General features: G+C 43.8%; 2 protein-coding genes across 4 annotated transcripts; one reads left to right on the top strand and one right to left on the bottom strand.

Moving 5' to 3' along the window:
• Positions 1–24915: 24915 nt before the first annotated feature.
• On the bottom strand, positions 24916–74625 carry CCDC157 (coiled-coil domain containing 157). Of its 2 annotated transcripts, XM_073630898.1 has the most exons (11): positions 74057–74260; positions 68000–68258; positions 63809–63983; positions 51635–52274; positions 51450–51527; positions 43299–43486; positions 41309–41485; positions 40825–40987; positions 31474–31613; positions 29327–29427; positions 24916–26469 (listed from the first exon to the last, which is right to left on the bottom strand). In XM_073630898.1, the coding sequence occupies exons 2-11, from the start codon at positions 68245–68247 to the stop codon at positions 26268–26270; spliced, it is 2112 nt and encodes a 703-aa protein (XP_073486999.1). In that variant the 5' UTR covers positions 68248–68258; positions 74057–74260; the 3' UTR covers positions 24916–26267. The 2 variants fall into 2 exon arrangements, with proteins under 2 accessions (XP_073486999.1, XP_073487007.1); XM_073630906.1 differs by lacking the exons at positions 24916–26469; positions 29327–29427; positions 31474–31613; ... (2 more) ...; positions 43299–43486; positions 51450–51527 and having other exon boundaries at positions 52101–52274; positions 63799–63983; positions 74057–74625.
• Positions 74463–111403, top strand: SF3A1 (splicing factor 3a subunit 1). Of its 2 annotated transcripts, none has more exons than XM_073630887.1 (16): positions 74463–74631; positions 76512–76627; positions 86327–86525; positions 89531–89788; positions 91629–91703; positions 92324–92474; positions 93922–94118; positions 94241–94358; positions 94441–94626; positions 95480–95601; positions 95772–96062; positions 97171–97381; positions 98283–98437; positions 98524–98625; positions 98776–98847; positions 111047–111403. In XM_073630887.1, exons 1-16 carry the CDS (start codon positions 74578–74580, stop codon positions 111146–111148), a joined length of 2409 nt encoding a protein of 802 aa, XP_073486988.1. In that variant the 5' UTR covers positions 74463–74577; the 3' UTR covers positions 111149–111403. The 2 variants fall into 2 exon arrangements, with proteins under 2 accessions (XP_073486988.1, XP_073486978.1); XM_073630877.1 differs by having other exon boundaries at positions 76509–76627.
• Positions 111404–127498: the final 16095 nt, after the last annotated feature.

Below are 127498 nucleotides of genomic sequence, written 5' to 3'. Positions count from 1 at the left end.
CTCCTGGAGCACCGCCACGCACATTTATCCTAAAGTTTCTGAACTTCCGTGACAGGGATGAGGTGCTACGAGCTGCTAGAGTGCAGGGAGAAATACGCCATCAAAATAACAAGTTACTTATCTTCCCTGACTACTCTGTTGAAACTCAAAGGCTCAGACGCTCCTTTGACCAGGTGAAGGCAGCCATGCGTCTTAAGGGCATACGATACAGCGTTCTGTTCCCAGCACGATTGAGGGTCCAAGACGGAGAGACCATCAGATTTTTTACCTCCCCCGGAGATGCTAACACATGGCTGGAATCATTGCCCCCTAATCGTTAAACGCTGCAAAATGCTTTTCTGCACTTCTGCTCTGAATATTGGCCGCTGATTGTTTAAATATCAACAGGGGACTTAACTTTGCACCCGTTGTGCCTTTTGTAATCCCTGTCGGTGGACAATATAAGTGTTGCGCCCCTGGCTATGCCAGGTGATACCTACTCTCAAGTTTGCCACTGTTTGAATCTACTCAATGTTCTTTTGGGCTTTCTTGGAGGCTCAGATGTCAGTGATGACCCTAATCCCTGAAGGAGGGCCACTGGCGGACTCTAGTGTCCACTATACGTATTGCAGGTTCACTTCTTCCTCTTTCCTCACTTGCAAGAGATATGCACCCTTTATTTTGAATGTCAAGGCTGGAATTCCATCTGGGAGACAATCAACTGCTATCCGCAGGAGACAGCACCTTGCCAGATTGACTGCCTGGAGTTTGACATACCCTGTCTTCATGGGCTACGGAATGGTCTTCCCCATTTATCCTAAACAGGGAACATATTCTATTTTATTTTTGTGGGAAGGGGGAGGAAGGAAGAAAAATCTACTCACCCACGATGGTCCGAAATGGAAAGGTTCGAAATAACCTTTGTTGGTTGGAACGCTAATTTTCTCCTTACTCTGAATGGCAGCGGAGTCTCTCGTCACCTTACGTGGACAATCCTCTCCACTAAGGGTCTACACCCACTGGTTCACGCTCCCTGAACTTGGGGGTTTAATTTTTCTTTGTTGATGTTTGGGGAACAAGGCATTCCTAGGTTGGGGTGGGGGATGCGGGGTGGGAGGCGGGGTTTAATGATAGGTTTGTTTTTGTTAACACTATTTTGTTGTTTCAGGTGCTTTAGATTTTCTTTTTGGTTTTTTTTTGTTTTCTTTTCCATGTGCTTTGGAGTGTCGACACGGGGAAGGTTTCTAGACATTGGAGTGTACATGACAATTTATGTAATTGAGTGTGCGGGCGCTGATCCCTCGGGCTGGGTGATCCGTGTACCCCTATCAATTCTACCACCTAATGGCTGAACTTAAGGTAATCTCATGGAACGTGCGAGGCCTTAATACTGCAGTGAAAAGATCCCTAGTGTTTAAGTTCCTACAAAAGCACCAACCGCAGATCTGTATCCTACAGGAGACACATCTGCAGGGCACCAAAACTATTTGTCTTAATAAGACTTGGGTCGGCCTACATTACCACTCCACATTTTCCACATATGCCCGTGGGGTCAGCGTCCTAGTACACAAGACAGTGCCGTTTAGGCTTCTGGAAGTCAAGACGGACAAGGAGGGTAGATACGTAATTTTATATGCTAACATATATGACAAAACTGTGGTATTAGTCGGATTGTATATTCCCCCTCCAGCTAACGGTAATGTTCTTCATGAAATCATGCAAACTGTGGTACAATATGATACAACTCTTGTTTATTTACTGGGAGATTTTAACATGGCCCCCTCGGTGGAACAAGACAGGTTACACCGGTCGGCTCGTGATACTCCGGACCTCAGACAGTGGGCTGATCTTTATGCCCTCACTGATGTCTGGAGACACATATACCCGACCTCAAAGGTATTTACTTGCCACTCTGCTTCTCATAAAACTCTATCTCGAATCGATCTGATATATGCCTCATGCCCTGCCTTGCAATTTGTTAAAGACATTTCTGTGCTTCCCAGGGGAATCTCTGACCACACGCCCCTCTGCCTGACGTTGACTTTGACTGCTCCCCCGGGCCCCCGACTTTGGAGACTGTCCAAGTTCTGGGCTGATGACGAGCGACTACAAGAACCCCTAACAGCAGCCATTTGCAATTTTTGGACGGATAATGTGGATTCTGCCCCACCAATCGTGCTGTGGGACACCTTTAAGGCTTGGGCTAGAGGGGAGTTTATGATCAGTATTGCTCGCCTTGAACGTGACTCCGCTCATGAATTGGAGGAACTTGAGAGACGGGCGACTATTCTGGAGGCTGACTTTGTCGCTGACCCGGGAGACGACAGATATAGGGAGTGGAAACGGGCTTTATGCAGACTCTCCACAGCTAGGATGGCACAAACGAATAAAGCGCTACTCTTTTCGGCCCAAAGAGTGTTTGAACATGGGGGGAAAAATGGGAAACTCCTTGCATGGTTGGCCAAGGGTAATATCCCAGCTACCCCTATTGGTTCCATCAGGGACAGTTCCGGCCAGTTACTCACATCCCCTCAGGATATTAACACTCGTTTTCGGGAATATTTCCGAGAGGTCTACTCCTCCAGGTCTGAGGCGTCTGACTCAGACCTGGCCAGGTTTTTAGATTCATTGTCCATCCCTTATTTAACAGCTGAAGCCAGGGAAGAATTGGAGAAGGATATCTCGCTAGAGGAGATTCAGGTCGCTATGGGACATCTCAAGAGGGGGAAGGCTCCTGGGGCAGATGGTCTACCATCTGAAGTCTATTCCAACTTCAGCGAGATTTTAGCTCCTAAATTAACCTCGCTATTATCTAATTTTATGGCCCTAGAATCTTTACCAGAGTCCATGAACGAGGCAGTAATTGTGTTGATTCCCAAGCCGGGTAAGGATCCGCTAGAGTGTGCCTCGTACAGGCCAATATCGCTACTCAATGTAGATGCCAAGATCTTTGCGAAAGTTCTGGCTATCCGCTTATCTCACGTCATAGAAGACCTGATCGGTATAGATCAGACCGGATTTATGCCTGGCAAGGGAACCGATATCAATCTGAGGCGTCTCTTCCTTAATCTTACTATTCCACATGACAATGCAGGGACCAGAGTTGTAGCCTCACTCGACGCCGAAAAGGCGTTTGACTCTGTGGAGTGGAACTATTTGTGGCTGGTATTACAGAGATTTGGGTTTGGCCCTAAGTTTATACATGGCATTCGACTGTTGTATCGGGCCCCCAGAGCTAGGGTCCGTACAAATAATTGGGTCTCGGAGCCCTTTGATCTATTCCGCGGCACGAGGCAGGGCTGCCCGCTCTCCCCCAGCCTGTTCGCTCTGGCGTTGGAGCCACTGGCAATTTCAGTCAGGAGTGCTCCGGATGTCCTGGGCTTGCGGGTGGGTCTGCTGGAAGAGCGGCTGTCTCTGTATGCGGACGACGCGCTTCTATACCTAAATGATGCGGGCCCGTCTCTTCTTGCGGCATTGAAAATCTTTGACAACTTTGGGGGGTTATCTGGTATAAAGATTAACTGGACCAAATCAGTACTGTTCCCCCTGGACGACGCAGCTGCCTCTGGACCATCATCCTCCCCACTACAGTGGGTGACGGAATTTAAATATTTAGGGATAGTGATCACAAAAAACCCATCAGACTTTATAAGTAAAAATTTGAGCCCCATCGTGAATATGTTGCGTGCGAAGTGTTTGGCCTGGGCTGACTTGCCCTTAAATTTATTGGGACGCATCGGCCTCATTAAGATGATGATGCTTCCTAAATTCAATTATATTTTTAGAAACTCCCCGGTGTGGGTCCCTGCTTCATTTTTTGGGGAGGTTGGTGGTCTGGTGGGAACCTTTATTTGGAGGGGTGGGAACCCCAGATTGGCGCGCTCCACTTTGTGGCTACCTACCTGTTTTGGAGGATTAGCCCTCCCCAATTTTCAGGTCTACTACTGGGCGGCTATGTTGGTGTCGGTTTACTGGTGGTTTCAAGGTTCTAAAATGAATGCAGCAGTCTGCCTTGAGGCAAACTATTTGGGCTCCCTTACTGATCTACGTAACTTTCCCTATCGAGGTCCGGGTGCGTATACGCGAGTTCCTGAACCCACTCGGGCAACTTGGAGGGTGTGGGTGGCTGCAAGACGTAGATTCCTCTCTCCGGGTCAGTTATCACCGGCGAACCCGTTATGGGGAAATCCAGCTCTTAACCACTTCCGGACTGTGCCTGACCCACAGCTTTGGGCCAGGTTCGGCATCACAACCATAGAACAAATTATGCCCAGAGGGGAATTGCTCTCTATCACGGAAATAATGAATAAATTCCAGCTGCCCGGAGGGATGAGGTTTAGATGTTTTCAACTAAGACATGCGGCACGGGCTCAGTTTCCTCAGACGCCTTTACTTCAGGCAGATCCCATTGAGGAGCTATTGGCGTCTGGAGATGTCTCCAAGCCCCTTTCCACCTTGTATGCTGTACTCCTGGGTAAGGACTCTCCTAAAATAGCAAAATTATGGGACAGTTGGCACACCGACATTCCATCATTAGACAGAGAGGATTGGGAGGAATGTCTAGATAATGGCCCTAAACTGGTGATTGCATCCAGGGATAAGTTAATCCAGGTCAAATTTATACATAGGACTTATTACACCCCACAGAGACTCCATCGCATATTCCCTGATAGAGATCCTATGTGTAACAAATGTAAGTGCCAAATTGGAACTTTTTTCCACATGTTCTGGGAATGCCCATTGATAGCAACATATTGGTGTGCAATATTTGCAGAGATAAACTCCAGGTTGCAAATATCCATACCAATCACTCCGGAGTTGGCCCTTCTCGGGATTCATGACAATGAACAGAGAGCCTATCACTTAAAACTGCTTATTTCCCTTCTACTTTTTTATGCCAAGAAGGAGATACTGATGAAGTGGACAGACCCCTCACCCCCGACAGTGTCGGCCTGGGAGGCACAGATTGAGGCAGTTATACCTATGTACAGAATCACATATATTAATCGAGGTTGTCCATGGAAATTTGAGAAGGTGTGGACACCTTGGCTCTCATCTTAGGGGGCCACGGTGGATTCATGTATTATGTGGGGGGGAGGGAGGGGTAATCCCCGGATACATGAGGTACTTTTCTCTGTGATCATTTTGTCTAGAACGTTGACATGTACTGATGTTTCACCTCCTGCACATGTATGACACTGCTATGCGTTTGCTCATGCTTATCTGTCATGTAGTGTTCTATATTATGTCAAGAGGTATTATGTAACCTTCTTCCTTGCGATACAATAAAGCACACCTGTTTGTTAAAAAAAAAATAAAGGGTTACAAGCACCCGTTTCAATAGGCAGGGGCGGTGGAGGAGCGGTGTATACACCGCTCCCCCATCGCCCCAGACGATGCTTGCAGGACTTTTTTTCCCGTCCCACAAGCGCACCGCCCCAGTGTGAAAGCACTTGAGCTTTCACACTGGGATGGCTTGAGAGGCGCTTTACAGGCGCTATTTTTAGCAGTAAAACGCCTGAAAAGTGCCCCAGTGTGAAAGGGGTCTTACTTACATAAAGCGCAGATCCACTAATTTTTGTGTTTACTAAAAGTCAGCAGCTGAAAAAAGTATAGCTGCTGACTTTTAATAAACACACACTCACCTGTCCCACGATCCAGCAATGCGGCCGCCCAAACCCTCGCTTCTCTCCCTTACCTCCCCCTGGCGCTAGCATCACAGGTGTGGGCCCCATCTCTATCTAGCAGCGTTGCACGGGACTCCCCTCCTCATTGGCTGAGACAGCAGCAAAGCGCCATTGGCTCCTGCTGCTGTCAATTAATGTCAGTGAGCCAATGAGGAGAGCGAGGGGCGGGGTCGGGCACCGACTCCATGTCTGAATGGGCAAACTGAGCTGCGACTCAGGTGCCCCTATAGCAACCTGCTTGCTGTGGGGGCATTCAACAGGAGGGAGGGGCCAGGAGTGCCGGCGAAGGGACCGGAGAAGAGGAGGATCTGGGCCGCTCTGTGCAAAACCACTGCACAGAGCAGGTAAGTATACCATGTTTGTTATTTTGAAACAAAAAAAAATAGACTTTATTATCACTTTAATCCTCAGATCCTCCCATCACAAGACCAGTCCGCTCCAGCGCTCTTGAATAGTGGACTGTTCCCGACGTCATCATGCTCAGAGGCCCAGAGCAAGCTCCAGGAACGGCCCACCGCTGGACCATGATGATGTGGGATCCTCCGCTCAAAGAGGGGCTTAAACCAGAGTGCTTGTGTCTCGTTACCTCCAGGAAAAGAAGAGCCCCAGGTGCTGGCTAAATGCTGATGCAAGTAGAAGAGAACAAGAAGACCTGGACAGCCGCACACCGGAATAGATAAATCCGTCTTTTTAGTCAAAATACAGGATCATGGGGTACACAAAACACGAGTATGAGTAAGCACTTGGTGTAAGTGCAAAACGCGTCAGTGATTCTTGTACCACCCCACAGTCGTGTTTTGTGTACCCCATGATCCTGTATTTTGAATAAAAAGACGGATTTATCCATTCCGTAGTGCGGCTGTCCAGGTCTTCTTGTTCTCTTCTACTTCCACCGCTGGACCATGGGGGATCAAAGGATTGGATGAGTTTAAACTGCCAGCTCGTCCCTAGACAAAATGAGTAGTTGACCTGTGCAGTGCGGGTATAGCCCCACTGCAATGTCCCCACCCCAATGGGTGAGGACATTGCTGGATCCTGGCACAGGTACTGTATGTGTGTGTTTTTTAAAAATCAGCAGCTACAGTATTTGTAGCTGCTGACTCTTGCATTTTTGTTTACAGGGTGAAGATCCTCTTTAAGGCCGGTTCCCACTGGTGCGATGTCTGACATCGGATGTGATTCGCAGTGCAGTGCAAAATCACATGCGAGCTCTGTGCGATGCGATTTCAGCCATACAGATAGTAATCGGACCAAACTTGCACAGGATCCTTTTTTTGGTCCGCAGCAGAATCGGAACACCCATGTGATCTGATTCATGTCCGAATTTGCAGTTCGCACTGCCATATGCAAACTTATTTGGGGGTGTCGTTAACTTTTAATTGACACTCTCAGCAGTTGGTATAGGGCAGTGTGAACTGCCGCCGGGAGACATGCGATGAGGGAACCCGCAGTGGATTCGCAGGGTTCCCGCATCTCTGCAGTGTAAATCCGAGCCATAATGGGGACGCAGCAGCTGCACGGACACACCCACTGCTCCCAATTTGACAGCTGTGTGGGGGCTGGTGAATGCAGGTGGGGGTCCCTGAACGCACACTGTCTGTCAAATTGGGAACAGCGACTGTGTTCTTGTAGCTGCTGCGTCCCAGTTGACATGAATGATACTGGAAGCATGGATGCATGGAACACCTGTACATTCTGCACTGGCAAAACATGGCCCTCACATGTGTGTACACTTAAAGTGGTTGTAAGAGCTCAAGGTTTTTTACCTTCCTGCATGCATGAGTCTAGGTTCACATTGCTGCGGGTTAGCTAAACTCGGCAATGCAGTCTGACTTCAGCAAGGATTTGACAGACATTTGTGCAGATTCCTGCACAGATGTCTATACAAATCACCCCCGAAGTCGCCAAAAGTACTACAAGAACTACTTTTGGGAATCAGTGCGGTGCCGCAAAGTTGGCGCTGCACTGATTTGGACAGTGTCATTGCCGGCAATAGCCGCCGATTTGGCCTGCGGCTTTACCGGGTCTCTTCCTCCTCATTGGCTGAGACAGCAGCTACTGTCAATCACAACCAGTGAGCCAATGAGGAGAAAGCAGGAGCTGGGCAGGGCAAAGCCACGCTCTGTGTGTGAATAGACAAACAGAGCAGCAGCTCCGGAGCGAGCCTGCTCGGGTGCCCCCGCAGTAAGCGGCCTGCTGTGGGGGCACACAGCAGGAGGGAGGGGCCAGGAATGTCGGCTGGGTACTTGAGGAGGATCGAGGCTGCTCTGTGCAAAACCACTGCACAGAGCAGGTAAGTATAACATGTTTATTATTTTTAAATACATAAATAATAATAAAAAAACCTAGACTTTAGTATCACTTAAAGATAAAAAGCCTTCTGTGTGCAGCAGCCCCCCTAATACTTACCTGAGCCCCATCTTGATCCAGCACACAGAGCAGGTAAGAATGACGTGTTTTAAAAAAAAAAACAAAAAAAAAAAACACATAAACCTTTAATATCACTTTAAGTATGCCTGTGTGAACATGGCCTAAAGCTGAACATTCCACATACAATCTTATAGTGCAATCTACTTTAGAACTTACCATCTACTATGTAATGTAAGGGCCTGCCTGATTGGATACAAATTGAATGGACTGCTTAGATTCGTCCCCATATTACGTAATTTTGGTAAAGCTAAAGGAGATTGTACAAATGTTGTACAATCAGATTGTTTGGTATAGGACCAGCTTTAGGCTTGACTAAAATGTAGGTGTTGTGCATTGTGTTATATGCTGCTTATGTTTTTCAGGAATACTTTCACATAAACCCATATATGTAAACACAAACACTTAAGATTTCAAATTTTCAGAAAAACAATGAAAAGGAGAAGTAACACCCTGATGACAGTGTAAATAGTAAATGCCGGTTATCAGCTTTCCTCTCCTCATACTGACCGATAAGCAGCTTTCCTCACATGGGAGATCGTTCCCATTGGTGTGCCTGTCAGTGCCCTACAGTGATGCCCATCAGTGCCCACCAGTGCTGCTCACCAGTGCCCACCAGTGATACCAATCAGTGCCCATCAGTGATGCCAATCAGTGCCATCTATTAATGCCCATCAAGGCCGCCTAATAGTGCCCATCAGTGCTGCCTATTAGTGCCCATCATTGCTGCATATCAGTGCCCATCAGTGCTGCATATTAGTGCCTCCTCATCAGTGCCCATCAGTGCAGTCTCATCAGTGCACATCAGTGAAGAAGAAAAATTACTTTTTTACAACATTTTATAACAGAAAGTAAGAAAAACTTTTTTTTTTTTTTTTTCAAAATTTTTAAATACCACCAAAAGAAAGCTCTTTCTGTCTCAAAAAAATGATAAAAATTTTGTTTGGGTACAGCATTACATGACTGCGCAATTGTCATTCAGAGTGCGACAGCACTGAAAGCTGAAAATTGGCCTGGGCAGGAAGAGGGTGAAAGTGCCCAGTATTGAAGTGGTTAAATCCCATATCCCTGTATGTTGCGATCGTTAAGATGCCCATCTAAAAGTTTTTTTTAAACAAGCACACTCCCTGCTGATACCACTGCTTGTGGAAGGGAGTTCCAAATCCTCACCACTCTGACAGCAAAGAACCCTCTACGCAGTTAAGGTTAAACCGCGTCTCCTCCAGTTTCATTGAATGGCTGCATGTCTTTTTAAATTCCCTCCCATTGAAAAGATTTTTCCCTATGCTAGTAAGGTATTAGTATATCGCTATCATATCTCCTCTCAAGCGTCTCTTCTCCAGAGAGAAAAAGTTTAATGCTTGTAGTCTTTCCCCATAACTGAGGTCCTTCAGTCCCTTTATTAGTTTTGTTGCACTTCTCTGGACTCTCCACAGTTCCAGCAAACCCTACCTGAGGACTGGTGACCAGAACAGGATGGCATACTCAAACTGTGGTCTAGTCTTTGATCCTGTCTTCTCTGATCCTCCCCTTCTTCCACATTCCCCAATACATCTCATAATAAAACAGAGCCTTGGGAGCACTCTGCACATGCTCAGTTTGGTGTGTATTGCTAGAGCGTTTTTGTTTTTTGGGAGAGTGCATGTGACCAGTACAGGGCCAATCAGCACTGTCCAGAGAGAGGGTCAAGGGTCATGCAGCCTCATAGGACAGTCAGAGGCGAATGAAAACTTCTCCTACAAGCTTTAACCAGTGCTCAGCCAGACACTGATATAACTCACTGCTATATACTGTTGATGAGAAAAGGTATTTAACAGTTTATATTTACTAAAATTATTGCATTTCCATGTTCTGTGTACTGTTGGAGACCAGATATAGTAAATGAAGGGTCCTGGGTTTTGTAATCTACATTTCCCCCCATCTCTTCAATGCCAAAAAAAATGGTTATACTATTCCTTTTATTCACAGTTCCTTATATAGTACCCCTCTTTGTTTTCTCTCCATTTACCCTTCCCCGTGTTTTTCCATCAGAAAACCTGAAAAAAGTTACTACTGTCTGCATGAACCTGTCTAGATATCATACGGATAAATATATCAGACACTCTGTAAAGCTAGCCATAGACGCATCAAAATTCAAGGTGGATGGGGGAATCCTCCCCTTGCGCCAGTGGCGGAATTACCAGGGTCGCAACAGTCGCACTTGCAATGGGGCCCGGCATTCCGCCACTGTGGGGGGGCCCAGCGGGGTTGCTATTCACACACGGCTCTGAGTGGGGATCAGTGTCTGTCATGGAACAGTAGCACAGAGACACCGGCATTAACATTCTATTTGCCCGTCCGTCCTCTCTGGCAGGGGATGAGAGAGGACACACAGCTGATCTCACTGTTCCCCCTTCTCCCCCCTCCCTTCTCCTGTGTGCTCCGCGGGAAATGTGAGGTCCTTAGTTTCACACTTGACTGCCCGCGGAGCACACAGGAGAGGTGAGGGGGGAGAAGGGGGGAACAGTGAGATCAGCTGTGTGTCCTCTCTCATCCCCTGTGAGAGAGGATGGACGGGCAAATAGAATGTCAATGCCGGTGTCTCTGTGCTACTGTTCCATGACAGACACCGATCTCTGCTCAGAACCGTGCTGTCCTGAGAAGGCAGACGGCACTGATGGAAATTAATAGCAATCACTGATGAGCACTGATAGAAGGCACTGATGGGCACTGATAGAAGACACTGATGGGCACTGATAGAAGGCACTGATGAGCACTGACAGAAGGCACTGATGAGCACTGATAGAAGGCACTGATAGAAGGCACTAATGGGCACTGATAGGAGGCATTTATGGGCACTGATAGGAGGCACTAATGGGCACTGATAGGAGAAATTTATGGGCACCGATGAGCACTGATGGGAGGCACAGATGGGCACTGATAGAAGGCACTAATGGGCACTGATAGAAGGCACTAATGGGCACTGATAGGAGGCACTGATAAAAGGCACTGATGGGCACTGATAGAAGGCACTAATGGTAACTGATAGAAGGCACTGATGGGCACTGATAGGAGGCACTAATGGCCACTGATAGGAGGCATTTATGGGCACTGATAGGAGGCACTGATAGGCCACATTGATGAGCACTAATGGGCAGCACTGATAGGAGGCACTAATGTGCACTGATAGGCTGCACTGATAAGTGGCATTGATGGGCACTGATAGGTGGTACTGATGGGCACTGAGGAACACTGATAGGCAGAACTTAGGCAGAATTGATGGGCTTTGATAGGCAGAATTGAAGAGTACTGATAGGTGGCACCGATGGACGCTGTTAGGCGTCATTAATGAGCACTGATAGGTGGTGCTGATAGGCAGAATTGATGGGCACTAATAGGCGGCATTAATGAGCACTGATAGGTAACACTTGTAGGTGGAAGTGATGGGCACTGATAGGCGGCATTGATGAGCACTGATAGGTGAAAAGATTAAAAATGCAGCGCTAGTGTGTAACAAAGTGCGAAAGTGAAGTATCACCTCACGTGCAAATATAAAGCTGATAGTAACTTGTAGGTCAGATATCAACGTGAACAATATACAACAACAAGAACAAACAAATCAGGAAAGTTTGTCACAGACTTGGGTTGCTGAGCCTTTGTGCTTTCTGACACTATGCGATACTGTTTTTTATCCTTTACTTTTTATGTGATCACTCCCTGTACCCACCCAACTAGGTGGATTGTACTGTTGAGCTTTTGCTGTTTTAATAAATTTTTATTTTTGGATTTACGCACTATGTGGAGGCCCTTCTCTTCTTTCCTTTTATGGTTTGATGTGACACCATTTGGAGTTCATACATCCTATCAAGTGTGACCATCGGATGGGAGTCCAAGTTCGTTAGTCGGGCTGTCCTAGCTACACCATTTGCTTACCACGGATTTTGACAGAAGTATTGAGGCGTATCTCCACACCAGCTCCTTCCATCAAATATCTGCCGGATTGTTGAATCCAAACACCTAATTGACCCACCGCCGTATGGTGAGTGTGTCCACTTCTCATGGTAAGCGTACCCATTCCTTCAATATTTCCATCTTGATGCGGCAAATATATTATGAAGAGGTTATTCCTGTCACATATAGTGGTTGATTTACTATCATCAACAGGCATCATCTACACATGGGACTTTATTTCATTTTACTGAAGAATCTCCTATTTTTTTGGTTTAACACAGACAGTTTTAGTTGCAGTTTTTTTTTTTTTTATGCTGTCTTACATGGACATTTTCACCTGTGACAAACTTTCCTGATTTGTTTGTTCTTTTGTTGTTGTATATTGTTCACGTTGATATCTGACCTACAAGTTACTATCAGCTTTACATTTGCACGTGAGGTGATACTTCACTTTCGCACTTTGTTACACACTAGCGCTGTATTTTTATCTTTTCACTTGTTTGTGCAGTTTACTATACTGTTTATGCTAGCTGCTTTACTATTTTTTTACCTACTTTTAAGTTTTATCACTAGTAGCGCAACATTGTTTCATACTTCTGAGCACTGATAGGCAGCATTGATGGGCACTGATAGATGGCACTGATGATTGGGGCACTGATTATCAGTGTAAACAATTTACTGACATTCTTGACAGTTAACGGCAGTCCTTTCCTAACACAGACACAGCGTGGGAGGAAAGGGCTGCGGATAACCGGCAAGTCTGCTTACATGTGATCAGCTGATTACATGGTAAAGGGCCGCTGTGATCGCGCTGGATGCATGTCCCAGGGGTAATGCGGGAAGCACGGTTTTGGGAGGATGTCCATGGACACCCTCCCAAAATTGGAAGCCCAGGGCTCGGATGGAGGAGGGGCAGGGGGGGCCCATCATGGTTTCTTGCACCGGGGCCCTGAAGATTCTAGTTACGCCTCTGCCTTGCGCTATTGTATTCGGGCAGTAGGACTCTTCCGCTGTCAGAATACACTGATCAGCGCTGTCAGAATACACTGATCCGATCGAATGACAACAGGTCCATTCAAAATCATTACACTCCTCTCCAATTAATATATACGGTTATTGGGATTTTTGTTTACCAAAAATAGGTTGCAGAATACATTTCGGCCTAAACTGATGAAGAAATTAGATTTTACATTTTTTTATTGGGTATGTTTTATAGCAGAAAGTAAAAAATATTGTATTTTTTCAAAACTGTCAGTCTTTTTTTGTTTATAGCGCATAAAATAAAAATCGCAGAGGTGATCAAATACCACCAAAGGAAAGCTCTATGTGTGGGGAAAAAAAAGGACAAAAATGTTATTTGGGTACAGTGTCGCATGACCTCGCAGTTGTCAGTTAATGTAACGCAGTGCCATATCACTAAAAATGGCCTGGTCACGAAGGGAGGTAAACCTTCTGGAGGTCAAGTGGTTAATCTCCACTTGTCTTACAGAGCCTTCCATTCCCACTAGTGCAAAACTGGGAAGGAGGAAGTGTAAACTTCAGAGCTTTTGATGAAGTAAACCTTCCGGAGCTGAAGTAGTTAAGGGGGCACGGGTGTAGCACAGTGTACAGGCATACCCCACTCCAAAAGTACACAATGGGACCAGAGCATGTATGTAAAACAAAAATGTACTTAAAGCGGAGTTCCACCCAAAAGTGGAACTTCCGCTTATCTGATTTCCCTCGCTCCAGTGCCACATTTGGCACCTTTTGGGGGGAAGCAGATACCTGTTTTTTACAGGTATCCTGTCCCCACTTCCAGGAGACCGGGCCATGGTGAATTACGTCAGCAGCTCGGTCCCCCTCCTCCCTCCCGTTCAGCTGGGCCAGTGAGAGGGCGCAGAGCGCATGCGCAGTAGGGACCCGGTCATGAAGCCGAAAGGCTACACTACTGGGTTCCCTTAACCGCAATGGCGGCGGTAGCACCCGATCGGCCGATGGAAAAATCAGCTGCGGTGTCAACATCGCTGGACTCTAGGACAGGTAAGTGTCCTAATGTTAAAAGTCAGCAGCTACAGTATGTGTAGCTGCTAACTTTTAATTTTTAAAGGGATGGGAGGAACTCTGCTTTAAAGTGAAGCAATACCTCGCGAGTGTACGGTAAGTGACGGTACGTAAAGCAAAGCGGGGTAGGCTGAGGGCAGGGGAGGCGAACTTCTACTCACATCGCTGCAGCTATCTGACCAGAAGTGGGAGTGGGTACCTGTCAAAACCAGGTACCCGCTCCCCCCCAAAAAGTGCCAAACGGGGCAGTGGAGGGGGAGGATGAAAACAAGCCTAACTTCCCCTTTTTGGGTGAAGTTCTGCTTTTAAGCAATACTAATTGTTATGACAACACTCATCATCTTATGTCATTTTATTTTTCATTTATTACAGGTACTTTTATAGTGCTGTCAATTTATGTAGCGTTTACACATATGCATATTGTACATTCACATTAGTCCCTGCACTCAAGGAGCTTACAATCTAATTACTAAATGCGGTGGGAACATGTACCCTGCATCCTTGTACCCTATTCTAAAACTTCAGTAAAGAAAAATTAAAAGGGAAAAAGTAATTTTTTATTTTTGTAAATCCGCAGCTTTCGATAAACTAATATCTGTTAATCCTGATATGAAGGTAGTTTATCAGGCGCTTCCTGTCATAGGTGACAATACTCTGTCCCTGCCTCCCAACTGCCCCCCTGCACTGCCAACCAATCACATGCCGAGGCTCAATGTGCATGCATGGTGCACTGTTGTCACCATCAGAATGCCAGTCCTAAGTAATGATATGTAGCCACTGCTGCAAAACATGCATTTAGGGCTGGTTCACACCACAAAAATGCACTCCAGATCCGTTCCTGATGCGTTTCTGCATGGGCGTTTTTAATGCGTTCCAGTGCATTTTTGGTGTGTTTTTGATGCAGTTTCAGATGCATTCTAAGTGATTTTTTTTCTTCTTTTTTCGTGTTTATTTTTTTCACTATACTTGGGTCCAGTGCGTTTTTTTTTATGCATTTTTTATGCATTCCAGTGCGTTTCACTGCTTTTTTTGATGCGTTTTACAGTGTTCCAGTAAAGTCCAGTGCAGGAAAAATGCAGCATGTTCTACTTTTTGTTCTGGAACTGACTGCACTGGTGTGACATATGCCATTGGAAACCATATAACCTACTTTCCATGTGTTTTTGATGCAGAAAAAAACGCACTGGACTGCATGTGGTATGAACTAGCCCTTAGACAGAAAGTGGCTGCAAAAAGGACAAAGGAGGTCAGCAGGATTGAGATGAAACACAGGAAAGATAAAAAGGTATAAATAATATTTTCTAGAAAACTGTCATTTTTTATGGCACACAGTGCACAGAACAGGCAAGGTTCACTTCTTTAATAAAAAGAAAGGATTATGGGGCGTGGCCTGACTATGGAGGAGTGAGGACGTGCTGAGCCCGAGCTCCGTCCAGTCCGCAGCATAATTAGCAGCTACAGGGGTGATTACCCCCCGATTTCCGCACAGGGTATGTCACAGCGGCGGCGGGCTTCTTCCCAGCCGAAAAAAGCCCACCCAAAGGTCAGGGACCGCTGGATTCCTTTCTTCTAGACACCCCCCGTCAGCAGAGGGGGAAATCCAAGATGGCGCCGGAACGAACGGCCACGCTGCAGCAACAGGAGATTCAGCCAGCGCCTCCAGCTCTATCTCCTATCTCCTCTCCCAGGCTGGTAAGCGACTCCATCCCCCCTGCATCCCCTCGCTCCACATCATCACAGGACAGGGACACACACCTGGCAGCTTTGACTGAGGACAGAGACATCAGGCAGCATTTATGGTCTCTCCCTACTAAAGAGGACCTAGAGCGCTTTACAAGCAGGATTGAGAGGGCCTTCAGGCAAGATATTGAACAATTACAATCTGATACCACTGAGCTGGGTCACAGGGTAGAGACTTTGGAGCAGAAATTCGATGATTCTATACCCGCCATCTCCCAGCTTAGAGAGCAGACCGTCACACACAGTCATCAAATTGAGGCTCTTTTGTGCCAGTTAGACGACATGGAGAACCGCAGCAGGCGGGCGAATATTCGCATACGAGGCCTCCCAGAAGCTACTGCACCTAAGGACATTGTCCCCACCTTACAGGGAGTGTTCCGTGAAATCCTGAGTTTGCCTCCGTCGGTGCCGATTGAGATAGACAGAGCTCACAGGGCACTTCGGCCCCCATCAGAGGACCCTGACAACCCCAGAGATGTGATCTGCAAGCTACACAAATTTACATTGAAGGATCGCATAATGCAAAAGATGCGCAACAGACCAGTCTTTGACTTTGATGGAGCTCAACTGTCCTTTTACCAGGACCTCTCACGGCGTACCCTAATGCAGCGGCGGGCCCTTCGCCCACTTCTAACGGAAATCCAAGCGGCAGGCCTCACATACCGCTGGGGCTTCCCATTCAGCCTACAGGCTTCCAAAAATGGCCGTTGGGCTATACTACGCACAAAGGATGACCTCCCCCGCTTCCTACATACCTTGGAGCTTAACCCTGTAGACTTCCCGGATTGGCGCACCACCCCGGACATCCCAAAACCCCAGCTACCTCAACCATGGATCCAGGCGGCAGGAAACAGGCGGTCCCGGGGCCGCAACAGGCAAACGGAGGGCCCACGTCCGGGCACTTCCACAACCAGTGACTAAATGAGCTATTGCCACCCTTATCGCTTTTCCTAATTTTTTAGACGGAATCCCCTCTCCATCATTGGCATTTCAGTCAGGGCTCTGGGCCTAACGGACGCGCTGCTGTTACAGTCTACCTACTCCTGTGAGGCACCTCACAGTAGGCCCTTTGCACTACCTTTCTACTACAAGAACCATAAGCATCATGATGGACTAGGGGGTCCGTGGTCCAGCTCCTAGCCTGGCCGCCTTGTCCTCCCCTCTTCTTTTTTGTTTTTGCACTTTTGGGGAGTCCGGGTTCCACAATCTCCTCTTTTCTCTTGTTGAGACGTACTGTTTACCCCCCCTTTTTTGTTTTGCACAATTTTTTTGTTTCCCACCCTGTTTATGTGTCGGAATGGACTGGATGGAAGGATGGGCTAATCGTCTCCTTGGTGGTCTCCCACGTACCCCACCTAGGCCTCACCTTACTAGGTGACAGTCCCTTGTGGGACTCCCAGTCTTCACCCGGGCGGTTTTTGGGTTAAAACCCCCCTCCCGGGCGAGCTCTGTAGACTATTGTTGTTTTTGTTTTCTTCTCCTTATCCCTATCCCGCCTTTTCCCTCCCTATCCCTTCCACTTCCCCACCTAACCCTCTCCAAGGCCCCCTTCCTTCCACCTCCCACCCCTCCCTAGCCTCTCCCTCCCCTCCTCCCAACTTCCCCCTTGATATTATTTTGTGTTTTAGATCACTCTCTAAAGCTAACCATCTATTGCTTTGATCTGCAGGTTGCCTTTTGGCCGACTGGGCCATGCATGGGGAAACCGGAGGAGGTGTGAACGATCAGCTATCATCCACGTCAGGTGCGCCGTCACTAAAGGTACTATCCTACAATGTCAGGGGGCTCTGCTCTCCACATAAGCGCAACAGGCTATGGATGGAACTTAAGAGACTGGGGGCCCAGGTGGTTTTCCTGCAGGAGACTCACTTCAGGGAACAGTCCCTTCCAAAGATACCCACACACCTATACACCCAACGGTTTTTTAGCAACTCCCCAGTTGCCAAATCACGAGGTACAGCCATCGCATTCCATAAGTCATGCCCATTCCAACCTTCAGAGACTCAGGCCGACTCACAGGGCAGATACGTCTTTGTGAAGGGGGTCTTGGCCAACAAAAAATTTACATTTGCGACTCTCTACGCACCCAATGCCCAACAACTCTCCTTTATTGATTCTGTGCTAGATAAATTGAACAAATTCAGGGAGGGTCACCTAATTCTTGGAGGGGATTTTAACGTGAGCCCGGACCCGCTCGTTGACACATCCCATGGCCGCCCCACTCACTCCCAAGCCTTCCTCAAGCATTTTCGCAAGTCACTGCAGAATAGCCTCCTTATAGACACGTGGAGAGCTCTTCATGCATCTGAGAGGTACTACAGCTACTACTCGGGGGTGCATGACGTTTATACACGCATAGACCTTATGTGTGTGGACCATGACACCCTTGAATTGCTGCAGTCAGCTGAAATAGGCAACATCACTATTTCAGATCATGGTCCAATATGGGCCGTGATACGGGTTCCAGACGAAACACAGAGGGCCTGGTCCTGGAGGCTCAACGAAAACCTCCTGGACGACGCCTCAGTGGTAGCTAAGGTCTCCGAGACCATCACACACTATTTTGCGGAGAATGTGTCCGAGGAAATGGCAGACGGAGTGGTGTGGGAAAGCCATAAGGCGGTACTCAGGGGTGAATTGATCTCCCTGGGTTCCAAACTCAAAAGGGAAAGACAGATAGACTTCAAGAGGGTGCTGACAGCTTTGCAGGAAGAGGAACTTAAACACAAACGTCAGGGGGATACTAACGCCCGCGAAAGGCTGACTGAACTGAGGGAGTTGTTTTCTCGCCTCCTCGACTGTCGCGTGCGCAGACAATTACGCCATCTTTCACATAAATACTACGAACAGGGAAACAAATGCGGCAGAATGCTAGCTAGAGCGCTTCGGAAGAGAAGAAGGACAGCCCACGTACACTCGCTCCGGTCCCCTGACGGTACAGCTACATTACACTCCTCTGGGATTGCCTCAATCTTTAGAGATTATTATGCAGAATTATATCACCTAGACATCTCACACACAGGACGATCAGCAAAACTAAAAGCGATTGGCGAATACCTCGCCGCAGCTGGACTCCCCTCCCTGACGCCAGAGCAGCAGCTAGACCTTGATTCCCCCATTTCCCCTCAGGAGATTATTTCAACAGTGAAGGCCCTACCTAATGGGAAGAGCCCTGGCCCGGATGGATACTCCAAAGCATATTATGCAAAGTTTCTCCCCCTGCTACAAAATCATATGTGCAGGTATTTTAACTCTTTGGCCACAAATCACCAGATTCCCCCTGAGGCTTTACTGGCCCACATCACAGTGCTGCCGAAAGAGGGCAAGGACCCCACTCTCCCACAAAGCTATCGACCAATATCGCTACTTAACGTCGACATAAAAATTTTTGCTAAGATTATGGCAAATCGACTTAAACACGTCCTGCCCTCCTTTATTCACCCCGATCAAACGGGATTTATTTCAGGTAGAGAAGCTAGGGACAATTCCATCCGGGCCATACAGCTCATACAATGGGCATGTTCCCATAAGAACTCCACCCCCTACCTTATTCTGTCCACAGATGCCGAAAAGGCCTTTGACAGGATTGATTGGTCATACCTTAAGGCGGTTCTGGAGGCTTGGGGACTGGGCCCTCATATGCTGAGATGGATCATGGCGCTTTACTCAACCCCCAGTGCGAAGGTCAAAGTGAACGGCCATCTATCCTTGGGATTCCCCATACGGAATGGCACGAGGCAGGGGTGTCCCCTCTCCCCCCTACTGTTCGCTCTGGCTTTGGAGCCTCTGCTTCGAACAATACGGGCAAACACTGATATTAGAGGGGTAACAGTAGGGTCTACGGAACACAAACTATCGGCCTATGCCGACGACGTGCTCTTTCATTTGACCCAGCCCTTAGTGTCATTGCCAAACCTTATGAGGGAACTAAAAAGTTTCGGTCATGTGTCAAACTTTAAAATAAACTTTTCGAAATCCGAAATTCTGCCCATTACCATCCCTATAAAAATGGCTACTGGCTTGCAACAAGCTTTCCCATTTAGCTGGGCTAAAACGTCTATTAAGTACTTGGGTATCCAACTTACAAATCGATTTGACACTATTTATTCGGCTAATTTTCCCACCCTTTTGAGCATGGTGCGTAGAGACTTACAGAATTGGACCAAGACCTCCTTCACATGGCTAGGCAAACTTAACATACTCAAGATGAACACCCTTCCTAGGGTGCTCTTTTATTTACAGATGCTGCCAGTTACCCTCCCCAGGAGCTTCTTTGCTCAGCTTCAAAGCCTAATGATTAATTTCATTTGGCATGGTAAAAAACCAAGACTGGCGGTGTCTTTGCTACAGAAGGCCAAAGAAATAGGTGGCTTGGGCCTCCCGGATATACGACGATACTATAGAGCCATTGCGATCCAACATATCCTTAACTGGCGTCACCACGGGGGTTCAAAACTGTGGGTCTCCTTGGAGAAGAGCTTAGCAGGCCGGGACTTGTCATACGCACCCTGGCTGTCCCGTGAACACAGAGGACTTTCACAGACGACCTCACCGCTAACCAATCACATCCTGCGGGTCTGGGACCGCACAAATGCCCTGTATGCTTTGGTGCCCCCGGGCTCCCCATTGGCACCTCTAGGGGGATATAAGTGGTTCCCTCCTGGGGAGCAGAGAACCTTTTTCGGTACGTGGGTGTCCGACGGCAATTATAGTTACGGTAAATTTGTGGATAAGGGCAAGCTGATACCCCTAGACGCCTTGCGGAATAGCCACGGCAGATTCCCTATGGACTGGTGGAGGCACCAGCAACTCCAACACTTTATTGCAACAGAGGGGACCCCGATGAGAGGGCTAGACACCATCACCACACTAGAAAGTCTTTTCATAGAAGAAGAGCCAACTCCTCATTTGATTTCTGAGCTATACAGGCTACTGGGCTCAGTTCCCACTGCTGGTAAGCCAGCTTTCATAAGGGAATGGGAACGAGACCTAGGGGTGGAGTTCACGCCAGAACAATGTCTACACATGTATAAACTAGCACACTCTAGCTCCATAGAATCTAGAACGCAGGAAACTAACTACAAGCTTCTAACTCGCTGGTACCGGGTACCAGCTGCCATAGCACGTATATACCCCTCGGTTTCTGATCGATGCTGGCGAGGTTGCGATCAGAAAGGCACCCTTCTTCATGTATGGTGGGAATGCCCAGTGATTAGGTCTTTCTGGATGGAAGTACAGACTACCATTAAAAATGCCCTGCAGATTGAGATCCCGTTCTCCCCTGAGCATTTCCTCTTGCACCTCCCCGCCCTCCCTCTAAGCCACTACAAAAAAAGCGCCCTTCCTCATCTACTAAATGCTGCTAAAAGGCTTATACCTCTCTATTGGAAGCGTCCACAGGTCCCTACCTTAAAAGAATGGCTACAGAAGGTGGATGATATCAGAGAGGCGGAGGAGTGGGTGGCGAGGTGCAAAGATAGGAGTGAGCGCTTTGATGGTATTTGGGCTCAGTGGCGGAGATTCACCATCGACACTAATCCGGTGTCCTCTAGCATAAATGTCGCGCTGTTGGAGTTAGCAGAGCCCTCCTTGAAGCTAAGGAGGCCTGTTGGCGGTGATGTGCGTACCTGAGTGGAAGTTTTAGCGCCCTATTGATTGCATGGGGTGTTGACCTTTTCTTTCCTAATGCATGGTTCACAAGGTATATAGCTGTAGGCTAATATGAGACCCCTCCCTCCAATACCAAAATGGAGGGCTGAGGGGGATGGGTCCGGCCAAGCCGATGCGGCGGGACCCCCTCTTAGGACTCAATATGACTGTTTAGCAATGTAATAAAGTTCGGAGATGATTTAATCCCTCCCCCCTTTCCCCTCCCTCCCTTACCCCTACGTATTACAACTTGTTATACATCTTGTTTTTGTATCAACATATTGGTCTGCACTGGAAAAAATGCAATGTTCTGTGGTAAGAATGACCATAGACTATATGTAAGTATGTTCTTTTTCTTATTATATAAAATAAAAATAAAGATTACAAAAAAAAAAAAAAAAGAAAGGATTATAGCTCGCTTCAGAAGAGCCCTAGGTAGGCAGACAAATGCATTCCTTTGATGATCTGGTCAAGTTATAGTTTGGAAATTATGGATTGATAGCAACATCTATTCAGTCTCTGGTCTCTGCACTGCAAGAACTGATTTGGAATTAGTGTGTAGGCCAGTCCACAATAGTCATGCACATAAATTATTTTTCAGGTAATCATAGCACCAGCTCCATGCAATCAAAGTCTGCTGCAGAATGCAGACACTGATAACACTATCAGATGCAATCACACAGCTACCAAAGGCCTTGTAGCTCTAGGACATACAGTATGAGTCACTAAGGTTTATCATACAGCTACATACGTCAGTCATCAGCAACCTGTGTGTTGTTATTCATCGAGGTAAATGTACACTGAGCAAAATTATAAATGCAGCACTTTTGTGTTTGCCCCTATTTATTATGAGCTGAACTCAAAGATCTACGACTTTTTCTATGTACACAAAAGGCCTATTTCTCTGAAATATTGTTCACAAATCTGTCTAAATCTGTGTTAGTGAGCACTTCTCCTTTGCCGAGATAATCCATCCACCTCACAGGTGTGGCATATCAAGATGCTGATTAGACAGCATGATTATTGCACAGGTGTCGCACCGATTAGGACAGTGCCATTGACGGCAATTGCCGCCGATTTGGCATGCGATTTGACATGTCAAATTGCATGTCAAAATGCTCCAGTGTGAACCAGGGCTTAGAGAGATTTGTGGACAATATTTGAGAGAAACAGGCCTTTTGTGTACATAGAAAAAGTCATAGATCTTTGAGTTCAGCTCATAATAAATAGGGGCAAACACAAAAGTGTTGCGTTTATAATTTCCTCAGTGTATAAAGTAAATCTTTTCTCTGGAATATATGGAGCTGTCATTGCATGCCCTCTTCAAGCTGCCTGGCTTTTGCACTAGGCTACTAAATTTAATACATTCTAATGCCGCGTACACACGGTCGGATTTTCCGAAGGAAAATGTTGGATGTGAGCTTATTGTCGGAAAGCCCAACCGTGTGTATGCTCCATCGAACATTTGCTGTCGGACTTTCCGCCAACAAATGTTTGATAGCAGGTTCTCAAATTTTCCGCCAACAAAACTTTGTTGTCGGAAAGTCCGATCGCGTGTACACAAGTCCGTCGCACAAAAGTTCAACCATGCTCTGAATCAAGCAGAAGGAGCCGCACTGGCTATTGAACTTCCTTTTACTCGGCTCGTCTTGTACGTCACCACATTCCCGCGTTCAGAATTGTTGTCTAACATTTGTGTGACCGTGTGTATGCAAGACAAGTTTGAGCCAACAACCTTTGAACAAAAATCCACGGTTTTGTTGGCGCAAAGTCCGGTCGTGTGTACGCGGCATAAGTCAATGGCTGAACAAATACACATAATACAAATATGCAGATCAAGAAAATCACACATTCTTACCTACATAGGTACTCTAGGTTAATGACTCCATGTATTGAAGCCGGAGGGCCAGCAATACAGCCGGACAACTAGCACTTGCAGGATGATGAGTCAACAATGGCACCTTAAGGACTCATTTACACTGCAATCCCTGCATTCACTGATCGTTTTCTGCATGTGCATTCAGATGCCTTTGCTATGCGTTTTCAGTGTATTCTTTGGATTTTTTAAAAATTTATTTTAAATGGATTTTTTAAAAATTTATTTTAAATACATTTTTTAAATTACACACCAAAATAGAAGTAAACAGGGTCACTTATCCAGCTCTTTAGATGTAAAATATAGCATGTAAAATTAAGCAGCTGCAATAATCATACATTACATTTAAAAGAAAGCGAAAAAAGTTCCAAGAAGTTAGGTCCTTTCCAGCTTAAGCAGCGCTAGAAAATTGAATTACCAAAAATAAAATAAAAATAAAAATAACTGTGATAAAAATAACACTTTAAAAATTATTATAACAAGTGTGAAAGTCTAGGTGCTGGGTGATATTTCACATATTAATGTGACAGTTCATATCAGCGGAAGAGATGTTCCACCATCACCACACCGTGTGATTCCATTCTCTATAGGAATTGCACTCACCGAACTCCTAATATTCAATCGCCTTAATAAATGTATTCAGCTTTATTGTCAGCAACTAAAGGACATCAGCATGGGAATTCGGTGTCGATCAACCTGACAAATGGATGATATCCTGAACAACTCCAAACTGGACACGCCAGAAATCGTCTTATACAACTCAAGCATATGAAAGGAAAGTAATCCTCATAGTGTGAAACTGTAAACTTTTATTCTCCCAAAACACCCGACCCTTAAGCTATTGCACTTACAGACATAGTATTTAAAAAAGCATTCAAGTAAATAATGCACTGTGCAGTGATATCAGTTCCGATAATCTCACCACCTCAAAGGAGAGCGAATCGTTGGTGGTGGGTACCGGGAGAGATTCGGAGCCGATCACCAATGCAGCAAGCCGTGTAGAGACCACTGTCTGCCTTGGGTATTATGGGATGTGTATGTAGATTAGCTGTGAGATTGGTGGGGGGCTAATTCCTCTAACAGCTCTCACTGTTGACTGGACAGTCTACCCCGCCCGGAATGCAAAGGAGGGGGGGGGGTTGTCCAGAGTATTACCTGTGTTTTCAATAAACAGTCCATGTTCAGCAACCAAACCAGTATTATCTTGTTGTTGTTAGCGGTGCATGAGGCCTTCGAAGGAGACTGGAAAAACATGTTCCTTCAATGGGAAACGTGGAGAGGATAGATACAAAGGTTGACGGAAGAGATATTAGCAAAGGCAGAGTTCAAGTAGGAAAGAGTAGGAAGAGGAAAAAAAGAATGGGGGAAAATGTAAGGGAAGTGGGAGAAGGAAAGAAATTGTAGCTTTTTATAAAGGTACAGGTGCATCTCATAAAATTAGACTATCATCAAAAAGTTAACTGATTTAGGTAATTCAATTCAAAAAGTGAAACTTATATTTTATATAGATCCGTTACACACAGAGTCATATATTTCAAGTATTTCTTTCTTTAATTTAGATGATTATGGTTTACAGCTAGTGAAAACCCAAAATTCAGTATCTCAGAAAATTAGAATATTACATAAGGCCAATAATAAAAAGGATTTTTAATACAGAAATGTGTTACTGAAAAGTATGCCCATGTACAGTATAGTATGCACTCAATACTTGGTCGGGGCTCCTTTTGCATGAATTACTGCATCAATGCAGCGTGGCATGGAGGTGATGAGCCTGTGGCACTGCTGAGGTGTAATGGAAGCCCAGGTTGCTTTGATTGCAGCCTTCAGCTCATCTGCATTGTTGGGTCTGGTGTTTCTCATCTTCCTCTTGACAATATCCCACAGATTCTCTATGGGGTTTAGGTCAGGTGAGTTTGCTGGCCAATCAAGCACAGTGATACCATGATCGTTAAACCAGGTATTGGTACTTTTGACAGTGTGCCAAGTCCTGCTGGAAAATTAAATCAGCAAATCCATAAAGCTGGTCAGCAGAGGGAGCATGAAGTTCTCTAGAATTCCCTGCTAGAGGGCTGCTCTGACTGTGGACCAACACCAGCAGAAGACATGGCCCTCTCAAATTATAAATAACTGTGGAAACTTCACACTGGACCTCATGTAACGTGGATTCTGTGCTTCTCCACTCTTCCTCCAGACTCTGGGACCTTGATTTCCAAATTAAATGCAAAATTTTCCACAGTCCGTGATGATTTAGGGAGCCTTGTCATCTGCTGGTGTTGGTCCACTGTGTTTTATCAAGTCCAAAGTCAGCGCAGCCCTCTACCATAGTTTATTACTTATAAATTTATGTGGCAAAAATTACTGCAACAAAATATTCCATGGCACCAGATTGGCTATATTGATATCATGTTCGTGGCTTCAAAGTAATAAATTCATATTTATTATAAGAGATGAACAGTAAAACACAATTGGTGTATATACACATATACACATATACACACACACATATATATACAGCACCTGAGAGCCAATTGGAAAATCGGCTGGAGTGCCGACATCGCTGGATTCCAGGACAGGTATGTGTCCTAATATTAAAAGTCAGCAGCTACAGTATTTGTAGCTGCTGACTTTTAATTTTTGGAGGGGGGGCTGGAGCTCCGCTTTAACAACTAAGGTAAAGTTATATACTTACTTCAATGAATCAATCAATCAGTCAATCAATCGATCATGTGCTATATAAAATCCTTTTTTTTTTCACTTGCACATGATTGAGTATCAAAGTGAAGACAGGTTCTCTTTAGTTACAAACCTTTTTTATTGCTAAATAAACAGTGACTGCTCATTTTGCAGTCTTTGCTCATTTAGTAAATAAATCCCAATATGGGAGCAGGCCCAGACAGAAAGACTTTTCATGTTCTCCTTATGTATCAGTATGCCTGCTACTTGCGATCTGAGCTAGGGGTTCGATTTCTACCCTTTACTTGCTTGACACGTGCATAAGCAGCAATTGGAGAGTTCTCAAATGGAAACGTCAGAAGATTTACAGCTTGACGTGAACCTTTTCTTTCTGGCTGACCAAGAGCTGATATGCTCTCTGAATCCTTAGTGCAGGTGACTGAATTAAGTCTTGGAGTTGGAGGCCTGTATGATTAAAGGAAAATTTTTCAAAATGTGGATAGAAATTGCGCAGGTGAAATACTAAATAATCAAAACAGCAGCTGGCAATTACACAACAGAACATTCATGCATAAAAAATATATAACCCAAAATTGCAGCGCTAAAATATCAAGTGATAAAACCAAAATGCAAATTAAATAAACAGTGATAGGACCATGAGAACATCTAAAATATTCAAATCCGTTAGGAAATCCAACATAAATAAAGTTCTTAAATATTCATGTCTCAGTGATGATAAAAGATTGAACACCAAAAGTGCACCTTCCACCGTGAAAAAAGAAAGGCTGTGCCCTTACCAGATGACTAGACTCCACGTTATAGGAGCCTAGTAAAGAGTGGATGAGTGTAATACATACGATCCATCCTTTGGATATAAACAGGATCATGGAAGTATCAACATAGGTGGCTGCTCTCTTATGCCCTGTACACAGGGTCGGATTTTCCGACGGAAAATGTGTGATAGGACCTTGTTGTCGGAAATTCCGACCGTGTGTAGGCTCCATCACACATTTTCCATCGGAATTTCCGACACACAAAGTTTGAGAGCTTGCTATAAAATTTTCCAACAACAAAATCCGTTGTCGGAAATTCCGATCGTGTGTACACAAATCCGACGCACAAAGTGCCACGCATGCTCAGAATAAATTAAGAGACAAAAGCTATTGGCTACTGCACCGTTTATAGTCCCGACGTATGTGTTTTACGTCACCGCGTTCAGAACGACCGGATTTTCCGACAACTTTGTGTGACCGTGTGTATGCAAGACAAGTTTGAGCCAACATCCGTCGGAAAAAATCAATGGATTTTGTTGTCGGAATTTCCGATCAATGTCCGACCGTATGTACAGGGCATTTGTTTCTCGCTCCCAAGTACGGTAAAAGAAAGGAGAAGAAGAACGCCAACATAGCATAAAACCGTGATGGTTTATTGAGGTAGCATAAGGCCCCTTTCACACTGGGGCGTCGGTGGTAATGCGCCGCTATTTTTAGCGGCGCTTTATCGTCGTATTTGCAGGGGTATTCGGGCATTAGCGGGGCACTTTTAACCCCCGCTAGCGGATGAAAAAGGGTTAAAACCACCCGCAGCACTTTGCCAGCAGTATAACCGCGCTGCCCCATTGATTTCAATGGGCAGGAGCGGTGGAGGAGCGATATACACACCGCTCCTTCACCGCTCCAAAGATGCAAGGACTTTTTTTACCGTCCTGCCAGCGCACTGCTCCAGTGTGAAAGCCCTCGGGGTCTAAGTCCAAACAGACAAGGATAAAACAGTTTCCAAGGTAAAAAAGGTCTGCAGATCACATAGGAACTAGCGTGGTGAGAATTCCATGGTGGAGTCTATGCTAATTCTCACCACACTAGTTCCTATGTGATCTGCAGACCGTTTTTTACCTTGGAAACTGTTTTATCCTTGTCTGTTTGGACTTATGCTACCGCTCCTATCACTTTAACATCTGTTGCTCATCTAATCGTGAACCCAACCCCCCTTCCCATTTTCCAATAAATGGAGGTTTTTCCAGTCCCTAAAGATCCGTAAATATTTTATAGATCCGAGATATTCCATGGTTCAGTGTTGTCTGAACATTACATAGTCTTTCTATTGGATTTAAGTTCTCCTCTGTTCTAATTAGCCGTGGCAATGTTGTCACAAAGTGCTTCAGCTGTAAATACCTCCCATTCATTGATCTTTAATAAATCACTTTTATGTTTTAACTCCTAGAACGTTCTTATTTTCCCTTTATCTACTACATCTTTTAATTGTGCGTTCCCTATCCAGCTTCCAAAAAGTGTCCCTTTGCCCGGTAAAAAAAAAATGTCCCTGAAAGTGCAATTAGTGGTGAATTATATTCCCATCTTTCTTGCCTATAAAATAAACCGCTTGCCGACCAGTGCATGACGATATACGTCAGCACAATGGCATGGCTGCGCAAATGGGAGTACAAGTACGTCCCCTTTAATATGCGGAATTGTGGGCACGCCCCCGCCACGTATTCCGCGACCGTGCCCGTGGGTCCCACGGACTCGATGTCTGCCGGTGTCCCGCGATCATGTCACGGAGTGACAGAAAGGGAAGATGCCCAAGGCATTTCCCCGTTCATCGATCCCTAGTGTTTAATGACAATGGTCCCAAAATAGTGTCAAAAGTGTCCGATGTGTCCGCCATATTGTCGCAGTCACGATAAAAATCGCAGATCGCCGCCATTACTAATAAAAAAAAAAAATTAATAATAAAAATGCCATAAATCTATCCCCTATTTTGTAGGCGCTATAACTTTTGCGCAAACCAATCAATATACGCTTATTGCGATTTTTTTTTTACCAAAAATATGTAGAAGAATATATATCGGCCTAAACTAAGAAAGAAAATTAGTTTTTTTATATATTTTTTGGGGATATTTATTAAAACAAAAAGTAAAAAATATTGTTTATTTTTCAAAATTGTTTTTTTTTGTATATAGTGCAAAAAATAAAAACCGCAGAGGTGATCAAATACCACCAAAAGAAAGCTCAATTTGTGGGGAAAAAAAGTACATCAATTTTGTTTGTGTACAATGCCGCGTGACCGTGCAGTTGTCAGTTAAAGCAACGCAGTGCCGTATCGCAAAAAATGGCCTGGTCATTAAGGGGGTAAATCCTTCTGGGCCTGAAGTGGTTAAAGCAGAAACATCTAGGCAGGAAAAAGCGATCTGGGACGCATAAAAGTTGTTATACAATAGGCTACATTCACATCTGCACTCTTGGGTTTAGCTTTTTTAAAACTCAGCAATGCAAATGTAGTCAAAATGGTTCATGACATGAAAGGATACTGACAAAACACTTACTTCTCTGAGCTGCTTCTGCTATTATTGTAAGCAGGTTGAAGTTCTGGAGACATTTCCTCTCTATTTGGTGTGAGTGTCCACAACCGAGTCTGAGGAATTATCTGAAAGTATAAAAATGTGTAAACATTATTATTACAGCAAAATGTATCTGTCTGCATACAAATACTATTTTGTACAGCACTACAGTGCTTTAGTAAAAAGTTCTTATTCCTAATTATCAGTTCTTAAGTGCAGTAACCTTAACAACCAATCAGAATCCAGATCAGTGGCAGCCCATCCATAGAGGGCGCACGGGCGCTGCGCCCCCTGTTGGAGGGTTGTCAGTGCCGCGCCGGCAGCCTCCCGGAGTGAGGGGGGGTGTGGTGTCAGTGCTGCGCCGTGGGACGCCCGCAAGGGGGTGGGGGTTGTGCTTGTTTGCCGCCCCCCCAAACGAAAGACCCACCAGCCGCCACTGATCCAGATTGGTTCCATTTAAAGTGTATTTTTACTTTTGCAGCACAAAATGTTTATGTGTTCCCAGTCAGACAGCCTATTAAAATAAATCTTCTTTAGATGGGCAACTGCAAGCATTTCTGAACAATTTCAGAGGGAGTCTGTCCCAAGAGAAATGCTTAAAGCCCAACTTCATGTAGAAATGAATGTTAAAGGATAAGTTCACTTTCATAAAAAAAAAACAATTTGCAGGTAAAAAAAATGTGCCTTTATTATTTTTTTAATTAGGAGCCTGTAAAACATTGTACCTCTTCTCGGGTCCCTCGTCCACGCTCCTGGCCCCTCCCTCCTGCTGAGTGCCCCCACAGCAGGTAGCTTGCTATGGGAGCACCCGAGCCGAGCTGCTGTTCTGTATGTCCATTCAGACACAGAGCCACTGCTAGGCCTCGTCCCTCTCTCTCCTCATTGGCTCAATGAATTTGGGGGGACTGAGGAAGGAGAGTCCCGGACAGCCGAGGCTCTCGTGCAACATCACCGGATCGAGATGGGGCTCAGGTAAGTATTAAGAGGGCTGGGGGGGCCTGCTGTACACAGAAGGTTTTTATCTTTATGCATAGAATGCATTAAGCTAAAAAACCTTCTGCCTTTAGAACCACTTTAAAAGCATGTTTGTGAGAACAATAAAAAATACCACCAGCGTACAGCAGGAACCCTCTGGCACCCTAAAGTTACACTCTTGCTTTAACAATCCCAAAAATCCTATAATGCAGACACTAATGCTGTGGACACACGAGCAGACTTTCGACGGACTGAACTCCGAAGGACTTTTTGATGGACTTTCGACGGAGTTCCGACACAACGGACTTGCCTACACACGATCACACCAAAGTCCGATCGTTTCGAACATGATGACATACGACCGGACTAAAATAAGGAAGTTCATAACCAGTAGCCAATGGCTGCCCTAGCGTCGGTTTTAGTCCGTCGGACTAGCATACAGACGAACGGATTTTTCGACCGGACTGGAGTCCGTCAAAAAGATTTGAAACATGTCCCAAATCTAAAATCCGTCTGATTTTTCGACAGCAAAGGTCCCATGAAGCCCACACACGATCGGATTGTCCGGCGGATTCGTTCCGTCGGACCTTTGCTGGCTAAAAGTCCGGTCGTGTGTACACGGCATAAGAGATTCAGTGCCCCTGTTCTGCCCAAATCCCAGGTCATACTGATAAGGCATACCTTAAGGATATCTTGGAAGTGCCAAACACCTCCCTCCTTCCACACATTCCTGTTGGCCAAAGAGGCCAATAGTAACAGTAAAGGTATTTTTTTATTTTAAGAACTACTACTTAAGAAGTATTTGAACTGAACCATCACTTTTTTTCCTCCATAAAACACGTATGTAGACTTTACAATGCTGCAACCGTAAAGAAAATGAAAAGGAACACCTCAATGGATCCCGAAGAACTAGCTATGAGGCTGGAGGTAGCCATTGCTAATCTCTTTCAGAAAATTCTCCCACAGGATTATAAATTTGATCAGCTAATCTTGTGATCCAGGTATCCCTGTCAGATAGATTTAGTATTTACATTGTTCATCACAATTCAGGCACACATTACAATACCTGTAAATGTTCAATATGAACACTTTGTTCTTTCATAAGTCAGTTAAGTGCCAAGTTGCATTCCACTGGCTGCATAGATTGCGGCACTTACCTGAAGTGGCCCTTGTTTGCTCTTTTCTTCCAGTTTTTGCAGACTGGCTCTCAGTTTGGTGTTCTCCTCCTCTAAAATGCTGATACGAATGCTGTTTGCTTGGAGCTGTTTTTCCATATCCTCAGTGATATCACCAGAACCTTCAGAATGTCACCATAAAGTCATACAATAGAACAGTCAAGATAATTCATAAAACTCTTTTTATTTTTCACAATCATCATTAGAGTAACAATAGTGGCTTTAACATAGAGGAAAAACAATTATGTGCATTAAATTAAGTTATAGTAGCATATTTCACTTTGTATTAGTGTATATCAGTGAAAAGAATTAAAGTGGAACTTTGGGGTCCATAATGAAAATGGGCGGACAAACAGTTTTTTAATGCAGAAGAGGCAGGCTTTACTTGCCTGCCCGCCCCTGTACAGTAAGCTGTGCAAGCACAGCTACTGCACAAATTTGGCAATGCCGAATCTGACAGAACACCCACATGCATGGGAGTGATGTCATCTCGGCCCAGCCAGTGACAGTGGCTGACGATCGAGACCTGGAAGCCAGACACCCGAAGGTGTCAGCGGCCGGCGGTGAATTCCAAAGACAGCGCATCGCTGGATTCTAAGTGAGTACAGTTATGCTTTAAAAATTAATTGCTTGCTCTAAGATGCTGCACCTCACACATTGCTTTATCCTATAAAATAAAGTCCATAAAATGAGTGGGCGGGACTTAGTGACAAGTGCTGCGCAAAGCAGAAGCGCCAGAGTATTACCTTTCAGAGTTGCTTAGCATTTGACGCCTTTGATGCCTTATATGGTTACTGTTATAATTTGGTTAATGTGATGATTATGTAAGTGCATATAACTTTGGCACATGATAAAGCATCATCAAAGTAAGTTCTTGACAAAATAGGGGGTTGGGCAGCTACGCGACAGATGAGGTTCAATACTGAGAAATGTAAAGTGATGCACTGTGTTGCGTTTATTACAATATGATTTTTTTTTATTAATCAGACTTAAGATACATGGGACATAACATTACACAATAGTGGTTGGTCATAGAGATATTGTCAGTTTTTGTCTTGAGTAGATTTCTCAAACAAATGCTGTTTTATACAATGGGGGTAAATATCATTGTTGTATTGTATTGTTACAGTTTTCAACAGGCTATTGTCTCTATTGATACAGTACACAAGAAAGAGATTTAGTTGTTTGAGGTCCTTTCAGCTCTCAAACTGAAAGAATGACTGTTAGATTACTGTCAGGTGTTGGCCTGATTAGACAATGGGTACGTAGATGCAGTTTTCAACAGTCCATTGTTTCTACAGCTACAGTAAACAGGCATGTTTTCTGTTGTTTGGTAGCTATGGCAAACAGCCTGACACATAAAAGGGGGTGAGTAGGGACACAGACACACACACACCATCATACTGTAACATCTGACGCCACTCATGATAGAAGAAACTTGCCTGATGCTCCAGGAGAATCATTGCCAATGGAGATCACGAACATACAGTAACAGAAGATAAGTAACCTTTAAGTGTATTTGTACTATTATAGACCATAGGCTGTTCAGTTTGCTAGGCATTTTTGCTTGTTATAGATATCTGTCAGTCTTTTATTGTATTCCTAAGATTGTACAGCTTTGTATGTACAGCATCTTTGTATAGTAAAGCACATTTACACTGCAGAAATCTCAGCTTCCTTGATTATACCACAAAGTAACCTTGCTAGATAGACGCAAACAAAACATTTGGGGGCTCGTGCCGCGATCTGTGCTATAATTCAACTGAAGCAGACCTGTTTTTCTGTAGTGTGTTGTGTAGCTTGTGCTAGGTAAAATGCTGCGTAAGCTGTTTAGGAAAAGCAAGGCTGCAGAGGGTTCTGGTGGCCAGAAGGAAGTGTGCAGCTTACCTATCTGAGCCAGAGACAATGAGTGGGAGCCTCTTGCTAAAGAATTTGTGAAGTATGCTTCTCCCTTGAAGCTGACTTGGGGTGATAAAGTCTCAGATCATTTTGTAGATTTTAGCCTTAAGGGGTTGGATTTAAGTAAAAAAGAGAAGAGGACAGTGTCCACAGTGGGCTGGTATTTCCTTAATGCTATTTACACTGAATCACAGAGAAGGGAGAAGGCAGAGGCAGAAGTTAAGGTATTAAAAGACCAGCTAGCAGTGTGTGCGTTCAACTGCTAGTCGGCTGATGAGTTGCAAAAGCGGTGTGCAGCCCTCATGACCAAATCAATTAATGCCTTAAGGAAAAGGAAGGGCCGTAAACCTGTTAGTAAAGCCAGGGTACGTGCCATTGTCACATCCCAAAATATGATATTTTGCATGATGATCTGCTAGTGCGAAAGAAAAAGTATGCCAGACCTCTCATTACTAAGCATAGGAAACGGCAACATGATAGAGAGGATATGGCAGATGGGGAGGTGCATTATCGTAACCCCAGAGATGTTGAATTTGAAGAAGTATGGGAGTTTACACAAACTGAACTCCTTGAGCTGGCAAAACAATACAAACAAAGGTCTGGGGAACCCCTATTGACCTGGCTCCTATGCTTATGGGATGAAGGGGCGGACAGTGTTGTTTTGTCAGGTAAGGAAGCAGTGACTATGGGAGCGTTAACCCATGATCCACAATTGCGTCAGCCAATGCGAAAAGCCAGAGAGTTTAGCGTGAATTTTTCACTGTTAGACCTCGTGAGAGATGGAATAGTCCGAGTATATGCTAGTCCTACTGACCTGGAAAATACCTACTCATGGAAAGCAATAGGAGAGGGTATTTCCAGGTTACGTGAGATGGGATGTATAACCTGATTAAATACGTTTCCAGAATGGATGGGTCCAGATATGGAACCCTTTACATCTGCTCTGTGCTCTAAGCTGATGAAGTCTGCGCCATTTAATCTCAGGGCTCAATTATTGTCCTTGTTGGGAGGCCTGGGATTAAACAGCAAGATTCATGAAGCCACTACACTTTTAACCCAGTTGGGGGAGCTAGAGGAGACTAAAACAAAACCTGTCAGGGCAGTAGATAAGGTCAAGGCAAGACAGGAAGAAAACACGCAGAAAAGAACAGAGAAGAAAGGGAATGGGGTAGAGAAGACAGGAGGTGAAGAGAAAACCAGGCTAGTTATTTCTAGGAAAGAAATGTGGGTGGACCTATTAAAGGCAGGAGTACCTAAAGATGAGATAGATGGGATTTCTACTGCAGAAATGCTGAAGAGGTGGAAACATTTAGTAGGGAAAACTGTCAGGGTTAGAAACACTACTCCTAGTGAAGATAACATCAGCCTAGACTTAGAGGAAACAGAACAGACCCCTCCTGTTAGCCCCAAACCAATTCCCAAAATTGAACATGAACCCAAACCCAAATCCCTTTATCCTGGGGAGGAATTAGAATCAGAAAAGGGGATTGGGAGATTCCTTATCCTTTATGAAGGGAAGGTGAGTCTCCTGTAATAGCCATGAGGACAGTGACAGCAGGAGACTGACGCCCATATGCACCTGTCACTGTATGGTGGGGGAAGTCATCTTCTCCTACACATGTAATGGCTTTAGTTGATAGTGGAGCTGAAGTTACACTTTTGCAAGGAAATCCTTCCCATCACAAAGGATTTATTTATGATTTATGATTTATGAATTGATTTATGTAGAAGGTTTGGGAGGGCAAACTACACCAGCAGTTAGGATATGGGTGAAATTGGCTATGGGCAAGGGATCAGGATTTATGACAAATGTTTTGGTATTAGAGTTACCCGAAAATATTCTTGGGATGGATGTACTTCAAGGTCGGTCAATTCAGACTGAAAGAAGTACATTCACATTCAGGTATCCTGGAGACCACAAAGAAATTGGGGAGACTATTCAAGAACTGTTGAGAATAGGGATCCTTAGACCTGCTGTAAGTCCTTTCTCCTCTCCGGTGTTTCCAGTAAAGAAACCTGATGGGACATATAGAAAGACTGTGGATTACAGAGGTCTAAACAAAGTGGCACTTCCATTGAAGTCAGCTGTACCAGATATGATCTCAATTGTTGAGAAAATTGCTAAAGATGCAGGAGAATATCATGCCGTGATAGACCTGGCTAATGCTTTCTTTTCGATTTTGATAGACCCAGAGTGTCAAGACCAGTTTGCTATAGTGTGGGACGGCCGCCAGTACACTTTCACCATGCTTCCTGAAGACTATGTTCATTCTCCAACGATTTGTCATGGACTGATTGCCCGAGATTTAAGTACCCTGAGTTTGAAAGTCACTGTGTTCCACTACATTGATGACATCATGATCTCTGGAACAAAAGAAGATGTAACTGAAGCACTGCACCTGCTGATAGAGCACATGGAGAACAGAGGGTGGGCTATCGACAAAGACAAAGTCTAAGGACCTGCCACAGAAGTGAAATTCCTGGGAATGATGTGGACTGGGCCGCAGAGGAAAATTCCAGAGACAGTTGTGCAAACTATCCAGGCTCTGTCGCCCCCTACTACCAAAGAGGAGGCACAGAAGTTCATTGGAGTTGTGGGGTTCTGGAGAGCGTTCATCCCACATCTTGGACTGATTCTGAGGCCTATATATAATGTCACCAGAAAAAAGTCTAAGTTCTCATGGGGTTCAAAGCAGCGGACTGCATTCCTGGCTGCTAAAGAAGCTATTTTGCAGCATCAGGGATTAGGACCCGTGAGACAAGGAGTACCATTTCAGCTAGATGTAGTGGAGCAGAATGGTACCATATCTTGGAGTCTATGGCAGCCAAATGAAAAGAAAGGACTGAGAGCAATACCCATTGGATTTTGGTCCAAACAACTGACAGGGGCACAGAAGAGATACACGCTCCTAGAGAAGTACCTGTTTGGGGCCTACACAGCACTTCAACATGTAGAGACCATCACAGGAAAGGACACAGTCACCATCCATACTGCACTGCCAATAGCAGGATGGGTGCGAGATAATGGACTGACCACTAGGGCAGCTGTAGCCCAGAACCAGACACTGATGAAATGGAAGTGGTACCTTCAAGAAAGAGGGGGTATTGCAGCTGGGGATGTTAGAGACATTTCAAAACAGTTGGCTGGGCTTGTTACTTTTACCAGCACCCGGCCAGAAGAAGAAATTCCTGTGCTGCAGTCATCCCCCATTCAAGAGGCTCCACCCTTTGAATCTCTGTCAGAAGACATGAAGGAGTCAGCGTGGTTCACTGATGGTTCAGCCATAGTCACCTTGTCTGGACGTAAATGGACAGGAGCAGCCTACAACCCAAGCACAGACACAGTCCTGCAGGAGACCGGAATTGGAGGGTCCAGTCAGTATGCAGAGTTGAAAGCGGTGGTGATGACTTTTCAGGAGGATCCTTCTTCCCATGTCACTATCTACACTGACAGCTGGGCGGTTTTTAAAGGACTGACAACTTGGATGCCCACGTGGAAGTCCAATGAATGGATGATTCATGGAAAGGTGGTGTGGGGAGGCAAGGAAGTCTGGGACTACATCTGGAAGGAAGCTCACTCCCGCACCATAAAAGTGGGGCATGTTGATGCACATATGCCCCTAGTCCCAGACTTTGAGAACTATAACAGAGTTGCAGATGAAATCGCCAAAGTGAAGGCAGTTGTGCCAATTGATCCTATCTTGATGAACTTGGCCAACTGGGCCCACAAGCAATTTGGGGCAGAAAGCAACATATGAATGGTCACAGCAGAGAGGATTGCCTATATCCATGGAGATGATAAAGACTGTAATAGGGAACTGTACAGCGTGTGGAGAAGTGTGACAATGGCCATTGCAAAAGTACTCCACCGGGTTGATTAAGAGGGGTGAGAGGCCTGCAGAGATCTGGCAGATTGACTTCATCGGTCCCCTGCCCGGGGAAACAATGGACTGAGATATTGTTGCACTGCAGTGGACACCTATTCAGGACTTATGCTTGTTCATCCTTGCAAACATGCAGATCAAGCCGCAACGCTTCAACTGATCCAGAAACTTGTTGTTGCTTATGGTTGTCCCAAACAAGTCCAAAGTGATAACGGCTCACACTTCACCGGATCAACAGTACAGCAGTGGGCCAAAGATTCTGGAGTATACTGGTTGTGCCACATCCCAAACCATCCACAGGCAGCTGGTTTGATTGAAAGATACAACGGGCTATTGAAGGACCAGATACGCAAACTTACACCCACACATACACTAAGGGGGTGGGACACACAGGCAGTCATGTTGTTAAATTCTAGGCCAATAGCCAAAAGCACACCATATGAGAGGATGGTAGGGGCTGGGGCACAGATTCCACAGCTGGAGTGCAGAGTTCAGTATTTATGTAAGATTCCTGAAAGAACAGGGCTTAACAGATACCATGTTACTGCTTCCCATGACATGGAAACCAAGAGTGACGTATCTGAAGCTAAAGCCTATCTAGGAATGAGAGGGAATCTGGCAGGAAGGTTTGAAGTTACATTTGCATTGACAGATGAGCTTCAAGACAGTGGCTGGGACTCTGACTGGTTAGTGGATACTTCCCAGCAAGAGTGGAAAGTGAGGCTACATAACAGCAAACCTTCCAAAATAAACAGCAGTGATCTTCTGGGAAATATCAATATATTTCCTCTCCTCCCTATTGATGTTCTTTGGGAGGGTCAGAAGTGGGTACAGGCAGGGGGCAAGGTGTTAGTCAGATATCCAGGCAAAAAGCCATTTAGAGGAGAGATTTTAGCTGAAGGGCCTGGATCTACTGTTTATGTATTATTAGAAGGAAAAGATAATCCGCTTTGTTTTCCACTCCACAGGCTGTCTCCGATTTGATCCATAGGAAGACCAGAGAAAAGTGGTTACATGATGGAAAGAATGACGGAAGATCGCAAGAGCTGTGGAGAGGTGGAGAGCAAGGTCTTTGATGTATTACAAGCCTGGACTTGTTTCTAAAAAACTTTAGAATGGACTTTCTAATGAACTTTTTTAGTTAAAGACTGAAACACCTTCTCAGTGACAGAAATGGGAGGTGTTGCATTTAAGTAAAATTAATGTTTAGAATAAGTTTAAAAAAAAAAAATCTAGGGCGGAATGTGTTGCGTTTGTTACAATATGATTTTTTTTATTAATCAGACTTACGATACATGGGACATAACATTACACAATAGTGGTTGGTCATAGAGATATTGTCAGTTTCTGTCTTGAGTAGATTTCTTAAACAAATGCTGTTTTATACAATGGGGGTAAATATCATTGTTGTATTGTATTGTTACAGTTTTCAACAGGCTATTGTCTCTATTGATACAGTACACAAGAAAGAGATTTAGTTGTTTGAAGTCCTTTCAGCTCTCAAACTGAAAGAATGACTGTTAGATTACTGTCAGGTGTTGGCCTGATTAGACAATGGGTATGTAGATGCAGTTTTCAACAGTCCATTGTTTCTACAGCTACAGTAAACAGGCATGTTTTCTGTTGTTTGGTAGCTATGACAAACAGCCTGACACATAAAAGGGGGTGAGTAGGGACACAGACACAATCACACCATCATGCTGTAACATCTGACGCCACTCATGATAGAAGAAACTTGCCTGATGCTCCAGGAGAATCATTGCCAATGGAGATCACGAACATACAGTAACAGAAGATAAGTAACCTTTAAGTGTATTTGTACTATTATAGACCATAGGCTGTTCAGTTTGTTAGGCATTTTTGCTTGTTATAGATATCTGTCAGTCTTGTATTGTATTTCTAAGATTGTAATAGCTTTGTATGTACAGCATCTTTGTATAGTAAAGCACATTTACACTGCAGAAATCTCAGCTTCCTTGCTTATACAACAGAGTAACCTTGCTAGATAGATGTAAGCAAAACATGCACTTGGATGCCAAAAATAAACATGCAAATTACACATTAGAAGGGTCTCCCTGGGAGAATTAATGATGGATAAGGATCTGGGGGTGCTTGTAAATCAAAGACTTAGCAATAGCATGCAATGTCAAGTCACAGCTAACAGAGCTAGCAAAATACTGGCATGGATTAAATAGATCATAAATTCCAGAGATAAAGCAATAATTCTACCTCTTTGCAAAACAGGGTATGGAAATATATAGCGACAAACTTTGACAGTTCAAAATCTCCATAGGCGACGTTTTAAAAATTCCTACAGGTTACCAGTTTTAAGTTACAGAGGAGGTCTTTTGCTACAATTATTGCTCTCGCTCCAATGGACGCAGCTATACCTCACATGTGTGGTTTGAACACCATTTACATATGTGGGTGCAACTCCCATATGCATTCACTTCTGCACGCGATGATATGGCGCTTAAATTTTTTTTTCTTATTTATTTTCCTTTTTATTTTTACACTGTCCTTTTTTTAAAAAAAAGTTGGATCACTTTTAGTCCGATTACAAGGAATGTAAACATCCCTTGTAAGAGAAAAAAAGCATGGCAGGACCTCTTTAATGTGAGATCTGGGGTCAAAAAGACCCCCAGATCTCACATTTACACTTAAAAGCAATAAAAAAAAACTGTCCCTTTAAGGCTGATGGGCGGAAGTGATGTTTTACGTCGCTCCGATCCTCCAAGGCATAGAGTCGATTGGGGACCATCATGTCCTCATTCGAATTCCTGCTCATTAGGCCAAAGGACCAGATCGTCTCCGCCGCTTCCAACGGCTCCGGTATGCGATGGAAACGCCCAGGACACAATAAAAGTGATCTTGTGGCGAATCCGCTGCCAAGACCACTTTTATCTTAAAGTGGACCACCCGCTGTTTAAAAAAATACTAGGGTTATGGCAGCTATCTGCTGCCATAACCCCGGTATTTAAAGTCAAAGTACCAACGTATAATAACGACGGCGGGCAGGCGGTCCGTAAGTGGTTAAGAACCTGGCTCCTGGGTTTGGTGTGCATTTTCAGTGGCTAGAGTAGGGACAGGTCACACGTTTGTCAGGGACAGTGTTTAGCATCAGATAAAGGTAGTAGGGAAAGCGCATGGAAACGCAATCCTTCCTGGAAGCTTTCCCGCTTTGATGCAGACCGGTCAGGCCGCATTCCACTCTTCGAGACAGATGCTGATGGCACCTCTGACTGAACACTCGCCATACTGCTGCTTTGTTGTTACAACTTGTGAGTGCTCTTGGTCGGGTTTCCTTCCCGCCGGCCTGTTTGTATTGCTGCACTTCTGTTTTATTAAATTCCTGTTACTACACTGGACTCTGTGTGTTTCCTGTCGCCACATCACGCTGCACCTTCCCACACACACACACACACACACACACACACACACACAGGTTGAACTGGATGTACCAGTGTCTTTTTTCAACCTTCAATAAGCTATGTAACTATGACATTTCCAATATAGAACTGACAAGGAAAGTTCCATTATGAAAACCTACTTTCAAATTCAGGCAGAGGATGTAAGTCTGGGTATGATATCAACAGTCTCTCCCTTTCCTTCTGCTCCTGCAAGCATCCTTGTAGTTCTGTAAGCTGCTTGGTCACCTCTGACACCGACTTCTCAATTGTCACCTTCTCCTGCTGAAGTATTCTCACCACATCCTACAGCCAATAAATTAAATTAGTAGGATATACCTGCTGTAGAATAGCAGAAACTGCCAAGGGTAGAATTTTGACAGGCAAAATTCCTTCTTTTGGGAGACTAAAGCTGGTTACACATTATATAGCTTTTGTTGTTCAATTTCCTTTAGAATTACCTTCAACTATGTAGTACAAGGGCCAGCCTGATTGCATACAAATTGAAAGTGTTTAGGTGTGACCTCATATTATATGGTTTTGTTATATCTAAAGGAAAGTTGTACAAGAAAATTGTATAAAAATCATATAGTGTGTAGCCAGCGCAATTCTTGTATGTGGCAGTACCTGTTGATCCTTCAGTTGTCTCTTCAGGTTTTCCTCCTCTTTTTCTATTTTTTCTATTTGCTCTTCCAGCTTTCCTTTTTGCTCTTCTGCATCATCCAAACTGCCTCGTAGGTCCTCACACTCTTGAGATAACCGATCCAACTGCTGCAACAAGGATTTCTGCTTTGCCTGCAGGGACTGGGGTTCGTTGGAAAGGGGGTGAAGTCTATTAATGGACAAGCAGAACACTGCAACAGATATTTGTCTGCTAAAACTCTACTGAACTGGAAGGGACTATTCTCAATGAAAAAAGCCACAAAACAGCAGCGTAAGGCAAAAAAACCTATGCATTACGGTGCTTAGTTATATACAGTACGTATTAAAGGCATTCTCACTACTGAGGCTTAGGTCTTTTTAGAATAACAGTAAATACTAAAATATACTAGTTGCATTCATAACAATAGGTAGGTTCTGAACTGTACAGTTTATCCCTAGATGCTATTACTACCCAGGGCCGTAGGCAATTTTTATCCTGGGGGAGGGGGAGAGATTTCAATCCCTGGAACAAAATGAAAAAAATAGGCACCACACGCGGGTGTAGGTTAATTGTGATAAACTTCTTCAATGTTGATTGAGGAACACACAAGAATTCAGAAACAGTCAGGTTATACTGTTGTTTTTTTGTGTCCTAGGAGGTTGGATATTCTTTGTTCAGCTCTGATGAAAATTGTCTTACCGTTTTTTGCTGACCTTCCCACTTTTGTGGAATTATTCCCTTGGTGCCTTCAACCAAGATTTTGTGCTACAACACTGATATTTTTTTTTGTTGGTTACCTAAATCAAGATTCCTTGTTACACAGCTGTTTGAGCAGGTTTCTACATAGCAGCTATCCAGATTGGCTCAGCAATAGCTTTGGAGGTTATACCTAGACTTCACAGGACTGGACCTGCAGGGCTAGCCTTGAATGTGATCTTGGGGCATTGGGATCTATATTGTGGCGCTTTCCAGACCTTAGTGTATTGTGTAGTACTGTATATGATTGTGTATACAGAAGTTTTTTTTAAAGTTTGTTCTTTTCTATTAGTTGAACTAGACATGCTTGTGTCTTTTATAAACCTAACTACGTGTCGGTTAGCCGTGGAGCGCTTGCCAGGTCTAGAGCTGTGGCACAGCCCAAGGTGTGACCCTGTCTCTAAAGGCTCAATTAGTAAGTAGGGCCAGAAGAGCTAAAGCTCGGGGAGATACTTTACTATTTCATTTTTCCCAACACTGCCTGTTTTGTCATGGAAGGGGTAAAGGCTGAGAGATCAAACACTGACAATATCCACTAGGTGGAGTGCTGCACACTTGGCACTTCCTCTTCTGCTTTTCAGCCTAGAGGACGCACCATGCCACTGTTGCTTCTGGTCACCTCAAGCTGCCTGAAACCCTCATCAGAACCACTTTCTCAATTTTGTGAATATTTGAGGTCTTCACATTTGGGCAGCATTGCTTACCATTATGCAGTATAATCTGAAACCTGAGACCCCTATTTTTATAGGGTCATCATCCTTGGAGTCTCCCTGAGCTGTAGCAGATGAAACTGATGCACCTCATGTCCATAGGACCTCCATGTCTGTCCTGAACTTTCTATCTTTTTGTGCCCACTAAGAGCAATCCAGACCTTATGAATGCTCTGTCTGCCTTTCTCTGACCTTCCGGAGCCATAAGTCACACAGGCCTGTAATCTCTGTTGCCGTTTCTGATTCAGAGTCCCAACAGTCTATCTTGAGTGAAGGTGTTTTGTGGTTACCACATTCTCCTGCAGTTGACTGGGATGTTTTCTAACCTTACTGATTCAGCAGACTTTTTTTTTTTTTTGCTGCCCATTTTACATTGTTGATTTACTGTCAGTGGCTGTTGCCCACTGCTGGACTACTTTTATACATCCTTCAATGGAAGATAGAGAAAAAAAGATTTTACAGTAATACAAAAATCTTAGCTTTCATTTAGATGGTTGGGGGCACTCACCTCTTTCTGGATCTGAAGGTTCTCTCCACGAGCCCGTTCTTTAGATACAGCCTCTTCTGATTCATGTAGTTTCTGAAGTGTGTTGTCTAGTTGGACTTTTAAATCATTCATTTTCTTTTCCAGAGTAGAGACCTCTTCCTTGCTCACCATATTTTGCATCTCGTTTACCAGTCTTTGCCTGGATAGTTCTACAGAATATAGACCATTGAGTATGGACCAATTCATAAACATTTTTCATTCACTGATGCACTTGAAAGAACAACATACAAAAACAATATGCTTTTCAAATAAAGTGTATTTTTTTTTACTAAACAGTAGTGTTAACCCTATTTGTCGCCTTTTTTTTTTTTGCACATTTTAATACAAATTTTAGGCCTGAAGATTACTTAAAACATCAAACACAATATAATAATATATATATTATAAAAGATAAAATATGAGATTGCATTAAATAGATACCAAATACAGTGCCTTGAAAAAGTATTCATAACCCTTGAAACTTTCCACATTTTGTCATGTTACAACCAAAAATGTAAATGTATTTTATTGGGATTTTATGTGATAGACCAACACAAAATGGCACATAATTGTGAAGTGGAAGGAAAATGATGAATGGTTTTCAATGTTTTTTTTACAAATAAATATCTGAAAAGTGTGGCGTGCATTTGCAATTAGCCACCCCGAGTCAATACTTTGTAGAACCACCTTTTGCTGCAATTACAGCTGCAAGTCTTTTTGGTTATGTCTCTACCAGCTTTGCACATCTAGAGTGACATTTTTGCCCATTTTTCTTTGCAAAAATAGCTTAAGCTCTGTCTGATTGGATGGAGAGCGTCTGTGAACAGCAATTTCCAAGTCTTGCCACAGATTCTCAATTAAATTTAGGTCTGGACTTTGACTGGGCCATTCTAACACATGAATATGTTTTGATCTAAACCATTTCATTGTAGCTCTGGCTGTATGTTTAGGGTAGTTGTCCTGCTGGAAGGTGAACCTCCCCCCCAGTCTCAAGTCTCTTTCAGACGCTAACAGGTTTTCGTCTAAGATTGCCTTGTATATGGCTCCAGCCATCTTCCCAATAAACTCTGACCAGCTTCCCTGTTCCTGTTGAAGAAAAGCATTCCCACAACATGATGCTGCCACCATGTTTCACAGTGGGGATTGTGTGTTGAGGGTGATGTGCAGTGTTCATTTTCCGCCACACATAGTGTTTTGCATTTAGGTAAAAAAGTAAAATTTTGGTATCATCCGACCAGAGCACCTTCTTCCACGTGTTTGCTGCGTCCCCACATGGCTTCTCGCAAACTGCAAACGGGACTTCTTATGGCTTTTTTTTCAACAATGGCTTTCTTGTTGCCACTCTTCCATAAAGGCCAGATATGTGGAGTGCACGACTAATAGTTGTCCTGTGGACAGATTCTCCCACCTGAGCTGTGGATCTCTGTAGCTCCTCCAGAGTTACAATGGGCCTCTTGGCTGCTTCTCTGATTAACCACTTGCCGACCGCCTCACGACGATATATGTCGGCAGAATGGCAGGGGCAGGCAGAATCACGTACCTGTACGTGATCTGCCTCTTGCGGGCGGGGGGTTCGATCGGACACCCGGTGCCCGAGGCGGTCAGCATTTGTCCCCCGGCGATAGGAGGTGAGGGGGAGGCCATCCATTTGTGGCCCCCCCTCGCGATCGCTCCCGGCCAATAGAATCATTCCTCTGCTGCTGTATAGTAAACAGCAGCAGAGGAAGTGATGTCATCTCTCCTCGGCTCGGTATTTTCCGTTCCGGCGCTGAGGAGAGAAGACATCAATGTGAGTGCACGAACACACACACACAGTAGAACATGCCAGGCATACTTTACACCACCCATCACCCCCCGATCACCCCCCCCCCCGTCACACTGACACCAAGCAGTTTTTTTTTTTTTTCTGATTACTGCATTGGTGTCAGTTTGTGACAGTTATGCCCCGTACACACGGTCGGACTTTGTTCGGACATTCCGACAACAAAATCCTAGGATTTTTTCAGACGGATGTTGGCTCAAACTTGTCTTGCATACACACGGTCACACAAAGTTGTTGGAAAATCCGATCATTCTGAACGCAGTAACGTAAAACACGTACGTCGGGACTATAAACGGGGCAGTGGCCAATAGCTTTCATCTCTTTATTTATTCTGAGCATGTGTGGCACTTTGTCCGTCGGATTTGTGTACACACGATCGGAATTTCCGACAACGGATTTTGTTGTCGGAAAATTTTATATCCTGCTCTCAAACTTTGCGTGTCGGAAATTCCTATGGAAAATGTGTGATGGAGCCTACACACGGTCGGAATTTCCGACAACAAGGTCCTATCACACATTTTCAGTCGGAAAATCCGACCGTGTGTACGGGCCATTAGTGTGGTAGGGCAGTTAGTATTAGCCCCCTTTAGGTCTAGGATACCCCCCTAACCCCATCCAATAAAGTTTTAACCCCTTGATCACCCCCCATCGCCAGTGTCACTAAGCGATCATTTTTCTGATTACTGTATTAGTGTCACTGGTGACGCTAGTTAGGGAGGTAAATAAATAGGTTCGCCGTCAGCGTTTTATAGCGTCAGGGACCCCCATATACTACCTAATACATGTTTTAACCCCTTGATTGCCCCCTAGTTAACCCTTTCACCAGTGATCACCGTATAACTGTTACGGGTGACGCTGGTTAGTTAGTTTATTTTTTATAGTGTCGGCACCCGCCGTTTATTACCTAATAAAGGTTTAGCCCCCAGATCGCCCGGCGGTGATATGTGTCACCCCAGGCAGCATCAGGTTAGCGCCAGTACCGCTAACACCCACGCACGCAGCATACACCTCCCTTAGTGGTATAGTATCTGAACGGATCAATATCTGATCCGATCAGATCTATACTAGCGTCCCCAGCAGTTTAGGGTTCCCAAAAACGCAGTGTTAGCGGGATCAGCCCAGATACCTGCTAGCACCTGCGTTTTGCCCCTCCGCCTGGCCCAGCCCAGCCCACCCAAGTACAGTATCGATCGATCACTGTCACTTACAAAACACTAAATGCATAACTGCAGCGTTCGCAGAGTCAAGCCTGATCCCTGCAATCGCTAACAGTTTTTTTGGTAGCGTTTTGGTGAACTGGCAAGCACCAGCCCCAAGCAGCGTCAGGTTAGCGCCAGTACCGCTAACACCCACGCATGCACCGTACACCTCCCTTAGTGGTATAATATCTGAACGGATCAATATCTGATCCGATCAGATCTATACTAGCATCCCCAGTAGTTTAGGGTTCCCAAAAACGCAGTGTTAGCGGGATCAGCCCAGATACCTGCTAGCACCTGCGTTTTGCCCCTCGCCCGGCCCAGCCCAGCCCACCCAAGTGCAGTATTGATCAATCACTGTCACTTACAAAACACTAAGCGCATAACTGCAGCGTTTGCAGAGTCAGGCCTGATCCCTGCGATTGCTAACAGTTTTTTTGGTAGCATTTTGGTGAACTGGCAAGCAACAGCCCCAAGCAGCGTCAGGTTAGCGCCAGTACCGCTAACACCCACGCACGCACCATACACCTCCCTTAGTGGTATAGTATCTGAACGGATCAATATCTGTAGCATACCAGCGGCCTAGTACACCCCGGTCGTAGTCAAACCAGCACTGCAGCAACACGTGGTGACGTGGCGAGTCCCATAAGTGCAGTTCAAGCTGGTGAGGTGGCAAGCACAAGTAGTGTCCCGCTGCCACCAAGAAGAAGACAAACACAGGCCCGTCGTGCCCATAATGCCCTTCCTGCTGCATTCGCCAATCCTAATTGGGAACCCACCACTTCTGCAGCACCCGTACTTCCCCCATTCACATCCCGAACCAAATGCGGTCAGCTGCATGAGAGGCATTTTCTTTATGTCCTCCCGAGTACCCCTACCCAACGAACCCCCCCAAAAAAGATGTCGTGTCTGCAGCAAGTGCGGATATAGGCGTGACGCCCGCTATTATTGTCCCTCCTGTCCTGACTATCCTGGTCTTTGCATTGGTGAATGTTTTGAACGCTACCATACACTAGTTGAGTATTAGCGTAGGGTACAGCATTGCACAGACTAGGCACACTTTCACAGGGTCTCCGAGGATGCCATCGCATTTTGAGAGATCCGAACCTGGAACCGGTTACAGTTATAAAAGTTACAGTTACAAAAAAAGTGAAAAAAAAAACAAAAAAAAAACACAAAAATATATATAAAAAAAAATAGTTGTCGTTTCATTGTTCTCTCTCTCTCTCTCTATTTTCTCTCTTTTGTTCTGCTCTTTTTTACTGTATTCTATTCTGCAATGTTTTATTGTTATTATGTTTTATCATGTTTGCTTTTCAGGTATGCAATTTTTTATACTTTACCGTTTACTGTGTTTTATTGTTAACCTTTTTTTTGTCTTCAGGTACGCCATTCACGACTTTGAGTGGTTATACCAGAATGATGCCTGCAGGTTTAGGTATCATCTTGGTATCATTCTTTTCAGCCAGCGGTCGGCTTTCATGTAAAAGCAATCCTAGCGGCCTCTAGACTGCTTTTACAAGCAGTGGGAGGGAATGCCCCCCCCACCGTCTTCCGTGTTTTTCTCTGACTCTCCTGTCTCAACAGGGAACCTGAGAATGCAGCCGGTGATTCAGCCAGCCGACCATAGAGCTGATCAGAGACCAGAGTGGCTCCAAACATCTCTATGGCCTAAGAAACCGGAAGCTACGAGCATTTCATGACTTAGATTTCACCGGATGTAAACAGAGCCATTGGGAAATTGGGAAAGCATTTTATCACACCGATCTTGGTGTGGTCAGATGCTTTGAGGGCAGAGGAGAGATCTAGGGTCTAATAGACCCCAATTTTTTCAAAAAAGAGTATCTGTCACTACCTATTGCTATCATAGGGGATATTTACATTCCCTGAGATAACAATAAAAATTATTAAAAAAAAAAAAATGAAAGGAACAGTTTAAAAATAAGATAAAAAAGCAAAAAAAAAAAAAAAAAGCACCCCTGTCCCCCCTGCTCTCGCGCTTAGGCGAACGCAAGCGTCGGTCTGGCATCAAATGTAAACAGCAATTGCACCATGCATGTGAGGTATCACCGTGAAGATCAGATCGAGGGCAGTAATTTTAACGATAGACCTCCTCTGTAAATCTAAAGTGGTAACCTGTAAAGGCTTTTAAAGGCTTTTAAAAATGTATTTATTTTGTTGCCAGTACACGTTTGTGCGCAATTTTAAAGCATGTCATACATTGGTATCCATGTACTCGGCCTAAGATCATCTTTTTTATTTCATCAAACATTTGGGCAATATAGTGTGTTTTAGTGCATTAAAATTTAAAAAAGTGTGTTTTTTCCCCAAAAAATGCGTTTGAAAAATCGCTGCGCAAATACTGTGTGAAAAAAAAAATGAAACACCCACCATTTTAATCTGTAGGGCATTTGCTTTAAAAAAAATATATAATGTTTGGGGGATTCAAAGTAATTTTCTTGCAAAAAAAAAATAATTTTTTCATGTAAACAAAAAGTGTCAGAAAGGGCTTTGTCTTCAAGTGGTTAGAAGAGTGGGTGATGTGTGACATAAGCTTCTAAATGTTGTGCATAAAATGCCAGGACAGTACAACCCCCCCCCCCAATGACCCCATTTTGGAAAGTAGACACCCCAAGCTATTTGCTGAGAGGCATGTCGAGTCTATGGAATTTTTTTTTTGCACAAAGTTGTCACTAAATGATATATTGCTCAAACATGCCATGGGAATATGTGAAATTACACCCCAAAATACATTCTGTTGCTCCTCCTGAGTACGGGGATACCACATGTGTGAGACTTTTTGGGAGCCTAGCCGCGTATGGGACCCTGAAAACCAAGCACCCCCTTCAGGCTTTCTAAGGGCGTACATTTTTGATTTCACTCTTCACTGCCTATCACAGTTTCGGTGGTCATGGAATGCCCAGGTGGCACAAACCCCCCCACCTCAAGAAATGACATAGGCAGTCATAAACTAAAAGCTGTGTAAATTCCAGAAAATGTACCCTAGTTTGTAGACGCTATAACTTTTGCGCAAACCAATAAATATACGCTTATTGACACTTTTTTTACCAAAGACATGTGGCCCGAATACATTTTGGCCTAAATGCATGACTAAAACTGAGTTTATTTGATTTTTTTTTATAATAAAAAGTAGAAAATATCATTTTTTTTCAAAATTTTCGGTCTTTTTCCGTTTATAGCGCAAAAAATAAAAACGGCAGAGGTGATCAAATACCATCAAAAGAAAGCTCTATTTGTGGGAAGAAAAGGACGCAAATTTTGTTTGGGTACAGCATTGCATGACCGCGCAATTAGCAGTTAAAGCGACGCAGTGCCAAATTGTAAAAAGTGCTCTGGTCAGGAAGGGGGTAAATCCTTCTGGGGCTGAAGTGGTTAATGCTCTCCTTGCCTGGCCTGTCAGTTTAGGTGGACGATACAAAAAATCTAACCAATGTAAGTTAAAAGGTAAATAGTGGCGCTAAGTAATATACCAACGCATAGGTAAGTATTACGCACCCAATGAGTAGTGCAGTGCAAACATGAGAGAAAATATAGTAATATAAAAATAGTCAATATAATAAGACAATAAAGGCAAAATGGTATCTTCGTGATGAGAAGTTCAGTTGATAGACTGATCCAACAACGCACCATGTGATCACTATCGTGTCTCCACTCCCCAATTAGATGTACACTCACCAGCATTAATTGCCTCACACTCTCGTGTTTGGTATATAAAGCAGTGAACCCCTCAGGGTCAAGAATGTCCCATAACAATGGTTCCAAGTATCCAGAGACCCAGAGGAATCCGTAATATATGGAAGAAAATGAGACTCCAAATAGTGTAATAACGTCAAACATTGGATTTATTAAAATCACATGGCCTTTTGTTATTCTGAAGAAATAGCTGTTTCTTTGTATGTGTCCATTTGAAAAGTGAATCTAATGGGAGTGACTCTATAATATATTATTAATCAGCTGTTGCACTTGCAGGGTTCATTGCAACCTGCTTCCTGCTGTGTGCAGTCTGCACCACCTACAGCTCAAGGGGTATGAATACTTTTTCAAGGCACTGTATGTATGTATACTTGAACAGATTAGTGCTCTTTCTGCAATTCATTTTTGTTTGCCAATATTTCCCCTATTTCACCATTGTTCACTTTTTGCTTCTTTCGCAGCTTTGAATTCTTTCTTGTTTTCATGCCTGTTATGTGCAGGTTAATAAGCAGCAGTAAAAAATGTAACCAGGTTGTAACTGTCTATAAGTAATAATGCAACTGTGCAGCTCATAGCAACCACAGGAGAAAAGCAGTGCATATACTGTAAGTTCACACATCCTCGTGACACACCCTCAGAGGAAGTTGAAATGACAAAATGCGCCAGTGGGTGGTTATACGTAGACCGGAAGTGACATCAGTACGTCAGCCGGAAGTGATGCCGACTGCTGGACTCACAGTAGACGAGCGTGGTGAGACGCTGGGATTAACAGCTATACTGTATGAGCGTGAGACTGATGTTCCTTTTGCTAATGGTGAGCACTGTTTAATTCTATTTTTATGAGTGTTTTTACTCAAGAGTTAATAATTTAATGTGTCTGAATGGGATTGCGCTATCTGGACTATCTTTTTTGAGCTTTAGCGGAGAGTGATTGCCTATATTGGGACTGAGTATTGCAGGCTGGAGAAACACCAATAGATGAAAGAGCTTTGCAGATTATGCGAGTTATGCCAATCAGTAAAATGAGAGGCAATTTTTTTTGGTAAGTGTGGTGTCTTGTGGGGAATGGTGGTCACCAGTCGTAACGTGGTGAAATGAGTGGACATTTGAGTGTGGATGCTGGGACAGTGTGGAGACACTTTCTTGGGTGTATAAAGGAAACTCTATCTGCTATTAACACAGAGGTGGACTGATGCCTTCATATATACTCAGTGAGGAGTAGAGCGCTGCCTGAGAATGTCTGATTATTGCTCTTTATTGTTTTTTAGATATATCATATATAGTAGCAGCTCACCATTTTGGAAGTTTGTGTGTTATTGTTTAACCCTCTAAGCGCAGAATTGTTTGAAGTTGCTATGTTCACACATGCTTTTAAATACATTTTTAATTGAACCTCACCTAGATCTCGGATGGTGCAGTGTTGCATTTTTAGCTCCTCTATCAGAATCGAAACTCTTTCTTCTAAGACTGCTGAGCCTAAATTAAACATACAAAATTAATTACAATATGCACTAAATAAGTAACTCATATGGCCTACTAAAATTTTCTTTGCGTGATCAGGAGGAGGTTTAATCAAATGATACCTTTTCTGAGTTCTTGCTTGTCTCTCTCCAACTTGTCCATCAGTTCCTGACCCTGTTGCCCCTTTTTTTCTAACTTCCTTTCATTGTCATTTGCTTGTCTTTGCATCTCCTCTTCCTGTTCCTGAAGCTGATTCTTTAAACTTTCCATGTTTTGTTGAAGCCTCTCATTTTCAACCTTAGTAGCTTCAAGCTGATTTCTCAGAGGTTGTATCAGTTGGGTGAGTTCTGACAGATGTTTAGCTATGCGAACCAGGTCCTTGCTCTCTTCACTGGCCCAGTATCGCATTTCATTGGGAGACAGGGTACCTCCAGGTGGTAAAACTTCATGGATTTTTGTGAGCGATGTGGGCAAATTCTGACTTCTACATACACTAACAATGGCATCACTGACTTCTTTCAAGCTACTTTGGGCAATGGCACATGAATCACATGGTACGAGAGCAGACTCTAATGTCTGTGACCCTACATTTCGTATGTCCTTTACAGTTTCACGTTTGGATTCTCTTGGGGTGTTGCTAATGCCGTGGTGACTCTGAAGATGTGTGGGGTCTGTCTGAAGTCTGGATTCAGATAAATGAGAAGGATCTTTCGATGCTTCACTCTTTTTAGTGACAATAATATTGTCTTGTATTGAGACTCTCTGCAGAAAGATAGGCAATAATTAAGTAGAAGTCCAGCCAAAAATGTAAAAAGGAATAGCCCTTCAAAGATACAAGAGATGATTTTGATGCAAAACATTCCAACCAGAGCTGGCTTCATTTACTCCATTAGATGATCTCTTCTAGGTTGAATGATGACCAGCATCACTCAACTAAGTTCCTTTGAAACCCCTGCTGCCATGCACCTGGCCCCAGCCGTGACCAGACAGTGTAGGAGAAACAGCACAAGGATAAGCTTTTCTCCTCCTATAAGCATGGTACTTGTCAGCATATGTTAACTCCTTGTGCTGCTTCTTACTTCCACAGCCTGAGCTCAGCTGTACAGGAACTGCAATAGGCTGACATTGGGTCACATTTAGGTACTTATGCCCTGTACACACGGTCGGACATTGATCGGACATTCCGACAACAAAATCCATGGATTTTTTCCGACGGATGTTGGCTCAAACTTCTCTTGCATACACACGGTCACACAAAGTTGTCGGAAAATCTGATCGTTCTGAACGCGGTGACGTAAAACACGTCAGGACTATAAACGGGGCAGTAGCCAATAGCTTTCATCTCTTAATTTATTCTGCGCATGCGTGGCACTTTGTGCGTCGGATTTGTGTACACACGATCGGAATTTCCGACAACGGATTTTGTTGTCAGAAAATTTTATAGCAAGCTCTCAAACTTTGTGTGTTGGAAATTCCTATGGAAAATGTGTGATGGAGCCTACACACGGTCGGAATTTCCGACAACAAGGTCCTATCACACATTTTCCATTGGAGAATCCTATCGTGTGTACAGGGCATTACACTACTTGCATTTAAAAAATCTATACTTTATATTTATTATGATGAATGAGTACTTACAGAGCTGCATTCATTTGCGTCTTTTATGTCTTCCACCTTTGAGTGAAATGTACAGCTAAGGAATCAAATCTCTGCTATCCTGTGTAAATGCATTTCCTATCAGTGCATCCGGAAAGTATTCACAGCGCTTTAATTTTTCCACATTTTGCTATGTTATAGCCTGATTCTAAAATGGATTAAATTCAGTTCAGTGAGTAAAGTAAGTATTTGATCCTCAAGAAAAATATGACTTAGTACTTGGTGGAGAAACCCTTATTGGCAAGTACAGAGGCAAGACATTTCTTGTAGTTTGTGACCAGGTTTGCACGCATCTCAGGAGGGATTTTGGTCCACTTTTCTCTACAGATCTTCTCTTAATCCTTAAGGTTTCTTGGATGCCTCTTGGCAACTCAAAGTTTCAGCTCCCTCCATAAATTTTCTATAGGATTAAGGTCTGGAGACTGGCTAGGCCACTCCATGACCTTAATGTGCTTCTTCTTAAACCACTCCTTTGTTGCCTTGGCGGTATGTTTTGGGTCATTGTCATGCTGGAAGACCCATCCACGACCCATCTTCAGTGTTCTGGCTGAGGGAAGAAGGTTTTCATCTAAATTTTTTTCAATACATGGCCCTGTCCATTGGCCCCTCAATGCGAGAACACTGAAGATGGTCACTGATGGTCTCCAGACCTTAACCCTATAGAAAATTTATGGAGGGAGCTTAAACGTTAGGTTGCCAAGAGACAGCCAAGAAACCTTAAGGTTTTAGAGAAGATCTGTAAAGAAGAGTGGACCAAAATCCCTCCTGAGATGTGTGCAAACCTGGTCACTAACTACAAGAGACGTCTTACCTCTGTGCTTGTCAACAAGGGTTTCTCCACCAAGTACTAAGTCTTGTTTTTCTTGGGGATCGAATACTTATTTTACTCACTAAACTGCCACTTAACCTATAACATTTGTTATTATGTGTTTTTTCTGGATTTTTGGTTGGTATTCTGTCTCTATCATTTAAAATATACCTAAATGATAAAGTCTTCATTTCTTTGTAAGTACAAAATCTGCAGGGGATCAAATAATTATTTTCCCCACTGTAAGTATTCACAACCTTTGCTCAATACTTTGTTGAAGCACCTTTGGCGCCAATTACAGCCTCAAGTCTTTTTGAGTATGTTGCTACAACCTTGGCACACCTATTTTTGGGCAGTTTCTCCTATTCTTCTTTGCAGGACCTCTCAAGCTTCATCAGGTTGCATGGGGCATCGTTACACAGCCATTTTCAGAACTCTCCAGAGATGTTCAATCGGGTTCAAGTTTGGGCTCCTGTGTTATCTTGGCTGTGTGCTTAGGGTCGTTGTCCTGTTGGAAGATGAACCTTCGCCGCAATCTGAGGTCCAGAGCGCTCTGGAGCAGGTTTTTATCAAGGATGTCTCTGTACATTGCTGCATTCATCTTTACCTCGATCCTGACTAATCTCCCAGTTCCTGCCACTATAAGACATCCCCACAGCATGATGCTGCCACTGCCATGTTTTACTGAAGAGATAGTATTGGCCAAACATGATGCTTGCCATTCAGGCCAAAGAGTTCAATCTTTGTTTCATCAGACCAGAGAATTTTGTTTCTCATGGTCTGAGAGTCCTTCAGGTGCCTTTTTGGAAAACTCAAGGCAGGCTGTCATGTGCCTTTTACTGGCCACTCTACCATACAGGCCTTATTGGTGGAGTGCTGCAGGGATAGTTGTTCTTCTGGTAGGTTCTCCTCTCTCCACAGAGAAACGCTGGAGCTCTGTCAGAGTGACCATCAGGTTCTTGGTCACCTCCCTAAGACCCTTCTCCCCCGATCGCTCAGTTTGGCTGGACGGCCAGCTCTAGGAAGAGTCCTGGTGGTTCCAAACTTCTTCCATTTACAGATGATGGAGGCCACTGTGGTCATTGGGACCTTCAATGCTGCAGAACTTTTTCTGTACCCTTCCCCAGATCTGTGCCGTAATACTATCCTGTCCTGGAGGTCTACAGACAATTCCTTGGACTTCATGGCTTGGTTTGTGCTCTGACATGCACTGTTAACAGTGGGACCTTATATTGACAGGTGAGTGCCTTTCCAAATAAAGTCAAATCAACTGAATTTACCAATCAAGTCGTAGAAACATCTCAAGGTGGAAACAGGATGCACCTGAGCTCAATTTTGAGTGTCATGGCAAAGGCTGTGAATATTTATGTAAATGTGATTTTTTATTTTTAATAAATTTGCAAAGATTTCAAACAAACTTCTTTCAAGTTGTCATTATGGGGTATTGTTTGTAGAATTTTGATGAAAATAAAGAATGTAATCCATTTTTGAATAAGGCTGTAACATAACAAAATGTGGAAAAAGTTAAGCGTTGTGAATACTTTCCGGATGCACTGTATTTCATTAAATAAAATGATGATTTGGGAAGACTGGTACAAAAACAACGGAAGAAGTGTTTTAGGGCAACCAGTTGCATTCCATGTTTTATAAAAGACAAAACCTAACTGGTGGTTCTGAACAAATCGTCCAATTATGCACCAATTTCCTGTCCACAGCTGTTCATAAACTGCCCATGGTGTGTCTGACAAAAATAAATATAAACCAACACATACTGCACACATATAATGGGCATTACTGTACATGCAAATTATGAACAGAAATAAAGGAGACATTACTAAAAGCAACAAACAGCTTGATTTACTTTTCCAGCCTCTAATGCTGTGTACACACGAGCGGAATGTCCGACAGAAAAAGTCAGACGGGAGCTTTTCATCGTATATTCCGATCGTGTGTATGCCCCATCGGACTTTTTATGTAAAAAAATTCTGACGGACCTAGAAAGAGAACATGTTCTAAATTTTTCCGACTGAACCAATTCCTATTGGGAAAACCGCTCGTCTGTATGCTGTTCTGACGTACCAAAAACGACACATGCTCTGAAGCAAGTACGAGACGGAAGCTATTGGCTACTGGCTATTGAACTTCCATTTTCTAGTCCCGTCGTACGCGTTGTACTTCACCGTGTTCTGGACGGTCGGAATTTGGTATGACCGTGTGTATGCAAGACAGCTTGAGCGGAATTCCGTGGGAACTCCATCTGCAAAACCTTCGGAGCTTATTCCAACGGAAAAACCTGTCACACAAGGCATAAGAAAAAATTTTCACACATCATGCGACATGAGCACCCAATGTCGGAGTGTTTGTCGTACGTGTGAACCCGGCCTAAAAAGTGGATATTGGCCACAAAACCTAGTATTCTCCAGTCTTTGCTAGAGCTGCTTGCACATGGAGAGCATGTCCAGGCCTGCCTAGTCAACATAGATAGGCCACAATGTCTATTTCTTCAAGTTTGACATTGTGAAGGGAAAGACAGGGGGGTTGCAAAAATTGGCGCAGCTCTGCATAGAAACCAGTCAGCTTCCAGGTCTTTTTGTCAAAGCTTAATTGAACAAGCTGAAGTTAGAAGCTGATTGAACAAGCTGAAGTTAGAAGCTGATTGGCTACCATGCACAGCTGCACCAGATTTTGAACTTAGTAAATCAACCCCATTGTTACTTTGACGTTTAGATGAAAAAAAAAAGGCCAGGAAGCAATAAAACACATTTTTGTTAAGTGGACTGTGTACTCTCCAGGGCCAAAAATAAATAAATATTTTAATTTGATAAATATTAAAATATTTATCATGTTGCTATTCTGTTTTTCACCAAGCTCATTTACTGCTAAGCTTTGAATAGTCTGCAATTCTATCTCTTACTATACAAGTCTTTTCACAACACACACACAGCTGAATGAAGCAATGTAGTGATGCATCACCTCCTTTTCTGCTAGTTCATAAGAATGGTTTGGATTTTCAAATGTACAGAAGTGGTGAACAAGTAAACAAGCAGGACTAGGCTTTCTTTTAGGAGACACCCTATATTAAAGCCCCACTCTGGGATCAATGTCACCCCCCCCCCCCACACCCCCCTCTTCGGGTGTCTACACCAGTGCCTGCATGACAAGGACACTTCTTAATGGATGTCCAGTGGTGGGGTCCTCTCAGGATCCAGAAGAGGACAATGTTATCACAGAGGGATGACAAAGGACTGGTGTTCTTGGGCTTCATTCACACTGCCGAATTTGTGGCCCCCCCCCCGGGAACCAGTGGTGCCAGAGACCTGGAGGGGGGCATAGGTGACTATATCTGGCTTCCGAAGGTAAGGAAGAATAAATGCTTAGTAGGATTGGTTCGAGGGGGGTGAAAAAAAATAGTCTAAGCCCATAAAAGGGCTTTAAATAAATATTAATAATGAAAAAAAATAATATGAAGGATCAGTTTTAAAAATGTGTAATTGTTTAAAATAAATGTAAAGAGGGCGTGGCCTAGCGCATGGAGCCTTAAGACGTGCATTGCGGCAGCTCCTGCTCCTTACGACTCTCACGGAGTCCTATCTCCTCTATTACCGCTCCCATCCTCACCCAACCGTACCGATGGGCAAGGGGAAGCCCAAGGATCAATCTAAACCCGTCGGTGACCAGACACAGGGCAACCTTGGCCACCTGAGCATCTGCAGCCTACATAAACCAGGGGAAATCCAAGATGGCGCCGGCGCCTACATCCCCGGCCCACTCTAAGCCAGCAGACACCATGCAGGTACGTTCCAGGGGCCGCTCTGCCTCTCTTGCAGACTTTGAGCCACCCATACACAGCCCCCACAGCCTCTCACAAGCCTCACTGCGCTCCGGTGATGGCTGAGATATGGAGTCACAGATACGCTCCCTGCCTACAAATTCTGACTTTGAATATTATGTCTCCCACATAGGGAAGATGTATAGGCAGGAGATAACTGAGCTCAAAAAAGACCTGGGGTTTGCATGGATGATACAGAGAACACTACTGATGGCATTTACAATACTTTACAGTCTCACAAGGAGACCCTGAACTCCCACACTGTTTTGCTGCAGCGGCTCATGTATCAGCAGGACGACATCGACAACCGTAACAGACAGAACAATATCAGAATCTGTGGCATCCCTGAAACGGTGGAGCACAAGGACCTGGCAGGGGCAGTCACCGCCATTTTTAATCAGCTACTCCAGCAAGCCTAAAGATGCTCCTATTGAATTGGACAGAGTTCACAGGACCTTGGGCCCAAGGAACCCTGATTCTTCCTTTGTCCGTAATACACTATGCAGGGTCCATTTCTACATGGTCAAGGAGGAAATTATGCGGGCCGCCAGCACACAAGATTCCATCCGGCTGAATGATACCCCTGTCATGCTACTTCCAGATCTCTTGCGCCAAACCCTGGCCATGAGACGCTCTCTCAAGCCACTCACTTCTCTCCTCCAGGAGAAACACATCAAGTACCAATGGAGGTTCCCATTCCAGCTGCGGGTCCACCATGAAGGCAAAACAGTCCTATTTCGCACCTTGGGAGATTTGTTGCAGTTCCTGAGTACCCTGGAGTTACCTCAGGTCTCCTTGCCAGACGGGCCCCTCTCTCCTACTACCTCAGGTCTCCCATTCCTCCCACGGTGGCAGAAATACGGCAAGAAGATGCACCCCAAATCTTCCTCCCAGATGCCCCCGGATGATTGAACCAGCACTGGTTCCTGTTATTTCTTCACGTTTGTTTCAGAGCAGTGACTGCTTCCCATTGTTACGGCCCAGGGCACACACCTTACATCTGTGACCCATTAGGTCACGAGCCCTGGATCTATTGCACAGTCTGTGCGCCAGCTATGTTTTTGTTCTTGCTCTTTTTTTTGCACTGTTTTCACTTTTTTTTGTATCCAGACATTCAGAGGTCTCCTACCGCAATGTAGCTGCCCTATATGATATACGGTATACGGTATAGGTTACCGCACCTACTGCCACTGCTCTCATCTCGTCCCCCACATTATCCCCCAGATTCCCCTTTGCCTATCCAATGACAATATGGAGGACTATATGTTCTATCATTTGTTTCTATGCCTTATAGTTCCTGTTGAGCTGTATATAATTTATAATGCTTGTTTTTCCTTGTTTGGCATATGTTTGCTCTATCCCAGTGGGTCCCTGGGACCAGGAGGCACTCCCTGTGCTTACCACGACTACCCCCCTTAGGACCAACAGTGCATGTATACGCACTGTACATTTTCTAGACAGTTATACATTTTAGAAATGTTATGTTACTTATGTAGTGGTTTACTGCTGCCACCTAGTGGCCTGTTATTTTTATTTCAATGGTGGTTTTCCTCTTCTACTGTTTTAATTCCTATTTCTCTTCTGAACTGGAGCTAGATCCTGCCCACCCTCCTTACTCTCATCTCCTCATCCCTCTCTATTCTGCCCTCACTGTCTCCCTCACACTCCCTTTTACCTCTCTCCCCTTCTCTTCTATTGAGCAAGCCTTGGTGCAAATCCAGCTCAGTGTTAGTTATTTTGTGGACAATCTGTGTCCCCCTCTCTTTTCACTATTACTATGATGTCACATGATCATATAACCTTATCATCCTTTAACTGCAGGGGTTTTAATACTCCTGAGAAGAGAAGCTAGATATTATACCACTTCCACAAAGCCAGGACTCAAATTTTACTCTTGCAGGACACCCACTTTAGGAGCACAGCCATCTTGACCCTTAATAATCATTACTATCATCAGTGGTATCATAGTACAAACCCGCAAGCCAAATCAAAGTGGTTTTCTATAGCCTTTCATAAATCTTTCCAACCAGAGGTTCTAGACTCCCTTGTTGATCCCTTAGGCCGTTTTCTTTTTCTCAAATTAAAATCGAACTCCTCTATTTTTACAGTGGCTAACGTGTATGGACCTAACCAAGACCAGGGGAGCTTCCTGTCCATGGTTCTGAACAAATTACTCTCCTTTAGCAGTCCCTGTTTCATTCTAGGTGGAGACCTCAATGTGACCCTTTCTCCAGCCGTGGACACTTCCTCAGGTAAGTCTTCCATCCCCCACTTCACTCTTACACACATCAAATCACTTTTGCATTCCGCTCAACTAGTGGATGTCTGGCGAGTGCAGCACCCTTTTGAGAGAGATTACAGCTGTTACTCTGTAGCCCACAACTCTTATAGTCATATCGACTACTTTCTTGTCTCCCAATCCTTGCTAGATATTTAACTTAAGGCATCCCTTGGCAATTTACTATGGTCTGACCATGCCCCTGTACACTTAAGCCTGGCACACCCCCCTAAGTCCCATAAGACATTTTCATGGCGCTTGAACGACAATTTATTGAAAGACACTCCATGTGTAGCAACGATTGAACGGACGATCCGTGACTTTATTCAGGATCACTGGTCTGACGAAACCAGCCCCCTTACTAAATGGGAAACCTTAAAATGTGTGATTCGGGGGACATTCATTCAACACGGCTCCCGCCTAAAGAAGCCCAGATCCAATGATATAGCCCGACTTCTGTCCACTATAGCTACACTCGAACTCGCACATAAACAGGACCCAGACCCAATAACATATGTAGACCCCTCTAACACGCGTCAAGAATTACTCCGTATACTAGATTCTCACTCTCTCATAGCTAGGGACAGGGAACGTAACCACCATTACACTTTAGCCAACAAATGCGGGCAACACTTAGCGAGGGTCCTACACCCGCGCACACCACGTCGACCCATCCAACACATCTGCACAAAAGATTAGCAACACTCAAGGTATATCAGATGCCTTTCAACGCTACTACTCTCAACTGTACAACTTGCCCTCGCAGCCTAAAAAAACCCATACAGGGGTCACACATCTCTCCAGCATGGAGGATTACATTTTAGAGACAGCCCTGCCACAGATAGATGCCAAGGAGTCAGCTGATCTGCGTAACCCTCTATCAGTAGGGGAGTACCTAGGTGCCATCAAAAGGCTGAAATCTGGAAAGAGTCCAGGCCAAGACGGGTTTTCCCCTAGGTTCTACAAGTCATTTGCCCAGTCCCTCGTCCCGTTGCTCTCAGCAGCGTTCAATTCTATAGACGATTCCATCTACCATTGAAAGACCTTTTACCTGCTAACATCTCTGTCCTCTCCAAACCAGGCAAGGATCCCTCTCAGTGTAGCAGTTATCGGCCGATTGCGTTCCTAACCTAGACGTTAAACTTTTTTCAAAAGTTCCAGCAAACCGCTTATCACCCCTTTTACCCTCAGTCATTTATAAGGACCAGGTGGGTTTTGTCCCTGGCCGAGAGGCCAGGGACAACACCACTAAAACCATTCCCCTCATTTCTTACATTCAGAGACACAATTTAAAGGCACGTCTTCTATCCTTTGACGCAAAGAAGGCGTTTGAACGGGTCATTTGGCAGTTCTTGCGCCTCTCCGTGGAACAGATAGGCCTCAGTAACACCTTTGTATCAAAGGCTATGTCACTATACTCCCGGCCCTCTGCGTCTTTCATAATTAATGTTTCCTTGTCCACACCTTCTCATACCTCTAACGGTACCCGCCGAGGATACCCTCTGTCCCCTCTACTTTTTGTTCTGGTAATACAACATCTGGCTAGGGCCATTAGGCAAAACGATTCCTTAGTGGGGATTCAGACACCTTCCTCTAACCACAAACTTTCGCTTTATGCAGAAGATCTTCTGGTCTACATCCAGCAACCACACACGTCCCTGCCTTCCTTGATGCATGAATTCCACAGGTTCGGGGAATTTAGTAACTTCAAACTAAACATGTCTAAGATTGAAGCCCTTAACATCTCTTTATCGCCTACTACCCTCGCTCGAGTACGGACTAACTTTTCGTTCCAATGGAACTCCAGAGGCATCTCCTATTTAGGGATAATGATTCCCTCCAGCTTATCGGACCTCTATACCCTTAATTATCTCCCCTTACTAACCCGTCTTAGGAAAGAATTCGGTACATGGAATTCATCCTCACTACCTTGGTTTGGTCGCATCAATATACTCAAAATGGACACCCTCCCTAAGCTACTTTATTTATTTCAGACGATACCTATTACTGTCCCCAAACGTTTCTTCAGTTCCCTGCGCTCTATGTCAATATATTTCACCTGGCACCAAGGCCTATCCCGCATCTGCCACACATTGCTCACGCACCCTAAAACTCAAGGGGGTGTGGGCATCCCTGACTTTGAACTATACAATAGGGCGGCCCTATTGTCTAGGATATTGGAATGGTTCCCTCGCCCCTTCCCTAAAGCATCCACCATGGTAGAACAAGATCTCTCCACCTTTGACCTATGGGCCCTCCTATGGGGCTACAGGCAGAAGCTGCACCTACTTTCCTCCTCCTCCCCATTAACCACCGCTGCCTTACATTTATGGTACAAAAAAGGGCTGTCATTGCTTCTATTCACAGACTCCTCACGTCATTGTTTGACCACCCCACGCTACCTCAGGGTATGGGATCCAATGTGGTAGGCCCATACTCATGCTCTACCTGGTCTGTAGCAGGCTAATTTGTAAATCCCACCTCAGGTACCCCTGTTGTGCCAAGGGATCATGGTAACTGGCTTGCGGCCCTTCATATATCCTCCTTCTGCTCTGAACTATTCTGCTCCTCCCAAATTCATAGAACCTTGACAGGCTATGAACAGCTGTGCTCTCTCTCAGAAACACCCAGACATTTGCTCTCTATCTACAAATTACAACACTCACTGCTACACGATCAACCCCCCTTTTACACCAGGAGGTGGTCCACGGACTTGGGAAGGGAGCTCTCTTTAGTTGACTGGCAAAAGTCGTTCCACTTCACGCACAAATCCTCCATATCCTGCTATACACAGGAAAAAAAACTTTAAACTCCTCTCCAGATGGTACAGGGACCCTCAATCTCTACATAAAATATTTCTATCAGTCTCTCCTACATGTTGGAGATGTGGTTCGGCTGAGGGAAGCTATTTACACATTTGGTGGAGCTGTACCGGAATACAACCCCTCTGGTCACAGCTTTTTACCATACATAGCAGCATCTACGATTGGCCACTGGCACCCCTCCGGAGATAGCTTTATTATCCATGCTTCCAGGCTCCATAGCCTCCCAAAAACACAATTTATTGCGCATTATTCTGTCAGCCGCCAGACATCTTAACCCTCTTTTCTGGAAAACAATTACCGCACCTCCTTTGTCTTTGTGGGTCTCAATGGTCAATGACATCATGCATATGGAAGAGATGCTAGCCCTGGACAATGACACATGAAAAATCTAAGGTCCTATGGCTCATTTGAATTGACTTTTCTACCTCGGACTCTTTCAAAAATATGCTGGCACCCCATAGCCAACACGAAAACACTTCCTCATTCCATCCCACAGGTTTGCTTCACCAAGGTTTGCTCAATTCCCTTCTGATCCTCTCTCCCCCTGCTCTATATCTGAACTTTCTCCCCTTCCTCCACTCTTTCTTTTTTCTATTTTTAAGTCTTCTCACCCCAAATCTGAATGTTTTATTTCTCAAATTTAATACGTTTTTTTTTTTCAAGACGTAAAGGTCTTAGCCTGTTGATATTGCAAGATACCTGTATGATGGTACTTCACTTAGGCTTATGTTTTAACACGCACTGGATACGTGACTTACGCCGTACAATTTTCTGTAATGAACATTCCGTTATTATCTATGTTTTTCTATTTTGTTAAACATAATAAAAACATATTTGAATCTAAAATAAATGTAAAAAATAACTGAACATAAAATAAAAGCAATAGTTACCCATGTTTACCTTTCCACTTTGTGGCTTTTGGAATACACTTCCTAGTTTCACCATGCAGCTCCAATATTTCCGAACTGTCAGCCCAATGGACATAGAGGGTCCAGGACTACGGGCTGGAGTGAACCGACCTTCATTGTTTTTTAACTCTGTGTAAATTTCAAAACTCTGAAGCAGGAGAAGCAGCCTGGGCATATAGGAAGATAATTGTCAAGCAGGAAATGTTTAAATAATGTCAAAGGTAAGCAGGTAAGAATACAGCATGACATTTCACCTATATATATTGATGTGGCTGTACAGTTGGGTTGTACAGTTGGGCTGGGCTGAGGGTCACTTGACTGACATTATTTTATATTTTACCAAACCTGGTTCCAAATTAACATGTTTAGGACCTTGGGCTTGTATCTATGACATCAGTTTCAAACACTTCTGAGATCATTCAGAATTCATTGACAGGTACATTTGAACTTCAGATGGTCCCTTTCTGACCTTTATTTGATCTATGATAGGAAATCCAAAATTCTGAGTTTTCTTCAGAACAGGAGACGGGGAGAAATGTTCAAATGGGGACATCTGTTCTGATGACAACTGATGATTCACTTCACTTTGAAAAGATTCACTTCCTATTGTGTCTAAGCCTAGGTTCACACTTATACAGGTGGTTGCGGGTGCGGGACAGTGTGTAAACCCATTCTTAGACCCCTTTCACACTGGGGCGTTTTTCAGGCGTTTTTCAGGTGCTTTAGCGTTAAAAAAAGCGCCTGTAAAGCGCCTGAAAGAAGCCTCATCTGCAATCCCAATGTGAAAGCCCGAGCCCTTTCACACTGCCAGCACCCGATAAACGCTGGTAAAGCACTGCTTAAGACCCTGGGGGGTTTTTCAGGCGTTTTTCGGGCGCTGGCATTTGAAAGGGCTCGGGCCATCAGCGCACCCAGCCCGGTAGCAAAAACATGAAAGCGCTGCAAAGAAGCTGCTTGCAGGACTTTTTTTGACGCCCTGCCAGAGCAGCGCCCCAGTGTGAAAGCACTTGGGCTTTCACATTGGGATTGCAGATGAGGCTTCTTTCAGGTACTTTACAGGCGCTTTTTTTAACGCTAAAGAGCCTTGAAAACGCTTGAAAAACACCCCAGCGTGAAAGGGGTTTTAATGGCACCTCCATGCATCTAAAAACGCAGCGTGTTTTCAGTTGCAGGAAATTGCACGGTGTAAAAGCACCATGCCATTACCCTGTGCGTGTGTTTTAAAAAATGGTGCAGGAACTTTTTTCCTGCGTAAAACTGCCCACACAAATGCAGCTCGCAGAGCCACATAGATGTGAACCTAGCCTTCTGCAGGAGAAGTAAAAATAAATCTCTTGAATGAGACACAGATGGCTAAAAAAGTCTGACAGCTCTATCCAAAATGAAGAAAAGGTTTTAAATTAAAGGGGTTGATTTACTAAGGGCAATTAGGCTGTTTACTTTGCAAGGGAAATTGCCCCAGAACTTAGTGAATGTGGTGAAATTTTACTTTGCAAAGAACACACAATCACGTGCAAGGACTTAAAAAAACAGCAATTGTGCTTGCACATGATTGGATGATGGAAGTCAGACAAGCTTCACCTCCTTCATTAAGCTCTGGGGAAAATTCCCTTGCAAAGTTCAACAGTCAGAACAGTCTTTTCGCCCTTAGTAAATCTATCTCAAAGTGTAACAAAAGGCAAACCATTTTTTGGGATAGAGTAGAAGAAAGGTAAAGACTTCTTCCTCCACAGATGCTGAAAAGGCGTTTGACAGGGTGGACTGGACATTCTTACGGGCGGTTCTGACTAAATTGGGTCTCGGCCCCAACATGCTCGCCTGGATGGCATCTCTTTATGGCTCCACAGAGGCCCGAGTCAGACTGAATGGAGTACTCTCTGACTCGTGCCCCATTTGTAATGGAATGAGGCAGGGATGTCCACTCCCCCCCCCTAATATTTGCACTGTCCCTTGAACCTATGCTGAAAAGGATACGCTTAAATCCCAATATTAAGTGGCTGAATGTAGGGTCTGTGGAGCACAAATTGTCCATTTACGCAGATGATGTTCTGTTCTATATCTCGGTCCCGCTGATTTCCCTTCCCAATATCATGGCAGAATTGCAGAACTTTAATGAGATCTCAAATTTTAAAATAAACTACAATAAGTCAGAGATCCTACCTTTGAATATTTCTTGGGGACTTACGAACACGGCTGCAATCCTAATTTTCATGGTGCAGTACCTCCTTGAAATACTTAGGTATCCACCTTCCACCTCATTGCTCTCAATTATTTACCACTAACTATACTCCAGTACTCTCTACCATAAGGGCGGATTTATAAAAATGGGACAGGTCAACATTCTTGTGGATGAGCTGAGTCAATGAGCTAAAAATGAATGTGCTACCAAGGATCCTCTTCTATTTGCAAATGGTGCCAATTTCTTTACCCATATCTTTCTTCTCGACCATTAACAGTCTGTTCCTTGAGATATATATGACATGGAATTTGGCTTGGTCGCCTTGGGTACCCAGGGAGCATCGGGGGTGGTCTGAATATACCTCCCCCGTTACTATCCAACACTCTTAAGGTGTGGGATGCTTTAAATGGCATGGGACGGCTTGCCCCCTCAGTCTCGCTTCTGGATCCATTGGGGAGCTTCCCCTGGTTTACGCCGGGGGAACACCTTTCCTTCTTTCGCTCATGGGCCTCTGATGGCGAGATGGTGAGAGCCAAGGGGGAAACCCCTTGGCTCTTAGCTCCCTATGTCCACCTCTATGATACCACACTCTATCTCTGTGTTATATGGGATGTTGCAGTCATTAGAGCCAAGGTGGAAACCCCTTTACATAAGCGAATGGGAGAAAGACCTGCAATGCGAATTCACCGAGCTACAACTTGACCATTTATATCGGTTTACACATTTCAGCTCTGTAGATATGAAAATGCAAGAGTGGGGGTTCAAATTACTGACTCACTGGTATAGGGTCCCCTCCAAACTTGCTAGAATCTACTCAACACTGACTGATGCTTGCTGGAGGGGTTGTGGACATCGGGACACATTCTTGCATGTGTGGTGGGAATGCCCCAAGCATAGACCCTATTGGCAAGATGTCAGAACTCCGGTCAGAGTAATTTTAGATCTTGAACTACCCGACTCCCCGTTGGAGCTTTTGTTGCATGTCCCTACTATCCCTCCTAGCCATTACCGTAAATCAGTACTACCCCATCTTCTGAATGCGGCTAGACAATTAAATCCAGTTCACTGGAAATCAGCTCAAATTCCTAGTAGGGAGGATTGGATACTCTTAGTAAACAATATTATGACTGCGGAGGAATGGATGGCAACATGCAAAGGTAGACATGACAAGTTTTACAGTATTTGGGCTACGTGGATTCACTACACTAGTACATTCCCACGGAATTCTCAACCAACAACTTCTGGAACGATGGACTTTGTTGCTGATTGGCAGTTTAAGAGTTAATGGATCAGATCCAAGGAGTGTTCTATTGTATACTTATAAGTATTTATACTAGAGTGCTGTTCTCTGTTACCTCTTTACTTTGTTCCCCTTTCTCCATCTCCCCCCCCCCTATTCTTTTTTCATTCTCTGGTCGTGCTCTTATGACCTTCCCTGTTAGATTGGTTATCCCCGATATTACCCCCTATGTTACAAATATATATGGATGGGTGTTAATTGATCTCGGGATTTGTTGATAGGAATATGGCAATTCAAAGTGTGTGGTTTTATCTATATTAATACTACGCTTGCAGATGATATGCCCTTATGTTCCTTATGTCAGATGGTCAGTTGGACTCCTTTACATGTATCAAGTTGGGCTCTTGATGGACCTGTTATCCAATGGATAACTTTCTTTTGCCTTTTTTTAGGGTTTCCTGTCTCTATTTCTTATGTATTGTTTTTACAGATAGAATACATAAAGATTACTTAAAAAAAAAAAAAAAAAGACCGCTTCCATTTTTTTTAGACTCAACAGAAAGTGAGAAGATATCTTTCCAATGTGAGGAATATCTCCTCTTAATGCCCACACGTGTGATAAGAAAATTGCATGAAAAAATTAAAAAGTTTTGTCGTTAGTTATACTTTCATTTTTTAGAGTAAATGTATGTATATTATATAAAAAAAAACTCTCTATTTGGCATTCTCAATAGGTATTGCAGAACTACATAAATTTACCATACCTGTCAATCACAAGTTCCAGTAACACCATATGTGAAACCTGTGTGATCTCTGGATCATTCTCCACATAGTCATATCTATCCAGCAACTGTACCAGGTCTAGATCACAGGACATTTTATCTGGGAATTTCCAAGAGGGCACACGAACAGCACCCACTCTTGAGAAAACATCAATCACGGTACCCTGAAGATCAGTGATGTCCTTCCGCAGGCTTTCCATACATGTACGATCTCCCAACATACAACCCATATTTCTGATACCTAAGTAAACACAATGCAATAAGAAAACTAACATAAAAAGGATAGAAGACATAATTCTACTATTTATTACATTCTTACCTCCATGACAGCCACAGATCTTGTAGGAAACCTGTCATAAGAAAACATGGAGGCTACCATTACTGATCTCTCCTCTTTAAAATGCCAGTTGCCTGACTGTCATTCTGACCCTCTTTTTTCAATACTTTGAGTCATTCACCCAGAATAAGTATACAGATAAGAGTTTCTGACTTTCCCATTATTTTCTTGATCTGCATAATTATTTTGCCTTTTAGTACTGAAGGTGGAGGGTTAGCTTAACACCCAGGTAATAAAAAGAATTAGTAATGGCAGCTCCCCATGTGTCTTCCCTAACTGATATACTTCAATGCTAATTGTAAGCAATGTGTAGCAGTTACAATTGCTTCGCCTTTATTATAGCTAGGCATAAATGAACTGCAATCAGAGAAAGATCTATGTTGCAACAATTTCTTTGTAGCTCATGGCTGAGTGACTTTTTTTTTGCAGTGTTTGAAGCTAGCTATATAATCTCCAACTTCAGCAGCTACTTATGTTATCTGATGCTTGGAGCACAACTGTCATGCCCCGTACATACGATCGGATTTTCCGACAACAAATGTCGGATGTGAGCTTGTTGGCGGAAAGTCCGACTGTGTGTATGCTCCATCAAACATTTGTTGTTGGACTTTCCCTCAACAAATGTTAGTTTGAAGGTTCTCAAATTTTCTGCCAACTAATGTTTGTTGTGTACACAAGTCTGTCGCACAAAAGTCCACGCATGTTCATAATCAAGTACGAGCCAGAGATATAACTAGCATTCGTAATGGAGATACGTCACTAGGTTCGTAATTGTTGGCCAACATTTGTGTGACCGTGTGCATGCAAAACAAGTTGGAGCCAACATCCTTCGAACAAAAATCCATGGTTTTGTTGACGGAAAGTCCGATCGTGTGTACATAAGGCTCACACTTGCCTGTGTTCCGTCATATTAGGCGACCTGTCAGATTTCGTAACGGAAGTGACATTCTGTCACACCCATCTTGGTACACCCCACACTCGGCCACACTAAGCCTACAGTCTGAATTCACCAAGCAGACATCTTTTTTTCACCCTCCGAAGTCTTGCACTTCACACTTATTTTTACCACGAAACTGAGCTTTTATGGTGAAATACAGTATTTAGAAATCCGTGACACTGTTTTGATGTTGACTTTTAAAAGCAGCGGCAAGCCTGCTGATATCACACGTTTGCTGATCTGACAGAAGACCGCTGCTTTTAAAATTTACCATCAAAACAGTGTCACGGATTTCTAAAAACTGTATTTCACTATTTAACCTCAGTTTAGTGCTAAAAATAAGCGTGAAATGCAAGACTTTGGTGGGTGTAAAAAGATGTCTGTTTGGCGACTTCAGACTGCAGGCTTACTGCGGCTGAGTGCGGGGGGTAACAAGATGGCCGTGACGGAAAATCACTTCTGTTACAAGTTTTGACGGGTAGCCTAATCTGATGGAACACCGGCACATTAAAACACAATGTTTTACTGTGCAGATTAGTGCAATGGCAGCCTCAGCAGGGAGCACTACGATGTGCGTTTTAGCGCATCGCACTGCTTGTTTTTTTTACAACTTAATTCATGCCACTGCGCAGCAGCACAGTGCCTTGCACCGTTGTGTGGTCACATGCAGAGCCATCCAGTACAGTGCAGAAATATGCAGACCTGCGGCATTTTTCCGAGCTGCAGATCACACCAACAGTGTGAACGGGACACATAGAAAACAATTTATTTTTATGTTCCATAGTGGTGACCTGTGTTTATTAAGTGCAGAAAAATGCAGGTCACTGCAAATGGTGTGAACAAGCCCTAAAAATAATGAAGCCAGCAAACATCATCACAACTGTAATGCTGTATGTTGTACACTGAATGTGTAATAAATACATTTAAATTACACACCCAGATCTGCACTATCAGGATGTTATTTAGATGCTTATAGTGTTTCCACAGTTCACTGGGAGACACTCAGTATAACAGGGTGACAATGCAGGAGCTATTGAGAGACAGGAAATGCAGCCATTTGATTTCTTGACAGTTCACTTGAGAGTAAAAGCAAATGTCACAGTTATCAATCACGGAATGCCAGGAATGTAAATGTTAAAGTTAAATTGATTGGTTTAATTCAGCTTTAATGAAAGCCGCAGATTTAAATTGACTGAAAATCATCTTAAAAAAAAATATGTAACCACTTGCCATCCAAGCCAATTCTGGCATTTCTCTCCTACATGTGAAAATCATAATTTTTTTGCTAGAAAATTACTCAGAACCCCCAAACATTATATATATATATATATATATATATATATATATATATATATATATATATATATATATATATATATATATATTTATTTATTTTTAGCAGAGACACTAGAGAATACAATTGTGGGCATTGCAATTTTTTATGTCACATGGTATTTGCGCAGCAATTTTTCAAACATAATTAATTTTAATGCAACAAAACACAATAGATAACCTGATTTTTTGGTAAGACATAAAAGAAGATGTTACACCGAGTAAATAGATACTAAACATGTCACACTTTAAAACTGCACACACTCGTGGAATGGCACCAAACTTTAGTACTTAAAAATCTCTATAGGTGATGCTTTAAACATTTTTACAGGCTACAAAGGAGGTCTTGCGCTAGCATTGCTCTCGCTCTAACGATTGCAGCGATACCTCACATGTGTGGTTTAAACGTCGTTTACATATGCGGGCACAACCTATGTATGCGTTCGCTTCTGTGTGTGAGCATTAGGGATTGGGGGTGCTTTAAAAAAAATGTTTTTATTGTTTATTTTATTTTTACACTTTCCCTTAAATTTTTTATTTTTTTTATCACTTTTCTTCCTGTTACAAGGAATGTACACATCCCTTGTAATAGGAATAGGGCATGACAGGTCCTCTTTACGGAGAGATCTGGGGTCTATAAGTCCCCACATCTCTCCTCTATGCTGGAAAGCCAGAGATAAAAAAAAAATCGATCTCAGGCGTTCCACCAAAAAAAAAAAAACGGCAGTGTTTACATCTGCCACAGCCGGAAGGGATGCCATGACATCACTTCCGGCCTCCAAGGGTCATAGAGATTGCTGAGGAAATCTGATCCAGGACAAGCTCTATGGCAAACTGCTGCCGCTGGTGAATTCATTCTCCGGCTCCAAAGCACAGGAGGGTGGAAGGGAGAGAGGGATGTCCCCTCCCGCCGCCTGTAAAAGCAATCAAGCGGCTAAAGAGCCACTAAGATGGCTTTTACACTGTAGGGAATCTCCTGCTGAAAAAAAAGATATCAGGATGATGCCTGTAGCTGCAGACATCATTCAGATATCTTCACTCAAAGTTCATGACGTCATATGATGTCCACCTGGGGAAGTGGTTAAAGTATAACCTTAGTCAGAAAATGAAGTCCTGCTAGATCACATCAGGTTGACCCCTTTTGCGGGTATTGCTTTGTAAAACATTACAAATAAGTGTCTATACTGTTTAAAGTTCAGTAATACACTGTCTCACTCTGCTCTGCACATGCTCAGTTGCTCTCTATTTTAGGCACAGCCAAGATTGTAAAGGCTGATCTGCTGACAGCCTTAAATCGGAATTAAACCCTCCTATCCTTTACACCCAAGGAAGCTGTTTGATCTTCAACTGCCATGGTGCTGCACATGTGATTAGTTATGACACCAGCCATTTGATGGTTCGACATCAAAAAAATTAAAAGTCAGCAGCTACAAATACTGTAGCTGCTGACTTTTAATATTAGGACACTTGCCTGTCCAGGGTTCCTGCAATGTCGGCACCCCAGACGATTTTTGGATTGGCTCTTGGGTCCTGCTACCGCCATTCATGGTAAGGGAAACTGGCAGTGAACCCTTTCAGCTTGACAGCTGGTTCCCTACTGCGCATGGGTGAAGTGCGCTGCGCTTTCTAACTAGCCTGGCGGTGGAGGAGGGGGCTGAGCTTCTGAAGTGCAGCAGCGCAGTCTCTCTGGAAGTGGGGAAGGGTACCTGTCGAAAACAGGTACCTGTTCCCCCTCCCCCCTGAAAGGTGCCAAATGTGGCACCAGAGTGGGGGAGGAAGCAGATAAGTGGAGGTTTCACTTTTGGGTGGAACTCTGCTTTAAAGAGGAAGTAAACCCTGATGGGTTTTACTTCCTCTTTTGCTCCCTGTATAGCCTGCAAATTAAAAGCATAATGGGCTAGTATGCATCGCATACTAGCCCTTTATGTGACACTTACCTGCAAAAGAATCCAGCGATGTCCCCTGTGTAGGCAGCGTCCATCTTCAAACCCCTCTTCATTCCGGGCTGCAGACTCCGGCTCTGTGATTCGCCGGAGCCACGTGACGTCACTCCCGCGCATGCGTACAGTAACGGCACATGCTAGGGAAGAAACGGCACGGAGTTTCGTTTCTTCCCCGCGCATGCGCCATTCACTTTATCACTACAAGTGAAATATCTCCTAAACAGCGCATGTTTAGGAGATATTTCCACTACCTATAGGTAAGCCTTATTATAGGCTTACCTATAGGTAGAAGTCCCAAAAAGGGTTTAAAACCACTTTAAAGCGGAGGTCCACTGAAAAAAAATATTAAAAGCCAGCAGCTACAAATACTGCAGCTGCTGACTTTTCATATATGGACACTTACCTGTCCAGGGAGCCTTTGGCTCTCGGCTGCTGCAGCCACCATCCTCGGTAAGGAAATACTGCGCATGTAGTTTTTTTTTTTTTTTGGTGGAACCCCACTTTAAGGACACATGCAAATGTGACAGTTAGCAATCCTGGCATTCCAGGAATGGAACTGTTTTTTTGTAACTGTTAAATAAATGGGTTTAGTTCCGCTTTATGATTTACTACTGATTAGGGGCTCTGAGCTTCAGCAAAATGGCAGCCTTCAGCAAGAAAAAAACAGTACCAATGCTGGAGGCAATTTACAGCTCACATCATTTTGGTAGCATAATTATTAATGTGGAATGTATGTTCCTTGCTAAAGAACATGATAAATAAAATAAAACTGACCTAAAACCATTATAGCTTCTCTTTAAAGTGGAACTCAACTCTGTGATACTCACCTCTGCTTTAACAATCTGATGTCCACACTGACATCTTCATCCCGGCTTGTTCCGCCATCTTGATTGGTTGGTGTGGGAGGATGTAACTTCTTGCACGTGCCTGGGAGTTCAGTCATCCCAGCCCCAAGGCATGAGAATGTACACTGTGCTGCTTAAGTGTGAACGGACAGGTAAGTTTGTTTTATTGTAAAAGAGACATAGCATGTCTCTTCGTAAATAACGATCCTGCCTGATCGCATTTTCTACTTTAGTTCCATTTTAGGCCTCTTTCACACTGCTGCGACTTGAAAGTCGCACAAATTCAGGGATTGCCTGAATGTGTAAACTTGAGGTCTATGTACCTCAACTCGCATCAAAGTCAGACCAAAGTAGTACAGGGACTACTTTGAAGTGGCACAGATATAAATGGTACTCATTGAAAATTAAAGCCTAAAGATGCTGACAAGGTGGAGAGAACAGAAAGATGACTTTATCAGTCTTTTGCTGCTCCTTCACTGTCCAATCACTGGTTGGGAGGTGATTAGGCTATGTTTCTAAAATGCTACAAAAAGAAAAGAAAAAAAAAAAGCTCCGATACGTAGATTCTAGATGGGTAGGTTGCCTGCCTGCAGTTTAGCTCTATGTTTTACATCTTGCAGTGCTATAGGTTTGGGAAGAACTTACTTTATTTGTAGACATGTAACTACTACAGAGCATGTGTGCGGAATAATTCCAGGACTATTCCATATCGAGGCTGATGAAGGATCCCCAGGGGTGAGATTGCTGTATTCACAGACACGTCGGTTGGTGGAAGCCGCAAACGATCTTTGTTAGTATACTACATCCGTTACCATAGCAACAAAGAACCATATTCCAGCGACTTCCGGTGCCGCGTATTTCCGGTTTTATTTGGAATGTGCTATTCTTTAATTGCGGTGGGGGGAATGTTTATGTGTTAGTTGGAATGGTACCTACCATCTCTCAGCTAGGACTACACAGCCTTAGCCTAAAGCCTGTCCGCTAACAGACAAATCTGGCCTCTGTACTTTGTTCTGAAACTCAGAGTTTTCAACCTCCCCCCGCTCCCTGAGCTGTGTGTGGTGTCTTCCACCACTTCCGCCCGTCCCTTTCTCCTCCGTGGTGCCGCCATTTTGGTGTTGAGCACCTGAGGATTCGCTGGGAGCCCGGAGAGCAAGGCCGACACCATGCCGGCTGGTCCCGTTCAGATGTTAGCGCCTCCGGCGCCCGATGGAGGCCAGGTAAATGTGAGCTGTGCTTGTATAGAGCCTACTGTCTTCTCCGTGTCTTATCGCTGCCATACGTAATGCAGACGGCAGGCTGTGTCTACTGAGACATTCTATATGTACTGCTATAATCTCATGATAGTAGGGGATCACCACCAGGGGGCACTATACAGTCTGATCATAGTAGGGGAGCTGTGATCACCCCCAGGGGGCGCTATACAATCTGTTCATAGGGGAGTTGTGGTCACCACCAGGGGCGCTATACAATCTGATCATAGTAGGGGAGCTGTGATCACCACCAGGGGGCGCTATACAATCTGATCATAGTAGGGGAGTTGTGGTCACCACCAGGGGGCGCTATACAATCTGTTCATAGTAGGGGAGCTGTGATCACCACCAGGGGGCACTATACAATCTGTTCATAGGGGAGTTGTGGTCACCACCAGGGGCGCTATACAATCTGATCCTAGTAGGGGAGCTGTGATCACCACCAGGGGCGCTATACAATCTGATCATAGTAGGGGAGCTGTGATCACCACCAGGGGGCGCTATACAATCTAATCCTAGTAGGGGAGCTGTGATCACCACCAGGGGGCGCTATACAATCTAATCCTAGTAGGGGAGCTGTGATCACCACCAGGGGGCGCTATACAATCTGATCCTAGTAGGGGAGCTGTGATCACCACCAGGGGGCGCTATACAATCTGATCCTAGTAGGGGAGCTGTGATCACCACCAGGGGGCGCTATACAATCTGATCCTAGTAGGGGATCTGTGATCACCACCAGGGGGCGCTATACAATCTGATCCTAGTAGGGGAGCTGTGATCACCACCAGGGGGCGCTATACAATCTGATCCTAGTAGGGGAGCTATGTTGCGTAATTTTGCACGTTGTAGTGCTGCATTTGAGCATCAGGAATTTTTGTCTTAGATAAAAGAGAACAGTATCATCTGTGACCTCACTTGTTGCTGTGTTAACATGTGCGTTTAACTGATTGCCCCCCACTTCACTAACTTCAAGTTAGTGAAGTAAAATTTCACGTACATGTACACCACCAGCTTTGAGTGGGCAGGTTATCACATGATCACAATGTAAACAACTGTTATGAATGGGTTTAATGGAATGGAAGTCAGTGCGTCTTTCTGTTGTCCCAGTACAGTGAATGAGTATCAGTAACACACTACCAGTTCTAGTATGACAGTATCACTAGGTGCCAAAGTAGTCTAAAAAAGAAAACTAATGCTGGCATCTTTTTGTCTAAAAACCTGTAATTTGCAATATAGTTAACTCTTTTTGGGCTCTTTCACATGGAGCGGATCATCACTGATCCGCCCCGTGAGTATTCCGCTTGCTCAGCAGGTATCGCTCCGCCGATCCCCGCTGAGCAGGAAGATGACAGGTCCGTCGCTGCACACTGTGCAGTGACGGACCTGTCAGAGCGCTGCTCTCCCCTATGGGGGATCGCATGATGACGGACCATAGAGTCCGTCGTCATCCGATCCGAAAACGGATGGAAAAGTAGGTTTTGCCTCTGTTACACTTTTTCGGATCAGAGCAGGTCAGATGTCAGCGGACATGTCACCGCTGACATCCGACGCCCCATAGAGCTCTATGGAGGGTCCGTTCAGGTCCGCCTAAAAAACTGACAGGCGGACCTGAACGGACAGTCCGTGTGAAAGAGGCTTTTGTGTTTAGTTACACTTTAAAAGTCATAAATGTTGCTACTATGAGTAAGTGTTGGCTTTCCATTGACGAGAATAGTGATGATCAACATGCAGCCAGCTATTGGGCTCCAAGAGTGTACCAAATTGGGACTACCATCCCCATATGGCCCTCAAAGTCACTTTTTTTTTTTTTTTTTTTTTTTTTTTTTTTTTTTATTATTCTTTAGCAGCAAATGGAGGAGGAAAAAAAAGAGGAGGTGGTTCCCTCCAAGCCTATTGTGGGTATTATCTATCCTCCACCAGAAGTCCGAAATATCGTGGACAAGACAGCAAGCTTTGTGGCAAGGTAAGTGATAGTTTTAATTTGCCTTCTCTCCAGCCCTTTTAGATTTTATCATCTGTGGTGTAGCAGGAATGACATTATTGGCAGAGTCTCGTGTATAAAATTGTTGATGGTAACCACATTTAATTAATTTTTCCCATATTTAGGAAATTGCAGTAGAGTTTTGGTTGCTACAGGCTAACTTTTTCTTTGTGCGTTTTCATGAGGGTCTTGTTTGGCTTACTAAAGTGAATAATTTTAAGAAAAAGTTGGGTGTTTGTTTTTAACGTTACTATTCCATATCAACCTGATTCCCTAGTTTCATTATACGCAATGGCTTTGGAATTTTGCAGAGATCTTATTTGTTTGCTTTGGCCAGCATACATTATCAAAAAACAAACAAGGTCTGCATATATTGTAAACCTTCTAAAAATGAAATATTGGTGGGTGACTTTACTGAAGGCTCTCTTTTGGAAATTCTAGTTAACAGTTATGCCTATCCACTGGCTTCAGCCTAGGTTCACAGACATCGCAGAGTTCCAAAGCAATGACTGGAGTATCTGTACATAGGACGACAATAAGCCGTACGCTCCATAGAGTTGAGCTTTATGGCAGAGTGGCCAGAAGAAAGCCATTACTTTCAGCAAAAAACAAAATGGCACATTTTGAGTTTGCGAAGAGGCATGTGGGAGACTCCCAAAATGTATGGAGGAAGGTGCTCTGGTCTGATGAGACTAAAATTGAACTTTTTGGCCATCAAAGAAAACGCTATGTCTGGCACAAACACAACACATCACATCACTCAAAGAACACCATCCCCACAGTTGAACATGATGGTGGCAGCATCATGCTGTGGGGATGTTTTTCAGCAGTCGGGACTGGGAAACTGGTCAGAGTTGAGGGAAAGATGGATGGTGCTAAGTACAGGTTTTGCTCAAGAATATCCCTTTACCACTCTGTGTGTGATTTGAGGCTAGGACATAGGTTCACCTTCCAGCAGGACAATGACCCCAAACACTCTGCTAAAGTACCACTTGAGTGGTTTAAGAGGAAACAAGTAAATGTGTTGGAATGGCCTAGTCAAAGCCCAGACCTCACTCCAATAGAAAACCTGTGGTCAGACTTAAAGATTGCTGTTCACTAGCGCAAACCATCCATCTTGAAGGAGCTGGAGCAGTTTTGCAAGGAGGAGTGGGCAAAAATCCCAGTGGTAAGATGTGGAAAGCTCATAGAGACTTATCAAAAAGGAACTTGGAGCTGTGATAGCCGCAAAAGGTGGCTACAAAGTATTGACTTTAGGGGGGTGAATAGTTATAAACATGGACTTTTTCTGTTATTTTGTCCTCCTTGTTTGCTTCACACTAAAAAAAAAACTTCTTCAAAGTTGTGGGCATGTTCTGTAAATTTAAATGATGCAAATCCTCAATCCATATTAATTCCAGGTTGAGGCAACAAAACACGAAAAATGTCAAGGGTTGCGATTACTTTTGCAAGGCACTGTATGTGATCTGATTCCTGTGCGAGTTGACAGTTCGGACTGCGATCTGTGAACTGATCTGGGGGTGTCCTTGACACCCACAGCGGTTCGCAAAGGGCAGTGTGAACTGCCTGTGGGAGAGATGCAATGCTGTAATCGCGCTGGTTACCGCATTGCACAAGTGTGAACCCAGGCTTAGTATGCAAAGTTACGGATTCAAAGCTGTCAGAATTTTCTAAATCATTTTCCAGGTCATCTTTACTTGAGAGATGATTGGCTCCACCTTCAACAGGAAACACAAACCAGAACAGAGATTAAAAAGCCCCTCCCTCATCTCAGTTTTTGTTTCTGTCCTCTAGGACAGTGGTTCTCAACCCTGTCCTCAAGTGCCCCCAACAGGCTATGTTTTGGGAATTTCTCTTAGATAAAATAGCTGTTCAAAATACCAAGCCATTGACTGATTTAAAACACCTGTGCAAGATAATGGAAAACCTGAAAACATGGCCTGTTGGGGGGGTACTTGAGGACAAGGTTGAGAACCACTGCTCCAGGAGTACGCTTTATAATGTTTGTTTCCCTGACTCTGATAACTCTGGCAGTCAGGCCCCTTCCAGGTGGCTAGTAACATGTGCTTGTGTCACCAACTCTCCTTATCGGAGAGTGTTCTGTTCTGTGTTCTTCCAGCGGGATATTGCATCAGTTATGATTGTCAGGCAGCTCCTGCAGCTTTTGTTGGTAGTGCCGGGATGAATACTGGTGTTGTCCACCTGGTGAACCATGGGCGAGTGTCGGTGGTCCTAGATACTGGGGAGGAAAAAATGATGGGGGTATACCAAGATTTACGGAAATGGCAGTTGTGCATTTCCAGTGAGGTCATTTCTGGGTGCACCTCAACCCTGCTGGAGGAAAGGGTCGGGGAGTGGCCAGGGTGTACCAGTAGGGCACTGTGATTGCACATTCTAACCCCCCCACCCCCCCAGACACTCCTTTTCAGCCTGAGCATCCACTGCATAAGGTTCTACAAATATTTTTTTGCCTGGAATTCCTGTGGGGGAGCTGGGGACAGCGTCTGTCTGGAGCAGTGCTTAAGTCCATGGTTCATTTAGCGGGAGAGTGATAAGGACTCTCTCAAGGCCTTCTTTCTGATTTCTTGGCTACATGCTTACATACTTACATTTTGTTGCAGATGATGCCCAAAATCTGACTTGTATCTTAGTTCAGACTTCTGGAAAAATCAATCGGCCAATCGCAACTAGGAAATAACATTTCTGGGGCTTGTCTTCACACCATTCTTTTACAGAATGCCTCCAGGTTGCCATATTGCACTGCATTTGCAATTTTACAGAAAATTACAGCACAGCAGATTGAAAAGGAAAGCTAATTTTTAATAACATTAAATTACAATTGTACATGCTATATACCGTATTTATCGGCGTATAACACGCACTTTCATTTTAAGAGGGAAGTTTCAGGAAAAAAACCTTAAATTTTAAATAAAGAACTTTGAAGCAAAATAAGGGTCACAGTCCATCCACAGCCTCACCAGTGCCCAATAATGCAGCCTCACCAGTGCCCATGAATGCAGTCTGCACATCCCTGCTCATCTGCAGCCTCGCCAGTGCCAGATTACACAGTGCTGTGATCTCCTGTGTACCCGGCGATCAGTCGCACACAGTCCCGCCACCTGTGATCGACAGAAGAGAAGTCCAATCCTGGGCCAGAAGGCGGGACTGTGTGCCAGGTACACAGGAGATCGCCGCTCTGTGTAATGCAGCGCCTGCCCCCTCCTACTCAGACCGCAGGAATCGGCGTAAAACATGTACACAAGATTTCCCCCTGATATTCAGGGGGGAAAAGTGCGTGTTATACGCCAATAAATACGGTATATATATTTCTTTATCGTACATCACGTGATACAGAGCCACAGTAATTACTGTATGGGTTATGTAGGCACCTTTTAGGTGATGGACACTGGCACACCCTAGACAGGAAGTTTAACCCCCCCCCCCTTACCGGGAGTACCTCAGTTTTTTCACCAGTGTCTTAGTTGTTGGTCACGAGTGAAGATGTGCTGTGCTGAGCTCCGCTGGTGAAATCCTTGCTGGGGCAAGCCATGCAGCCGGATCCAGTCAGTGTCTTTTTAGGCCAAATTGAATGGTACTCGGCCCTCGTGTTGGAAGAAACAAGGTTTTTCCTGTAACTCTTCTCTTTTTAGAGAGCTGGACCCCAGGATCCAGTGCTTGTGGTGTGTGTGTGTTTTTTTTTTTTTGCCATATTTCCTGGCGGGGTGCTTTTACGGGTCCAAGGATGTGGAACCCCTGATAAAAAGGGGCCCTGGTCCTTGAAGGTTTTTTTTAAAGCCCACGGTGAGTGGTGAAGATTGGGTCTGTCTGGTTTACCACAGAACCCTGCAGCAGGATAAGGTAAGTGGAGATTCCTAAGGAATTTTTCTAATTCTTATGGGGTTTCTCCTTTTTTAAGTAAATGTTGTAATGCCGAACCACTTCAATACAGGGCACTTGTACACCTTCCTGCCCAGACCACTTTTCAGCTTTCAGTGCTGTCGCAGTTTGAATGACAATTGCGCAGTCATCCATCACTGTACCCAATCTAAATTTTTATCATTTTGTTCCCACAAATAGAGCTTTCTTTTGGTGGTGTTTGATTACCTCTGAGGTTTTTATTTTTTGCTAAACAAATTTAAAAAAAGACCGAAAATTTTATTAAAAAGTTTTGCTTTTGTTTCTGTTATAAAATTTTGTAATCAAGTAAGTTTTCTCTTTCACTGATGGGCACTGATAAGGTGGCACTGGCAGGCACTGATAAGGCGGCACATCAAGATTTAGCCGAGCTGCTGTTTTGCAATTGACGCAATTGGAGATTCTATTCTTCAGACCTCTTGCCTTATGCTTGGGTTGGTGCATATGCATAGAATCTTATGATTGAAAAGTTGGTCAGCCGAAGCGCCATGCAAAAAGCTCCTGGCTGGTTTTTCCTTCCACGGTGAACGGCTGTTTGGGGATGATTTGGACAAAGATATCAAGTGGGAAAAGTACCCTTTTGCCAGTTAAGAAAAGGAGTTTAACCGTCCCTCATTTAAACAGGCTCTTTCTCCAGTGCCAGGGACATCTGCCTCTAGGCAGTCGCGAGGTAAACCTCATGGTCAACACCAGGGACAAAAGAAGTCCTGGGGGAGGAAACCTACAAGACAGAACGCTAAGGCCTCTTTATGAAGGGGCGTCCCCTCTCATTCGAGGGGGGAAGACTTCTGCAGTTCTCAAGGGTCTGGCAGGAGGAGTTTCCGGACAGATGGGTGGTCTCCACAATAGCTCTAGGTTACAAACTGGAGTTCCGAAAATTCCCATCTCCTCATTTCCTCAGGTCCAATGTCGCCAAAGATCCAGAGAAAAAAGTCTCTTTCAAGCGTTAGACTGACTTTTATCGCAAAAGGTGATTATGGTGATGGTGGTCCCCATGGAAGAGCAGGGGTTGGGGTTTTATTCAAACCTTTTCATGTTGTCCAAACCAAATGGAGATGTCGGACCCATTCTAGATCTCAAACACCTAAACCGGTTCCTGAATATCCGCTCTTTTCGCATGGAATCAAACCAATCAGTAGCCTCCATCCTACAAGGTGGAGAATTTCTGGCGTCAATCGACATCAAGGATGCATACCTGCATATGCCTATTTTCCCCACTCACCAGAAATATCTGCGATTCAAAGTAGAAAAACTTCATTTTCAGTTTGTAGCCTTGCCTTTTGGTCTAGCTACTGCACCTCGGGTGTTTACAAAACTTCTGGCCAGATTAAGGACTCAAGATATAACAATTGTAGCATACCTAGACGACCTGCTCTTGATAGACCGGTTGGTAGCCCTCTTAGACCAAAGCATGGTCACAGTCAAATACCTGGAATACCTAGGTTGGGAAAATCTTCTTTAAAACCATTAAGAAGGCTAGAGTACTTGGGTCTGGTTATAGATACAGCCCAGAAGGTGTTTTTACCCCAAGCAAAGATCGGCACCATAAAGGTGCTGGTTCAGGTGATCAGGGGGAAGAAGGGTCCTTCTATTCGCCTTTGCTTGAGGTTGTTAGGAAAGATGATGGCTTCATTCGAAGCATTTACCTGTGCTCAGTTTCATTCAAGACTGCTGCAAAACAGTATCCTGTCTGCCTGGAACAGGAAGGTCCAAGTGCTAGATTTTTCCAATGCGTCTGTCGCCAAAAGTGTGCCAGAGCCCCTGTTGGTGGAGGATATCCGAGAATCTGCAAAAGGGAAATCCTCCTTGCCAGTTGCCTGGAAGGTGGTAACAGATGCCAGCCTTTCGGGGTGGAGAGCAGTCCTGGAAGGGGCGACTGTCCAAGGGAAATGGTCCAGAACCGAAAGGACCTTGCCTATCAACATTCTGGAGATTCGGGCAGCGCACCTAGCCCTAAAGGCCTGGACATTCAGGTTGCGGAATTGTCCTGTCAGGATTCGATATGACAATGCCACAGCAGTGGCTTATATGAATCACCAAGGGGGCACCAGAAGTCATGCAGCCCAGGGAGAGGTAAATCCTATCCTAACCTGGGCAGAAAAGCATGTGCCGTGCATATTGACCATTTTCATTCCATGAGTGGAGAATTGGCAGGCGGACTACTTAAGTCACCAGCAGTTGTTCCCGGGGGAATGGTCCCTTCACCCCGATATCATCTTGGCTATATGCCAAAGATGGGGGATCCCAGACGTAGATCTGTTTGCGTCCAGGTTCAACGACAAAGTTGACAACTTTGTGTCAATAATAAGGTATCCTCTCGCATACGTTACAGATGCGTTGGTGACCCCGTGGGATCAGTTCTCACTTATTTATACATTCCCTCCTATTCTGCTACTACTACGACTTCTTCGCAGGATCAAGCAGGAAAGGAAGTCGGTGGTTCTTGTGGCCCAGAAGATCTTGGTATGCAGAGATCGTAAAGATGGTGGTAGGGGCTCCATGGACCCTACCACCGCGTCCAGACCTGCTTTCGCAGGTACCAGTGTTCCATCCTACCTTACAAACGCTTGGCTATTGAAACCCTCATTGTGAAGAATCATGGGTTTTCAGGCTCAGTGATATTTACATTGATTAATGCAAGGAAGCCGGCTTCCAGAGTCATTTATTATAAAGTCATATGTGTCCTGGTGTGAATGCAGGAGTTGGCATCCCAGAAAGTATGTCATAGGTAGAATACTTGCTTTTCTGCAAATGGGGTTAGAGATGAAGCTGGCCTTGAGTACCATCAAAGGCCAGGTCTCGGCCTTGTCGGTATTGTTTCAACGACCACTTGCTTCGCATTCTTTGGTCCGTAGCTTTATACAGGAAGTAACGCAACTTAATCCTCCAGTTAGGTCACCCCTGAACCCTTGGGACTTGAATTTAGTTATGTCGGCATTACAGAAACCGCCTTTTGAGCCACTGCGACATATTCCATTGGTCCTCTTGCCAAGGAAACTAGTTTTTCTGGTAGCCATATCTTCTGCAAGAAGAGTATCAGAATTGGCTGCACTTTCTTGTAAAGAGCCATGTTTAATTATTCACAAGGATAGAGTAGTATTGCGTCCTCATCCTAGCTTTCTGCCAAAGGTAGTTTTCATATAAACCAGGATATTTTTCAACCTTCTTTTTTTCCAGAACCCTGTTCTACGGAAGGTAAGTCGCTACGTTCTCTGGATGTAGCGAGAGCAGTCAAAATCTATTTGGAGGCAACTGCTCAGATTCGGAAAACGGATGTTTTATTTGTGTTGCCTGAAGGTCCTAGGAAAGGACAGGCAGCGTCAATCCTACTATTGCTAAGTGGATTCGGCAAGTAATTCAAGCTTATGGTTTGAATAGGAAAGTTCCACCTTTTCAAATCAAAGTGCACTCCACCAGGACTGTCAGTGCTTCGTGGGCAGTGCATCACCAAGCTTCCATGGCTCAAATCTGCAAGGCCGTAACCAGTGCTAATTTTGGCAGCAAATTTTGATTTAGTTTTAGTCTTAGAACTAAAATAGCATTTTAGTTTTAGTCCCATTTTAGTCTTCTGTAATTACTTTTAGTCGACTAAAACTCATTTTAGTCGACTAAAACTCATTTTAGTCGACTAAAACTCATTTTAGTCGACTAAAACTCATTTTAGTCGACTAAAACTCATTTTAGTCGACTAAAACTCATTTTAGTCGACTAAAACTCATTTTAGTCGACTAAAATCTAATGAGTGTAGTTAAATTGTAATGCATTAGTTCACATTTCTTTACAATTTCCAAACTCATTATATACTGCTGGAGTGAAAAATCTAATATGTTATTTATGTTATTGAGGTATGAATATGCACTACAGACCAATGTTAATTTTGAAGTCATATTTCAATTTAGTTTTAGTCTTAGTCTTTTGACTAAAATGGCATTTTTAGTTTTAATCGTAATTTAGTCATCTCAATTGTTTTAGTCGTATTTTAGTTGACTAAAATGGTATTCATTTAGTCGACTAAAATGTTTTAGTCGACAAAATTAACACTGGCTGCAACTTGGTCTTCAGTCCATACATTCACCAGATTCTATCAGGTGGATGTAAGAAGGCATGAGGATATTGCCTTTGGGCGCAGTGTGCTGCAGGCAGCAGTATAGGTCCTCAGGTCTGATTCCCACTACTTTTTGTTTGTGGCTCCCTCCCCTCAGATAGCATTGCTCTGGAACATCCCATACAGTTATTACTGTGGCTCTGTGTCCCGTGATGTACGATAAAGAAAATAGGATTTTCATAATGGCTTACCTGTAAAATCCTTTTCTTGGAGTACATCACGGGACACAGATGTCCCTCCCCTCTTTCTGGTTACATGTGTATTGCTTTGCTACAAAACTAAAGTACTCCCAGTGGGGGGGGGGGGGGGGGGGGGGTTTATATAGGAGGTTAAACTTCTTGTCTAGGGTGTGCCAGTGTCCATCACCTAAAGGTGCCTATATAACCCATACAGTAATTACTGTGGCTCTGTGTCCCGTGATGTACTCCAAGAAAAGGATTTTACAGGTAAGCTGTTATAAAAAAAAAAAAAACCCAATTTTTTTTTTTTTTTTTGTAGTTGCCCTTTTAAATGCATAGTTCACTTTTACCAAAAAACTGCATGTGCAGATAAGGGGCTTCTGTAGATCAAAACAAGTTGTGAAGCTTTGACCAAAAATAAATAATATCCTTGCTATATGTGTAGGCCATTTACCTCGTGAAGCATGACTGGGAAACTCTCAGGATGCTGCTAAGAGAAGGCCAGCTGTTACTGTTCACCTTAACAATCACAGGAGTAGGCTTTTGCTCTGAAACCCCCCACCACCCCCCCTCACATGCACTTTCTCACCCATGATGCAATAGTTCTGACTTCAGCGTTTGAGAGCTCACTCCTGTGAAAGTGATTGTACAACCACTTTTACCTACAGGTAAGCCTATATTAAGGCTTACCTGTAGGTGTTTGAAATATTTACTAAACCTCCACGGTTTAGGAGATATTTACTAAAGATGAGTGCCAATGTCATCGGCGCATGCACCCTTTAGAAAGGGCACATCGCGCCGTTTCTAATAGGGGTCATGCCGTGACTGACGGCTCCCGCGCGCATTCATGGGAGTGGCGTCACGCGACTCCAGCCAGTCACAGAGCCGCGGCCCCGGAAGGAAGAGGGGCGAAGATGGATGCTCCCTGCTCTTGGGGACAATGGTGACATCGTGGACTTCGGTGTCAGGTAAGTGATACATAATGGGCTACCAGGGTTTACTTCCTCTTGAAGGTGAACAGTAATAGCTGGGCCTCTCTTAGCAATGTCCTTATCAACATCCTGGGAATTTTCAGGTCAGGCTTCATGAAATATATAAATGGCCTGTAGCAAGGACATTTCTGAACTTTAGTTGAAGCTGCACTGTTTTTTATCTACAGATGCCCTTTACCTGCATAGGCAGTTTTTTGGTAAAGGTCAGCTAACTCTTTTTAAAGCTATAAGGTGAGCATGACAGCCACACAATCGGCTTTTTCAAAAGGACAGGTCAGCCAGCACTGGCAGTGGCCATGTTCCCCTCATGCTAGTTTCCTATAAATGAGTGTTGGCAAATTTTCCAACTCAAATTATAACTATGTAGTGTTTATTTTCCAGCCTACTGGCCTTGCTGCATATGATTCTTTATTACTTTCTTTTAAGAAGCAGATACCTGAATTTTTGAGAAAACTGTCTGACATGCATTTTTTTTTTTTTTCTGTGACAGAAATGGCCCTGAGTTTGAAGCCAGAATCCGCCAAAATGAAATCAACAATCCTAAATTTAATTTCTTGAATCCAAATGATCCTTATCATGCCTACTACCGTCACAAGGTCAATGAGTTCAAAGAGGGAAAAGCGCAGGAGCCATCTGCTGCAATACCTAAAGTTATGCAGCAGCAGTCTGGACAGCAGCTTCCTCAGAAGGTATGTGATTGTGCCACAAATGTAAACAAGGTAGTTTCCTAAAATGTGTTATGTTGCAGTTAAATAAAACGAAAAAAACTGCGCTTGGAAAAGAAAAAAGGAAAGAACAAACAAGCTGCGGTCTTAAGTGTGGCCCACCAAAATAAGTCAAAAAAGGAAAAAGAACGCGCTATAAAATGATATAAACAATGATCCAAATATAAAGTCTCACAAAAAATGAAATGAATAGCCCCGTTACAGTCCAGACAAAGAAGACGAGTATGTGATAAAAATTCTTCCAAAAGAAACAGTGAAGGTGGATACAGTTTAGCGGAACCCACCAATATATAATGCGCTTACCAGACGTAAGCCATAAAAGGACGAGTGGCTTAAACCCAGCCTGGGCCTTTATATATATATATATATATGCTCCAGATGAAACAGGAAAGGGCGCCCTCGTTCCGTAGATCCACAAATTATGATCCGAAAAAATAACAAAAGATATATAGCGTAATATTGTTTACATAAACACCACGCCAAACCAAAAAAAGAAGTGACACTCAATTGACCTTAAATCATGTGTAATCATATAAACTCCTATGCTAAATAGCTAGGACAATGTGGTGAGTATCATGCAAACATGCAAAAATAAAATCAAAAAGTCAAAATATGAGTGACAAATTATAAGTGGGTGAAAAATGCAACGACTCCCAAAATCTGCTTACCAGATATAATTGGGCAGTCGGCGTGTATAAATCACCTCAAAATTTCATAACAGATTTGTGAAGAGAGAAACTCTCACCAGGTGCTGAAAAAACTAATAGTACGAGCTGCTTACCAGAAGGCAGACCCTCATATGCAAATCTAGTGAAATCAGGAACCCAACACCAAAGGAAGCAGACACTAAACGGACCTTAGGGAATGTCCCCTTACCAGACAAATCAAGCAGACAGGCAGATATATTGCAGTCTCAGCCAGACTCCCGAATGGATCAGTGTAATCACGTCTTGCCCTCTCAGTCCGGACTTTGGCTGTGATGTGAAAATCCGAAGACTACGCTGCTGATCCTTTCCCAAACTCTGTAAATCCTCTCCATACAATGCTTCTTCCTGTTTCATCCCACACTAGAGGTCCAACAAGGTTTAGCTGAGGCTTTGGTTGGTAGGCCGCCAACCAAAGCCTCAGCTAAACCTTGTTGGACCTCTAGTGTGGGATGAAACGGGAAGAAGCATTGTATGGAGAGGATTTACAGAGTTTGGGAAAGGATCAGCAGCGTAGTCTTCGGATTTTCACATCACAGCCAAAGTCCGGACTGAGAGGGCAAGACGTGATTACACTGATCCATTCGGGAGTCTGGCTGAGACTGCAATATATCTGCCTGTCTGCTTGATTTGTCTGGTAAGGGGACATTCCCTAAGGTCCGTTTAGTGTCTGCTTCCTTTGGTGTTGGGTTCCTGATTTCACTAGATTTGCATATGAGGGTCTGCCTTCTGGTAAGCAGCTCGTACTATTAGTTTTTTCAGCACCTGGTGAGAGTTTCTCTCTTCACAAATCTGTTATGAAATTTTGAGGTGATTTATACACGCCGACTGCCCAATTATATCTGGTAAGCAGATTTTGGGAGTCGTTGCATTTTTCACCCACTTATAATTTGTCACTCATATTTTGACTTTTTGATTTTATTTTTGCATGTTTGCATGATACTCACCACATTGTCCTAGCTATTTAGCATAGGAGTTTATATGATTACACATGATTTAAGGTCAATTGAGTGTCACTTCTTTTTTTGGTTTGGCGTGGTGTTTATGTAAACAATATTACGCTATATATCTTTTGTTATTTTTTTCGGATCATAATTTGTGGATCTATGGAACGAGGGCGCCCTTTCCTGTTTCATCTGGAGCATATATATAAAGGCCCAGGCTGGGTTTAAGCCACTCGTCCTTTTATGGCTTACGTCTGGTAAGCGCATTATATATTGGTGGGTCCTGCTAAACTGTATCCACCTTCACTGTTTCTTTTGGAAGAATTTTTATCACATACTCGTCTTCTTTGTCTGGACTGTAACGGGGCTATTCATTTCATTTTTTGTGAGACTTTATATTTGGATCATTGTTTATATCATTTTATAGCGCGGTTTTTTTCCTTTTTTGACTTATGTTGCAGTTAAAGCTGTATGTGTGTGGTTGTTTTGTTTTTTGTTTTTTTTTTTTTTCTAACCCGCAAGGTAAAGCCATAATGTTAGTATGTATCGCATACTAGCTGATTATGTAAAGCCTTCCAGCAGCGCATGGCACCGCTGACGAATCTTCCATCTTCACCCGGTCAGTCTTCCGTGTACACGGACTCGGGCTGTGTGGGTGACCGGAGCTGCCATTTATCGCACAGGACTCTGAAGGAAAGGCCGTGTGCACGTTTAGGAGATATTTTACAGTACCTATAGGCTTGCCTTTTGGTAAAATTATGCATGGGAGTTTACTCCCACTTTTAAATTGATATTAGTGTTGTAAAAATATTAGTGTTGTAAAACCCCCCTGAGACATTTTTACATATAGGTAAGGCTTACTTATATGTACTGAAAATATCTCCTAAACGTGTGCCGTTTTTAGGAGATATTTACCTTGTACTGTGCCGATGTCATTGGCGCATGCGCAGTGAAGAAACTCCCCTCCGTGCCATTTCTTCCCCAGCCTGTGCCATGACTGGCGGCTCCCGCACGCATGTGCGGGAGTGACGTCACGTGGCTCCGGCCAGTCACAGAGCCAGAGTCCGCGGCACCCGGAAGGAAGAGGGGCGAAGATGGATGCTTCCACCAGCGATGCGTATGCAATGCATACCTAGCCCATTATGCTTTTACATTGCCGGGGGAATGAAGAGGAAGTAAAACCCATCAGGGTTTACTTTCTCTTTAAAATCCACCCCTTCAAAAAAAAGCGCCAAATGATTTGTTTAGTTTTGGGTGCATTCTTATAATTGCTGTACTAAGCTCGTGTTTTTCTTTTTTTTTTTTTTTTTTTTTTTTTTAGGTTCAAGCACAGGTTGTTCAAGAAACCATAGTTCCAAAGGAACCTCCTCCAGAGTTTGAGTTTGTAGCTGATCCACCTTCTATCTCTGCCTTTGACCTGGATGTGGTGAAACTGACAGCTCAATTTGTGGCTCGTAACGGACGCCAATTTTTAACACAACTGATGCAGAAGGAACAGAGGAATTACCAATTTGACTTTCTGCGGCCCCAGCACAGTCTTTTCAATTACTTCACCAAGCTTGTGGAACAATATACGAAGGTATCCTCTTCAAAGCTGAACTCGGGCCACAGCTAATTTGTTATAGACCTTTTGCTGTCTAAAGTCATGCAGGGCTGTACACAAATAAAATGTACATCATTTTTCCCACAAATAGAGCTTTCTTTTGGTGGTATTTGAGCACCACTGCGTTTTTTTTTTTTTTTTTTTTTTTTTTTTTTTTTTTTTTTGCACTATAAACAAAAACAACTATTTTGAGAAAAATGTTACTTTCTGCTATAAAACATATCCAATAAATCCAAATCCATATGCAATTGGTAAAAAAAAGAAAACCCAATAAGCGCATATTGATTTACACAAACATTATAGTGTCTACTAAGGATGAGCTCCGGCGTGTTCGCACACTCCACGTGCTGAGCCCGCTCGGCACGTGGAGTGTGGGAACACGGCGGAGCTCATCCTGGTGTGTGTGTGTGTATGTATATATATGTGTGTGTGTGTGTGTGTATGTGTGTGTATATATATATATATATATATATATATATATATATATATATATATATATATATATATATATATATATATATATATATATATATATATATATATTATAAAAAAATTTTTTTTTTTTTCTCTTGAGTGATGGGTGCTAAAAATATGCACTGTCACTGTGCTAATGACATTGGCTGGGAAGGGCTTAAACATCTAGGGATGATCAAAAAGAGTTAACTGTGCTGCTTTGCGGAAACACAGAATCCATCCCTTATCCCCCACCCCCTTTCCCTGTCAGAACAGAACTCTGTCTTGTTTCTATGCTCAATGATCGGTGGGTGCCGGCGGACATCGAGTGCCTGGCACTTGCAGATCGACGTCTGTGCTGAATTATCGCAGCAGAAGCGGCCCACCAGTGGCGCGTGCCCTCTGCAGGCAGAAGTGCAGAATCGCGTGTATGTATAAGTGATCCAGCGCACAGCTGCTGCCCTGTAGCAGTAAAACTGAAATGGACTCTTGGACAGCAGCATTGTCTGCTTGTGAAGAGGGCAGTATTAGATGAACTAGCAAAATGGGATTTGACTAATGAATTAAAGCCAAACTCAAGTTAATACTTTCTAAGCAGTTGGGTTAAAGGTTTTACATGAATAACAGGTAACCATTGTAAGCACTCTTGTTGGTGTTAAATGGTTTATCAAAACCCTCTTAACTGTCACTCTTGCTGGACAGCTTGGGTCAGGAGGTTGAATATTAACAGATTTACTGAATCACATACGCTTTAAGCTCTTGCTTTACCAAATTAAAAGTGTGCTGAAATTTTGTAAATCTATAAAAAAAAAAAAAAAAAAAAAACATAACAGCAGCAGAATATCGTAGTTGTGCATTAAGGAATTAAAATGACAAGCAGCTGATCTGTTAGGCTAAAGTTTGATGATTTTCAAATGCAAAATCATTAAACACAAAGGAAATATAAAACTATCTGCCTACTTTTCCCCTTTTTATAAATATCCCTGTCTGTGTCTTACTCCATCTCCCAACTACACAACAAAGCAACTATAATACAAATGCTCTCCGTTTTTGACTATTTTGTCCCTTTAGGGATAATATAGTATATTTAAGAATATTTTCTTGTAAAGGCAAAAAACATTTCTACATGTTTCCCACAGGAAGCAAGCTGCGGTCCTTCTGGTATAAGATAATTGTGTTTGAATATATTTAATACTACGTCTGTTTCCTATGTATGCTCGGGCAGCTGTTCAACAGCAAGTCATTGCAGGCTGGCTGGGATGTGACTGACTTTATTACAAAGCTATTAATAAAGATGACCGTGTGAGCTCTCCTTCCCTGACACTGGATAATACTTAGTAAGTGATCTCTTCGTCTGTTTCAGATCCTGATTCCTCCAAAGGGATTACTCATCAAGCTGAAGAAAGAAGCCGAGAACCCCACAGAAGTTTTAGACCAGGTAATTGTCCAATCTTTTTTTTGGCTGCAGGTTTTTTTTTATTAACGTTTTACAATCCAAACCACATTCCTTCTTCTCTTTTTTTTTTTTTTTTCTCCTTTATCGGGTTTCTGTTAATCTCTAAGACCGTTTGTTTAACAATCTAAAGTATTTAACTTTTTTTATAAAAGCGTTTCTGGCTCAGGTCTGTTTTTAATATTTTATTCATTTGACATTGTGTTTACTGTTATGAAGCAAAGTACAGTCTGTTTTAGACAGTTTTGACTAAAGAATAGTGATGTTCAATGTAATTCGCAGAAAAGCAAGTGGAATTTATTCTATATATTTGTATATACATATTAAATGTCAGTGGAAATGAAATGCATTTAATTTAGACTTGGTGACCTTTTTTAGGGTTCTAAAACTCCTTTTTTAAATGAATAAATAAGTGCACCTGGTCTGTATTCAAGATACTTGGTTGAATACCTTCTTGAATTATGTTTGTTCTAGACAAATTGTTTGATTACTTTGTCCTCCCCTGCCTACAGTGTGGTGGAAACAGTCTGTGAAGCAGATTCAACCATCAGGTCGACAGATTATTTGGAACCTTGCTTTTAAATTTTCATCTTCCCTATGTTTAGGTGCGTTACCGCGTGGAGTGGGCCAAGTTCCAGGAAAGGGAGAGAAAAAAAGAGGAAGAGGAGAAAGAGCGAGAACGTGTGGCCTATGCACAAATAGATTGGCATGATTTTGTAGTAGTGGAAACCGTTGACTTCCAGCCTAATGAGCAAGGTAAGAACTGATCACTGCTTCAGTGGGAATTTGTAATCCTTCAAATATGATTTTATTGCTCCTCTTATCCCAACATTTGCTTTCACCAAAAAATGCATTCCGCGTTTCTAATTTTTTATATATAAAACAAAGTTTGTTTTTGTCTTTCCACCCTTAATTTAGAATAGCTTGGTTTGATTGGAAAACTCTTAAGTGAGGGGCAATGCCCTCTTAGTTGTCAGCAGAGAAAATGTAATGAAAGCGCGCCATTTTTATAATCGATATTTCCTTTAAACATTTAACACACAGATGGGAATTGCAGCATATTATGGGTTTTCTATAGCGCACACAGCAGAAGCGGACACTCTCTAAATCCCTGTATGGGTCATTTCTTTTGACTTAAAGTAAAATTACAGGCTTGGCTTTAAAAAACAAACATGTTATACTCTACCTGCTCTGTGCAATGGTTTTGCACAGAGCAGCCTCAAACTTCCTCTTCTCAGTTCCTCCACCGGTGCTCCTTGCTCCTCCCTTCTGCTGTGTGCCCCCAGGGCAAGCAGCTTGCTCTAGGGGCACCCAAGCAGGTTCTCTCACGAGCCACTGCTCTTTGTGTCCATTCAACCACAGCTCAGCTCTCTCTCTCGGCTCACTGGTTGTGATTGACAGCAGCGGGGGCCAATGGCGCAAGTTGCTGTCTCAACCATTAAGGAGGGAGAGTCCCCAAATAGCCGAGGCTGACATGCACATCGCTGGATCAAGATGGGGCTCGTGTATTAGGGGGTCTGGTGGAGCTGCTGCACACACAAGGCTCCTAAATGGCTCCCGCTGCTGCCTCTGTGTCCTGTTAGGAAAGGAACATAAACCAGCACCACTGCGAATGGGCACAGCGCTGGATTAAGATAGGTCTCGGGTAAGTATTTAGGGAGGTGAGGGGGCGATACAAGAAGTAGAACCTTCTTCTTTCATCCTTCTTTCTTTTCTTTTAAAGTAAACTATAGGCAAAACTTTCACTTTCATTTTGCATAGAGCAAGGGAGGGTTTTTACCCCTGTCAGATTTATTTATTTGTTCACTTCTGTCCCAGGAGAGGAAATCCCTGTAAAATGAGGGAAATCCTTGGGGACCCCTCGATACTAGTGTCCCCATTGGAACATTTCCCCTCTGACTTTTTTGGGGACAACCCAAAATTTGGGATTTTCTTTTACTTTCAATGATGGTAAACGGGACAAATGGAGATGGGTTTGCCTTTTAGTTATACTTTTATTGTAGGGAGTTCATTAACAATATAACCACTTTTTAAACATGGATAACGTGATTTTTAATGAAAAATGTATTTTTTGTGATAAACCTAAAAAAATAAATAAATAAATAAAAAGTATTTAAAAAGACTATACAGTCTTTTTTTTTTTTTTTTTTTTTTTAATCATATGGGGCATTGAATTGATAAAAAGGGTATGTTTTTGTTTCAGGCAACTTTCCACCTCCCACAACACCGGAGGAACTGGGTGCCCGCATATTGATCCAAGAGCGATACGAGAAATTTGGTGAAAGTGAGGAAGTTGAAATGGAAGTAGAGTCTGATGAGGAAGAGGAAGTAAAGGATAGCAAGGCTGAAGAAAGCACATCTCAGATGGATCAGGATACTCAAGTGCAGGATATGGATGAGGTGATGTAGCTATAGCTTTTTTTTTTTTTTTTTTTTTCCTCCTCCTCCTACGTGATTTATATCCTTTGTCCATGTAGCCAACGTTGACCTTTAATGTGTGTGGGGTTTTTTTTCCTTTACAGGGTTCAGATGATGAAGATTATGCACAGAAAGCTCCACTTCCTCCTGAGTCACCAATGCCACCACCTTTACCTCCCACACCAGATCAAGTAATAGTTCGTAAAGATTACGATCCAAAAGGTTGGTAACCATTCTCCACTACTCCAAATGTGTTTTGCTGTAGTGCCAAGTCCTTAACCACTTTGTGTTTCTTTTCTCTTAGCTTCTAAACCACAACCACCTGCTCCTGCACCCGATGAATACCTTGTATCTCCTATTACTGGGGAGAAGATTCCTGCCAGCAAGATGCAGGAGCACATGCGTATTGGACTTTTGGATCCTCGTTGGTTAGAGCAGAGAGATCGCTCCATCCGAGAGAAGCAAGGGGATGATGAAGTTTATGCTCCAGGTGAACAGTACAGAATTTAGCAACATGGTTTATGAAAAACAGTACATTTTTTTTAACTGAACATACAAGGTGTAACATGTTATGAAAGGTGAACTTGTCCTCCCCCACCCCCGCTTTCCCCCCCCGGGGGAAAAAACCTCCGCCCAGCTGTGGCTCTCATTTAGTTTTCTGTGAATGGAAAATTCCCCACATGCGCTAAGGCGCTCTGAGCGCTGTGGTAGTTTGTTTTTTTTCCTATCAGTATCTGCTTGCCCATAGGAGGTACGAGCAATCGGATACACAGACAGGTCTGTAGGAGTCCTACATGGCATCAGCGATCTGCTGAAAACTGGTGCAATGCTTTACAGACTCCTACAACAAAAAAAATATGCATTATTTTTTGTCAAAGGGTGAACTTATCCTTTTGAAAGTGTTCCTAAACCTTGGACATGGAATATGAACAAAGCATAACCCTCTATAGTGTGTATTTGTCTCAATTAAAGGCACTAAGTTTCATTGTCATTTTGAATGGACGTAGAGAAGAGAGGACTGCAGATAAACATGTACAACTTATGTAGGAGGCGTTGCTTCATCAGCCGGGAATAATCCCTTCACTGGGTATATATATGGGTTTATAACCACTTGAAACTTCTTTTATAGGTTAGCCAAATGTTCTCAAGTTCAGTTTTATTTACGTTCTTTCTTGGTTTTATATGAGCACTAAGAAGGCTGTCTGTAAAATACCCTGCTCTGAAAGAGGGAGAGAATTGTACACCCACACTTGTCCCTTTCTGCCTATTTTTCGTTTGTGTTTAAAATTTGGATGTACTTTTTTGTGTTTCATCCTTTTTGTCTTTCAATCTTTCTTCATCAGGGTTGGATATTGAAAGCAGCTTGAAGCAGTTGGCTGAACGTCGTACCGATATTTTCGGTGTTGAAGAAACGGCTATTGGTAAAAAGATTGGAGAGGAGGAGATCCAGAAACCAGAGGAGAAGGTATTTTAATGTGTTCTGTAACAAACTGGTGATAAAACTTCAAATCAATATACACAGTTTAGAACGTATGATGAAGCAATGGTTAACATACAGTAATGCAGGAGGATTTACATTTTTAAAACTTGTTAATTCTTGGTAACGTGTGGTATAATTATTTTTGTCATGTTCAGGTTACATGGGATGGACACTCTGGAAGCATGGCACGTACCCAACAAGCTGCACAGGCCAATATAACGCTACAGGAACAAATTGAGGCAATCCATAAGGCTAAAGGTCTGGTTCCTGAAGAGGATGGCAAGGACAAGATTGGACCTAGCAAGCCCAATGAAATCACACAGCCGTCTCCATCTTCTGCACCTACCATGCCCAGTTCTGTTCCTCCCATCACCTCTGTTCCAAGACCTCCACCACCAGTGTCTATGCACCAGCATATGAATCCTCCTGTATCCCGGCCACCATCTGTAAGTTTTTACTTTCACTTTTCTTTTGTGGCTTTTTACAGTGTGGGAATGAGAGGGGGGAAAAAAAAAAATATATATATATATATATATATATATAATATTTATTTTATATTAGTAATACAAGTAGGAAGACTGAAAAAAAAAAAAAAAAAATAGGTCATCGTTCTTGGCAATATAAAACTTTCATTTTAAATTTGGTAAATGAGAATGTGTAGGTTTTATAAATATAATATTTAATGCTGGGATTGTCACTATCATTTTACCTATTGGTAATTCATTTAAGGCCAAAGCCTTTCGTGTGTGTGCAGTAGAAAAGTAATAGTGAGCAGAAAAAAAATGTAACTGTGAGCATGTTAGGGTGGTGCCCTAGCTTACTGTGTGTGTGTGAGTGGTGGTGTTCCCCCCCCCCCCCCCCCCCCCCCTCTTAAGTTGTGCTATACCAAAGTGTCATGATGCGCCTCCCCTCAGCAGTTCTCTGAGGGCATATAGTTGCCTCCACTACCCTAAGGTCTTCACAGTGCATCACACAGCCTCTTTTTCAAAGTCATCCCACTTGAATTCTGTACCTCCGATTTTACTGTGGACTCAATTCATTTTAATGACCGGTTTGTATACTACCTGTCCCTTCTTTGGCGTAGCAATTATATGCTCTGATACAACTTTTTGGGGGAGGATGTTGGAGCTGGCCATACACTGTTAGAATGTGGGCTGATTCAGATGAATTGGCTAAAAATGCTTACAGTGGGTGGCTCTGCTGACTCAACTACTCAATTGACTTTTATCAGAGGAGTTGGGCTGAACAGCACCTGCAGCTATACACAACGCAATATCCTAGCAGTAGTACATATACATGGTTTTTGTGGATGTAAAAATCTTCAGCCTGCAGGCTGACTGAAACAAATCTCTTATTGTATGGTCAGGTTTATCTTTTAGAAATTTTAAGGCAAGGTTTCCTTCCAACACCTCACTCGTCAAGAAAATCATTAATTTTATGTCCGCCATAAACTATATATTTTCAGATATAATTGGCATATTAGTTGATGTGAGCACTCTGTGGACTTTGTCTGAGTAGCACTGTTCAGATTATTAAACCTGAATCTTTTAACAGATGCCACCACCAATCCGTACTACTATGGTGTCTGCAGTACCTGTGATGCAGAGGCCCCCCATGGGCTCTGTGGTGCGCCTTCCTCCCGGTTCTGTTTTAGCATCTTCAATGCCTCCTATTCTGCACGCGCCTAGGATAAATGTGGTACCAATGCCACCAAACCCACCTCCCATGATGGCACAGAGAGCACCTCACATGCTTGTTCCAGCAGGTACATATTTTTTCCTCTACAGATATTCAGTATTTTGTAGACATTTCGGTAATATTTAGGTTGTATAAAACTGCATGCCTAAATCCCCAAAACCTCTTTACATTTGCCAGTAAAAATTTTCAAACAGTTTAAGCCTTGGTTCGCACTGCTGCAGATGTTGGTTAAAAGTTAACACCCCAGAAGCGGGTTGCAAATGCAGTGTTTGCCTGAGCTTTATTGCGTGGGTATAAATGCCCATGCAATCCCATTCCAGTGTGGGTAAAAAAAAAAAAGTCTGCACCATTTTGATATGGTGCGATTTTGAGGCGTCAAAAACGAATGGGCTCAAATTGCTCTGCACAGAATCGCATGCGACTTGCACAGAAATGCGGTTCGATTCACATGCAGGTTTTAATAGTGAACCCTAGGCTAAGGCTGAACTTGATGGATTATCAAAAATATTGTGTTAAGGCACCACCTTCTTGCAGTGTTAATGTAACAAGGAACTTGCAGACATGAGAGAGCTGATTGATAACCTCTTTGGCAAAGTGATACTCCAGTTTTCAATCAGAAAGTTGGGGGGTGTTGCTGCAACGGAAAAAGTGAGGACATTGACTTACCAGGTGTAACTACACTTTCTATACAAAATTACATATCATTTTGGCATATAACATAGTTGAGATACATATATCTGTGTGATCAACTATTTGCTTAAATTTTAGCTTTACATGAAACTACCCAAACCCATAACGTTTTTATTTTTGTGTAGAATTGCGTGCGATGCTCACCTCTCAGTTGCCTCAGTTGATATGTAACTCGCATTATATTTCACATAAAACAGTATTTTTATTGACATTTGTCTATTTTGTGTTTTCACATTTTGATTCAAACAAATACTTAATTGAAAGCCTTCTGCTTTTAGCATTTGTCCCTGCTCCACCTGTTGCACCTGTTCCTACATCGGCTCCATTGCCTCCATCTCATCCACCACCACCGATGGAAGATGAGCCTTCTGCCAAGAAAATGAAGAGTGAGGACTCGCTGATTCCAGAGGAAGAGTTCTTGCGCAGGAACAAGGTTAGTTTTATTACCTTGAACGCTAATTTAATTGATGATGGTATTTTTTTTCCAAGCAATCTCAGTCTTTTTTTTTTTTCTCTCAGGGTCCAGTTACAGTTAAAGTACAAGTACCCAACATGCAGGACAAGACAGAATGGAAGCTAAATGGCCAAATTCTGGCATTCACCCTTCCCCTCCCTGATCAGGTAACGTACAGTAGTGTTCGTGTTTTATTTCATAACAAAAAAAATAATGCACTACATGCAGAAAGATTATAACATATTGTAGGAATACAACAACTGTTTGTTTTAGCAGTACAACCTATAATCAGTTTACCCTTTTTTTGTGTTTATTAGGTCTCTGTAATAAAGGTTAAGATTCACGAGGCAACTGGGATGCCCGCTGGGAAGCAGAAGCTTCAATATGATGTAAGTATTGGAACAGAATTTATATTCCATCCTAAATGTGAAACTAAAGGACCCATACATAGCTTGTACATCCTATGGTCAGTCTTTGGGCTTTTGGGTGAAGCTGCAGGAATCTACTATATGTGTGTGTACAAATGGAGAATGTGAATCTCCTGACAGAGGTTTTCACCTGTAAACATTCGCAGGAGTGAGGGTGTTGCACACGGGGAGATTTACTAAAACTGGAGCGTGCAAAATCTGGTGCAGCCCTGCAAAGAAACCAATCCTTTTTCAGTTTATTGTCGAAGCTTAATTGAACAAGTTGAAGTTAGAAGCTGTTGATTTGTATTTATATTAATGAAAGAATGGTTGCTCTTTGATTACAGGCAAATCTTCAGATCTTTACCTATTTTCACTATCTGTAACGTTGAGCTTGGCAGTGGAAAAGTATCTGTTTCGCACTTCTTCATTCCTAGTGGGAACTGCTTTTATTAAAGTGTTTGTAAAGCCTTCTATGCATCTATATTTCTTACCTGAGCCGATCCGATCCAGCGATGTGCTCGAGTGCATTATTCCTCACTGGATAGTTTTGATAGCAGCAGGAGCCATTGGCTCCCGCTCCTGTCAATCAAATCCAATGACACGGGTGGGGTCGAGTCCCACTGTCTGTCAATGGATGCAGCAGCAGGACTCGGGAACAGAGGGGCATGGAACGATGGCGGGGGAACCCCAGAAGAAGAGGATGGTGCTGATCTGTGCAAAACTATTGCACAGAGCAGGTAAGTATAGGCGTTTTATTTTTATAAAAAAGGGTTTACAACCCCTTTATTGCCCATTTCTGAACCTCCTTTCTGTCTTTCAGCAGAGGTAAATTCTCCTGTTATTGAACATTTTATGACTCCGTTGGTACAATGTGTTTTCTTCCCCCTGATTGCAAGGTCTTTAAAGCGGTAGTAAACCCCACTTGGTCATTTTTGCCTATAGTAACCTGTAGGTAAAATGAATACCTCCTAAACGTGCACTGTCACCCTGAATGCAGCCAGTTGCATCTCCGGCTCATGCCTTGCCGGACCTTTAGAGCTTCATGCCGGAACCGAGGGCTCCTGCACACATGCGGGGGAGTGATGTCATTGCGGCTCCGACCACTCGCATAGCCGGAGTGTGCAGACCTGGGAGAACATGTCAGCCCTCTCAGCGGTGACAGCCCAGTTTTCTGTTTTAACCACTTTTTTTCTAGAAAATTACTTAGAACCCCCAAACATTATACAGTATCTCACAAAAGTGAGTACACCCTCATATTTTTGAAAGAATTTTATTATATCTTTTCATGTGACAACACTGAAGAAATGACACCTTGTTACAATGTAAAGTAGTGAGTGTACAGCTTTGTATGACGGTGTAAATTTTCTGTCCCCTTAAAATAACTCAACACACAGCCATTAATGTCTAAACCACTGGCAACAAAAGTGAGTACACCCCTAAGTGAAAATTGTCCAAATTTGGCCCAATTAGCCATTTTCCCCTTACCGGTGTCATGTGACTCGTTAGTGTTACAAGGTCTCGGGTGTGAATGGGGAGCAGGTGTTACATTTGGTGTTCACTCACTCTTACTGGAAGTTCAGCAGGCACCTCATGGCAAAGAATTTTCTTTTTCATGGGACATAGAGTTGGGCTAATATTCATTACCTGCTGGGTTATACTTCATCTCCAGGTGAATGGACACTGGTAGACCAAAGGTCCTTAAATAGGAAGTGATCCCCTATATAACCCCTCCCATACAGGAAGTACTTCAGTTTTTTTTTTTTTTTTTTTTTACCAGTGTCTGCAAGGTGGATGGCATGGTTGTTTGAGCTCTGAGCTCCGGGTCTCTAGTCCTACAAACGGTTCTTAAATGAATCAAGGGATTTACCAATCCGATCCATTTGACACAGGCTTTACATGCTTACCTGTGGAACAAATGAAGTGTCGTCCCAATAAGCGTTATAGTTTTTTTAGAGGTGAACCCCCATCCCAATTATTCTACAGAACCAAAACACACTCCACAGGAGTGCAACTCCTCTGACGGGACTTTTAATACAGGGTCACCTCTAATGAAGGTACAAAAGTAGTAAGAATTTTTTTTTTATTTATATTTATTAGAGAATCTATGTAAAAATGATTAGCATGACCCAACAATGATACATAAATTAAAATGGATGCATGTAAGTGAGGAAAAACCATTATATGAGACAATGACCAATTGTAATGATACAGGTTGATTGACCAACAATAATCATAAAGACCCAACGTTTCGAGGTAAGCAAGGGGGTGACCTCTTCTTCAGGGGTAACGACAATTGGTAGATGAAATAATCTTCCTGACCAATTGTCGTTACCCCTGAAGAAGAGGTCAACCCCTTGCTTACCTCGAAACGTTGGGTCTTTATAATTATTGTTGTTCAATCAACCTGTATCATTACAATTGGTCATTGTCTCATATATTGGTTTTTCCTCACTTACATGCATCCATTTTAATTTATGTATCATTGTTAGGTCATGCTAATAATTTTTATATAGATTCTCTAATAAATATCAATAATTTTTTAAAAAATTCTTACTACTTTTGTACCTTCATTAGAGGTGACCCTGTATTAAAAGTCCCGTCAGAGGAGTTGCACTCCTGTGGAGTGTGTTTTGGTTCTGTACATGCTTACCTGTATGATGGCGGTGCGCCATTTTGCCTTGGTTTGCCATGGCGCACGTACGTTCGCAAGCAGTTTGGCGGCCATGGCGCACGCGGCTTCGCCACACATGTGCCTGTAGCCTTTATCTGGGCACACGAATATTTGAGTCATACGCAAATACCGCCACGCCCATTCGCCAGGACCGCGCACATGCATACGCACAGAACGTTCCAGCGCACAGCCAGCTTATTTAAGCTGTGTATGCCAAGCATGCGGTGCTTCCAGAAGGCAGCTGTGGGACACAGAGCAGGCTCTGAACCAGGCACTTGCAGCGGTTCATTTCTCCTTACCCAGGTCACATGAGTCACTAGGTGTTGCTTGGCAGGCTAAAGGTGCTTAGCAGGATTGTTGCATAGGGGCTTGGTAAACCTTATTAAAGGGTCTCCCTTCAGAGGTATGTTAATACTACACCCAGGTACTCCCTTTTTGTGGCTAGTAAATGTCTTCAAAAAAAGAGCAGCGGGACTAACACTACAGGGAAGGGCACACCTATGTCATCAGTAGTTTTTGATGAACCTAGACGTATCCCCTGAAAGACCAGAGGCTTCCGGGCAATCTGAGCCACTGTGCCTACAGTCAGCGCTGCTGCTTCACCCTTTATCACTAAGGATGAACTGTCCTCAGCCCTAGCCGGGTTAGAGCACAGGATTGCTGGCATGATTGCCTCCATCCCGCAGGGTGGCAAGAAGCGTGACAGATTTCTCCCTCCTAGTCTGGAGTAGGAATAGGTTGAGGATGGGGAAGAGCTTAAAGCTCAGGATTCGGTGGAGTGCCCGGTGGATGAGTCTGCTGCTGAGCAATCTGGACAAGAAGATATCCAGTCTGCCTCTCAATCACAGAGGCTTTTGATCCTGACTCTTACCGAAATAGTTCGTTCTGCCTTTAAGTTGCCTCTTGCAGAGGTTACTGAGTCTCCCTGGTCCTCTTTGGGATCCCTGAGGCCTCTTCAGGCCACACAGGCTTTCCCCTTACACCCTCTGTTGGAACAGTCAGTGTATGCTGATTGGGAACATCCTGACAGGATTTTTGTTCCACCCTTTTATATCCCATGGATGAAAAGTTTAAGAAATGGAGCATGCCAGCCATAGATGCAGCAGTCTCTTCCTTAAACAAGAACTTGATTGTCCGGTACATAACGCACAGGGCTTGAAAGACCTTGTTGACAAGAAATTGGAGTAATTATTAAAGGCTTCCTTTTCTTTGGCCAGTTCAGCTATTCAGCCAGTTGTTGCAGCAGATGGTATCTGCCAGTCCGTAAAGGATCAGATGGCCTGACAGGCCTAACCAGGAGGATGATCTGCCTGAAAATAAGACCGATATTCCTAGAGCGCTGTGTTTTGCTGTTGATGTCTTAAAGGATTCAATACAGCAGGTTTTTCATTTGGCTCTCCTGTCTGTACATATGCGCAGACTTTTGTGGCTTAAGAACTGGTCAGCCGAGCTACCTTTTGTAAGAAGTTATCGGCAGGTTTCCTCTTTCATGGGGAACGTTTATTTGATGATCATTTGGACAAATATATCCAAAAGATTTCCGGAGGGAAGAGTTCTCTACTTCCTGTGAAGAAAAGCACCAGGCATCCCTCATTTTAAAACCTCAAGGACTGCTTCCTCAAATGTCTCGGCGTCAGGGCCAGAAAAAGCCCTGGGTCCAAAATTCTAAACCCAGCACCAAGCCCTCCTTTTGAGGGGATGCCCCCACTCCATCAGGTGGGGGGGGGGGGCTGCTGCACTTTGCGTACATTTTGACAACAATAGTTCAGGACGAGTGGGTCACCTCAACTATATCCCGCGGTTACAAGCTGGAGTTGCGGGGGGTTCCCTCACAGATGTTTTTAAGATCCAACGTTCCCTCGGATCATCCAAAAAGACTTGTTGCTTCAGGCACTACATCATTTAGTGCATCAAGGAGTGATTGTAGAGGTTCCTGTACCCGAAAGGGGCGCGGTGTTTTACTCAAGCCTATTTACGGTTTAAAAACCAAACTGGGACACAAGGCCCATTTTGGACCTAAGATCCCTGAACCAGTATCTACTGATCCAGTCCGCTCAGTAGTAGCCTCACTCCAGATGGGAGACTTTCTAGCCTCCATCGATATAAAGGACGCGTATTTACACGTACCTATTTTTCAGCCTCATCAGAGGTTCCTGCGATTTTGCAGTAGAGGAACATCATTTTCAGTTTATGGCTCTACCCTTCGGGCTTGCTACAGCTCCCCGGGTGTTCACAAAGGTCCTAGCACCAGTACTGGGCCTTTTTAAGGGCCCAAGGCATCCTGGTGCTCGGGTATCTGGATGACCTGCGCAGAGATCACTTACTACAGGCTCTAGAACCGAGCATAACATGCATAATGCGGTATTTGGAAAGCTTAGGCTGGATCATAAATGCCAAAAAGTCAACCTTGAGACCAGCTCAAAGTCTAAAGTATTTGTTCTGATCCTAGATACAGTCCAAGCAAGAGTATTCTTGCCACCTGCAAGGATCTGTGCCCTGAAGAATCAGGTGCGTCAGATAAGGGGCACCAGACAACCCTCCATTCGGCTTTGTATGAGTCTTAGAGCCCACAATCTAAGGTCCCCAACTCACATTCATATACTAGGGCCAATTTTGGACAGAAGTCAATTAACTTACCAGCATGTCTTTGGAGTGTGGGAGGAAACTGGAGTACCCGGAGGAAACCCACGCAGGCACAGGGAGAACATGCAAACTCCAGGCAGGTAGTGTCATGGTTGGGATTCGAACCAGCGACCCTTTTTACTGCTAGCACGAGAGTGCTAACCACTACACCACCGTTCCACAAAGTCTTCTAGGGAGGATGGTAGCCTCCTTCGAGGCAGTGCCTATGCCCAGTTCCATTCCAAGCCTCTACAACAAGACATCTTGTTGGCTTGGAACAGGAGAGGACAAGCCCTGGATTATCCAATGTTATCTCCTCGGGCACGCTTAAGCCTTAACTGGTCGTTGCAGGACCAGAACCTGCAAAAGGAAGGATCGATCCTTCCGGTAACTTAGAGTACTGACTACAGATGCCAGTGTCTCAGGCTGGGAAGCGACCCTAGAGGGGCTCACAGCTCAAGGGAAATGGTCAACGACAGAACAGGTCCTGCCCATCAACATCCTGGAATTACGAGCAGTACGACTGGTCCTATGGTCATGGACAGTGGAGCTTCAGGATTGCCCTATCGGGGTTCAGTCCGACAATGCCAGTGGCCTATGTAAACCACCAAAGCGCTACCAGGAGTTGTTCAGCTCTGAAGGAGGTGAACTGCATACTAGCCTGGGCAGAGGGACATGTGCCAATGATATCGGCAGTCCATATCCCAGGAGTAGAGAACTGGAAGGCAGATTATCTCAGTCACCAGCAAATCTGCCCTGTGGAATGGTCTTTACACCCAGGAGTTTTCCAGGAAACTTGCCAATATTAGGGATGGCTGGCGGTTGACCTACTGGCATCCAGGTTCAACAACAAGCTACTGCAGTTTGTGTCCTGAACAAGAGATCCTCTGGCAATCAGAGCAGATGCTCTGGTAGTTTCATGGAGCCAGTACTCCCTGGTTTATGCTTTCTCTCTGATCCCTCTCCTTCCACATTTGTTGCACAGGATTCAGAGAGAGCGAGTTCCAGTCATTCTGGTGGCACCAGCCTGGCTCAGAAAGCCCTGGTTCCCAGAGACTGTGAGACTAACAATAGACGGGCCATGGACGCTTCCACGGCGCCCCGATCTACTGTCTCAAGGTCCTATATTCCACCCCAATTTGCAGTCTCTAAATTTGACGGCATGGCTATTGAAGTCAGGGTACTAAAGGACCGTGGCGTCTTGGGACCACTGGTGTCTACCCTAGTGAATGCTGGCAAAGCTGTCACTAGGAAGGTCTATCATAAGGTCTGGAAGACTTGTATTGCTTGGTGTGAAGCCAAAAAATGGCATCCTCGGAAATATGTGATTTGGGAAAATTCTCTCTTCTACAGTCAGCTGTGGAAATCAAATTGGCAGTACAATCAGAGATCAAGTTTTGGCCCTATCAGTATTCTTCTAAAGGCCTTTAGCCTCCCATTCACTGGTCCGAACACTTATGCAGGGGGTGCCCTCCCCCCTCCCTCCCATTAGGTCACCTATGTGTCTTTGGGACTTGAACTTGGTGCTGTCTGTGTTACCGAAACAACCATTTGAACCTATTAAGGAAATTCCATTAGACTTGCTGTCACGCAAGATAGCCTTCCTGATGGCTATCACCTCAGGTAGAAGGGTGTCGGAGTTGGCGGCCCTTTCATGCAGGGAACCGTACTTGATCCTCCACCACGACAGGGGTTGTGTTACGACCTGTTCCATCCTTTTTGCCAAAAGTTGTGTCGGCCTTTCATTTAAATCGGCACATTATTTTGCCTTTTTTTTTTTTTTTCTCTCAGCCTCGTCTGGCGATAGAGAGATGACTGCATTCTTTGGACGTTGTCTGGGCAGTCAAGGTTTATTTGTCTAGATCTGCGGAGATATTTTTTGTTTTACCAAAAGGACCCAAGAAGGGGCAGGCAGCTTCCATTGCCAATTGGGTTTGTCAATTGGTCATCCAGGCCTATGGTCTGAAACGTAAAGCTCCTCCCTTTAGGGTGAGAGCTCATTCCACCAGGGTGTAGGAACCTTCTGGGCTTTTTGCCATCAGGTATCTGTGGCTCCGATTTGTAAGGCTACTACCTGGTCATACGTTCACAGAATTTTATCAAGTGGATGTTCGAGCAGCCGAGGATTCAGCTTTCGGCCGCAGTGTACTGCGGGCTGCCGTATAAGGTCTGATGGCTATTGTTTGGCAGGTTGTCTCCCTCCCCTCAAGGCTATTGCTCTGGGACATCCCAGCAGGTAATGAATATTAGCCTAATTCTGTGTCCCATGATGTATGAAAAAGAAAATAGGATTTTTTTCATCATACTTACCTGTAAAATCCTTTTTCTTTGAGTACATCATGGGGCACAGAGGTCCCTCCTATTTTTTTGAGAATTTCGGTGCTTGCTTCAAAACTGAAGTGCTTCCTGTATGAGGAGGGTTATATAGGGGATCACTTCCTGTCTAAAGACCTTTGGTCTACCAGTGTTCATTCACCTGGAAATGAAGTATAACCCAACAGGTAATGAATATTGGCCTAACTCTGTGTCCTGTGATGTACTCGAAGAAAGGGATTTTACGGGTAGGTATGAAAAATCCCATTGTTGCTCTACGTAAAGGTGGCCTAGGCTATAAGAAGATTGTCAAGACCTTCAAATTGAGCTGCAGCAAGGTGGCCAAGACCATACAGTGGTTTAACAAGACAGGTTCCACTCGGAAGAGGCCTGTCATATCCAGAGGTTGTCTTTGGGAAATAGACATATGAGTGCTGCCAGCATCGCTTCAGAGGCTGATGGGGTGGGGGGTCAGCCTGTCAGTGCTTATACCATACATGGGACACTGCATCAATTTGGTCTGCATGGCTGTCGTCCCAGAAGGGAACCTTGTCTAAAGATGATGCACAAGAACGACCGCAAATAGTTTGAAGACAAGCAGACTAAGGGCGTGGATTACTGGAATCATGTCCTGTGGTCTGATGAGACCAAGATAAACTTATTTGGTTCAGATGGTGTCAAGCGTGTGTGGCGGCAACCAGGTGAGGAGTACAAAGACAAATGTGTCTTGCCTACAGTCAAGCATGGTGGTGGGAGTGTCATGGTCTGGGGCTGCATGAGTGCTGCTGGCACTTGGGAGCTACAATTCATTGAGGGAACCATGAATGCCAACATGTACTGTGACATACTGAAGCAGAGCATGATCCCCTCTCTTCGGAATTGGGCTGCAGGGCAGTATTCCAACATAACAACCCCAAACATACCTCCAAGACGACCACTGCCTTGGTTACTTCTTCAGAGACCCGATATCTAAGCCGATTCTGGCTTTGTTCGGGACTCCGGACAGCCAGCAGAAGTGTTGGCTGGTCGCTCAGGTCTCTCGGTGGAACAGGAGCGGTGGGATGGGGGGACATCCCCTCCCACTCCTTGTGATAACGGCTGAGCAGCTGCTGAGCCATATTGATGGTTATCAGAAAGCCGACCACCAGCTGAAAAAAAAAAAACGTACCAGGGTGAAGCCTGCAGCTGCAGGTTTCACCTTGGTACAACCACTTCTTCAAAACTTTTACGTCATTTCACGTGAAGTGGTTAAACATCCACGGTTTACAACTGCTTGAAAATGCCCACTGCCACCACCTTCCTCAGCAGAATTTGTCACAGGTGCCTAATTCTGTTTCTCAGAAAGGGTGTTTGTGCAGACCTAACCTTTGCCTAGTTGCAATTTGTTTAACCCATACTCCTCTACACACTCATTTGTCAGACTTTAGCTGGCTGGTCAGTGTCACTATGCAGGGAACTGGAAGCCGCTGGTGCTTATACCGAACTATTGATCGCGTTGACCAGTTGGCATTGATCTTTGTTTCTGACACAACACTGGATTATAGGTTTGTCTTGGGTAAGCCCTTCTGTTTTGTTTTGCAGGGTGCTCTTGGTGGAGCAAAAATGCTAGAAGGCTTGTTTTTCCATCGTGGGAAATCATTATCTAGGGTTCTTTGATGAATTACATTGTTTGTTTGTGGGGTGCTAGTATGCACTTACCCCAGCTATGGGGAAAAAAATCCTTAAGTCTTCCTCTGCATGAAGGTGTGCTCGAACTTTCTGAAGTGGGAGGACATTTACTATCCTTTTGTGGGTGCTTGAATAGACAACTTGCCTCTCCAACACTTGGATGGAGGAGATGGTATCCCAGGGTTACCTGGCATTTTGCTCCCTTTCCCCTATGTTTCTTCCCTCCATCACTTGTTATATTTAGCAGATTTCCATTCAGCCCTTTTGGGTTTTCTGGATCAGGATGTAGTGGCCCCATTTCCTGTTGCTAAACAGTTTTAAGGATTTATGCTTTAACCTGTTCACCTTTCCAAAACATGGAGGAGGCATTCAACCCATTTTGGGTCTCCAAGTTCTGAATATTTGTCAGTCTCCCTAGTGAAGGGAGGCTTTCTAACGTCCGTGCAGTTCAAAAATGTGAACCTGCACGTCCCCATCTTTACACCACATCTGTTTCCTATGTTTTTCTGTGGGATCCTGACCTTCAGCCTCTTGGCTGTCCCTTAGGTATTTACCAAGATGCTAGCCCTAGTACTAGACTTGCTGTGTTCTTGTGTCCTCCCCATTGTGGAAGTTTAGGCAATCGCCTCCTGTTAAGGAACAGTTGGTGTGGGCTTTGTCAGCCACCCCTCTGCTTTGATTATCCAGAACTTTCAGCAGTGGATCCTGACCTTTCCTAAATAGTCTAAGGAAACCCACTCCTTGTTTAGAGTTGGGGTCTCCAAACTTTTCAGTACAAAGGCCGCATAGTCAATTTTACAAATATTTAGGGTTTTTTTATAAACAAGTCCCCTCCCTTGCAGCAGAAGCAAAAAGTGTCACCAGCTCACCAAGGATCTCCAGAGCAGGTCCAAAACTTTGTGGGAACAGTATGGGATGGCCCCTTCCTGTTCCAACATAACTGAGCACTAGTGCACAAAACAAGGTCCATAAAGATTTGGATGAGAAACTTGACTGTCCTGACCTCCACCTGATGGAACACCTTTTGGGATGAATTAGAGTAGAGACGACTGCGAGCCAGGACTTCTTGTCTACATCAGTGCCTAACCTCACATATACGCTTTTGGAGGAATGGTCAAATCTTCCCATACACTCTTAAACCTTGTGGACAGCCTTCCCAGAAGAGTTGAAGCAAATTTTTTTTTTTTTTTTTTTTTATGTTTAAATGTAGCTATATATTTCTTGCCATTTGCTACCAAAAAACTACCCAAAATAAATTGTCCTGCTCCTGACGATCGCAGTGGTACCACATATGTGTATGTTATGTTTGCACCCGTAACAGGGCCCAGAAGCAATAGTGCGCATTTTTTATTTTTTTTCCTACCTAAGACGTACTGACACGAATACTGATTTTGAAAATTCAGGGTTTTTTTTGTTAATTTCACTTAAAATATGCTGGCCTTGCCTTGACCTTAACACTGACCTTGATCTAGCTATTTGCTTTATTTTATTTTTTTACACATTTGTTTACATTTTTCTCTCCCACAAGGAGAGAAAGATGCAATGTATCTCTCTCTCCATTCAAAAGAGAAAACACATGGGTGGGCTGCACAGTGACTGATCACTTTGATAGCCAATCGGAAGCTATCACAGCAGTCAGGTGACTGGAAACCGGGAGTCTCGGGTCCTGATTGTTAGTATGCGGCCCGGGGCTTTCGGTAAGAACCTGGTCTCTGTACTAAGAGCGTGCTGTGGAGTGCGCTCTCGGCACAAATACAGGAACACCTATATGTAGCGCCCAGGTTTAAGGCTGGGTTCACACCCATCACTACATGCGGCTCACAGCAGGGGTTTGGTGCGTCCTCGTTCACTGTTTTAGGTCCGATTTCAGCACGAATGCTTGTTTGGCTGAATTCGGACTGGAAACGGACCTTAAGACGCACAGGACTCCTGTGCAAATTCGCACCGGAGCCGCAGTGGAGATATGTGAACCGGCTCCATAGAGAGCTGTTTTACATTCGTTTCACATCTTCCTTTCCAGTTTTCTAAAATATATAGATGAATAACTAATAAAAATGCTTTACTTCTGTTTCATAAGTAATAACATTGTTGAAAAAATAGGCCCATTGCCAAAATGTTTAATGGCCCTGGAGTCTGATTAATGGCAAATGGTCAGTACTTTGGGAGGTTCACATTCAGAAAAGAAGCTTTTTATATGTTTTGAAGTTGGGATTTATAGAGGAAAACATTTATTTTTGTGCATATACCTATCGTGTTGTGAGACTGTATCTCAAAGGTCTTTGGGAATGGCACATTTTAACTTTAGCAGCTTGTGCTAAATACAGTAAGCTGTGCTGTTTTCTTGCAGGAGTAAAATCAACCTGCTAACAGCAAAAGAGTTGCTTTTATGGCATCTTTCCCCATTCAGGAACAGCTTTGTATTTGTTTTGGTGAACATAGTTGACATTTTCTGGATGAGGTGGAGATTGTGATCATCTGCACGCCTCTCCACCTCAGTCAAAGAATGCCTTGTATTTAAACAAAGGCTGTTCCTGAATGGCAGAAGTTTTGTACAAGCAACATACTCTATCTGCAGAGTGGAAGTCGCTCGTACCCGTGTGGAAAGGCAATACAAGTTACGGTATGAGGCACAAGCTGCTACAGTCTATAAAAAAATTTCTAGCAGCTAGACTGGTCTACCATGGAATTTTGATCCAAGCTTGCCCAAACAAACTATTTAAAGTAATTGATTGGAAACCTGGAGCTTTTAATGCCACCTGCCACAAATCCTTCTACTTTTAATTTTATTTTTTTGTATGTTGGGTCTAGTACTTGACTTTTCAAAGTAAATGAAAGCTTGTAACACTGTTGTAGTTTACAAGCCAGTCATTAACATGTTAATTTTTTTATTTTTTTTTCTTGCAGGGAATCTTTATTAAAGATTCAAACTCTCTTGCTTACTACAACATGCAGAATGGAGCTACAATCCACTTGGCACTGAAGGAAAGAGGAGGACGTAAAAAATAAAGTTGCTGGTTTTGACAAAATACATCCTTGCTGCCAGATTGTGATGTTGTAATGCTGATTATTCATGTATGTAGTAAGTTGATTTAGAATATGTTGCTAAATAGCCCTCATTGCTAGATATGACACTAGCACATTATGCTTATTTTTGAGCATGGTTCCATGCAGATCTTGCACTTTAAGCAAGACCTGTGTAAGTTAAAATGTTTTACAGATAAGATTGTTAATATCCTATCGGCATTTGTACAATAAAGACAATACCGAAAAAAATTGTTTCACTGTGTTGAAGTGTTTGTATTGGTAAATTGTGTTTTTGACTTTAAAGTGGAGGGAAAAAATTTATTTATAATCCCCTGGCAATTCAAATAGAAATGAAAAGCAAAAAATGTGTGTGTGTATATATATTTAAAAAGAAATTATAAATATATATAATTTTTTTCCTTTTTTGTTTAATAAGTGATCACATAATCTCTGTTTTCAGCTACATAAGGGGCTTGGAAAGGTGGGGGTGGAGACTGCAGGGGACATGTCAGCAAGACATGAGAAAAAGCAGAACACTGATCTTTCCAGTGATAAGCTGTGAAAGGTGGGGGGGGGTTTAAAAACCATGGGAGGGACAGGCAATCTGAGCTTCCAGCACAGCCAGAAAACTGAGCACACTGGGATGAATGTGCTTTCATGTTTTGCATGGTCAGGTTGAAATGGGAGCAAGGGAACTGGCAGTATTACATCTTACAAAGGAAGCAATACAAAAACAGGATATTTTATTTATTTTTTTCCTTCTTGGAGGCATTGTGGTCTTGTGATGGCAATGCAATATCTGTTCATTCTGTAAGGGCAGCTTGTGGGCCTTTTATTCCCAGTAGTGTCACTGTGCCTGCTTCTCTGTAGCCAGTGAGCGAGGGGTTGAGCAGCATGGGGACTGTACTGTGTGGCTTGCATGGATGCAAACAACGATGCTAGAAAGTGCCTGTGTGCAGCCACGTTCACCTGCACAGGCAAACCGTTGTCAGGGAAGAAGAGAAGAATTGCTGATCGTCTTGATTGGACTGTTTGTAAGACATTTTAGCAATTCCAATAATGCATAATATAAAAGTTTTCTAAATTTATTTACAGAAATAGTTTTTTTTCCTTTTACCTATTATTACATTAAGTTTTTAATGGGGTTTCTACAAAATGCTATCCCCTACAAATGGCAAGGGACCCACTGTGTGGTAACACTTTCCCATGCCTTGTAGCTCTTTTTTGTAATCCTTGTTCCATTTATTGTCTTTACTGCTATCGCAACTGCTTTACGTTCATATAACAAGCACCCCAATGAGAAGCATTTTGGTACCAGTCTGAGCGAGATATGAAAGAAGCTTTTATTTTTATAGAGAGAGAGAACGATATAGACCTCTCTCTAGATAGAGATAGATCTCTCTCTCTCTATACAAGAAGGTTAAAAATCTTATCTATGCAGCATTCCTCCCAGCACCCCGTAATACTTGCCTGAGCCACATCTCAATCTAGTGATGTGTAGTGCCTTGGCTCTCCAGGGGACTCTCCCTCATTGGCTGAGACAGTAGCGGGAGCCACAAGTCACTCTAGTATTGTGATATAAGCCAGAGATAGGTACACACAGCTATTGCAACAATTCGTAACCATACCTAAAGTACTGCAGTTGTGTACGCGGAGCCATATACGGAGCATATTGCTGTAACACGGGAGCCTTGCTTGAAGGACAGTGTGAAAAAAGGAAAGTAGTAAGAAAGGGGAGATAGAAAAGGGTTGAAAGGAAGGAGAGGAGGAAGAGAATTGGGGGTGGGGGTTATTCAGGCTATCCTAAATGCAGAAGACCATCAAATCGTGAGGTCACGGGCCTTAATACATGCATTCCAGATCTTCTGGAACTTTAGTTACAGCCCAGATAGGTAAGTTTGCACAGTGGGAGGACATCCTTGATCGAGGTGTGCCATTGTGCTACTGAAAGGGGGCATGGAACAAAAACAAACGCTTGTAGTAGGTGGTAGTGATCGTGTCTCACACCCCTAGCAATAGCATAAGTGGGTCTTTAGCAATAGTTAAAGCGGTTGTATCCTCCACTTTGTGACGTTTACCTACAGGTAAGCCTATAATAAGATATTCACCCTGCATGCAGCTGCTGACGTCAGCGGTGCATGCGCTCTCAAGGTCCAGCGGAGCGTGCCTAAAATTCAGAGCTCCTTGCTGGAACGGGGCACTCCAGCGCATGCGCGGGAATGACGTAATTGTGGCTACAGCTACTCGCAGAACATGTCGGCTCCCTCAGCGGTGACACTGGGAAGGCGGTACAGGCACTCATTCTAAGGTAAGCATTTCATAATGAGCTACTATGCAATGCATAGTAGTTCATTGTTCCTTTTGCATAATAGTGTGTGGGTTGTGTTTTTTGGTTTTTTTGTTTTTTTTTTTTTGTTTTGCTTTGCTTTGTAAGGGCATACAACCACTTTTAAGCCGCTAACCACCCCCACCTCAGTTGCCACCTCATCCCAGAAGACGTGTATCAGAGGGCAAGACCACACCATGTGTATAAATGTGCCCACCGAAGTGCTGCACTTAGGACAAAGGGTCAGCTGTATTGTATATGGAGGACAATTTGTGGTGAGAATAGTACACCCTATGAAGGAATTTCAATTGAATCCATTTGTCTCTAGCAGATATCATAAGCAGTAAATATTGTATACCTTCCTCCTAGTCCCCACCAGTGAACTCGGGTAGATCATTGTGCCATTTGTCATATAAGCAGGATACTTTTAATGTGCCTGAGCAGGCTATACAGTGGTACATGGAGGAGAGAATTTTGTCTAGCTGTTCCGTTGTCAGAAGGCGTTCTACCGATGGGAACCCAACTCCAAGGGGAAGGTAAATTGTGATTGTGCAGCGTGACGTGAGTTGTAGGTAACAAAAAAAACATTTTATTGGGCAGATGGTAAATCAACTTGAGGTTATTAAATTAGATTTTCCCCCGTCAGATAATATTCTGTAGTGTCCTTACCCCATGCTGTGCCCAGATGCAGGGTCTGGAATGGATTGGAAGTGTGCCAATCTAGGGTTCCCACATAAAGGAGTATGTGGAGACCATGTCTCTGAAGCCCCCAGTGAGACCTCTACCTGTCTCCACACTCCCAAAGCAGTCTTCAAAGGTACCGTGATGTTGGGATTGGAGTGGGTTCCTTGGAAAACCAAATTGCTCTGGGAGAACCACCACCTAACTGACACCAGGACCGCAGCCCAATAATAATTCTCAAAGCAGGGAAGTGCCAGGTCACCCAACAGTGGAGGCAGTTGCAGGGTATCCCAACATATGTGTGGAGCCTTACCCCCCCCCCCCCCAAAATTAAGTAAATGACTATCTGATCCAGCCATTTTAAAAAAGGATTTGGGGATCGGTACTGGGGTTTGATGGAATGTATACAGGAATTTAGGTAAGAAGGTCATTTTAATCCTACCTTCTGGGGTAAGCGGCAAAGATTTCCACCCTGCACATCTCCTGAAACAGTCTGGACAGAACCAGGTAAAGACTATCCATCAAAAATGCAGATAGATTCTTTTGAATTTCAATCCCTAAGTATTTTCATTGTAATTGCTGGATCGCATGGCTCTGTTTGAGATGCCATATTACCTATGCCATGTGCAAGAGTCCTAGGCTGACTTCTTTTGTGAAGGAAGCGGAGGGCGTTTACTTCCGGTTGCCACCATACCCGTGGGCCAGTGTCTGAGTCCAAGGGAGCCTCACTGAAGAAAATCTGACTGCAATCCCTTATAAAAGCAGGGGAAATAGGACATAGAACCATTGAGATCATGGCTCAGATGTCCGCTCTAGTCGACATCTACGGACAATGGCTCAGATGTCCGCTCCAGTCGCCATCTACGGACATACATTTTATTACGCTCCATGTTTACAAGGCCTTAGTAGGAATTTAGCAGGAATTTTGTAAGTAATGTTGTGTTTGTGTCTAATGATTTTACTTTGCTTTTAGAGAAAGTTGCAATTTGATAAACATTTGCGCAACTATTGCCGGGCCTAAAAAAAAAAAAAAAAAAAAAAATCTGTAGCACTTTTTTATTTTATTTATTTTTTATTCTACAGATCATGTGCTTTTAGAAAACGTATGGTTTGGGGTGTCTTTTATAAACTGAAAGCTTTACGTTAAAGAACCTCAGATTTTTAATTATTATTATTAAATAATTCTTATTTACAGTTTTGCACTCCATCTGTTTTCACAATTTCACAAAAAGGCGCAATTTTAAAATTTACAAATCTCTTAACTCAATAGTTTTAGCTTTTATACTTGGTAGGAATTTAGCTGGAATTTTGTAAGTTTTGCTGTGTTTGTCTGTGCAAATAATGATTTTAGTGTATTTTTGCAGGGCCTGAAAAATAAAAATCAGTAGCTCCTTTTTTATTTTACAAGCCATGTACTTTCAGAAAATATATGGTTTAGGGGGTTTTTTTTACAAATTGAAAGCTGTAAGTGAAAAAGTGATCATCTCAGATATTTAGAGTAAATTGTTTTTATATACGGTTTTGCACACCTTCCGTTTTTCACAAAAGGTGTAATTTTAAAAATAACAAATATTTAATAACTCAATACAGTTTTTTAGCTCTTTATATTTAGTAGGAATTTAGCAAGCATTTTGTAAGTTTTGCTGTGTTTGTGTCTGTGAATAAGGATTTTTGTGTATTTTTAGCGACATTATTTTGATAAACATTTGCCCAAATATCACAGGGCCTAAAAAGTCAGTAGCACCCTTTTTTATTCTACTGGTCCTATACTTTCAGAAAATGTATGGTTTAGGGCAGTGATGGTGAACCTTTTTTTGAGCCCGAGTGCCCAAACTGCAACAAAAAGCTAAAGCCTCGACCAGATTTTCAGACGTTTGCCTGTTTTTTTTTGTTGCATGCTAGACTCATGTCGAAAGTGAAGAGTTTACTCTCCTCCATACGAAAATTCTCGTACCACAGAATATGACTTCAGGAGTGACATAATGTGTTGAATAGTTTTATATGTATGTATTTAGTTTCTGAGCAAGCGTAGTCTTGCTCTTACGATTTTTTTTCGTACGAAAACCGTACTAATTGAACGAAAATCTGACGTTGAGTTCACATGCGACAATTTTATAGTCTGCACATCATAGCTTTTGTCTGACGAAAAAACGGAATCGGCTGTCGAAAGCACCGTACTAACGATCCGAAAATCGGCAGGTCGGGCAAAATTTTACTTCTGATTTTCGTATTGTTGTTTACGGGCCTAACCTCTTTATTTCAAAGTGCCCACACTGCAATTAAACCTGAATAATGAGGTTTTAATTTAGAAAAAATTAGTTGTCTCCCTTCCGGCATTTATCTCTTTGATCCCAAAAGAGGGGAAAGATTCTAGCCATTGCAGTAATTACCGCCCGATTGCCCTACTAAACGTTGATCTTAAATTGTTCTCCAAAATTCTTGCTAACAGAATACTGCCGCATATCCCACATTTGATCCACTTTGACCAGGCAGGGTTCGTGCCGCTGAGGGAGACGAGGGACAATCCTATCAGAGTCCTCAACCTCATACACGAAGCGAGGTCCGTCAAGAAGCCTTTTCTGCTCCTTTCTACGGATGCAGAAAAGGCCTTCGACAGGGTGGCCTGGCATTTTATGCGGGCCACTCTGGAACATATTGGTGCTGGCCCAAACATGAGAGGCTGGATATCGTCTCTATACTCGTCTCCCTCGGCGGCGGTACGGGTCAATGAGTGGAGGTCGGACTTTTTTGACATTTCTAACGGGACGAGACAAGGGTGCCCCCTGTCTCCACTGGTTTTTATTTTGACCCTTGTGCCGTTCTTGTGTAGCGTTCGTAGGAATCCCAATATAACTGGGATCACGAAGTCCTCTGGACATCACAAAATCGCGGCCTTCGTCTCCAATCCACAGATCTCATTACCTAACATCTTGTCAGCTCTAAGGTTGTATGGCGAAGTATCAAATTTCAAGGTCAACTGTGCCAAGTCCGCAGTGTTGAATATCACAATACCAGTTACGGAAGCAGTAAATATAAGCAAATCTTTCCCGTTTCGATGGGCGGAGAAATCTATCCGCTACCTGGGGGTGGACATCACCCCGGACTTGGCACATCTGTACACAAGTAACTTCCAACCCTTACTCCAGAATCTTAAGATAGACCTTCAGACTTGGCACAAACTTACTTTCACCTGGTTTGGGCGCTGCAATGCCCTGAAAATGACGGCCCTACCCCGGGTTTTATATATACTTCAAACATTACCGATAAAATTACCAACGACCTTCTTTAAGCAAATACAGTCTATCGTGAGGGAGTTTATCTGGTCTCATAAATCCCCCAGAATAAACATGCAAACACTGTCCAGACCCAAGGAGAAGGGGGGCATCGGTCTACCAGACATCTCCCGGTACTACCGAGCTGTACACCTTGCCAGGATTGTTGATTGGCATTGCAACAAAGTTTCAAAACAATGGGTGGGAATGGAAATTGAGGACTCCTCTATCCCCTTGCTCTCGTCCCCGTGGCTCTTGTCCCCATTCCCAGAGGACCAGAAAACCCACCCGCTAATAGGAGCTACCCTCCAGGTAGCGAGGAAAATATTCCGTACTACGGACATATTACCGTTACCTTCCCCCCTGACACCTATCATAGGTAACCCAGATTTTACCCCTGGACTTACAAGCCGTAGACTGAGACAATTAATTACTTCTGAGAAACAGTCTCTAGGTGAGGTTTGGCCCCAGGGGGAGCTTCCATCTTCTTCCACCATCTCTAGACTCACTGAACCTCCATTAGACAGTCTCAGTATTATCCAGCTTAGACACTTTCTGCAGACTCTTCAGAAGGCTCCTTATGTCCCCCGGGGACACACTCCTCTGGAATCCCTTTGTAAATCTGGAGAACCGATAAGACACGCACTCTCATTTTTATATAGCCTCCTCACTATTCAGGGGGAGGACAAGACTCCAGAGTTCCTATTGAAGTGGGAAAGAGACCTGGAGACTTATGCTGGCCATACACTATACAGAAAATCGGCCGAACCCATTTTCGAAAAACGAACGTTCGACCGTGACCGCAAACGATCGTGCCATCATATAATGACCGATAAATTGTTCAGTGGACATGAATAAATAATTTTTTGTTCGTTTTTTTACATATACCTAGTGCAGACAGTTCGGACGGGAAACACATTAACCTTGCAATTTATCGTACGTTCGGCAGAAATTTTCCAAACTTCCCGTTCGTTTTTTTCCCACAAAAACGTCACAAACGATTATCGATTTGTGCCCATTAACTTGCCGAAAAACGAACGAAGTGTCTATACGAACGATTTTTCGGCCGTTTTTTCGTATAGTGTATGGCCAGCATTAGTTTACCACACAACAAAGGGAGAAGGTCTTGGCTTTGGCACACAAGTCCTTGATTGCGAGCCATTATCAAGAATCGGGATACAAAATCCTGACCAGGTGGTATAGAGTCCCATATATGTTGCACAAAATGAATCCTACGCTGTCGGATAGGTGTTGGAGGTGTGGCACAGAGGTGGGAAATATGCTACATATCTTTTGGTCGTGTCCGGTCCTGAGACCCTTTTGGGAGGAGGTGACTTCGACTATTCAAAGTTTGACCTTGGTCGAACTAAAAGATAAGCCAGCTGCATGCCTACTACACCTAACCACCAGACCTACTCGCAAATACAAGAAAACCTTGACAATGCAACTCCTGAACGCTGCGAGAGCCTGTATTCCCGTGTTATGGCGAGATCCCCTTCCACCTACCAGGGTCCTGTGGTATTCGAAAGTAAACTGTATCCTACGTATGGAGGAACTGACTGCAACTCTACAAAACAAGGAGGAGCAATTTATTGACAAGTGGAGACCCTGGAGATATTTTGTTGGTACTAACACATATCTACAGGAGTTGGCACAAGCACAAACCCAGCCTACCTGAGATGGCAACCTCGTAGATATTAATAAAACAGGCACCTGTACTTACCCACTTGCCGGACCCCAAAGGGGTATGACGGGGGGGCGGTGTCGTAGCCATTCCTTTCCATCCCTCTTTTTCTTGATCCCTTCCCCCCCTTCTCCCTTAGGCCTTCTTGTCTTTCCCTCTCCCTGCTTCCCTTTTTACTCTTTTCTTTATCCTCCCTTTTCTGTTCTTTTGTACTGATAAGCTCACCAGGTAGCCGTGGTGACGGCGGTAACGAATTAATGAGAATATGCTATTCACGGTGAGCAGGAAATACATACTCGCATGGTATTAGACACATTTGTCTTAAAATGATTTAAGTATTACATTCTATTTCAATACTGTTTAAGATCTGTTCAAGACTTATGCAAGGAGGCCTATGTGTAGGCTACCTTGCTTTATTATGTTTAGGAATGATGTATAGTTGGCTGGTACACACATGTATTACCCCACGTGTTTGGTGGACAACTAGATCTTGGTCTACAGTCTCAATCTACCTGTTCCAAAACATGTTAATGTATGAAAATGTATGACCTGCTTTATACTGTACTATGTATCTATGCCTTCTTTATGATAAAATAAAGGAGTTTAAAAAAAAAAAAGAAAAAAATTAGTTGTCTGGATTAATTTTGTGATCTGGCAGCTTTTTCTCCCATGAAACAGCCGGATGGATGTTCTGTGTCTGTGTGATTGAACACAGCTGATCAGCAGGATTCCGCCAAAGTCATTGGCGGAAACATGTTGATTAACCACAGTATGGGTTGGCAGGGGGTACATGTGCACGCCCCCAAAAAAACAAGACAGGTGGTGATGTACGGGTACGTTGTCTGGCCTGTCTGTGCCACCCACCCTAAATAAAACTGCTGTGGGTGGGTGGAAAGTGGTGTACGCTGAAAAAGAAAATACTGCATGCAGCTGGGGGGTGTACACATGCTACAGCCACAATGCTTTGCTTCATAACTGGCAAGAATTATATCCCCAGTTGCGTTTGGTGGGCACTACTGTTTTAGATGCAACACATTCAAATAAAAGGGTCCACGCTGCAACTTTCCCACAATCATGTGCCATGCATATGCTTGCGGTGGGGGTGATGCAGCATTTAGGGGGTTCAAACAGGTGGTGAGGCGACATATCACCACCTCACTGCCTGTCAAAAGCCTCTAAAAAGCAATCTGTGAATTGCTTTTCAGAGGAGTGGCACTTTTTTTCAATCGGAGAGCAGAGGGAGGGACATACGCAATTGTCAAGGTGGGTGGACAATGGACTCACCAATTTTGCAGCCTCTACTATGCGTGTCCTCCAGTTTGCCTGCTACACACCTTCCACCATACTTCCAGCACAGTGCCATTTGTGTGTCCATCAGGTGTGGAGTATGGGTCGGGCTTCCAGCGCAGGCATAGTAGGGATTGGCTGGATCACAAGGAGCCGGGGCAAAAATCATGGGCTTCATCAGAACCCTGCGCTGTTCACTCAGAATCTTGTCTCTCAATATCTCACTCACAGAATTTGTGTGAGAAATTAAATAACAGGATTGGCACAGTGCACCTACTTCCAGCTGGCAATGAAAGAGGTCACACTGATGGCTAAGCTTGGAGATGTGCACCCACTCCCAGCCACGGACTCCCGGCTAGCCGGAGCCGCCCGCCGTCAATGACCAGAGCTGGTGACAATGATGGGTCACCGATGGGAGGCAGAAGATTCTGCTGGGCCGATGCCCGCTCGTTCAGCCCCACTAGGAGTTGCTCCTGGATAAGATGGCTGTGTCTTCACAGCCTCCCATTGGCTCAATCCCCACCACGTGTTTCCCCTGCCAAACTTCATCCAACCCTGTAGCACTGCATTGTTTTGTCCACGCCAACTCCTGGCCCCAGAGCCATGTGGGAGATGTAGTTCTAGAGAGGGGGGCGCACTGGCAATTGCTTGTCAGTGTGCGTGTTTCTTCTGAGTATAGCTTGTGTGCCCATAGAGAGGGCTCTGCATGCGTGGGTTTACCATTGCTGGTTATGGGGATCTTTTACAGTTTCAGCCCAGTCCCAGAAGTATCTCAGGTTGGCGTTAAGGATGGAAGACGTGATTCATTCATCATCTACAATTCAGGGCCTTACCGTTCGGTCTGTCATCATCACCCCAAATTTTTACCAAGGTGATGGCGGAAGCTCTAGCTCCGCTTTGTCTTCAGGGAATCGCAGTAATTCCATATTTAGCCAACCTGCTATTTTTCAAGGGAAGAAATGAATGCTGTGGTAAAGGGTGCTCCCAATGCAATCATTAAAAATGCAAAAAGTGATTTATACAAAATTCAATACCGTGTATAAACGTGTATTAGTGAATGGCTTCACTTTATACATGTGCACAAATGTCTTAGGAAAAATTAATTAACATATTTATGATTGCTCAAACAAATATATCATGAAAAGTTCAAAACGGCTCCAAAATTCTTTCTAGATGATTCCACTACAACACCATGTGAGAAATAAAATCCGTGTTCCAAATAATATTCGTGACTTTTCACCCTAAGTGACAACAAATCGCGCTCACCAGATGGCTCTGGCCAGCAAGTGACTATAAGGCTCGGTTCACATAGGGGCGACTTGTCAGGCGACCTAGTCGCCTGACAAGTCGCCTCCCGTTCTGTGCTACGGAACCGTTCTAATAGGAGCGACGCAAGTCGCTCCGATTTAGAAAAAGGTTCCTGTACTACTTTGGGGGCGACTTGAGGCGACTTGCATAGACTTCTATACAGAAGTCGTTTTGCAAGTCGCCTCAGAAGTCGTTTGCAGGTCGCCTCGCTGAGGCGACCTGCAAGTCGTGCCGCCCCTGTGTGAACCGGCACTAAGACATGAAGTACCTCTTCGAATCCTGGAAACCATTCCAAGATCTTTTTCCAATCAATCGTTCACATAGTTACATAGTTACATAGTAGGTGAGGTTGAAAAAAGACACAAGTCCATCAAGTCCAACCTATGTGTGTGATTATGTGTCAGTATTACATTACAAATCCCTGTATATTGCGGTCATTCAGGTGATTATCTAATAGTTTCTTGAAGCTATCAATGCTCCCCGCTGAGACCACCGCCTGTGGAAGGGAATTCCACATCCTTGCCGCTCTTACAGTAAAGAACCCTCTACGTAGTTTAAGGTTAAACCTCTTTTCTTCTAATTGTAATGAGTGGCCATGAGCCTTATTAAACTCTCTTCTGCGAAAAAGTTTTATCCCTATTGTGGGGTCACCAGTACAGTATTTGTAAATTGAAATCATATCCCCTCTCAAGCGTCTCTTCTCCAGAGAGAATAAGTTCAGTGCTCGCAACCTTTCCTCATAACTAAGATCCTCCAGACCCTTTATTAGCTTTGTTGCCCTTCTTTGTACTCGCTCCATTTCCAGTACGTCCCTCCTGAGGACTGGTGCCCAGAACTGGACAGCATACTCCAGGTGCGGCCGGACCAGAGTCTTGTAGAGCGGGAGAATTATCGTTTTATCTCTGGAGTTGATCCCCCTTTTAATGCATGCCAATATTCTGTTTGCTTTATTAGCAGCAGCTTGGCATTGCATGCCATTGCTGAGCCTATCATCTACTAGGACCCCCAGGTCCTTTTCCATCCTAGATTCCCCCAGAGGTTCTCCCCCCAGTGTATAGATTGCATTCATATTTTTGCCACCCAAATGCATTATTTTACATTTTTCTACATTGAACCTCATTTGCCATGTAGTCGCCCACCCCATTAATTTGTTCAGGTCTTTTTGCAAGATTTCCACATCCTGCGGAGAAGTTATTGCCCTGCCTAGCTTAGTATCGTCTGCAAATACAGAGATTGAACTGTTTATCCCATCCTCCAGGTCGTTTATGAACAAATTAAATAGGATTGGTCCCAGCACAGAACCCTGGGGAACCCCACTACCCACCCCTGACCATTCTGAGTACTCCCCATTTATCACCACCCTCTGAACACGCCCTTTTCAATCCATGTACTCACCCTATGGTCCATGCCAACGCACCTTATTTTGTACAGTAAACGTTTATGGGGAACTGTGTCAAATGCTTTTGCAAAATCCAGATACACCACGTCTAGGGGCCTTCCTTTATCTAGATGGCAACTCACCTCCTCATAGAAGGTTAATAGATTGGTTTGGCAAGAACGATTCTTCATGAATCCATGCTGATTACTGCTAATTATATCATTCTTATTACTAAAATCTTGTATATAGTCCCTTATCATCCCCTCCAAGAGTTTACATACTATTGATGTTAGGCTAACTGGTCTGTAATTCTCAGGGATGTTTTTTGGGCCCTTTTTAAATATTGGTGCTACATTGGCTTTTCTCCAATCAGCTGGTACCATTCCAGTCAATAGACTGTCTGTAAAAATTAGGAACAACGGTCTGGCAATCACCTAACTGAGTTCCCTAAGTACCCTCGGATGCAAGCCATCTGGTCCCGGTGATTTATTAATGTTAAGTTTCTCAAGTCTAATTTTAATTCCGTCCTCTGTTAACCATGTAGGTGCTTCCTGTGTTGTGTCATGAGGATAAACACTGCAGTTTTGGTTACTGAAGCCCCCGATTCACTCGTGAAGACTGAGGAGAAGAATAAATTCAGTACCTTTGCCATCTCCCCATCCTTAGTAACCAGATGTCCTTCCTCATTCTTTATGGGGCCAATATGGTCTGTCCTCCCTTTTTTACTGTTTACATACTTAAAGAATTTCTTGGGATTTTTTTTGCTCTCCTCCGCTATGTGTCTTTCATGTTCTATCTTAGCCATCCTAATTGCACCCTTACATTTCTTATTGCATTCTTTATAAATTCTGAATGCTGAGGATGATCCCTCAACCTTGCATTTTTTGAAGGCCTTCTCCTTTGCTTTTATATGCATTTTTACATTGGAGTTAAGCCTATAGTACTTGTGTATTGTGTACTGTGTACTTGTGTATTGCGAGTGCACGTAGGTCTGTGAGTACCTGTGTATTGTCTTGTTGTGTACCTGTGTATTGTCTTGAATATTAGTGCCAGGAAGCTAGCTGTTAGGTAATTTGGACAGGGTAAAATCCCCAAATCCACCACATGTATGGTGAACTTGGTCGAATGAGTCTGGGAACAGCCAGATCAAATCTTTATCTATGCTCCGCTCCAATCTCCTACATCTGAAAATCAAGCTCCGCCAAAAAGAGCCAGGGAAGGCAGATCTAGTGTAGTATCGTTTGTTGATCATTAAAAAATGTCACTTACAATATTTCCAGCAGTGGAGTGCATCAATATATCGGAAACACCTAGAAGTCCGTTCAAACAGCGCTATCTGACCAGCGGTGTATGCTTTGCATTAGGCAAGCGGAAGTGACGTAGAGTTCATGTCAGACCTAGCTTTTATGCATTTCGCGTTCCAGTACGCATCATCAGCATGAGTTACAGGCTGAACCTCACATCTGCCAGCATTTGGCAGGAAGGTCCTCCAAGCTGTTGTCCTTCAAGGAAAGAGTTGCAGAGCAACTTAAACAAAGCACGCAACCATCTGGAATCCCTGGGATGGATTCTAAACCTTCAGAAATCCTCCCTAAGCCCATCTCAAGAGATTCGCTTTCTGGGTTATCTAATCAATTCAGTAGATCAGAAAATCTTTCTCCCCCCAGAGAAAAGGGACAAGATTCGCTACACGGTATCAATACTGCAGACCAACCAGCAGATAACAATAAGACAGGTTATGTCGGCATTAGGAGTACTGACTTCAACAATGCCGGCTGTCCAGTGGGCGAGACTGCATTTCAGGTGTCTACAGACTTTTCTCCTGAGATCATGGGATCACAGTTTGGGATCCTTAGACACGGAGGTGAATTCCAACCCCGGTGAAGAGGTCACTATGGTGGTGGAAGAGGCAAGAGATCCTATCAAGGGGTCTAGATTGGTCGAAAGCAGACTGACAACCGATGCCAGTTTCTGGGGTTGGGGGGCCCACCTAGAGAAGGACTTCACTCAAGGAAGTTGGTTCAAGAAAGAGGCGACAAGGTCCTCAAATTGGAGAGAGCTCAAAGCAATTGCTTTAGCTCTAGTAACATTTGTTCAAGATCTCTGTTTACACCATGTTCAGGTACTAAGGGACAATGCAACGGCTGTGGCTTATCTAAACAGACAGGGGGGCACAAAGAGCAGGTCGTTGCAAGCACTAGCAATGGAAATTCTTCGGTGGGCAGAAGAACACTTGCTGCCTCTGTCAGCAATCCACCTAAAGGGGACACTGAACAGAGTGGCGGATTTTCTGAGCGGGTATCCCATTCAAGAAGCAGAGTGGATGCTGAATCCAGAATTCTTCACAGTGATTGCCAGAATATGGGGACAGCCAGAGGTGGACCTGTTTGCCTCAAAGGAGAAGGCTAAGGTGCCTCAGTTCTTTTCCCTAAACAATCTCGACGGGTCACTAGGGACAGACGCATTGGCGTATCCATGAGATTTCATCTTTGCTACGCTTTCCCCCCATTCCAGTTAATTCCATTGATATTGAGGAAGATTCAAAGGGAAAGGGTACCAGTCATCTTGATTACGCCCTTTTGGCCAAAAAGGGACTGGTTCTCAACCGTTCTGGGGATGGCGACCAAACCTTGTTAGCATCTACCTCTCAGGAACAATCTACTGATACAAGGCCCAGTAAATCACCCAGAGGTGGCTAGTCTGGCCCTCACAGCCTGGTATGAGGAGCAGCTCCTAAAAAGCAAGGGGTTTTCCGACCGGCTGATTTCAACATTAATATCAAGTAGAAAAAAGGTAACAAGGGATATTTATACTAAAGTCTGGAAAGTCTATAATACATGGTGCGATTCATCTGCCCAAGACCCAGGGAGCCTTGTTTCCATTCTGTAGTTTTTACAGGATTGAGCAGATAAGGGACTAGCGGTCAGTACCCTGAAAGTACAGGTTGCTGCGCTAGCAGTGTTCTTAGAAAAATCTGTGGCCTTGGAACCACTGGTAATCAGATTTTTTAGAGCTCTTACAAGATCTAAACCAGCATCGGTCAAAGGTTTCCCTAAATGGGATCTGTCGGTAGTCCTGCAATCCCTAACAAAGAGTCCGTTTGTGCCTTTGGAGGAAGCATCTCTCAGATATCTCACTCTTAAAGCTGTGTTTCTCATTGCCATTGTTTCTGCACGCAGGATCAGCGAGCTAAACGCTCCGTCAATTAAGGGACCTTACTTATCTATATTTCCGGATAGAGTTCTAAGGACAGACCCAAAGTTCTTACTTAAGGTAGCTTCAATGCATAATCCTTCCCAAGACATTGTGCTTCCAACCTTCTGTGCAAACCCATCAGGGGAGAAGGAGACTTTTTTTCCATATGTTGGATGTAAAAAGGACTTTGTTATGTTACCTAGAAAAAACAAAGGACTTTAGGCGTATAGATTCATTATTTGTTCTTTTTTCGGGCAACCGAAAGGGTTTCCAGGCTTCTAAAGTTTCTTTAGCCAGATGGCTGTAATTATCCATTTCGGAGCCATATTCACATGCAGGTTTGTCTCCACCAGAGGGAATTTGTGCACACTCGACCAGAGCACTTGTGGCCACTTGGGCAGAGAGCTGGTGCCACCCCTGAACAGATTTGCAAGGCGGCAACGTGGTCAAGTTTCCACACGATTGTGCGACATTACAGGCTGGACCTCACATCTGCCAGCGATCAGGCATTTGGCAGGAAGGTCCTCCAAGCTGTTGTCCCGTCCTAAGGGGGTAAGTCTCTGTTATCCTCTCAGGTGCTGTCCTAAAAGACGCCTTGGGAAAATCCAAGTTAGACTTACTGGTAACTTGTTTTCCAGAAGTCTTTCAGGACAGCAACGACCCGCCCTATTGTTTTGATATACTATGCTGTGACTAACATGTGTTCCAGCCAGGGCTGGAGGTTCTCGTCTACAACTGAAGTGTAGTAGGGAGGGGCCTTCCTTTAAAGATCTGGAGGAAGGAGGTGTTTCTATCTCTCAGGTGCTGTCCAGAAAGTCTTCTGGAAAACAAGTTACCGGTAAGTCTAACTTGGATTTTTTAATTATTCTTTTCTAGACATATCCCACATGCATCCACCCCTGAAGAGCGAGCCACATCTCGCAAAACGCATCGGATGTTATAGATGTCATGTATACTCACGTACTTTAAATGCAATGCGATCTTACAATATCGCACATTGTTAATCGGCTTTGCCTTTGTATTTTTTTATGTGTGACTATTTCTGTAATACTTTACTGTATTTACATTTGTCAATTTTATCGGCCAGTTGTGCACCTTATTCAAAGTCCCAAGGGCGACATCCATGTTTCTATCACCTGTATTGTTTAGGCCCAATCCCTAGTAAAATGCTCATTTCTACAATGCTGAAGTACAATTTCTG

The sequence above is a fragment of the Aquarana catesbeiana genome, linkage group LG01 (assembly GCF_042186555.1).
Source record: "Aquarana catesbeiana isolate 2022-GZ linkage group LG01, ASM4218655v1, whole genome shotgun sequence".
Classification (NCBI taxonomy): domain Eukaryota; kingdom Metazoa; phylum Chordata; class Amphibia; order Anura; family Ranidae; genus Aquarana; species Aquarana catesbeiana.
The sequence above is the reverse complement of the archived record's forward strand: the minus strand, read 5'-3'. Positions and strand labels throughout refer to the sequence as shown.

Bases quoted from the DNA above. Each gene is read 5' to 3' on its own strand.
- CCDC157 (XM_073630898.1), bottom strand. From the start codon at position 68,247: ATGGGTTGTATGTTGGGAGATCGTACATGTATGGAAAGCCTGCGGAAG. The intron at 41,486-43,298 runs GTGAGTGCCCCC...AACGAACCCCAG, and splicing joins ACCTTCAGATCCAGAAAGAG to TCCCTGCAGGCAAAGCAGAA. The intron at 31,614-40,824 runs GTAGGTTTTCAT...GACATTCTGAAG, and splicing joins TCCTCTGCCTGAATTTGAAA to GTTCTGGTGATATCACTGAG.
- SF3A1 (XM_073630877.1), top strand. From the start codon at position 74,578: ATGCCGGCTGGTCCCGTTCAGATGTTAGCGCCTCCGGCGCCCGATGGA. The intron at 76,628-86,326 runs GTAAGTGATAGT...TTTCTGTGACAG, and splicing joins ACAGCAAGCTTTGTGGCAAG to AAATGGCCCTGAGTTTGAAG. The intron at 98,438-98,523 runs GTTAGTTTTATT...TTTTTCTCTCAG, and splicing joins AGTTCTTGCGCAGGAACAAG to GGTCCAGTTACAGTTAAAGT.